Here is a 121,896-nt window from a genome sequence, read left to right as displayed (position 1 = left end):
TATTTTGAAGTTCCCTACCAAACGTAAGAACAACCTGCTGAAATATGTTTGTATCTTTGGGGACTTCATTTTCTTGCTTATTTTTGCAGCATGTAAATTTGTTATCAAAATGATATGTATTGCACAAAATGCTATTTCAGTTGTGTTTCATTAATTGAGGAATAGCAATTATAAGATCTAGTTCTTTCCTAAGAATCTGGTATGCCACATCTCCCAAATGGGATCGGATTACAAAGACAGTTCAGCTCCCATTTAGCCTTTTCAGTGAAGTGGCTAGATTTGTGACAGCACTCAGTCTGGTGTTCATTTTCAGGAATGGGAGCTGATGAGCACTTCTGAAAATGTAACCTTTTGTACTTAAAATATTTGTGTGTCTTCCCCCAATCCCATTTCCCATGAAGTTATGTGATTTTTTTTTTGTTATTTCAGAGTTTGTTTTCTTGCTTAATAAAACAAAACTAAATAATTTTGTGAGAGTTCCACTGCATTTCTGTGCAGTGGGATTTTCATACTTTTGTGATTATTTTTGCATATTCTTGCGGTTATCATGATATGTAAAACCCAAGTGTTCCTAAATATGTGCACAAGTGAAATCACAAATATCATGATGAGTTCTACCGTAGTGATAACTCCAAGTACAAATACTAAATTTAAAATGTAAGTTGTTATTTGTATAGCAAATTAATATGAATGTCTGATGAGTCACTGTAAATCCACAAACACATGCTGAATTGGGATTTTTGCATATATGAATCCATTTGCCTTAACTCATTGGTCTTTGGATAAATGTGACGGTATTACATGACATATCTTTTCAAGAACTAGGGATGACTTTCTTCCGATGGAAATTAGTACCATGGCCAACTCACCTTAAATGTTCCTCTCTTCCAGGTTATTCTTTTAACTAGGATTTTATCTTTTGAAAGATCCTTCCATTTTCAGGTGTTGTGGAAGTTTGTAGGTTCTAATCTCTAATGGAAATATGTGAATACATCATATAGCCAGACTGGTATGCTGGTGATGCTAAGACACCTCCAAATCATTGTTGCCAGTGTCACATGGAAACCTTTTTTCATTTCTAGGAACTTCCTATGAAATTATCTCTGTTATTGTCTTTCCCCAAAACTGTATCTTTACCCTGGCAGCTGTAATTCCAGTGTTTGTGGTGCACACCATGCCTTTGGCATTGACCCTCTGCATATCCCCCAGCTTCTCCCTACGTGTTGACTGCCATTTGTGAGCTACTTATTCCAGTTGCTTCCTAAAGACCTGCTTTCTCTACTGTGCCAAAAAGGCACTCATCTCTGCATTAAATGTCCCCATTAAGAAGAGCCAGCTTCAGTCATGATTTCTTTTGTTCCACTTTCCTTCCTCTTGTCAGCTGTGTCTGATGAAATTTGACTTTCACCACATTACCTTTGTCCTCCTTCTGTTTGTCAAGTCAACTTCTGTAGTCTGGATGTGTTCCTGGACAAGCAGCAACTGTTTTGCTTGCCACTGTAGCATGTCTGGCATGTACTGGAGTGTTATTTCAGTGTATTAAGAAGTTTATTGTGATGTAAGTAGTGATTAATAGTTGCAACAATTCATGAACTGTTACTGGTCTATGTCAAGTGTCTTAGTGGCTTCTATTTCACTTGCAAATCACTGCCTAGAAAATAAGCATGGTTAACCTGCAAATCAAAGTGAAGATAAGCAACGAGCTATGATTTCTACTTTTCACTAAATTATCTTTAAGTGTTACCTTATCTTCCTATGCTACCTCCACTCCCTCCATCTTTTCACATACTCCAGGTCTGACTCTGAGCTTAGTTGGTCAGGGATTCATTATGCTGATGTCTGTTGCTACACCACTTTGAACAGCAGGCCATATCTTACCTCCTACCAGAGTTCCCAAATGCAATGTTAATGCTTTGCTGTTTAGGAGATGATAACAGTGAAAATAGTGTAAGATGGAGAGGCATGGAGGCATTACTCTGATCTTTGTTTTCCAGAAGTGGTCTCCTGTGCAATGGATAGAAAAGGGTGGGTAGAGGATATGGGTGGGATGGGAGTCTTCAGTTCCCCCTAACCTCGGCTGAGCTCTGCCTGTTTTGCTGCCATTCAAAGGGTTTCATTACTCAGGACAGGCTGTCCAGCCCCTTTCACAAACACTCAGATCAGTTTCAGCACATGAAAAAAGAAAAGGTCTAGTTGCATGGAGCTGGGGGAGAGGCAGCATTGCATAGTTTCAGCAGAAAGCTAACCTTTCCTTCTACTGTTCTGCTCTTCCCCCTCCTCCCATTGAGACCTGCAGAGAGAGATTAGCAATCAAACTGTAAATCCCCCAAGTACAGAAAGTAGTAAACCTCCTCATCCCCTCCCCAACAGGACATGTATGCTGACAACAGCCTCATTCAATCTGACACCTGTTTCACTTTAGAACAGACCCCTATAAATAGAGTCAATGTAACCCTAGGTGGCATTGCAAAATATTATGGAAAATGTGGCTTACAACCCTATGAAGAAGGGGGAGTAGGCAGAGTGGGGTTGGGCAAAAAGACACCATCTACCATAAAAACCTGGCAGCTTCATGCAAGGGCTGTTGCTTTTAATTTAAGTGCTCATTTCTTATTCTATTTTCAGATCCTCTCTGGGATTTTAGGAATGTTGAGACGTGCTCGTTATAAAGCCCTAAGTACAAAATGGTCACGGATGGCTGGAATGAGGCATGTTCTAATGGAAACAAATCACTTGTCAGTAAGCAGCCTTCAAACTTTTGAACAAAAGCTCAAAAAGGTCAGGGTAAAGACATGTTTGTTGACTTAAAATGGCTGGATGCAGGTCACCAGAAAGGCATAAGCTTCAATATTGTTAAAGTAACTTCAGTTCTATGTAAAGTTGGGGGTTTAAAATGAGGTTAAGTACTTTGATGGCAACCACAAATAGACTCAGCAACTTACATTAAACAGAAATCTTACACATGTATAAACTGAAGTGTGCATATTATCATAATGTAAAGCACGTACACCACTGTAAAACAGCCAGAGAATGGAGCTCAGCTATGGGAACTACATTTAGGGGTATAGACATGAATGTTTGTGAGGAAGACTGCTATATGTACTGAAATTTAGAAGAGTGACCGTTATTTCTGCAATGTGAAAGTAGGTGTTTGTGATTAATGGGTATTTTAGTTGTTTAAAATAATGTACCTTATAGTTATTTGAGGATAAATCCAAATCCTGAGTCTGTTTATTCAACTTTCTGTAGGTTTTAACTCTAAATTAAATTTTACAGTGCTGTTGTTAAATATTTTTTATTTGCTTTCAAGACCCATAATGAGGTTCATGACCCTTGGATCAACTATAATGAGAGATCAGCCCTTCTTTTTCCTGTGTAATATATTGTGTTGCTCTGTGAAATTAATAATATTGCTCTATATGAAGTTGCATTGGGTGGATGAATTATTATCTTTATGGTACTTTATGTTGAATCTCCTAATTCTACTGTAGCTTGGTTTCATAAGAAAACAAGGCTTATGCAATCTTTCTTTGTCATCAATCTGTCTGTCTGCTAGTCCCCTTCACGAGCAGCTTCTGAGCTTGTTCAGTCTGCATCTGGATTTGCACAGGGATTACAGATGATTACATTTTGACTAGATTTGTGAAAACTGCTTTCTGTCTAGAGGAAGAGAGGCAGAGGCAGTATCTCTCCAGAGTGGAAGGCAGGTAAAGCATAAGTGTTAGCTAACAGTCAGCACGGGGATCCTTAGCACAGCATGTATTGTTTTGTGCATACAAAACATGCATGCATCAGGGATACAGCAGGGACTGAAGAGACAGGTTTGGGCAGAGGTGACTGGGGAAAGAAAGCAGATGGGACAAAGACTTGACCTCTGTAAGTCACCAGGTTTCATTTTAATGTTCACAAAATAATTTCTTTTTCATAAGGAAACCAGCAGCAAAAGAAAAAGGAATAACTGTGTGGTAAAATGATGTGTGAGCTTCAAAGCCTAGGGTAGGCTTTTGGTGTTTCTGAGGCTTATTCCACTAAGTAAACATTATTCTGCTTTCAAAGGCAAGAAACTGAGACACTTTCTTCACAGAAATTTGACTTGCTCAGAGGCATTGTGACTCATCAGCAACCAGGTACAGCATACAGACATGGTTAGGTATCTTAGAACCATAGAATCATAGAATCATTTGGGTTGGAAAAGACCCTTAAGAACATTGAGTACAACTGTCAGCCTTGTGCTACCAAATCCACCTCTAAACCATGCCCCTAAGCATCACATCTGCAAGTCCTTCAAATGCCTTCTGGGATGGTGACTCCACCATTTCCCTGATCAGACTGTCCCAATGCTTGACAACCCTTTTGGTGAAGAAATTTTGCCTAATATCCGATCTAAATCTCTGTTGGAGTAAACTGGAAGCCATTTCTGATTGCCTTTTTCTGTGTTATTTGGGAGAAGAGACCAACACCTGCCTCACTACAACCTGCTTTCAGGTAGTTGTAGAGAGTGATAAGGTCTTCCCTCAGCCTCCTCCTTTCCAGGCTAAGCAACCCCAGTTGCCTCTGCTGCTCCTCATAAAAATTGTGCTCCAAACCCTTCACCAGCTTCATTGCTCTTCTCTGAACACAGTCCAGCACCTCAGTCTTTCTTGTAGCAAGGGGCCCAAAAATGAACACAGTATTTGAGGTATGGCCTCACCAGTGCCAAGTACAGGGGAACACTCACTTCCTTCTGAATGTGGCCGGCAGCTCACTCAGCTTCTTTCTGTGTAAACCTCCACCCCCGTGTGTCCTAGCCATCCAAATTATTCCCCTTCCCCAAGGCCCTAGAGCTCAGCAGTGCTCCCCACTCTGCATTTGGGTTGCTGTTTGGGTCACTGTTTTGATCCTTTAACTCTGCGTCTTCTAGTACTACAACAGGAGAGCACTGCGTGTTCAAGCCCAGAAATGTCTTGACATCCATAATGGTTGTTGCATGTTTTGCCATGACAAGGAAAACAGCTTCCAAATGCCACTGGTTGTTTTATTTTTTCTGCTGGAAATGAGAAGATGTTTCTGAAGGAGGATTGCAATGCAGCCAAGTAACCTGCAGAGAGCTCCAGGTGGTGCAGGTAAAGGTGTTCCTGGTACCTGAGTTAGCTTGTTTTAAGTTAACTTGTGTTTGTTTGTAGTATCCTGCCCCATTCGCTTGCCTTGCACTTGGCAGCTGATAGCCATTGCTGTTTCATACTGCTTTTCTTTCCTGACTTGTCCATCACCTGAAGGACACTTGAGGCCTATGGGGAGGAGTAATCCGGGGAGTCACTCCATGTGTTCTATTTAGGTGCTGCACTGCCTGGGAGGAAGCTCACCAGTGGTTTGGGCTTCTCAGTGCTGGTGCAGATGGGTTTACAAACACCTTGTATTTGCATTAGGAATGGCATTGCTCTTACGGTAGAGAGCACTGCTTCAGTCCTGCTGTACCATTGAAGCGCTGTGTAGAGGCTAGATGCACCATTGTAGACTAATCTGTGTGCTGAGGTAGTGGAGGGAGGAGATGAGGAGTTGGAATTGCTTCCAATACCGTGGTTAGCTAGTATTTTGGGGTACAGTGGCACTGGGAAAATGCTAAAGGTTTGCAGAGTGATTGGGTGGGCATACTCCTGCAAATTGCTGCTGCATCTTCCATTAAGACAAGCTGGTTTCTTTTTGCCCAAATGAGCATCAAATGTGGAAAGAACACTTTTAGAAAACTTAAGGCTTGATAGTACTTATAGTACTTTTATTTCTGAGACAGAATTATACCTCGTGCTCATATGGTGTGAATGTAATGTGCTTGTATGCACAAATACAGAGTTTTTTATTTTTATCACATTGCTGCCAAAAATAACATTGAAACATATAAGTTAAGCACGCCATTGTAACACAATGGCACTTCATTACTGTTCAGGGCAGCTCAGATTTCCGTCTGAGCTTATCACCAGCAGGCAATAATGGAGGAATACAGAGGACAAGGAAAAAAGAACAGTGCAGCCTCATGGCATTTCATCCTAAATGTCATGCATGGTCAGTACACCCTGGTGAGTTCCCCAGTGTATGGATTTAGCATCTTCAGTAACTGTCTCTTACAATGTTGAATTTATCATAAGTATGTTATTATCAAATTGGCTGCTTATGGATTTTTTTTTCCAAATTACAGCAGCTGGTCTTATGAATAATTTCTCTCTAATCAGCTGAGCCTCTTTCCTCTGTAACTCTTCTTCTAATCTTATTTTCATAACTTGCTACTTCTCTGACTTTCAATTAACACTTCATCTGTGTTCTTTACTTAGACACAGTAGGTGTAGCCTTTTTAAATTCCTCCCTAATGTGATTTTAGTGCTGTCACTTCAGGGGCATGGTAATGACTAACCTCTGCTCATGTAGCTCTGCTGCTATGTTGCATAATGACTTTTCAGAAGTTCTAGATTAATGCAGGTCAGTTGATAATTTGGTGTCACACGGCAATGTGATGCCTGGAAAAAAAAAATCCATGTGTAATCTGAAAGATCTTATGGGAGTGTTGCATAATTTGGGTGACATAATAGCTCATTAGCTAGAAGTCTGTATACAGAGTGAGGATGGGTAAACAAAACCCTCGTTAGTATCACTTTTTTAAAAAGTAGATTTATTTCTTAAGTAGTCTTCTCACAATGCAACATTGTCATAGCTCCCTGTAATGGTGCTCTGGAGTCCTGTCACTTACTGAAGCTCATCCTATATGTTGGCACAGCATACCCTCTGCTCTGAGTTTCCTTTCTAAATATGCCAAATGTAGTGCTGTCACAGAAAATCTTCCTGTACCATTTGCTCCATTCTGGCCCATTCTAGCCTGTATGCCATCCAGCAGCTGTCAACAGAATAAACAAAATAAGTAGAAAGAGTAAATCCCATAGTTTTCTCAGCAAGTGATTTTTTAGAAGGTTGATGGAGGGAAACACAACAGCTAATTTCTGTCTAGAGTCTAAGTTATTTTCCTGATGACAAGATTATTTTTTATTCTTTACCTTATTTTATAATGAGATTTCAAGATGAGATCATGATAGCAAGACCACAGGAGTTATCAGGGAGTGTCCTGGAACACTGAGTAGCTGGCATGGTAGAGAGGGTTGTTGTGAAATTGTTTTTAAAAATAATTCTGGAATCTTGCCCCTCTTTCTACTTATATGCAGGTTCATATGCAACATATTGGATGTCTGCATCCTGAATTATGCTGCTAGTGGGTCCTCCCAGCTAGTAATTGTTGACTACTGCAATCAAGTTTCCATGTTAAAGCTTTAAAAATAATTTAATGATAGCTATGTTTAGTGACATCATTTTAGCACCCATATGACTTCACTCTCCCTTGCAGTTTGAGCGAGCGTGTACAAGAGCTGTGCTGTACCCATTTATGTCCCTCCACTTCAGGCACAGTCAAATTTTTAGAAAGAAGGAATTGTACTGTCACAGGCAACTCTGTTTTCCTCAGCTGTATAGGCTCTACTTTCACTACAGAGATGCTTGAGCTTTGTTTACTCTTCATAAGAAAAAGATACAAGTTTCCTAAAGGAAAGACTGTGGTGATTCTTTTTAATAACATTATTCCTTTCAGGGTGAAAAACATGAATTTGGAGACAGGAGCTTTTTCCTTAAAATGGTGTGTTGCTTTTATTTTCACTTAAGTAATGCAGGACAATATTTATAGGTTTATTCTATTAATGAAGAAAAGTGTTATAGAAATGATAATTGAAAGATATTAATCTTCCCATTAGATAGCTTTTGCACAGAGAACCTCTATTATTTAGAGATTATTATTTCTGGAAAACTTCCTATCACCTATCTTCCTTACCTAGCTGCTCTGCTACTTTCATGCAGCTGTGACTGGGTATCAGTTTGCATGTTAGCAATTCTGTTTATAGTAAGATAAAATGCACCATAGTTACTGCCCAAGGTTTGCTCTTAGCTACATTGCTGGTCATTCAGGGTAAGTTGTCCAGTATCACTGACAGAAGCAGAGCTGTGAATGGAATTTGTTTGCCTTTTTCTATCAAGCAGGGATTTATTTTTGTTCATTTAAGAATATGTTCTTTTCATTTCCATATGTAGTTCAACAGTGTTTTTCATGGTCTACATAAGCATATTTCTTCCATCAAGTAAGCAAAGGTCTTGCTGCAAATAATGGTGTCATCTCCTGAAATGGATGGAAGGACACTCTGTAGGAAATGAATATTGAGTGTGTTGTCTCATGTGTCTCCAACTGGCATGTAAAAAAAAGGCCCCCTGCTATGTATTGTGTTTGTATTTCACAAGACAGGTAGTTTAGAGGATTCTTTCAAAAGTTTTTACACTGTCTTTACCATGGGAGAGTTGGGAGAACTACTTTTCCCCGTTCCAGCTCCAGTTCAGATATAAAGCTGTCATATCTTCACCTTCAAATCTGTGTAGCAAAGATGTCTCAATGTAGTCTACTCAGGGCCGTGCATGGATTTAGCCATCCCTGGTGTCTCTCCTTTTGAAGTCCAGGTTGCAGAGTGATCCTATAGGGAAACCTAGCTGTGCTGTCAGTTTCACCTGGAAAGGATGATTTTTTTTTAAATCTGATTATGTGGCAGGCGTACTTCAAAACCTGTCCTGAGGCCTCCAGTGGGGAGTGACAAAGCTGAGGTATTAACAAAGGAAGAGGTGATAAAGTAACCTGTGTAATCAATCGTCTGATCCTCAGAACTGTGCTCTGTGTCTTCTGAGGGAGGTGCAGCCACCAGGCTGCTAGGAAGGGTGTGTGATCTGCCACAGCTGGCTTCTGGCTACTATTCCCATCTGGTTGTAAAATTCATTCTAATTAATAATAAATTCAGTTAAAAACTAGCTAAATAAAACAGTCTGACATGGCTTGTCAGGCACAATATAGTGCTGGGAAGCCAAAAGATAGTTTTGCTCTCAGTTATCTCAGCCTTGTTTTGTACCAGTAGGCAAATTGCCCCCAGCCTCACTCAAAACAAATCCATTGTCAGTCCTGCTTATCAGACAGACAGATTGCTTTGGGAAGAAGCTGCATTTCAGGATGTGTCTTTATGGTATCCAGTCAGGCCTTGGTAAGGACGGGAACCTCAGTCAAGACGGGAACCTCTAACAGTGTTTGAACATCTGTGCTAAATGTCGTTGTTGCCACACAAAATGAACTAGTGTAAGAAACTAGGTAAGAAACACTCAGAGCAGTAACTCTTTAAAATGTGGCAGAGTGTATAAAAATGAGTAAATGAACGGACAGAGCTTTTGTAGGTACACTAACCAAGCAAGCATTGTTTCATAGTTTTAGCTAGTCACCTGCTAACTTCCTCCATCGTATCTGAAGGCAGGTCACTTCATGAAATGGGATGCAAGGGGTTGAACATGTATCCAAAAGCAACATGAATCTATTGCAGATTGCTGTTTCAGGAAGCATGGTCACATACACAGTCTTGAAAGAAGGTGGGAGTGGAGCCAACATAGAATTAACCACACTGAGTAACTTGTACGTTTTCAATGAAGTCTTTCATGTATTCTCAGCTTTTCATAGGTGAACAAGGGCAAAACCAGCCACATCACTTGGACTTGCTATAATGAACTCCTGCTTCTCTGCAGTCTGAATCTGAGCCACTATCCTACATATACCACATCATAAGTAACCACTAACCCTAACCATGAGACCAGCACATTCATGTCTCTACAATATGTTCATTACACTAACATTAATAAATGAATATAATGTTACAATGGCTGTGCCATTAAACAACACCTGTTCAATACAATGGAAACAAGGCACTCCATGATTAAATATATTATCTTCTTGACAAAGAACTGCACAACTGTTTGGCTAGAGTTGTGAAGCAAATGGTGTATTAACATATGAAAAGGATTTTGTGTACGTTTGATGAATGACAGAATAATTGCTATATATGGCAAGGAAAAGGGATGTAAAATGTTTTGTATACTCATTAGTGTTATTGCAAGTAAGTGGGAAAGGCCTTGATATAGCTGTGAATGTATCACTATTGACCACAGCAGCTAGGCAAAGCATATACAGGCTGCTGGCAGCATTTTAAGAGTAATTTTAATACTAGAAATCTTAGCTGAAAAAGATCTCGGACTATGTGTTTGAGTTATCACCTGGGAGCACATGCAAAATAAACGTTTTATCCACTTGAGTTTCAAGGGTCTCAAACGTGAGTCTTCCCTCATTGCACTTGGATGACTGGGCCAGATTTTAATAAATTTCTGACAGTGATAATTTTTTCCATTTTATTCAGTGAACGTTTTTCTTTTTTCTTGGTTTCATTCACATTATTCTCACTGTACCTTTCTAAACCACTCACAATTATGGGTCTTGGCCCAAAGCTTTGTAGAAGCAGTGTGGGAAAAATTGAAGTGGGTGGAGCACACCAAGATGAGCTCTATACCTTTAGCAACAAGTTGAAGGATAGAAAAGAAGAAGGGATAAGAGGTTTATAGGCAAGATATTAGGTAAAGGCAAAGGAAAATGATAGTTTTATACTCATTCACCTCTGCTAAGCACCTTTGCATGCACATGCACAAACGCCAAAGGAGAATATTATTTTTTTTTTTTGTAAATTCCCCTGAAATTCCTGCCTTCAGTGTTTATTTGGAGCTGAAAATTAGATCCAAAAGTAGAGATGCTATCCTTCCTGCAAGCCAAGGCTTATTGCTCTGCTAGGAGAAGAAAGATGGCAGCTTTGATGTGATGCAGTTACTGAAAGGCTGAGAAATAGCACGTGAAGAGAAGGATCCTAGGATGGCTGGGGAAGCACAGTAGGTTCTTGATTTAGAAATATCTATGCTTAGAGGTGTTGATCTGATTTGCAGAAATGCTAAACCCTCACAGCAGGAACTGGTGGCATTGAGAACTATATTCAGCAAACACAAAGGGCTATGAAGTACTGAGAATTGTAGTTGGCATCTCAAACTGGCTCCCAAATCAGCTTACAGAGTGGACAAATTTGACTTTTTCTTGCTGAAACACGTCTTCTTGTACATCTGAAAATGGTGATAATGACATCTCACTTTTACTAAACGTATTCAGTTTTATTTTAAATGGAAAATAAATAAAAAACAACCAGAAAACAATGTGAACATACTATGATTTAAGAGGCAGGTAAAAGTCTGAGGAAAATGAAATTCTCTTTTGTTTGTAAGGCTTGAAAGACATGCAGCAGGTGATACCTAAGCTTCCATGCTGATTGAGTAGGATAAACATAAATATCAAGTAACTGTCCATTCACTGGAATAAGGCAAGGTTCCAGTAGGAGAATACCTGACTGCATTTTATATCTTGTACCTGCCTATAGGTATGAGATGTGTAACTGAACGTGGCCTCAAGAACTGAGCTTGGGGAGCATGGGGACAGCTTAGTTAAGAGGCAGCAGAAAACCTTAATCCTGGTGCTTAATTTGCTCATGTTCAGAGACTTGATTTTGTGAGTCTTATTATTCCTTTCACTGTTTTCTTCTCCAGTGTAGTTCATGAGTATGGAAAACAACAACAGCATTTTCTGAAAGACAGCTGGCACAGCTGATTCCTCAGAACACATGACCACAAACCAAACTTCATACTGTCAGCCTACGTTAATCTTCGCAGTAACTTGCTTAGATTAGTGACCCATCGAAATGTGGTGGTGTATAATGACCCATTCTTCTATAAACATTTTTTCCCTCTTGAAGCTGATTTTTATATCTGTAAAGTGTATTACATGCATAAGTAACCAGCTCCTCTCAGTTTATAAGCATACCCGAGTAACAGTGTTTGCCTGGTGAAGATTTTTAGGCTAGCAATCAGGGATCTCTGTAATGAGATCTTGCACAACATTTGTTCACTCTTAGATCAGAACATTCCTTGCCAAACCCTCAACCTTTAAGTGGAAATAGGACACATTGCCCTTCCAAGAAAACATGGATAAGATAGTACAACTCTCCTGACATAAACAGGGAGGCCTAAAAGAGGCAGGTCCTCTCATCTAAAAAGATGAGTAATCACAATTTTCCTCTTTCTACCGACTCTTGCCAGTAGGTTTGTGCATTTGTGTTTTGGAACTTAATGCATAGCAACCGTGTGTGGGCAAGCAAGAAGATATACAAGTACTATGCTTTCACACCTGGTGAACAGGACTAGAACTCATAAAAATATTATTCAAATTATTCCTCATTTTATGTAGTGGCAAAATATGATTTATCAAATTAATGATAACTATGCTGTTGACAAACACAGTATTTTATCAAAGCTAGAAACCATAGATATGCCAAACAAATGTCCCAAATATAGGGAGAGAAGGAGAAAGGTTATATCCCTTCCTCCTTTTAATCATTAACTGGAATGAAAGGAGGAATGAGTGCACAGAATTCTTTTTCTTACAAGGTTTTTTTTTGTGTGTGTTTCATTGCTTTCCCTGTTTAACTTTTCAAGGATATTGACATTTGTTAAAGCTGGTAGCAGCACAAAAGAGAAGGGTAGATACTCTTCCTTCTTTAGGTTATCCCCAAATTCTAGTCATCACACAATTTGTTACATCAAGTGACCATAAGAAAAAAGAGAGGAAAAGAAATTTCTGAAACTAAAAACGTTGCAAAGAAGCAGCATAAAAAAATAATTCTTCCAATTGTTAAATGATATACTGGTGAACTGAAATTTTTAGAAGTAACTCAGATCAGTTCTTGAGCAGTTTATGGTCATGGATTAATAAATGTTGCATTGTGTTGAGATCAGTATCAGACTCGATATATATGTATGTAACTCTCATTTGTGTTCATCACTGTCAAGAATAAGTAAATAAGAAAATATTCAGTAATAGGTTTAACTAAATCAAAACCAGAAAAGATGATTAGGATAATACAGTTTCTCATGCAAATGTTGTTCTCTTCTGTTCTGAGTTAAATGATCTTTGTAGACCTAGTGAAAATGCGTGGCCTTACTCCATTGAAAAAGGTTCAGGTATTTTATTTTACAATAGACAGTGTTGTGTTTATTGCCTTAAATTGATGCAGAGATGCAGTGTCACAAAGTAAGCAAACTCTTGTTATGTTCTGGCATCTTTGCACAGTTTTGCCTTGAGTACACAGTTATTAATATATGATGAGGTCACTCTGTTAGTAAACAAATGAAGAGAAAGCATGTTCATGCTAAGATGAGCCAATGCGGGCAGCTAGAGGGCAGTAAAGATACTTTTCTTCCATTTCTTGTTAGGCCTGTCAAAACCGAAATCCCAAGATTTACGTGGTGTAATATCAGATATGCTCCATGCACAGGAAAGAAGTCTGGTCATAACACAGTAACACAGCAGATGTTATGACAGACAGCCGTCAGCTGAAGTTGTCAGAAATTTATGTGGCATCAAAGCTTTCCCATCATGCCAGATGTCCTACTCCTTGAGCCAAATAGGCACCTACAAGCTGGCTCCCTGGCTGGCCTTTTCTCTGAGGCCCTGCACAGAAGAGAAAGCTGATTAGCTTGAGATCCAAGTATACTGCAATACTAAGCACCATTGATAAAATGAACTTATTTACATTCTGCTTTTAAATATACTCCCTTGAAAAGAAAAAGGTTTAATTGTGTTGTGTACTCCAGACATATTGCATACTCTCACCCCACCCTAGCTTAGGTTTTTAATTTAAAACAAGGTACATAGCTGGAAAAAGCTAGATTTAGACTTTGAACTACAGTGCATAATGCTGCTTTCTCGAGTGATAAAGACTGGGCACTGCAAATTTGGAACAGAAATGCACAGGGAGTTTCTACCCCTTACAAAATTTGCCCAGCAACTACTAAACTGAAATGAGGGAACATAGGGTATGACTGCTATATAGTGGCATGTGTATGTCCATCATTTACAGAAAGCTGTGTGTCTTATGTGATGTTGCATGTACTGTATTTTTCAGTCTTCTTCATCACTTTTTGACTTGAAAAGGCAAAGGACTGTTGACTTCATCTTTTCTGTTGGGCAGATGTTCTTTTTTTCCCCTTCCTGTGTTTCTCAAGATTATTTAAATTAGATCTTGGCAATTTTTAACAGACATGAGAGATATCATTGAAAACCCCTGGCAACAAAGTCCTCTGTTAGTTTCATTTATGCAGATGATAACACAACAGTGTTGTACACAGGCTGCAGATAGCAGACCTTGGTCATGTTATGAACAGGTCAAAGGCAGGTTTTATGCATACAAAACAAATCTGTGGGGGTTTTTTGTTTGTTTCCTTTTGAGCTGTCTTGTAAAGCTGCTGAGGATGGCACCATTTGTATTACCCCGATACCACAAGCATGTCTTGGTAGGGCATATATTGTACTCTGTTTAGTGACTATAATGGCAATTGCTAATGGTCTAAGATAGTTTAGTGTATCAGCAAGCACTCTTAAATTGGATTAATTAGGTAATTTCCAAAAAAAGTGGTGATAAATAAATTAATAGTTACATAAAAATGTGTATAGCCCTGCGTGTACTTATGCATAGATATGTACTGTTCTAGTCATACAGTTCCTACTGATGCAGTGATTCTTCCAGTGGACACGGTAGTGAGATAATTGCATATTCATTTTCAGTTCCAGTAAGCAACAGCTTCTCTCTCTAAGTATGGTAAATAAACACCTTTGCAAGATTTTTATCCACATTTTTTAAAAATCATCTCTTAGGTTTTACAGGTTAGGAATTAAAAATTTTGACTATTTTAATGTCAGTTTAAAAAGGGCAAGGAAAGCCACAAATAATGTGCACAGCAAATCCATGCCATGGCAGAAATAATCAGAAGAGTAAAGAGTAATGATTAAACATTTAATTATACTTTGTTGTGTTCTCATTGTAGCTGCAGGAAAAGATGCTGTAACAGATCTTTAAATAGAAAACCTGAGGCTAAATTCTGCTTCATCCATCAAAAGCAGCTGCTAGGAGATGACCTAATTTTAGTGGCTTATCAATTCCTTAGTGCTTGTTGGTTGATGTAACTTTGATCCTCTGATGCTAGATGACTTTTGTGCTGAATATAGCGAGAATTTAATGTGAATCTTTTGGATGGCTGCCCAGCCAAGCTGCATAATCCAAACAAAGACAGCGAGCAGTACATGATTCAAGCTACTCACGTGTACAATAATACAAATCTATGTATCCTGATTCCTTTGGGCAATCAGCTCCATGTCACCAAGCACATATTTCAAATACAATGTCCTTGTAGGGTTTTTTTGGTGGGGTTTCTTTTTTCCAAATAGTGCTTTGCTTTTCGTTGGAAAAACAACATAAGATTTAGTGAGACTCAGCTGCTGCCAAGAAATAATGATAGAGTCAATAATTGCAGGACATTTTTAATGAATGTTTTCCAAGCAAATCATTGCCATTTCAAAGGGCTGTTATTTCTACTTATGTAGAGATTAGCCTACATGTTATCAAGGAGAGGAAATGGTTATATGTTTTTTTTATCAGTAGTTTTTGTAGCGTTTCTAAGGGTTTGGGTTTTTTTAAATACTAGAAAATGTCTTTGTCTGTATTTCTATCTTTCTATCTTTCTCTTTATCTGGATTGTGTCTTGTTTTCTTTTTCCTTTCTCTCTTTCTCTTTTTGGCTCTTCACTAAAACCATCTGTGACACACATGCAAGTTGCTGGCTGTGTGAGCAATACTTCACACATATTTACTTGGCCTACTTGGCATTATTTGCTAGTCATTAAAGATTATGCAGGAGTTTTTATGTCCCTTTTTATTTCTTTAGCAAGCTAAGGTAGGAATAAGAGAGTGGTTAGGCTGCTGTATGTCCTTTTTTTTTTTCCCTGGAAGAGACTGTGTCTAGAGTTTAGACTGGGGAGGATTTAGACTGGGAGGATTAGACTGGAAGGATTTCTGGGTTTTCTTCCTGACACTGACAATCATGCATTGTGTGAGCTTGGGCCAGTCACTTAGGGCCTGTTTTTCACACTCCAGTTGAAATAAATGGGAACTGCATGTGCTCAGCACCTCTGCAAACCAGGTCATTTATCTCTCCTCCTTTCATTTATACACTGATAAATGTAACATTCTTTGCCTTTGCATATGCAAACTGGGTAGAAGGATACGAATATGGGCAGTTGAACATGCTAATCCCTCATTTTGATCCACAACTGTCTTTCATATGACCAGGGATTTCTACATTTGTAAGCCTTGGGTTCTTTTTGGAAAAAATGGGCCATAAATAACAACATCTATAAGGACTTGTCAGGGAGACACAGCTGAAATCAGTATGTTTTTGTGGCTTCTCTTCTATAGTTTCACTTCTGTAAAAATACTATTAGCTATAATAATCATTTTAGCCTACTTTAGTACTGGATTAAACCATGTTGTCAATGTGCAGATGCCTTGGACTTTACATGCTAATTGTAAGTTATTACAAGAACTAGTGTTAATTGTTTGACACACTTAGTTTTTTTCAGGTGGGCTTCATTATCCTTTCTTGGTACTTGTATTTCTTCAGTAACAGTGAGGGTGTCCAAAGTGTCTAGCCTTCAACTCAAGACTGCCCTAGTAAAATGCCTAAACTGATGCAGTAGGAATTTCACTATGCCCTGTGGACATAAAGAAGGAGACAGATCTGGTACAAACGCAGGAGAAAGAAAACATTTGTAATGAGCAGTCAGACTGATGTCTATGTTCAGTCTGTCTACCTCTGCTCAAAAAAAAAAAAAAATCAGTACCAAGAACAAATATATTCAGTAGAAATGAGGGTGATCATTTAAATGCTACTGTTCTTGACATAATAATAATAATGTCAGTGGCTTCTGGCTCCTGTGTCCTGCTCTGTTAGTCAGAAGCACTGAGGGCCTTTCTTGCAGTCACAAGATACTGTACACTAGCTTCACTGCTGATTTGCTGCTTTAAAGTGATCAAATTTGCATGAACATCCCAATTCAGTAGCTTTGTTGTGGAAAGCTTTAAATGCTTATGTTTTGCAAGTCTCACGAAAAGACGAGAGCGTAACAAGGACATCTTATTTGAGACTTTAAACCTGAATCTTACTTGCTGGAACAATGCCCCCTGTCTATGCCCCTTTCTTTGCTATTTTCCCTAGGGCTCCACAACATCCTCTTTCTTGTGGGACAGACAAGTTCATCACACAACAGAAATGTAGAGGGATACCCATACATCCTGGAGGAAGCCTTTACTCCCAAAACCTCGTGCTTTCACATGTTTCCAGCTTGTGCAACAGTCACGGGGAAATCCTTGCCTTTTGCTGCATGAGACATACACCTCTAGTCATGGCATGGGAAGATGCACACCGTGCGTACAGTTCTTGACTGCATTTCAGGCTACAGGAATTGCCCAATTTAGAAGATTGGCCACTCTTGTGGCAGAGCGAAGAGCTGAACTCAGAGCTCTTGTGCTACTGCCGCAGCCTTCCTGGTGTGCCAGTCGGCTTCTTAAACTGAACCTTAATAATTACGCTGTTGTGTGTAACCATGAGCTTAACAGGATTCTTCAGTGAAATTATACCAGTTTAAAATTTATGACCCAATTTTGTTCCCACTGAACTGGACAGATTATTATCTTCAATGGAAATAATTTTAGATGCTCTATAAGTATCAGAGAACAAAAAAGCAGCTGCTGTCTTTAGAAAAGAGCAATGTATTTTGAGAATGGGGCTGGCAGCCAGGCATTCCAGACTCCTCATGCTGGCCCTGGGCAGATGCCGTATTCCTGCTGCCTCGTAGTCCCTGTGCAGTGCAGACAGAATTGTTTTGCTTTCCTTTGTTGTGGGTGTGTGTGAAGATTAAATAAATCACCTGAACATTATAAGCATTGAAGTTATTATTTCATGCAATCATCAGGAGTCTTTTGCTTCTATTCAGTCCCATGGTTTCTGATGTTTCAGTTAAAAATTTGTACTGGTGGGATGGTTTTTCCTGCATTTATGGCTCTGCACTTCATTGAGGATTTTGTGATCATTGTTACCAATGAAGAAAGGTCTTACCTTATGTGACATTCTAAAGATTAATTTCATAATTAATGGTAGTGAGTCAATATTGTAAAATGCAAGGATTTGCTATTATTAAGATTGTATTAAGTAGTTAGGGCTAATGGAAGCAAAAGTGCCCTGCTTGCAGGATAAGCTACTAAAGCAGCATCACCAACTGGCCCAGTTGCCTGGTTTAGAGGGGAAGCCAGCTGAGGCAAGGATGGGCTGGAAACCCAGATGCATCTCATTGACCTGAATGTGGCAGCTGTACTCTTCTACCTGTACTTAACCCACACTCTGAATATCTCTGGATGCGGGTTAACCTAGTTGCTGAATGTACCTGTGTGTTTTTCAGCCCACTTGCTATGTTTGTGAATGCAATGTAAATGAGGCTACAGTGCTGTAAAGTATGATATTACCTGTGTGAAAATAGGCTTTTAAATCCAGCAAGGCATATTATAGTTATAAGAGCAGATGTGATCAAACATGTGAAATGACCCTAAAATGTTTTTAGAAGCCTACTTTTTTTTCCAGCATCTTTGAACTTTTACTTTTCAGCAGCGTGAAGATCAGTTTAGACATGGATTACTTGTTACACACTAGCACTGACTGTTTCTGAGTGATCACAAATAAGCAGTTAGCAATTTGAAAGTATTCAAATTCTGAAATTTAATGGAACTAATATCCTAACTAATGTTTTCTACAGGTCAAGTGAAAACATGTGGATGCAAAATAAGATGTAAGAAAATACATTCCAAATTCTACCCTGCTTTCTGATTTTTATGCTTATTTGCACCTTATCCATGAAGTGCCATATGTAAAAGCTCATCTTCATGAACACTTATGCTTTGCGCCAAATTACATGCCTCTGTAGTTACTCTGCATTGACAGTACCAAAACTGAAAAATAAGTGTTCCCTGTTCAAAATACTGCTATTTATTCCTGCAATCAGACATTTGTGCATGGATGAACAACATAAAACACCAGTTTTTCCTTTCAGTGAGTGAGCAGAGACTTTGGGCACTTTTTTTTTTGTCGTCTGAGGAAAAGACCTTATGTATATGTGATTAAAGTACCAAACATTGATCACAAGTGCACAGTCCCTTTGCTAGTAGTCCATGAAGTTCCACCTGTTGAACTAGACTTTTGTAAAATACTGTGATCGAAAAAACATGCCCGTTAGTCAAGAAAGAGACTCCAAAAAAATAGCTTATCTTGACATGTGTCAACATGTTAAGACCCGTGGTGCTGGAAATACATTATCAGTGGTGATCTTACTTCACCGAAACTTTAGAAGTAAAGTACTTTGTGTCTTTTGTTCTAAGTAGTGTAACAGCCACCATGAACATGGTATTCAGGCAAAAGCCAGGAAGCCCATTGTCCTTCCTAGGGCAGTAGGGTGACATCTGTGAGCAACTGTGCCCAGAAAGTGCCATCAGAGCTCTGAAGCACCTAGGCAAGGCTGCAAGACCTCTGGGCAGGCACATCAAAGTTTTGCCTAAGTTACATTATTGGCTCTGTAGGATTTGTCCGTGTTCACTTGTGATAAGTGTGGGTGAGCAGGGAATGAACTCAGGTCTTCTACATCCTTGGCAAGGACCTCAAGTCTTGCACAGTCTTTCTTACTTTTTTTTCTGATGGATTAATTCACAAAAGAAACTGGCAATGAACAAACAGTGACTCTGCTACAGCCAGTATGACTCAGACAACCATGAATTTCTTTACTGTTTTGGTGATATGTTGTTAAAAAAAAAAAATTAACAGTGCTGCAATTATGAGGGTTGTAACAGAGTTAGTTATCAGGCCTAGGTTTTTCAAAAGCAACTTTAAAAAATGGGGGGGGGGGTTGTTACAGCTTTAGAAAACCCAGGAAATAAGACTTCTGTTATTTAAGAATGCCCAGCATCTTTTTTGGAAGGACTGTGCTACATTGCCATTAATGGAAACAAAAGTTAAGAGCCTAATCCTTTTGCAGCAGGGGAGATTAGAGCATATTGTGAATATGATTTCAGTATATATACTAAGTTCTCCAAGGGTATCTCATCAACAGCAACTTCAGAAGTTACTTTTATGCCACTTCCACTCAGCTGACAAGAGCACTTGACATTTTGAGAAGGTTTAGAATAGAAAACATTAGCAGTTCGTGTTGATCATGTAACTCATTGGCAAAAACACTACTGTTTAAATATCATGTTCAGTCATCTCTGGATTGCAATCTAATGAGCGTAAAAGATGAGTACTTCTCAAAAGTGACTTGTTTTGTAACTTTTATGGTTACAGAATTGCAAAATGAAAAACACGAACATTTACTTCCCCCCAAATGTAATTTTGAAGGACAGTATCCTTTTGTGCCTTGGAATGATACTCCAAACAGTTGTAAATAAAGTTATAGAATGATAGGATACCAAGTTGGAAGGGACCTCAAGGATGATCTGGTCAAAACTTTCTTGGCAAAAGCACAGTCTAGACCACAACACATCAGTTTCTCTAGGAGGAGACTTTGGGAAACTATTGAAAGCCTTGGAGTAATATTGATAGGTAATGACCATTGCTTGCCCCCCATCAACCATGCAGGATACTTTGTCGCAGAAGGTAATCAGGTTTGTCAAGCACGATTTGCCCTTGATGAGCCCACGGTGGCTTTTCCCAGTCTATGCTTCATTTGACTTGTGATAGCCCCCAGGAGAATTTATTTTGTAACTTTTCTGGGGACTGAAGTAAGACTGATGGTCCTATAATTTCCTAGATCCTCCTTTAAGATCTTGTAGATAGGGGTGACATTAGCCTTGTTACAATCCCCTGATCTCCATGACTTCTCAATGGAGAAGCAACCTCATAATGACATCATGCAGCTTTCTTGACACCCTTGTGCGGATATTGTCAGGGCTCTTTGATTTGAAGGAGTAAAGCTCCTGTAGTAGTTCACGTACCCACACTTCCTTCATTTATGGTGGGTCTGTGTTTGCATCAACCTGAAGTTTTGTTCCCAAGACCTGGGGCCCAACAGACCCACTGTAAACGAAGGAAGTAAATGTAATGCCTTCTTTCCTCCAACTGACACAATCACTGCTTAACTTTTCCTTTAATTGAATCAACCAGCTTTTAGAATTCACTTTGGCATGGATAAACGAGTGGGATTGCTGATGTCTTTAACTTGCTTGTTTATTTAACTTCCCAGTACATAATCAGATGAATAAAAATGACCTTCCCCTAAATATATCTCAGTGGCTACACTATATTATACTAATGACTGCAACATGCAGAAAGCCAAAACAAGCTTTTTGCCAGTATCAACAGAAATGATGAAAACAGTTTGCAGCTATGTACGAATTATTGCTGCCAGCTTGCAATTCTCAAGTTAACTCTTGATGTAGTTATAAATTGTGACAATGAATACTGTTTCTGTCTTGAGTCACACTGTAGGACAATTTCTGCTGTCATAAAACCATTTCAATTAGGTGGTTCTATTTGTGTCCCACTAAAATCAGAATTTTCCTTCCAAAATAAAATAAAGATGGTGTGAGATTGGAAGACATACATGATGCGCTATTTCAACAAGTTTAGGTACAAAGGTGGAAGTAACTCGGTGACTCGATCTGGCAGTTAACATATGCCAAGATGTGTGGTTCAGAGATTTGTGCGTGAACAAGGAAGTAAAAGAAATCTCATTTCAAGCTCTATTGGAAACTGAGGGGAAACAAACAATATCTGAGAGATGGAAAGCAAAGAACAGATAGGATAAAAATTCATGAGGGATCAAAGTGGTAGTGGAAGGAATGGAATTGTTTTTTTTAATCCTCCCTAAATGTCTTCAGAGAGTTTGTTCCAGACCATCCTAGTTTTAGCTTTTTAAAAACAAATCCTCCCTCTTATTTTAAATACGGGTATGCTAGAATTAGAAGCACTTATCCAAACCACCCAGGCTTTAACTTTCAGGGTTCAGAACAAATGGGGCTTGGAACTGAAATAGCTTTGGTTTGGCTTTTGCAAAACCCAAACCACTTTTTTTTTTTTTTTAAATTTTATTTTTTTACCCCATAGCTAGGCTAAAGCCTCAATCAGAGAACTAGCAGTGAATGTGTAAAACCAGCACACGCTAAAAAGAATAATTGCAATTCAGCTACCTTACTCTATGCAACGCTGGCTTACAGGATGCTGGAAAGAGAGTAGAAATGTTTCTACTTAGGAGTAACTATGGAAAGAAGCAGGATCATTTTACAAGCATGGAGCTGTGACAGTGAGGCTATCTCCACAGAGTTCCACTGATGTTACATCCCAAGTCTATTAGTGCTAGATAGCTTGTGTTTTGGCTGAAGATAGCTGAAAGGCTGAAACCTTTTCAAGTATAGTATGTGTACTCCATTTCACTTCATTGCTTTGCTTCAGTACTGTAGTAATCTCCTTCACTGTGAGTGTTTATAGAAGGCTTGTCCTCTAGGTTAGAAAACAAGAATTGCTTTCTTTGTTGGGCTTCTTCCAAGCTCCATCATGTATTATAAATGTATTTTCTTGAAATCTTTTTTCACAACCTTTTGCTTGGAAACTTCACTATTTAAAGACCTGGGTAACATCACAGTTTGCCAAAGGCCATCATCCAAGGGGAAGAATATCTAGAATTAAATACTTATCTTCTTTTTCCTCTTGTGCAATAATGCCTCATTACTGTTGTTATTTGCAAAAGGGAGGATTTTTCTATTATCAGCATATCTCCTGTACTGCACTTTCAACATTTAATAGCCATTAAAAGAAATAAATTTTAAACATGTTTTGCTATAGATCAGTTTGGATTCCTCCTCCTCAGCCTCTAGAGTCTTGGGGATGTTTTTAATAGTAACTTGCCAGGACTTTTTGGAGCAGAGCAAGCTTAGCAATTCTAAAAAACACCTGAAAGACAACACTGTCATTGCTTCCAGCCAGCATGGATTTTTAACAGGAAGGTCCTGCCTGACAAACTTGATTTCCTTCTATGACAAGTTGCCCACCTCGCTGACCAAGGAAAAACAATTGGTGTAATCTTTCTGGAATTCAACAAGGCCTTTGATACTGTATCTTGCAGTATCCTTTTAAACAAAATGTCCACCATTCAGCTGAATAAACACATAAGGCACTGAGTGAACAATTGGCCGATGGGTCAGGCCAAAGGGCCATAGTGAATGTGCTGGTAACCACTCACTAGCAGGATTCTGCAGGGATCCATCTTAGGACCAGGTTTACTAACCAAGTTTGCTGATGACACGGAACTAGGAGAAGCTGTTGACACTCCTGGGGGCAAAGAGACTTTGCAGAGGGATCTAGACAAATTGCAGAGCTGGGCAATTGCCAACCACATGAAGTTTAACAAGGGCAAGTGTTGGGTTTTGCACCAGCGACAGAGCAACCCAGGATATACATACAGAGGCCGGGCAGTGAGAGGCTGGAGAGCAGCCCTGTGGAAAGGGATCTGGGGGTTCTGGTTGACGGCAAGTTGAATATGAGCCAACAGTGTGTGTGCCCTAGCAGCCAAGAGGGCCAACCGTGTCCTGGGGTGCATCAAGCACAGCACTGCTAGTCACTCGAAGGAGGTGATTGTCCCGCTCTGCTCCGCACTGGTGCGGCCTCACCTTGAGTATTTTGTGCAGTTTTGAGTGCTGCAGAATAAAAGAATATCAAGCTACTGCAGAGTGTCCAGAGGAGGGCCACAAATCTGGCGAAGGGTCTAGAGGGGAAGTCGTACAAGGAGCAGCTAAATTCATTTGGTCTGTTCAGCCTGGAGAAGAGGAGACTCAAGGGGGACCTCTCAGCAGATTACTGCTTCATCGCAAGGGAATGAGGACGAACAGGTGCTCATCTCTTCTCTCTGCAGACCAATGATGGGACCCAAGGGAATGGCAGGAAGATGTGTCAGGGGAGGTTTAGGTTGGATATTAGAAAAAGGTTCTTCACTCAGAGTGTTGGAGCACAGGAACAGGCTCCCTAGGGAAGCAGTCATGGCACCAAGCCTAACAGTATTCGAGAGGCATTTGGACAATGCTCTCAGACCCATGGTGTAAATTTTGGGGTTGTCCTATGCAGGGATAGGAGTTGGATTCAGTGATCTTTGTGGGTCCCTTCCAACTCAGATCATTCTGTGATTCTGTGATTCTGTGATTCTGTAATAATAAGGAAAGCATTTTCAAAAGAGAATATGTCCACTGAAAATATGTCCACTAAGAAATTATGTGGAAAAAATAAAAAATATCTCAGAAAAATCCAGGCAATGTCAGTGCATTTGTCATGAGATGTATCTCCATTTTGTGGGCATTCTACTTATCTTTTTATGTTCTTTTGATTATCTTTTCTGTAATGTTTTGTAAAAGAATATTCACATACTATTTTGTCTTTTCCAGGTAGAATATGGAAGGGTCGTTGCATGTATCTCTGGAGTGTCATGGTCAGAGTTTTTACTGGGGATAATAGAAGTCACATGTACTTCAAATACTTCCCTGCACAAGGTCAGCTGAATGCTCTGGGACATGGTTTGAAATAAAAGTGTAGTGTAAAATTGTAAAACCTAACAATGACTTTCTCACCATAGAAAGATTCTGTACAGAATGATGATGTGTACAGAACAGTGATTCAATATTTGTGTAATTTCCTGTAATAGCCAAATTTTAGGACACTGCATAGAAGACAAAGATCATCTGACTCACCCTCATCTTGCTCCATCTTCTTGTATTACAATGTCTCTGTCCAGTATCAGTATTGCGTTGATGCTCCTGCTGACATAGCTGCCTCATTCTAATTCCCTTGTATGGGAATTGAAGTGTGTTATGAAAACAGGTGAAATCCCACCTGTTCTTTTACACTCTTTTTCTTATGCAGGAAAGGGTGGGGTTTCATTTGGTTAGGGTTTTTTTTTTTTGCTACAGTTTGAGTTAACATCACAGATAGACTCATGGGTGGGTATATATCCAGTACATATACTGCTCTAAGAAGAGGTGGGAATAGCTGTAGTTCCACTGTTGTTGCCAGAAAATTGCATGCTGCTTTTCCCTGGCCTGATTTAAATAGAGGAATCTTCCAGAAACTTACCCACTGTTTTCATGTAAGCAATATATGATCTGAGAGGTGGGAGTTTTCTCATGGCACACCCATCCACTGGTGTCTTTAGGGGAGAACTAGAGCCATTTGATTTAATCTGGAGGGGAAGGTTGTTCAAGCTCACTGGGGTGGAAGTTACTGCTACCAGTAACAAACATGAGCCCTGTTCTTTGTGGATACAGCTACACAGCTTGTGGATACAGCTCCAGCTACATCTGGAGCCTGGTGGATGCATTGGTTTGTTATAGACAAGAACTGTGATACTTTTTTTTATATTCCAAACAGAAGCAAAGGAAAGGACCTCAGACACGTCCGGAATTTCTCCCTATCCTCTTTTTCTGCTGTAAGTCCTTCTGCCGTCTTTCTGGCTCACAGTGAAATTTCAAGCAAAGCATCTAAATCTACTGTGGTCTCAGGGGACAGAATAACTTGTGGGAGCTCAGTGTCACCCTAAATGAAAAGAGTGGAGGTGTTGGGTTTGAGAACAGGTGTTTGGCACTTGTACTGTTGCTAATGGGGTTTGGAGATGGAAAAAAACTTCAGGCCTGGCCATTCCCAGGGAGTGGAACAGATCAGCCTGGTGGGGTGCCAGACAGCATCCTCTGCCATCTCCTGTTGCCTGCAGAGAGGCTGGGAGTACTGTCTTAGCACAGCAGCCATGGCTTGGTTTATTCTTATTAAGGAGGATGCCTCATCTAGGAGACCAGAGGTTTTGGATGTCTTTGTAGTATTTCAAGGGCTAAGACCATGCATAGCAGAGGACAGGGGGAGGGAGAGGGGAAAATGCAAGATGCTACTGAATGTTGGCTTGAGAGTGGAAGACTATGTAGTAATGTTAAATGTAGTTTGTACTCAGGGTGTAATGTTCTTTGTTGTGCGTGATAATTTAGAGAATTACAAACTGCTCTTATGAATAAATTAATCAGAGCATTGCTGTGGGCATGCAGAGAGCACAATATATGCATGTGATGTTGTTATGTAGTAAACAGTACAATGCTGTCTTCATGCTATCAGCATCACATGCTTTGCATGGAGGACATAAACATGTGCCAGCAGTAAAATCAATTAGGAAAGACAATTGTTTCCTCGTATTGACTTCCTTCAAAGCCAACACACTGAAAAATGGGCTTTTTCCTTCTCCAGACTTTCCTTTTGAGATGCCATAAACTCCCCTCAGTGTAGCCTTAGCACAGGAACACCTTGACTTTATGCTTTCTTTTCACTAATTATTATATATTTTGGACTTTGTTGATGTACTTCTGCTGCTATCTTAATGTATATCCCAATTTGATCTTGAATTTAGGGACTAGAAAATCCTGATAAACATCTGGGCTGTTGTGAATGCAAAGGACAAAGCTTTTGTAGTATAATGTACCTGACATACGCCCATAAGAACTGTTTGATGTGTTGTAAAAGGCATCTGTCTAAAAAAATTGGTTTTCCTCTTCAGGTTTGTTGAGCAGACTGTGGAAGTAACTGACACAAAGTAATCCTTCTTTTCCTCTCCTACTGCCCTCTTTTTTGTTTGATCTTGCAACGATGTGATAATGGTGAGTCTGTAACTTGAAAGTAATTTCTGTAATGACTTATAGCATGAACAGAGGGAGTTTTATTTTGTGTTGCTAAGCGAAGATCAAAGTATGATCTAGAGATTAGACCTGTTTGGGGAGAGAGAACTGAGTAGGCTATTCTGCCTCTGTCACTGAATTGCTGTGTCAAACTGGGCAAGTCACTTAACTTCTTTGTGCCTTGGGCTTTTGCTGTGCACTATAACATTCAGCTCTTCCAGTACTAGCAAATGTTTAGCATGGCTTAAGCATAAATGATTGCCTGCACACTAATTAGCCTCAGCCAGTGCAAAGTTCATTACCCTTGTTTTCAACCTTTAAGCCAATTCGGGGGATGTGATGGCTGATTTTGATTTAGGTTTGGTCACAGATTGCAGGAGGGGAAGGAGGAAAGCGCTGAGGTTTGCAGAAGAGGTGCAGGCAATGGTGCAGACTGTAGGCTAATGTGAATTCCTAAGCTCAGTGCTGTACTGTATGAAGGATGCCAGCATCAGAGAAGCATTATTACAGCATTTTATCTTGGTGTGGATTAGTTTAAACAACCAGCTGAGCTACTAACAGCAATGTACATGGTGCAGGCCAACCTCACAAATAAGTCCTGTGTCTCACAGAAGCTGCACTTGACTTTTGGTCACCAGGTTTTTACTGTGCTGCTACTCAAACTAGTTCAAATAACACTAGCTGGAGGTATGCTCACTGTCTCTCACAGCTGTAGTTTGGAGGTAGTGCATGCTCATAAGCTCAAACTGGCAAATAAAAGGCAGGTCTGTCAGTCTGCCGGTGTGCTGCATCTGCACAAATGCACAATCCACTGAAAAGCAATCAATTGGCCAAGCCCTCCAAATACCAGGGCAAAGTTGTGCCAACAGTTGTTTCCCTGACAACCATAGGAGCACTTTTATGCGTGGAAGAAATCGTTCACAATCAGTCTAGAAGGAAAAAAAAAAAAAACAACTTGTGGAAATCTTGGTACTCTAGACAAGGCTGCAGTTTCACCATTTGTAAAGACAGAAAGATGGCAGGAGCGTCCCATTCTTTTGCAATACTGGAAATTTAATCCATAAGTGCATACAAAGGTATCATGATTAAATGAGGAATACAGGAGCAGTACAATGCTGTGTGTGAAAGCAGGCTTACATTAGTTCTGCATTTTGTACACAGGTAGCCTAAGAGAAAAGACTGCCTGCTGCAAAATGTCTGCAGTCTGTGTCCCAGGAGAATCAGCAGGAGCTGAAAAAAATCTTACAAATGTTACATGCCTCTGTAAGGGAAACAAGGAAGCTGCCTTGTCCAAAGTTACCGAAAAGGAAACTCAGGAATAAAGAGCTTAACAGGCCCTGTGTGTGGTGCAATGTGTTGGTTTTTTCATTTTGATGCCCTGAGAAAAAAACAAATGCCCCACATTTCCATGTATGACGCAGCAATGCAAACCCTGCAGCTGAATCCCTACAGCAGTTGCAACAGTGTCCTCTTGCCCTCTGCCCTCTATCCTTCTAAGGGGAAATGTTGGGTGGCATTCAACATTTAAAAGTTAATGATAGGATAGCTGCTAACAACTAACACTTTTGGCTTTGAGTTCCAGGAGCAGAGGAACAGAAGGGCAGCCTGCTCATACCAAATGTCTGAGAGTACCTTACTCACTGGAAGTGCTGGCAGACTCTAAAGTGCTCTGTTAATTATTGTTGACATTGCATAGAGAGCGTCATGCTGTTCTTTCTCTGCTGCTTCAACTTAATTTGTTTGAGAAAGTACTTTTTCTGTGCTGCAAATTGCGTAAATTCATATACTTTACTGCACTGACAGATGTGTCTTTGTTCTAGAAGAAGCCATTATTTTTTTTTCAGTGCTGAATGTGAATGGAGCATTTCACATTGGTGGCTTCCAAAAATATTTATAAAGCAAAGCTGAGCAGCTCAAAATATTTTACCCTCCTACACTGACATTCACAAGCCTTTGTAACAGCATTATCAAAAGCATTTGCAGTGGAACATGCATGAATCGGTCACAAAGACTGTTAGTAAACAAATGACTGAAGGCACACGTTTAAGTCAGCTCTACCCCACACAATGTGCAGCAGAACATAGTTAAGACAACTACAGCTAAGTGGGCAGTTCTATGTTGTGGGTCAAAGACTATCCTATAATTGTCCTTAGTTCTCATAACTCCCGCTTATCTGAGGAAACAGAGGGCGGAGAAGTAGAAAAGGACTAAAACTCCCCATTCTCCCTCTTGCTGCTGCTAAGAGATGGTTTGACTCTTCGCTGACCTCCACAGGCAAGGCTTGCTTTGAGGCATGCCATGACTGTGGTAATCTGGCTGTCAGCATTGGAATTGTTCGCCTTGCACATTTCACCAGTGACAGTTACCTATGTGTCCTTCAGCTCACACTGCCTCCCCCCGCCCTTCATTGATTCTTCCTGAATACGCTGCTATGAAGTAGGCTGCATCCATGTGAGCTGAGAGAAGCACTCCCTCTGAACACATAAATGCATCAACCTTACTCTCAGGTTTCATTATAAATTAAAATGACCTCTCTGCCAATTGATTGTAATGACTTCTGTAATCTTCACCCCTGTATTGAAAACCGGGTGTCCCATTTATTCCTTCCTACAGAGTCATCTGAATGAACTACATCTGCAATCCATGCCCTCCAGCTGCAAGCAGAAGAGCGTGGCTGACTGACCTGGTTAGTATAGTGACAGTAATTGACAGCTGACAATATGAATTATAAAACATATGTATTCCATGTCCATTCTCAGCTTTGTAGACGTTGTATAATGAGTAGCACAAAGTCCAGGGAAAACTACTTATAAACCTGCTAAATAATGTAACTCTCCATTGCCTTTGGTCTACCTATCCCTGTCCCAGGGAATCACGGACAATAAGGCTAAGCACCATGCTTGATGGGCAAATAGTTAGAAAAAGACACTTTAAACAGTGGGAAGTCTCCCTTGCTGAATAGTATAGCAAGGAGCTCAGCAGCATGAAGAATCAAGAGTCTCTCCTCCACTATGCTCCCTTCCTAAATATGAGTTTGTGATGATGGAAAAAATGTGGGCAGCTTTACTCAACAATGAAGAGGAACACCACCTAATCTCCCTTTTTCATTATTTGGGAGGTAAAATATCACTCTAATATGCTCAATGACTGCATCCTGGGTAGGATGCCATTTCCTTTTAATAGGTGTATAAGTTTCTTTGTTCATAATCCTTGCATTGTTTGGACACAATCCTTTTCTGTACATGTGCATCTTTTCACTGCTAGTTGGTTTTTTGTTTAAATTGCTGGTAAGTGTGTGACCCTTTCATTGTCCATATGCAGTGTTAATTCTGTAGTATTTAAATACATTAAAATGAAAAGTACGTCTGCTGAAGGGGCAATGTATTTGCTACTCTTTTGCCTGTCGCGTGCAGCAGGTGAAGAAGCTGTAATGGGTGACCTGGAATGTAATTGAAGAAAGACATGTGGACTAAAGTAACATCAGACACATGCAGTCTTTTGTACTGTAAGAAGTGTTAATTCCCTTTATTGAATTTGTAACAAAAAAGTCCCAAACAAATTCGATTTTCCCATTTGGTTAGCAAAAATTAAAGAGAATACTGATTGTTTTGATTAAAATATTGTTGAAAAAGCCACTAGTATTTTTATGGACTGGGACTGAACAGAAATGAGATACAGAGCTTGCCTGTAATGTAACCATGCCAAGGGAAGTAGGAATTGGTATGACAGATCATCTCAAACTATCTGAAGAATTGGGTTAAAGGATGAGGGTTGACAGAGATGTTCTTCTGGCATGAGGTAGCCCTCCAGATGAAGGATGAGATGAAGGATGACGCAGAAGTCATTTGTTTTTGATGGCCAAGCCATGACTGTGAAGTACATTTCCTTTCTTCTTGGATTTCGCCAGCTCCTACTGCAAGTGAAGAGCACCCTTCTTTGACCTTGACATTTCTGGCATAAATTTTTAGGGCCGTGTAAGATTCCCAAACAAATGCTTCTCTCCTTGAGGAAAAGATAAGCATGATAGATGACAGTGATGTTACTTAGTGCATGACCGATACACGTGTTCATACTGCTCTCAATGAAGTTTTAAGTGGCCAGATTTCCCAAGGAAGAGTTGAACTTGCCTGCAGAACCCTTGCTAGAGCATTTGAACTTCATAAAAAACGCAGTTTCAAAATTCACCTCCTTGCCCTGAAAGCACAAACGAAGTTTTGCAACCAGCTTGCGAGATGCTCATCTTCCCATTGCAACACGTTGTCTCTCTCTTTAAGAAAGCTTTTTTTAACAAAAATAATCTGCTTGAAAGCTTATGCTTGGTAGGTGTGCAACGCTGCACCTCTCAGGTGAGCCACCCTCTCTTTGAGAACATTGCTGCTGTCCCTCCCCCGCCGGGGACGGCGGCGGGTAACGCACCGAGACGGGGGGATGAACTGGCCGGACTGGTTACAGGCCCAGCCGGAGGCTCCCTGGCGCTGGGTCCTGCCGAGGCAGGCTACGAAACACGCTGCCGCGGGGTGGCTTAGTTTGGAAAGCGCCTCGCGCTGCCCTTTTTTTTCATCCTTTCCCACTCCCATTTTTGTCCTAATTCCTTCTCCTTTTTTTTTTTTTTCCCGACCGAAAGAATACCCTGGCAGCGCGGCGCTGGCGGGCGGCCCCGGCAAACCGGCTCCAGCTGCGCCGGGGCGGGGGGGGCCGCGCCTCTCCCGTGACGAGCCGCCCCCACGTGCCCGGCGGCGCACGTGGCCCCCGCCGCGGCCGCCCGGCCCCGCGCTCACCGCGTTCACCGCGGACACGAGCGGCCCCGCAGCGCCGAGCGGGGCGCGGGACCCGCGATAAAGGCCGCGGTGCGGGCAGAATTTCAAATCACGCTTCGCTTTTTTTTTTTTTTTTTTTTAATTTTAAGCGCCTTTCCCTCCCGCTCGCCCCGTTCCGTCCGCGCCCCCCGCCCCGCTCGGCGAGCCCGTGACCTACTTTTCTCCGCGTTTCGCCCCGCGCCGCCCGGACCCTCCCAGGCCCCGGGGAGCGGAGCCTTTTAACCCTTTGGCGGAGCGGCGGCGGCGGCGGCGTCTCCGGCAGCCTCGGCACCCGCGCCTCCGCCCCGCCGCGGCCCCGCAGCGCCCCCTGCTGGCCGCAGCACGCAGGCTGCACAGGGAGGCCGCGGTCAAGCGGGATGGGGCCTTGGCAGCCTGGGCTGGGGGGAGAGGCCCGTGGCAGGGGAGTGGGAACTAGGTAATGTTTAAGGTCCCTCCCAACCCAAACTGTTCTATGATTCTACAGTTCTTGTGACAAACGGTGCCCAGCACAGCACAGGCTGGATGCTGGTTTGCTGCAAAGAGCACACGCGGGTGTGTTGTAGCAGAGCACGTGCTTAGTGTGGTGAAATGGCACTCGGTGTGATTTTCAGCTGATGAATTGTAGTTCACTTCTGGACTGCGCTTTGCCTTCCTGCGTTTCTACTGTATCCGTGGAGTCTTTTTTTTTTCTCTTTTTAGAAGGATGTTAGAGGAAAACCCGTTTAGTTGCATAAAAATTTGGAAAGGAAGAAGGTAATTCTCTCTCTTCTTTAAATATAATAATTTTCATAAATAGTCTAGAAGTAGAACATTATGAAATAAAAAATGTGGCTTTGGTGCACACCCTTTAGAGTACAATAATCTTCATTTGATTTGAAAAGTGTGTGCTGGGTTTTAACAAAGATTACTGGAAAGCTGTACACAACTTGTCAGCAAAGCATTTTCTCAAGTATGTAAACACTGCTGAGTATATGGCAAAGTGCATGCAAGTACGTACCGATAATTAAATGGGCACTTTGTCCAAAGAAGTTAAAGCTTCCCTGGTGCAGCTAGTAAAGCTTGGAACAATAGCAAAGCTGCTGGGAAAGGAGTTTCCTGGCAGCACAGATTACGTAGGGTCAGGGCTAGTGAGCATCCATGGCGTACTCAACCTCTGCGGGTACTGTGACCCCAGAGGAACAACTGTGGGTCACTTTTTTGGCTGTTATGTTGTTGAAGGATGGAGGAGACAGGCCCTGTTTCTGTTCTAGAGGAAGGCAGGTGCTTCTGCATTTTGACAAGATGGGCGGTCTTGTGTGCTCAGCTGTGCTCCATTGCTTTAAGACATTTCCCACTGAGAATGTCTTGGCTGCTAGTGGTTACTGACCTATTTCTCACCTGTGTTTCACAGAATTTTTATTTCGAGTGGACAGTTGCAGAGACGTCTGGGTTTGATCTTCCCCCTCTTGCAAAGGAGGCACCTTCTGTAGAGCTTTGGGATATCTAATGGTGTTGGATTATCCTTAGCTAATGTAATAGTGCCCTGCTGTTAAGGGTAATATTCGAATCCCCTACTGACTGTCAGATCTTTCAGCAGCGTTCACAGAAATCACTGCCAGGTGTCAGTTTTAAGGCCATGGTCCTTGGCATAACTTCAGGGTACTGTCCATAAAATAGTGGGGTAATTCCTGGAAAAGAAGGATTTTATAGAGGGGTTACAGGTATCTTTTCATCTAATTGGGTTAGGGTGCTGCTGCTTCCCACTTGTCTTTCTCAAAACACAGTGTAAATGTTGGGTTGCAGATGGCAGTCACCCAGAAGTACAAATTAGAAGGACTACTGGGTACGGTGAAGTGCAACTCTCTCCCTCCTTTGAAGCTGTCTCTTTCTCAGTAGCTATCTTGGTCACCAGATGGTTCAGACTGGGTTTATTTCTTTGTTTATTTTTAAACAGCTGTATCGAAGTAGCACTGAACAGTAATGTGCAGGGACAAATAATTTGCACATTACAAAGGGAGTAAATTTTAGGTATCCATCCAAGCAGAAAAGTGAAGATTTTGCAGAATAATTGACAGGCAAAAGCATCTCAGCTCAAATTTAATGATCCATTTGCTATCTTTTACTGATCTTTAGTTTTCTTTTTCACAAACCTAACTGTTTTTTACTTCATTAACTAGTAAGTCAAAACTGAGTACTGACTGCAGGAGTTGGTCTTAGTGACAGAGGTCAAGGGATAATCTTATTAAGGGGAATTTTTCAGATGTTTAGGTTAACTAGAGAATCTGTGGCATGGAAAGTAAAAGTGATGTTGAATGAGTGCCACCAAGTGTCCTCCTGCTGTATAGGAAAGCCCAGGTCTTCAGTGATAGAAACACAACATTGCATCACAAAGTTTTGCAGCTTTGAAAGGGACATCACAGAGACAGTAAAATCCATTCATTAAGAGTAAGAGGAATTATAATTAATATCCCATTGAAGTGCAACAGTGGTCCCTAGAGATCTGATAAAGGTGAAATGTCTGTGGTGGGGCAGAAATACAGACATAGCGCTCATTATCTCCGCAATTTGTCTATGTTGTATTTTGTATTTCCTCTGAGAGACTGGTGCTGCTCGATGTTGACACTGCACTATCTGTGGCTGTGCTGCGTTATGTTGGATGATGGTATGATACACTTGATCTTCCTTTAGCGGGGCTGGTATGTCTCACAGGACTTCCTAAAAGGTGGCCTAAATTACAGATTTAGCAATTAACATTTCCATTTTGATCCCCTTGTACTACTATTGATACCAATGCCAACCTTAACTATAGATGCAGTAGGGACAAGGCTGAGACTGGGTGAGTATAAACAGCAGAGATTTAACAAAAAAAATAAGCTAAGGATTGCCAAGTATCTTCCAAGATGGTTTCATCCTAGCTTTCCTGCAGATTAAACCGCTCTGGTGGATCTTGATTTTCAGTTCCTACATGAGTATGATTAAAGAAGGAGGATTTATGTTAACGTATTTTTTGCCTTACAACTTGCTGAAATTCAGATGATTCAAACATTGGATGCACAAATGTACCAAAACTGCAATCATCTTTCTCTGTGCTGGATGCTTGAGTGAAAAAGAGATGCCCAAAAGCCTTTTTATGTTGCATGCAATAATAACCACCCCTTGTCATGCTGGTGTTCATTGCCTGAATTTCCACACTGCAGCCAGAGACTGCATCTAAAGCAGCTAGACAAAGAGTATGGAGGAGGTTTTCCTGTGGCAGGTGGCAAAACAGTTACCTCCTTGGCAATGTGAAGTACCTTTTGTACTCATGAAACAGCAGAAGAGGAGTAGTCACCTAGCTGAAGAGACTGTTTATAGTAGGGTTCTGGGAATGTACCTATTTGCAGCTAACGTAAGTACTTTAGATCTCCAAATGTGCGGAAGTTTGCATGCAGAATTTTAACCATTTTTTTTGTTTTTAAACTGGAATATGTTTATAAATAGATATACTGATCTGTGCTGTGGCCCACGGCACCCATTAAACTCAAAGGAGTGCCAGGAACACTATACAGTGCAGAGGCTTGGGCAGCAAGTGAGCAGTAGACTTGCTTTATTTAATCAGCAGTCCATTGTATGTCTCAGCTTTCCACAGGAGTTAGGGGGTGAACAGTCTCCTGATGTCACCATTTTTCCACTGTAGTGTTCTTCATCCTGCTCTGGTTTACAGTTCTGCTAAAAATTAACTTAAAAAAGTCAGGTTCACCACTGTCTGAGTGTGCTGTGAAAAAATCTCGCTTTGAAACAGTGTTTAACTCTTTGCATGATGAAGAGTGGAACTGAAAAGTACAGAAACAGGAATGAATGTAGTGGACTTGAATTATTTGGAAGGCCTTTCAGTTTTTGTAGGGGTGATGTGTATTTTGTGGGACCTATGGTATCGAAAGGGAGCAATGCTTATGTAATTTCTTCTCAAAACATGTAAAATACCTGCTATTGATTTGGTATTTACCGGTGTGCAGGGCTTTATAATAACTACTGTGTAGTGTGATAAATAAGCTGTAGTGTGGTAAATAAGCTGCCCTCTGCACGTGGGTACATAAGGTAAGGTGTTAGAAGTATATGAGCAAGGTGTGAAGAACCTTTGAAGACTCAGATAAATGTCTAAGCTTCATTTTAGACAAAATTAACCTTCTAAAGAGAACAATAAGGAAGTAGCTGTCCTTTTCCTCCTGTCCTTGCCAAGCACAATCAATACAGTTATCAGCATTCTTGCCAGTAATTCACCTATTATCTCAGTTTGGAAGTATTTCATTGTTTCAAGGACAGTTTTTAATATACTGGAGAATATTCTTATCAATTTGTGGTAGCTGAGCATGCTCACACTATTCATACAACAGGAAAAGAAAATAGCTTCTTCTCTGAAATGGCCAATCTTACTTTCTACAGCATTAGAAGCCCTCTTTGGGGAGCTGAATAGGAGGAAATGGCAAACTGAAAAGGGTTGCTAAGAAACAATTTCACATGCTTCCAGATTTTATGAAAAAAGGACACACCCACAAAACTGAACTAACCATTCTGAAAAGGAAATGATTGGATAGCTGTTCTTGTATTAGCCAACAATGCTAGTTTACTAAATAAGGAAATAATAAGGAAATAAGAGCTTTAGGACCCAATATAATTAAAAAACATGAATGAGGAGGCTCTTCTGAGGAAAAGCTTTGCACAGAGTCTGAACTTCTGGTAAAGCTTCCACTTTAATAGCCTCAATGGGCAATCAAACAAGTTGCACAGTTGACTGGACATGTTGCATTGGCAAGCATCAGGTAGAAAAACCTATATTAATGGTCTGCTTTGATGTAAGGAGAGTTTGTGCTGTCATGACAACTGATATGTGATATGTGCAGACGTGCCCTGTCAGGCAGTCTCGCTCCCAAAGAGTTATCCATAGCAAAAGATGTTCTCAGCTTCCACTTTTCAGCTAGGTATAAGAGAACAACCTCACAGCTGTAGCTTGTCCCAGATACATTCTTCCTTAACGCACACAGCTCAGGTGTTTGGTTTGCTGCATTACTTAGCAGCATTTCTTCATATTTCCACTCAGCTTAGCTGACTGTTGAGGTTTGGCTTTACTGATTGGTTTGGTTTTTCTTTGTTTCTTAGACTTTTGATGATGTGGGTTTTCTCATCCAATGTATCAAAGACTGCTTTAACATATTTTAAATTCCGCCAGCCGAAGGTCAAAAATAATACAAGTTGGTTCATTGGTAGCTGATGCCCAAGTCCTTTTTTTTCAATATGAAATCTTGCACTCATCACAACTTGCTATGAGAAATATAACATGTGAACAAGTAAATGAACAAAAATGCAGATAACAGGGCACAGTTTAGCAGAGTAGAAAGCCATGGAATACCTGTCAAAACTAAGTGGCCAATATGTTTTTGGTCCTGAAACAAATTATGGTTACTTTAGTTTGTATTTAATTAAGTAATACAGAATTATATTGGTATTGTTAGTCTGTTCTCCCGTGTCTTCTTAATGAAATTATATTTTTAAACATCTTTGTCAACCTTGGTTTTTCTTACCAAGCCAAGAAGTATATGTTTCTTATTATACAGAATTATGTTAAAATGTAAAAAGAATTTTACAACAATAAGAACATTTCCATTTTTGACTAACAGCAACAACAAAAAAAATACGTACAGTGTTTACATATTTGAGAACAGCATTGCTTACACTATGCTAATTGATTCTTAATGCACTTTCTTTTGCAGTATCTGGAATAGGCTCTGAAATACTAGTTCACATGTAGGAAGATAGTTATTTTGCCTTCATTTTATTCTAAGGTTGACTGGACCTCCTTTTGACTGTGGGATGAAAAAAGTTAGCATACTTCAAAGAGCAATTTCCTTCTATTAAAATCTCCCGCAGTCAGAGAAACATGACAGTCATTGTGCTATATGCTGTTTGACTCATGGTTGTTCACTGCTTAATCAAGCCTGGACATGGTTAACTATAAAAGCAACATGATGAATGAAAGCTAAGATGTACTTAAAAATGTTGTTCCTTCATTATGATCAAAATGGAGGAAAATATTCCACCGGAGTCTCAAATCCAGGATAAAATGATCAAGTTGAACATGGCAAAGCTTAATTTAAGGTTATATTCTGACTGCCATGTAGACATCACAGAGAAAGGTAAACCAGAAAAAACAGATGGCCAGGTGGATGATTTTACACAAAAGTAGCTACTCAAGCACCTTAGAAAATCAAAAGACAAGTGACGGTATCTGACCACATTCCTGTGCCAAACGGATTCTTATCCTACAGTCTGCCTCAGACCAGGGTTTTGTAGTCAATGTCCAGAAAGAAGGAAATTCTGTCTCCTTGAGCGTCATGTTTGCAACTGCTGTGATTCCGTCCTGTGTTTACTCTTCTTCTGCTTTGTTATCTTTGTGTTTAATTTTTAAGAAATGGCACCTGGAGATATGACCGTATTCTTCTTTCTTTAGATGGGTTTTGCTTTTTTTTTTCAGCTACTAACTTCATGTTTCATACTTGTCCACAAGATGAGTTCCTGCATTTACATGTAGAAATGGGATCAATTTAGTTACCTTAACGCCACATTAAATAATCAATAATGAGTTGCTTTTTTGCTGTACTAGCAAAGGTGAATTTTAGTGATGAACGTAGGGAAGACAATATTTTAAAAAGTTACTGTCAGACAGCTACCGGTAAGTAGCTCCCTGGTGCTAACACTTTGTGATCTATGTACCCAGGAGATGGCAGTTTTAAAGGTACCCAAGGCAGAAACTAAATGGTTTCTTTAAAATATTTCTTCTGGTTTATGAATGCTTGTAGCCTAGCACTGAGACGTATACCATCCATCATGTACAACCTGAATGTGGTTGTTGTTAGGTTATGTGATTTAATTGTAGAATCATAGAATAATAGAATGGTTTGGGATGGAAGGGACCTTGAATATCATCATATAATTCCATCCCCCTGCCATGGGCAGGGACACCTCCCACTAGATCAGACTGCTCAAGGCCCCGTCCAACCTGGCCATGAACACTTTCAGGGAGGGAACATCCGCAGCTTCCCTGGGCAACCTGTGCTAATGCCTCAACACATTAGTTGTGAAGAATTTCTCCCTATAATCCAACCTAAATCTTCCCCTTTCCAATTTAAAGTAATTCCCCCTTGTCCTGTCACTACATGTCCTTGTGAAAAGTCCCTCCCCAGCTTTCTTGTATACTCCATGCAGATACTGGAAAGTTGGTACAAGGTCTCCTCAGAGTCTCCTTCTCCAGGTTGAACAACCAGCCTGTCCTCATATCAGTGGTGCTCCAGCCCTCCGATCATCTTCATGGCCCTCCTCTGGACCCATTCCAACAGTCCCATATCATTCTTATGTTGGGGATTCCAGAACTGGATGCAGTACTCCAGGTGGGTGTCCCAGAAGAGTGGTGTAGAGAGGCAGAAGCACCTCCCTTGACCAGCTGGCTACACTTCTTCAGATGCAGTCCAGGGTACAGTTGGCCTTCTGGGCTGCAAGCATACACTGCTAGCTCATGTTGAGCTTCTCATCAGTCAGCACCCCGAAGTCCTTCTCTACAGGCCTGCTCTCAGTCACGTTGTCCCCCCTCCTGTATTGAAACTGTGGTTATGTGTGGCTCCTCAATCTGATAGAGGAGCCCAGCTTGCCACTGGAAGAGTGGAGAGCCCCAACAACCTTGTGAGAGAACCTAGTCCCTGCCCCATCTCCTCTGGGCTGTTCCAGGAGCCTGCTACTGAAGGGATTGTACATTTAATCTATGTATTTCCCATGAATGGACTATCATCCTTACTAGCCAGTGACGGAAGGGGCTGTTGACAGTGTTTGCATTTGCATTAGAGCCGAATGTGCCGATGTGTGTGGTTGGCCGTGTGAGCATATACCTATGCTCAGCCTTGCTACTGGCTGGACTGGGGAGAACAAAGTGGTGGTAAACTGACCTCTATCAAGCCACCACATCTGTCAACTCCTAACTTTTGTAAATCCTTTACGCATTGTTAGGTTGCTGGTCACAGGGAAAGTGACACAATATAGCAATTCCAAGGTCTTTCAGATGTTTTCAGTATAGCATATCTGAAAGCTTTATAGGAAAATCATGTCTTTTTTGTAGAATTTTCATTTTAGTTTGCGTGCACACAGTTACTGGAAGTATAGTCCTATCTTGATTAACGATAACTTTTAAAGTAAGCATGATTTTAAATGAATGACAACTTTTTTTCTTTGCTGTGTGTTCACAGAAGACATTCCAGTGTTTGTATAGGCTAACATACATTTTCTGTATCCCAAGAAGATACATTTTCATGGAAGAAAATGCTTTGTTAATGTTGACAGGCACATTATTTTGTTTGGTGGATACTGTTGCCCCCTGGAGGCCATTTCTCAATTATCACAATATTAAATTGGAACTTAAATTGAAACTTAGAAATGTTTGCTATTATAAACAAAATATTCCCTTTAGCAATTAAAAATATTGTGATTTTAATTAAAAGGGTTTATGAGCTTATCAGAAAAATAACTGTTTTCTTACTATGCTTATTATTTTTCTACATTTGCAGTTTAGATTAGCAAATTACTAGACAGTAAAATTTAATTGCTTTTTAAGGGAGATGAATATTTGATTTGAATACAGTAGTTAGGAAAAATAAGGATTTTGTGAATATATATGTGGGTAAGCAGCATAGATAATCAAACTAGGGAGTGTTAATGTCTGCGTGTGCACATTTCTATGCAGTGCTACTATTGCTCTTGTAAGTGCAGGAAAAGCAGTTCAAGGCTGTGAGCAGAGGCAGCATTCTGCTGTATTTCCTGGTTGGAAACATAGTTAATGTCAAAGTCAGCTCACAGAGCTAAGATTTTTTCTTAGCCGTTGATAGTAACGCTTAAGCTAATAGTCAAGCAGGCAGCTACTCAGACCTCACATCCAGCTTTTCCACTCTGTGGCCTCTTGGTGAGGGAGCTCTGCTGGGCTTTAGGCAGGGAGCACACAGTAAGGGTCACACCCCCAGGGTGTCTCACAGGCATCCTGAAGTGGAAGCTACATTTCTGTGTTTGTGTAAAAAAAAAAAAAATTCCTTAATTTCTGTGTCTGCTGGAGACTTTGAACTCTTTACATGAGTTTCATAGATGACTGTCTGCAGCTGACATCCTACCTAGATAGCAAAAACTGTTAGTCCTTGGCCATTGGAGTCAAGTCTGAACCACTCAGCCAATTGCATTGGTAATAATTACTTGGGCTGCCTATCCAGAAAGAGATTTCTCTATGTGAATAAGAGTCTCTTTCTAAACTTTTAGTTCTTATAGGTGTTGCTAACTGCCGACACTAGTGGTATGAATTAAGTATTAATTTATACAAGTCTAACTGTTTACCTTTTGCAATTAGTCTCTTGTCTATACTTGTAATTAAACTGTTTTTTCTTCATAAATGCTGGACCTCATAGGCTGTTTATCTGCTGGTACTCTGATTTCTGCTGTTTCCTAAGTCCCATGGAGTGCTGGAGTTAGCTCTTGCTATTCTTCCCTGAGTTTCCTGCCCAAGAGAGCATCAGCATTTCAGGAGATAGCAATGCCAGCAAAGAAACAACTCGATGCTAGTGCAGCAAAGAACAGAGCTATCTATCTATGAAGGGAATAAGACAAGAGCAATGCTTGATACTGCATTTCACATGCATTTCGTGACTCCAGTGAGGCCACTGTTGCCGGTGGCTCAGTGAGGCATACACCACGGTCACCCAGTTCACGCTTCTCCTAAAAAACTTTTCTTTGCCTGAAGGCTATAAGCTTTACTCCTCCTCCAGCTCTTCAATTTGTTTGTCTCCTCACCGTGGGTTCAATGCTACCTCTCTGATTGCAATTCACATTATGTTTTGTAAACTTCATGCAAAATGTAGTCCAGTCTGTTGCACTGAGCTTCATTGATACTTCAGATAAGCTGAGTGACAGTCTTAGAACTGCTAAAAGGCATAGAAAGGGTGCCTGTTAAGGAAGGTAACAGCTGGACTTGCACTAGTTGTTTTCCATCAGTAGTATCGGTACCACATATAGTATGTGCAAATATTATAATATAGCAGGGTAATATCAGTTCAAGTAATCATTGCTCTTCCTGGTCTCAGGCATGAATAAAGATTTCATACAAGCTGAGATGTCAGGAATTTGTAGTTGAAGGCCTCTTGATATGCTCCCTAAGTAAGTAAAAGGATTAATTTTTCCTCCAGTGGAAATATCAAATCCGTGACATAGCTCAACAGTACTGATATATCGAAAAATATTTAAATTTTGAAGATGAACTGATAGTCTGAGTCTCATCATACGTGATTATGTATGTGTATATATATATATAAATACTTCCACTTTGTTTGAATATATCTTCTGCATACATTAATTGTAAAGTTTAAACTGTTCTGTGTAAAACAACAGGAATAGTATATTACTCTTCCTTCCAAAATTCTAGCTTTAGAAATAAAGACGTGCACAGACAGAAAATTATTGAGGTTGTCCATAACAGCAAATGAAGAGTCCTTACTCTCCTGCCTCTCTGCAGGTTCCCTCTTTTTCTTCCCAGCAGCTCCCAATCTGCATCTCCGTATCAATCCTCCAACCAGGCTCCACCTTATCTCCTTATGTTAGTTTCAACAGGCTTCCCTGTCATATTTCACTGTCCTCAGCTTCTGAGTGACCATACTTGTTCAGTAAATGAGGTTCTCCCAGCTGCCTCCTGGCTGCAGAGGTGCCAGCACTACCTGGGCAGCTGGGCCCATGGTCTCTGAGCAGCATCTTTGCAGGCAAAGACAGAGAAGGACACCAGTGCAACAGAAGGATGTAGCATGGGAGGAAGAAGGGCACTACAGAGACTCTGTAGACAAGTCAGCTCAGAAGCAGGTAAGATGTGCAGCTCATCCTTCAGGGAAGTTTTGACACAGCACTGCCAAAATTATCAGAGTAGGTCTATTTGGTGGACCTTAGATTGGGCTGAAAAGGAGCTTTTGGGGAGATGAGAGTCGGGGGAGAGGAAAGCTGTATGAGTTTGAAAACAAGTGAAATATCCACCTGCTATCCTTTTGGAATGGAAAAATGTTTGTTCATTATTTGCAGACAGGAGGCTTAAAACAGTTAAGAGAAAATAAATATTTTTGCTTTCTAAGTCTCACATTTTCCCTCACTATTCTTGAGAATTTGGTTATGACGACACTTGAGAAATAAAATCTGAAGATGAAACAAGGCCTCCTGTGCACAGAAAAGGATTTGGGCTTAGGACTGAATTTAGAGGAGAGTAACTGAATTCAAGGTGAATCAAGACATCACTGTCTGTTGGGTGAGCCTACTCAGCTTACTCTCCTATAAATGTGAATGGAGAGTCTTAAACACACAGAGAGCACTTTTCCACAGAAGTCTTTGAGAAAGCTGAACGGCTGTTACAGGGAGGCTGGAGCATCAAGATAAAATGAGATGTCTCCCCACAAGGCACAGTCAGTCTTGGAAGTAAATAGTCCAGGTGTGCTACTTATGCTCTGTGTTACTTCTGTAGGTTATAAAAGGGGGAAAAAAGGTAGGTCTTAAAGATATATTGCTTTAGAGAGGAGAGGAAGTTGAAATATTCACTTCTGTTTGAAATATGCTCTTTTTCTTGTCAAAACCTCCAGTTTTAGGAATGGGACTTTAATAGTGACCACAGGGAAGGTTTAGTCTAACCATTGTGGAACTGACAGCTAATCCCACCTTCTGCTTCTGCTCTGACCACAAAATGCAACAGGCCCAAAGGCAATGATGAGGTGAGAGCTGCCCTGTGCCCATGCTGGGTGATATTTACAGTTACAGGAATATGAATAAAGTATGCTCCAGAAAGGCGTTAATTGTTGTCAGTTACAAATACCACGGCAGGAAGGAGAACTAAAACTGGCATGCAGTTTCTCATGTTGGTGATGAAGGGCAAGTACAGCCACAAACGGAAGATTTGAGAGCAAAAAAGGTATTTGTAAATAACAGTGAGGAGGAATTCTAAATTGGAGCAACTGCACACTGACCACACACATCATACAACTGTGGCCTCAGGGCCATCCTGGAGCTTGTCTTGTCTTTGCCACTGAGAATGGGTGGATAGATGGAGGCAGTCACCGCTACCTCTCAGATTGCGGAGCAGCTGGCCAAGGCACTGAAAAAATTGGCAGGGCTTTTCTCCAAAGTAAAAGGGAAGGGGAAGAAAGTAAAAATGAATTAAAAATTAAGTGTACAAAAAGGTGTTAAGAATTGTGTTGTGCCATAACCTGATCCTTAAAACTCCTGAGAATCACTAGCTCAGTTCAAGCGTATTGCTCTTGCTTGGCTTAACTTACTCAGCCCAGTAACCCCCAAGCCTCTGTGCAGCTGTTCTGGTCTAGGACAGTGTAACTGACTCAGGGAGAAAAACACACAGGACCTTTGGAAGGTCCCTTCCCATGAATTGTTTCCAATGAATTATTTGCAGTTTACATTAGCAGCCATACCCTACACAATATCATTAAACTTTATGAGGATTGGAATGAACAGCTGCATCTTGCACAATATTTTTTCATCTTTACTTGTAAAATGCTGGTTCATTCCAGGCTGTTCACTAACCAAGTAACATCATTTTTTCATTCAGCTGCAGGGCAAACTGTCATTACTTGCTTGAAAAATTGTACTTCTGTTTGTACTGAAGTATTAGCAGTATTTCCTGAAAGCTAGTTTACTTTGGCCTTACAGGTAAGGTGAGGCGGGGGGGAACTTGGTCTCACAATAATTTAGAGAATTAGTTTATTTCAGAGTTATGATTACAGCTACAGCACTAATGGCTCATGGCATAGATATTTTTTGGGTGATACCTGTAATGGAGAAAGCTCCCTGCCTTCATTCTTATGTTAACACGGGGACTTGTGCAACTATTGGATCAAAGGCTTCAGGAGCTGCCCTTGCTTAGAGACTTTTAGAGATGCTTTAAGCTTGGGCAAATTTAGTCTTGTGGGATCATGGTGTTCAGGTTATTGGGTTATGGTGTCTTGCTTACATGCAAGTTGACACACGCAAATAGAGTTTGAACCTAGGGTCTGATATGACTTACAAGGGTTTCTATATAGGGTCTAGAGTAGGCAGGGTCGTCTGCAGGGAGTCCTATATTCCTTAGTGACACTTGGCTGAATGCAAAGACTAGTGAGGACAAATGTAACATCAGATTTTCCTGTAATGCAAAGTGTGAGTATGTTAACCTGAATCCACACATCTGTGTGCCAATAACTGAATGAATTTGGCATGGCAGTTGAACCTGGAGCAGCTGCATAGCAGCCACACTCGGGCATCTGCCAGGCTTTTAACCTGTCCCATCTTTCAAACCAAAATACAGGTCTTGGCAGTTCCTTCACATCTTGTAATAGTTTTGCAGTAGGGAGGATATGCCTGTGCTCCCCCTTCTGGGCCACCCCTTCTCCTTGATGGGACCTAGAGCGAGGATTTCCAAACCAGAGACTGCATCAGAAAAAGCAGGTGATTCACTTGGGAGTGAACCTGATCAACAGGCAGAGATGGCGGCACAAGCTGCCTGCAACCAGTGCTATGGCATTGTTAGCTGCCTTTTCCTTAATAGCACATTTGCTGTTTGTTTCCAAATTATACAAAGGTGCAGCATACAAGAGTGTTTTGTAAATTGACAAATGGCAGGAAATAAAGTTGATGCTTCTGTGATTTCTCTTCCTGATAAGCAAGGATTCCCCTTCCCCCTGCTGCTCAGCAAAAGTAAACAATATTCCCTGGGCCAAAATTTAGCTTTCCAATAGCTCTTCTTAACATTTAGCTCATGACAGTTAATGCCATTAGTCTGAGATCTCCAACTGTCATAAAATACTAACTGTAATAAGGTTGTTGATGTCTCTCCCTGGGTGTACCAGCTCAGGATTCTACTGAAGTCCTGTTGGGCAGAAGTTACTGGGAAAGCATAAGAAAGATGTTTTGTTATACTCTGAAGAAGGTTAATTAGAAAACATCTCACATTATTGGTGAACCTAATTGATTTCATTACATTAGAAGAGAGTCCTGATTACACCTGGAAAATATCTGATAACCCCAATCACAAGTTATGAGTAATTTGATACAGGATCACTGAAGTTTATGGTTACATGGCAACAGCACAGTTTGCTGACTTTTGAGTATGTAATGGCTAAGAGCTGGGTAGAGAGCAGCATAGAATATCCATCGGATAGAAAATGCTTTGTTCTGGTTTCCTGGGAGGATGTTCTGATGATTTCAGGGAGTAGAAGAGGATATTGCCATGAATGGAGACTTAGTGGTTGTTCCCTGTTTCCACTAAGCAAATTATGTCTGGAGATTACCTTCCCAAGGATACCATTTGTCAAAGCTTATTTGCTTGCCCTATGTTTAAACTCTACTGCACAATATTAATGAGTTACATTCTTTTATTCTCTGTGTGGGTTTAAAAATAAATAGGTTTTTTTCAGAGATGTTCTGCACATAGACTTACATGAACTCAAAGTTCATGTGGCTTTCAGCCGCTTCTCTACACCTGCCCTTTTTGAAGATATGTTTCAAAAATAATTTTCCTGCCGGCTGCTGAGCTGGTGATAGAGGGGATTTCATTAGTAAGGCAGATAGATACCAGCTAACATCTTGGTTGAATTGGTTTTTGGAGCTGGGGGTTACAGAAAGTCTTTAGGGATGCACGTACAGATACGAAAAAACACCAAGGAAATGAGTGATATAAAGGAAGTCTTTAACTTTGTTATTGTTCAGAGTTGTGGTAGTTGTCCCAAAGGTTAGGTTGGCTTTGTAACTACTGGCTCAATGTAGCAGAGAAGCCCTCTTGAGCTAACTACATGCCTTTTTTTTTGTCATATCTTCTTCCTTATAACACATTTATTAAACCTTGTTTGTTAATGTAATAAAGACATTATTACATCTGGCTTACTACAGCCTGTTTCTAAGGATGACTGGGATGCTGACAGAGCTTTCCAGTGTTTTCCCAGTGCTGGGAAGTTGCACTGAGGATTTCAGGTTGTTCCTCCCCTAAGCTGCTAAGCCCACTCTTGGTTCTGGTGCCACAGGGTGGGGGAGAAGAGCTTCCTGAGCACCCTCTGCCCTACGCTGCCAGGGCATGCAGCACTGCTGTGGGCAGAAGACCTGCGACTATGAGGTTGCATACGAGCTTCTATGTGCCTCAAACATTCATACAGGGGCACGGTAATAAAAAGAAGAAAAAATGAAGGTGAGATCTTGCCACATTGGAGAGTATTTCCCAGATTTCTAAGGGACCTTTGTTAAAACAAGTGTATTTTTTGTGTGTGTGTGTAAAGTAGTTCCTTTTGTCTATGTTGGCAACTGCAACTTTTTTGCCAAATGGATCTTGCATCTAGAGCTTTTGCTGTTGTAAGCATGTCAAACAGGGCATGAAAAAGAAATATCTACACTGACAGTACCTTTCAGCACTGATGAGGAATACCTATCACCACATGCAGTGATGGGACTCAAGGCCGTGTTCCGCTCCAGGTATGCAGAGATCCTATCAAACCCATTTCTAAGGCAAAGCTTAACTGCACACTGAATATTCACTGGCAGTACCTATCCCACATAAATTTAATTCCATCTTGAGGATCATAGAACCATAGAATCACTTGGTTGGAAAAGACATTTGAGATCATCAAGCCCAATTGTACCTGTCCACTACCATATCCCTGAGCACCTCATCTACCTGTCTTTTAAATACCTCCGGGGATGGTGACTCAATCACGTCCCTGGGCAGCCTGTTCCAGTGCCTGATAACCCTTTCAGGGAAGAAATTTTTCCTGATGTCTAATCTGAATCTCCCCTGGTGCAACTTGAGGCCATTGCCTCTGATCCTATTGCTTGTCACTCAGGAGAAGAGACCAAGACCCACTTCTCTACAACTTCCTTTCAGGTAGCTGTAGACAGTGATAAGGTTTCCCCTTAGCCTTCTTTTCTCCAGGCTAAACAACCCCAGTTCCCTTAGCCACATCTCATAAGTCTTGTTCTCCAGCCTCTTCATGAGCTTTGTTGCCCTTCTTGGGACACACTCCAGTACCTCAATGTCCTTCTTGTAGTGAGGGAGCCCCAAACTGAACACAATATTCGAGGTACAGTCTCACCAGTGCCGAGTACAGGGGGACAATCACTTCCCTGGTCCTGGTGGCCACACTGTTTCTGATACAGGACAAGACGCCATTGGCCTTCTTGAACAGAACGGGATCCAGCACCGAGCCATGGGGAACATCGTGTTCTTTTCAGAGCACAATGTAAAACTAACACCATTGTACATATTTTTTTCATTCCATTTCTAAAAATGTGTACCCTTTGTACCTGCTAGCAAGTATAAGTGTTTAAAATCATGCTGACCAGAAGGCCTGCTTTCACAACTATAATATGTTCATTAAAATGTCCAAAGGAGCCGAAATCTGTTCACATATGGAAGGCTGAGTTTCCCTTTAATTTATAGCCAGTGGAGAGTATTTCTGTAAACACTGAAGGAAACCAGACATGAGAAAGTCTGGGGACAAAGTTCTTGATTTATGGAACTCACTACTCTTTGGCAGAAATCAGCGAAGCTGTGACAGCTCATTCCCTGCAGTGGAACTGCCCTTTGGATTCTGCAAACACGTGTTTGAATGGGTAACGTGGGACAGGCTGAATGTGGCCATCTGTGCTGGCTAATGTCCTTCCATGGGAAGAGGACATCCCTCTCAAAAACACTACCTTTTCAAAACAGTGTACTGTGTAGGAACTAGTTTCTTTCTGACAATGCAACACAGTGATGCTGCAGCTAGCATTCAGAAAAACTATTTTTTACCAATTATTAAAAGCTTTCAAATTACACCAGTGTTAAACTTTGGTTGCCTGAGAATGTAAGAATGTAAAATCTGCTCCTTCCTTCAGGTGTCAGAACTGAAAACCGAGCAAGTTTCCAGGACTTGCTGATTCAGACATCTAACAGGAACACTATTAAACATGTCAGGGAAGATTTCAGTATTCCTGCCCATCTACTCATCTTTGTAGGGATTCATTGTTACTGGTGGTTTTTCTGCAGCAGATAATTTTGCCAGCAATGTGCATGGAGAAATGAATTTGGCCCTAAAAAAAAGAAAAACTGGAGGAAAAATATGCATAGTTATAAACCAGAGCAACTTACAATGAACTTGTAAAGAAAAACCATTTACCACTCCTTCTTCAAAACACAGTGTTATTTCTCTGAATTGATTCCTACTCATTTTCTTGTCCTTGGTAGATATGTCATGAAGAAACAGACGCCAAGTAAGCAAAGAAAGATGTAGGCAAGGCAGTAAAAGCAGAGATGGTGAAGCACTGGAACAGATTGCCTGGAGAGCTTGTGGAATCCCTCTTACTAATGTTTGATGTTTGTCTTATCTCATCTAAGATAAGACAAGCATTTGTAGGGAATGACAGAGATAGGGATTTTGCCCTAAGAAAAAGAGTGGATGGCCTCTTGAAAACTCTTCCAGATTCCTGCTGTCCTCCCCTCTCCATTCCCTGAGATTTATGTTTCCTTGAGGTTTCTGAGTGCCCTTTCCCATTTTCTTAACTGCATATTATGGAGGACTCATATAAATGTTGGGTATTTGAGTGTAATAAGCTGTTTTACATTTTCTTTGATTTCCCAACTACATTTTCATTGTTACTTATCTGTAATAGCATATGACCTTGTTAAACCACACTTCACTAAACCGTAGTTCATAACAAAGAATGCAGTTTTGGATTTGGAGTTTGGAAAAAACCCAAACTAGTCTCATACTACGGCCCTGCCAAAGAAAGATGTAGTACATTTTCAGGTCCTTAGAGGCCAGTCAGGGGCCAGTGAGCCATCTCCTGAGCCACAAAATATAAGGGTTGGATCATAGAGATGGTATTAACCGTAGGATCATCTAGGTGGTTTTCATCCCTCAGCCTGGCTGCTTTGCAGACTATGTCAACCCTCACTTGGCAGAAGGGTAAACAAAGAGAAGGAAGAGTGCTCCTTACCACGGTAGGTAAATGACATCTTTCACTCTGCCCTTCAATTGCGTTGCTTGAAGCCAAGCTTCTGTTGACTAATGAAGACAAAGGAACAGTTGTATTCCCCTGTAATGTTACAAAGGTAAGACCCACTCTCTTAAAAATTTGTTCTACATGGGGACATTTGATTGCCTTTTTCTGAAGAATTTTACAAAACCTCCAGAGTATAAATTGACGGTTACTCTTTCTTTAATGCATATATGCGTACTTATATGGGAACAAGCCCACAAATAAGTAAGCCTACAAGCCAGGGCTGTGTGCTGTGGCTCTTAAGCAGATAGTCCCCTGACTTTGGTTTGAATGTTTGCCACAGATAAAGCAAGAAGGCTTCAGGAGGACTTGTAGATTTTACACCACACTAACTTCTCATAGCATCAGACAGCTTTAAATTCTGAAAATAAAACATTTTATCTCACTGAAACAACAAGTAATAAGAGTTTTTCCTGTGAGCAGAAGAGAGATGAGGCTGCGAAAGATTTCCTTCTCTCAGCAAAGGTTGAGCTAGTCAGTTTAAAAAATCTTCTACCAGTTGACCACCCACCCTTTGTGCCTGGAGCACCCATTGGTGCTGATGGATGCTGGTTTAACAGTATGTGTACATGGGTTTAAGGCAGTAGATGACCCTAAGTATTGTTTTTCATATCATAACATTGACCTTAAGAATCAATTGTGGAAATAATACAAGAGTTAAAGTGAAGAATCAAAAAAAAGGAGACACACTAGGACCATCAAGGTCTATATTTATATCTTGTCCCTATGAAGGAACCAGTGCCTGAAATTGGCGGTTGAACGGTTGTATTTGCAGAGAGAGAGCATGATTGAGTGCATGTGGTGGTGTTTCTGCTAATATAGACCAGGACACTCCTATAATTAGAGGTAGCAGGTGGTAAACTCTTGCCACAACCATGTGTTCACTCTGGCTCCTCACTCAAAAATAGGATTTGGGGAAACAGGGAGGTGTGTATGTGTGGATGTTGCAGATTCTTGGTTCTTGCACAAGGTGCACCTAACATGGTATGATTGTTATCAGTTTGAAGCAATCTGGGGTCGGTTTTTCGTTTGATTGTTGGTTTTTTTTATTTTTTTCCACTTAACCAGGCCTGAAAAGTGGTCCCAGGCTGTGGCTTCAGCAACCGGCAGTGTGAGGCCAGCTGAGTTGTGTTGACTCCCACAAAGTGTCTTGCTTCCGGCAGATGTCCTAAATACCAAGACATTCGATCCCACCACAAAAATAGTTGCGTAAAATATTATGCGTTAGCTCTGGCCTGACAGCAATGGGACTGTTCTGCTTCGCTGAGTGGGTAGAAACATCACACTGGGGCTGTGGCTCGTGTCCAGTAAGCCTTCTCTCTCCATGGGGCAGTGAGGTGACTCTCTGCGAGAATGAGAAAGGAAAGACATATTGAGAAGTTTTCCTTTCCCTTTTACAGTTGTGCTTTTAAAAACTGACACATGTTTTCCTAACTGACTGCTGCCAGGACTGATGAGAGAGGGAATGCAGCAGAGTGTAAGGCTTCTAACACATTTTTGGAGTATTGCTGTGTCTTCAGTCAAACCCTCAGCTGGCGTCAACTGGCAGAGACCTGTGATCACAGCATCAGAAAGGTGATTTACACCTGCTGGGGATATGGCCATGGAGAAGTGTGAAGGAAGCAGAGTATTTTGCATTGCACAATACAAGATGGTGAGGAGCCTGCAGACAGGAGAGTGTCTAGACTTCTATTGGTCTTCTTAGTACCACTTTCTTTTTTTAATATCATGCACTTCCCACCCATGGACTCTCCAAGCCTTCCTGGGAGCAGAGCAGTGCTGTTGCAGAATTTGAAACTTCTAACCACTACTGACAACTGCATACATGTATTTTTCAGAAATTCATTCCTTTAAAATCGTGCCACGAATTATCTCAATTCTACAAAATAGTCCTGCGTAGATTGGTCAGTGAAATCACACAAGAATGCTGCTTTTGGAGACAGAAAGTTCTTATCCAAAAGAGGCCTTCTGTTTGGTCCAGTGGGTTTCAGACCTGGCTGAAAACTGGTTCTGCCCTCCTTGTCCTTCCTTCTGGTTTTATGGGATATGTACCGTCAATCTGAGCTGTGAAAGTGGTCCAGGAACCATATCCAGAGAAGCAATAACCTGGTAGTGCCATCAGTGAAGTGACAGAGTGCAGCCTGGCAACCTCAATATTTCTCCCTGAAACTGTGTGACAAAACCTGCACTGCAGGCAGAGTGAACTACATTAATACTTCTTGGGTATTTTGAACATGTTGCAGCTACGCATGCTGCCCTAAGTCTCTGCCTCCATTGGCTTGCACTGCCTGAGTAATGTAGGGTGTGCAAGACAGGTGTCAGCTCTTCTGACACAGGCTGGAAAATGTTGCTGCTACAGAAGACCAATGTATGTTATTTTACAAGCTGTAAAACAGTGGAAAATGAGCACTTGCACTCTCCTGTTTTTCATAAGCTGTCCTCTCTAAGTTTCCTCTGTCCAGGACTCTGGTAATCCTCTTCAGTGTAGTTGCAGGTGTGAACTGCTCTGGCTCCCATCTGCGGCAACAGCATATGGCTTTTACAACCTTCCCAGACTAAAAGAAGCAGTATTTTGGGGTGCACTGGCGGTTTGTTTGTTTATTTGTTTTAGAAGAATGTCTGGCCATGGCAATTTTTTTCCATTTTCTAGTAGAAGCACTGGAGTCCAAAACTGGAAGCATAAGAACTTGGAGTAAGTATAATATATTAATGTATCCCTAAGTCTGGAAAACAAGAAAACTAAATTGACTACCAGTATGAAAATACCCATCTAGAATGAGAAAAAAAGTTCATCCACTCACATATCATGTCTCTGGCTTGTGTTTAGACCAGAACAAGCACATGGCCCTAAAGCATCCTCTGATTTTAAACTTCCTGGCTACCAGTCAGGCTCAGAGACTTTCCATGCTAGAGGTTGGTGCCCCTCTGTCTTCTGTGGTCTTTTTAAGGACCTTTACTACCTGGCTATCCCTAGTTGCTTTTGGAACCTGTTTATATTTCTGTTATATGAAGCATCTCGTGGTGAGTTTCACCATTGCACACTGAGGACAGAGTAAGTTGCTGTCATTCCTTAGCCTGCTGCAAGGGCATGGAAGCACAGAAGGGACAGGAAAACAGCATCCTCGCTGGACTGTGTCAGCAACTAGCACTCATGTGAAAATCAGAGATGCCAGGTAGAGTGGGGTTTCTCTATGCCATGGAGTAGCAACATCTACTACTAAATAAACATTTGGAGGATAGAGACTTGGTAGAGCGACTGAATGCCTTCTTTGCTAAGTCTGGCCCTCAGGAATCCTGGGCCCTGGAGGAAAGAGGAAGCCTGAAGGAAGGAAAACTGTCCCTTGGTCAAGTAGGATCTGATTAGAGATCATTTAGGCATACTGGACACCCACAAATCCATGGCCCCTCAAGTGCTGAGGGAGCTGGCAGATGTTATTGCTAAGCTGTTCTCCAACATTACTGAAAGATGATGGAAAACAGGAGACTCATCTGAGGACTGGAGAAAAGCCAGAGCAGTTTTTCAAAAAAAGCGTGAAGCAGAACACAGGAAACTACAGGCCCATCAGCCTCCCCTCCATCTCTGAAAAAATGAAGGAACAACTTATTCTGGATATCATCTCTAAGGATCTGAAAGAAAAGAACGTTATCAGTGTGGTCAACATGGATTCACCAAGAGGAAATCATGCTTGACCAGTCTGATAGCCTTCTATGATGGCATAACTGGCTGAATAGATGAGAGGAGAGCAGTGGATGTTGCCTACCTTGACTTCACCAAGACTTTTGACACTGTCTCCCATAATGTCATTACAAGTAAGCTTAGGAAGTGTGGCTTAGATGAGTGGACAGTGAGGTGGATTGAGAACTGGCTGGGTGGCAGAGTTCAGGGGGCTGTGATCAGTGATGCAGTCTAGTTGGAAGTGTGTAGCCAGCAGTGCTCCCTGGGGGTCAGTACTAGGCCCAGTCTTGTTCAAATTATTCATCGATGACCTGGAAGAAGAGACAGAGCATGCTCTCAGCATGTCTTATCAATGCTTATAAGTATTTGAAGAGCCTATGTCAAGAGAATGGGGCTAGACTCCTTTAAATATGCCAACCAACAGGACAAGGGGCAGTGGACACAAACGAACACAGGAAGTTCCAACTGAACATGAGGGTGACAGAGCACTGGAACAGGCTGCCCAGAGAGGTAGTGGATTCTTTTTCTCTGGACGTATTTGAACGCGCCTGGATAAGTTCCTGTGCAACCTGCTGTAGGTGAACCTGCTTTAGCAAGGGGAGGTTAACTGGATGATCTCCAGCAGTCCCTTCCCACTCTGACCATTCTGTGATTCTGTTCTTGCTAGCATTCATCCAGATTAGAGGGGTACAGAGGGATGGTGCCTGGTACTGGTCTAGATATGCAAGTCCTTGACTGTTCTGATATCAGCACTATTTATCAATATTATTGCAGCAGTATCTAAAGTTCATAAGTTGGATCTGAACTGCATTTCCAAGATGCTGCACACATGCAGCACAATGACAGCTTGGCTCCCAAGAACTGGACACTGAAATATTTAGTAAGCAAGAACAAGCGGACTCAAGTAAGTGCACAAGGCTGTAGACAGCCACTAACTCTCTTTTGGCATTTCTAGATTTGCAAGATACCTGAGTTGGTGCTAGACAGTGCAGGTTTTCAGAACACTTGTCAGACCATAACCAGAAAAATAAGAAGGCCCTGGTGGTTTCTCAGCTCCTTCAAATGCTCTTTAGGGAGCACCCCCTGCCCCAGGGAAGGAGTGCAAGGCTTTGTATGACATATCAACTGAATTAATCTCTGCTGTTGATTCGCTTGGAAAGTGTTAGTTCAGTCAAAACTTAAACTCAGTTGGGTCAACACCAGCCACTCAGAAAGGGAACAGAAGTGTGTACCTGCTTGTTAACTAACACACTGCTTCCCTGCAGAGATGTTTAAAAGAGAGGGTACCCAGCTCCTTCTCTTTACTCTTTAACTTCACCAAGATGTTTGAAGTCTGAGCTGTTGCCTGATAGTGAAGAAACAGCCTTTTCCTCTGCAAACTGAAATGTGCTTTGAAACATGTCGCCAATTTCCTTAGCAGCGATAAAAACAACCCCTATTGTAACATTTTCATTGATAGATTAGAATAGAAACAAGTCTGTAAAAGGCTGGTGTCCTAGACCATCCTTACATCTGCTTTTAGACTTTACAACCTGCTGTTAACCCAGCTTTATTTACTAAGCAGGATGCAGAAAAACTAAGCAATCAAGCAGGAAGCTCTAAAACATAATGTAAATTCTCTTGTGTTGTTTAAGTCTGGTTGTGCTCAGTGCTTTTAGCTGGGATATGCGCTGTAAGTGATTGCTTTTATGGAAAGAGAAGTAGAAGAGAAGGTTAAAGTATATTGCAAGGACAGCGTAGTACTAAGACTGTAGTTTGTGAAGTTGGCTGCTGTATTGCTTAGTATCTCAGCAAATAAGGTCAAGTATCTGTTTTAAAATACTAGTTAAGCTTTGGCCTTTATGGACATTGAAGAATATTGCTATTTAATAAAATAAGGCACAAAAATAACACAGGTAGTTAGTTATTATTTTTTTTCCCTTCTTTTGCTTGAAACTAACTTTCAAAAACTTGAAATAATATTCTGTAGTTGAAACAGACCTGTGCAGCTGTTTGGAAAAGAACAGAAGACTTGAGCTGTCACGGGAAAAAGATGGGGCAACATCACCTATGGTATAAATGATAACATCCCAAGAAGCTCATTGAATTTATTCATAAAGGTGTTCAGTGGTAAGTGATAAGGAAGTCTGTTTGTCCTATTTGTACTTCATGCATGCCACCAGCGTCTGAGTTTTCTGTTGGCCTGAACGGCAGCACAAAACTGATGGCTTGCAAGTACATTTCTATAAGGACAGAAGCAATTCAGGAGCTTGAGTTACAATAGGTATCTAGAGGTATGTTTCTCACAAGCATCTAAAATGTGATCTGATTTTTTTTTAAAGGCGTATTGTACTTAGATTTTGTATGCAAGTATATTAGCCCTAAAAAATACTTTAAGTTAATTTCTTGTAATTCCACACCCCTGAATTCTTTGTCATGGTGTGAGAAAGATAAGCAGCAACAACTGTGTTTGTACATTAATCACACACAAAAGATCTGTACCTTTTCAGATAGTCTTCTAGATCAAAGTTGAAGAACTGCCAAGAGTCTCCTGCAGGCAGAAGGATGTTGTTTTAACAGTGTGCCAATGGCTCAACTTGTTGAAACAAGCCAAAACAAGATAATTTATTCCTAGATAAATTTGAGATTTTATCTCAAGTCAAGTTTGAGATAAAAGCAAATTTGCATGTGGAGGGAAATAATATAGTGTAGCTAATATGAAACAGGAAAACAGACGAGAGGCAGAAATAGTTTCTAATATAGCTTTAGTGGAATCAGTAGATGTTATAGTGGCAATGAATATGACTTATATTATCTCACAGAAATTATATATGTATATGAATATGACCTTTTCAATATATATGAAAATATCTTTTTAATATGTTAGTAATCACTTCTAATAATGCAATTATTAAATGTCATATCTCCTAATGAGTTAGCTAGAGTGTTGTAAAAGTGTTTAACTAAGGGGGTTTTTTTTAAGTCTTGGGAGAGATTCAGCAAAGGGGCAAACAAACCTGATTAGTTCTGCAGCATTTTCATGTGATACCATGGGCCATAGTCTTCTCTCACTTGTGATGAGAAATCTCAATGTAATAGGAAAGCAGGAGTTCTGGCCAATGGGAATATATATTTTCCTAGATGAACCAATTTAAGAGAGGATGGTTATTCTGCCAATATTTCTAAAACATACAATAGCTTTAAAAGACAGATACAGTGTCTCCAGAATTAAGTTCTATGTTCTGATCAGAATAAGATGAGGCCTAGTATTTAATTTCCTTCTGTGACTGAGGCCTTTTCCTCCCTTTTTAAAATTTATTTTTGTGATTCTTGAAATAAACTCTACAAAATGTGTGGAAAAAAAAATGCTTACAAATTTTGATAAAAATAAGGGTAAACCATGTAAAACCTCTCAATCTAAAGCAATACATTTCTTTCTAGAGGTCAAGATCATGAGGTACATCTAGACCATGAGAAGATTTTACACTGATTTTATTATCTGAAGAGAAAAATAATGGAATGAGGCATATGAAGGCCAATAACCAAGACAAAGGGCTATGCCGGATCCCTCATGTGGGAATGGTATTTGAGAGCAAAGCATCTTTTACTCTCTGGCTAAGATCAGTTTCAGTCCACACTGTGAGCAAAAGGCACACAAGGAGAGGAGAAAGCTGTTGCTGAAACTTGCTACGAGAACTGTCTTAACCTTGATTTTATGTACCTTTTTCAGTACACGTCCTACACACAGCTTGAGGGAGACATTGAAGTTAAATTATAGGATAATATTTATACAATAAAGGGAGCTGTACAAAGCTCTGAAGGGCGGCAGTGGTGACATAGGTAGTACTTACAACAAGCCTATACCAAGCCCTGAGCATGGTCTTGCTTAGTGCCTTCATGAGGTGTCAGGCCTGCAGTATGACTACTAGGCACACTAATAGCAGCACTGAGAAAAAATGAAAATCATTTAAAGACTCAGAATTTAAAAGGAAGCTAGTGAAAACTGGCTGTTTTTACATTTCTGCCTCATCCCCCTCAAAACACATGAAGATGACAGAGTGTGTGAGGTTTCTTAATATAAAATAATGGAGATAATAATGGTTGCGAAGTGTAGAACAAATGCAGTCTGATGCTGCTTTGCCATCACTATAATCACACTCCCTTCCTGCATGGCTGCTTCATGCAAACCAACCTATGGGCTCAGTTTACCTCCTCTTCAGTTTTGCTGTGGTCAAAGTGGCCGCAGGAGCTGCAGAATGGCACACGTGGGGCAGCCAAGAGAGGCACAGTCAGCAGCCACAGCAATTTGTGGTTCTCTGTGTGGGACAGTCACTGATGCTGAGCTTCAGTGCCTGTCCTCTGCCATCCGCTCCATCACTGATGGGGGAGTAAAGCCAACTACGCAGAGAGCCTGGCTCAGACACGACCAGGCATCTCTCATTTTGAATACCACACAATGCCAGCCACTGCAGGCAAATTACCATGAGAAAGACCATCCCATTTCACAGGCAGAGAAAGATTTTTTTTTTTTCATTTTTGTAATTATCTGTTTTTACTAGTGGGATACACTTAGTAATGTCAGTAGTTCAGCACAGATTTAAAGACAGATAATTTCTTGTTTTATTTTTGTGGGCTCACTCTGGTGTTCGTGGTTCAGCAGAGACCCCAAGACAATGCAGAAACTTATTCACATGTTGGTTTTCAAGTAAAGGACAAGACCCTTGAGTTTCCTTGGGCTAGATGGAGGCACATAGTATCAAAGAATCATAGAACTGTTGGTTGGAAAAGACTTTTGAGATCACCGAGTCCAAATTTACCTGCCCACTATTAAGCCGTATCCCTGAGGACATGATTTACCTGTCTTTTAAATATCAGGCCATACTGCTTCTGACATAGGCCAAGATGCTACTGGCCTTCTTGGTCACCTGGGTACATGACTGACTCATTTTCAGTCCACCACTCCCAGGTCCTTCTCTGACAGGCAGCTTTCCAGCCACTCTTCCCCAAGCCTATAGTCCTGCATGGGGTTGCTGTGTCCCAAGGGCGGGACTCAGCACCTGGCCTTGTTGAACATCATACCACTAATGTCAGTCCATCGATCCAGCCTGTTCAGATCCCTCTGTAGAGCCTCCCTACTCTCAAGCAGATTGACACATTGTCCCAGCTCAGTGTTGCCCGCAAACTTGTTAAGGGTACATCCAACCCCCTCATCCAGATCATTGATAAAGGTATTGAACAGAACTGGAGCCAACACTGAACCCTAGGGAACACCACTGTGACCAGCCTCCAAGTGGATTTAACTCCATTCACCACCACTCTTTGGTCCTGGCCCCAACTCTCTCAGCCTGTTCTTATATCAGAGGTGCTCCGTTCCTCTGATCATCCTCATAGCCCTCCTCCAGACCCATTCCAACAGTTCCATATTCTTCTTACACTGAGGATTCCAGAACCGGACACAATACTCCAGGTGGCGTCTCACAAGAGGGGAACAAAGAGGCAGAATCACCTCCCTCAACCTGCAGACCACACTTCTTTCGATGCAGCCCAGGATACAGTTGACCTTTTGGACTGCGAGAGTGCATTGCTGGCTCATGTTGAGCTTCTCATCAATTAGCACCCTCAAGAACTTCTCCATAGGGCTGCTCGCAATCACTTAATATCCCATTGTCTATTGAAATCAGGGATTGCCCTGACCCAGGTGTCATACCTTGCACTTGGCCTTGTTGAACCTCATAAGGTTCACACAGGCCCACTTCTCCAGCTTGTCCAGGTCCCTCTCAATTACATCCTGTCCTACTGGTGTGAAAGAGAAACTGTGTCAGAGGCTTTACTGAAGTCCAGCTACACTATATCCACAACCTTTCCAGCATCCGTGGAGTGGGTCACCTTGTTATAGAAGGAGATCAGGTTAGTTTGGCAGGACCTGCCTTTCCTAAACCTATGTTGACTGAGCCTGATCACCTGGTTGTCCTGTGTGTGCTGTGTGATAGCACTCAAGATAACCTGTTCCACGACCTTTGTTAGCACCGAGGTCAGACTGTTCCCCATAGTTCCCCAGATCTTCCCTCCAACCCTTCTTGTAAATGTGTAACATTTGCCAACCTCCAGTCAAGTGGAACTTCCTCAGTCAACCAGGACTGTGGGTAGATGATGAAAAGGGGTTTGACAAGCACCTCTGCCAGCTTAATATCATTGGGTGGATCCCATCTGACCCCATAGATCTGTGAATGTCTAATTGGCCAAGCAGGTCTCTAACCTCTTGGATCTCTGGAGACTTGTTCTGCTCTCTTTCTCCCTGTCTTCTGGCTCAGGAGCCCGACTACACAGAGAACATCCTTTGTCACTGTTGTTCCCCCCCTGCATCCAGTAAAGGATGGAGATTCTCCTTGGTCCTCCTTTTGTTGTTAACATATTTGTAGAAACACTTTTTATTGTCTTTCACAGAATCAGTCGATTTAATTTCATGTTGGGCTAAGCCCATCTGATTTTCTCTTTGCACTATCTCACTTCATCCTTGTAGTCCTGAGATGCCTGCCCTTTCTTCCAAAGATCATACACTCTCCTCTTTGTTCCAAGACCCACCCAAAGCACTGTCCTCAGTAAGGCTGGTTTTCTTCCCTGACAGCTCAATTTTTGGCACATGGAGGTGTCCTACTTTTGTGACACCAGGATTTCCTTCTTGAAGAGCATCCAGCCTTCTTGGCTCCTTTTCCCTTTCATAGAATCATAGAATCATAGAATAACCAGGTTGGAAGAGACCCACCGGATCATCGAGTCCAACCATTCCTATCAAACACTAAACCATGCCCCTTAGCACCTCATCCACCCGTGCCTTAAACACCTCCAGGGAAGGTGACTTAACCACCTCCCTGGGCAGCCTGTTCCAGTGCCCAATGACCCTTTCTGTGAAAAATTTTTTCCTAATGTCCAGCCTAAACCTCCCCTGGCAGAGCTTGAGGCCATTCCCTCTTGTCCTGTCCCCTCTCGCTTGGGAGAAGAGGCCAGCACCCTCCTCTCTACAACCTCCTTTCAGGTGGTTATAGAGAGCAATGAGGTCTCCCCTCAGCCTCCTCTTCTCCAGGCTAAACAACCCCAGCTCTCTCAGCCGCTCCTCGTAAGATTTGTTCTCCAGCCCCTTCACCAGCTTGGTTGCTCTTCTCTGGACTCACTCCAGAGCCTCAACATCCTTCTTGTGGTGAGGGGCCCAGGACTGAACACAGTATTCGAGCAGCGGTCTCACCAGTGCTGAGTACAGCGGCAGAATAACCTCCCTGGACCTCCTGGACACGCCATTTCTGATCCAAGCCAAGATGCCATTGGCCTTCCTGGCCACCTGGGCACACTGCTGGCTCATGTTCGGTCGGCTGTCAACCAACACCCCCAGGTCCCTCTCCTCCACGCAGCTTTCTAGACAGACTTCTAGTCTGTAGCACTGCACAGGGTTATTGTGCCCCAAGTGCAGGACCTGGCATTTAACCTTGTTAAACCTCATGCCATTGGCCTCAGCCCAGTGGTCCAGCCTGTTCAGATCCCTTTGCAGAGCCTCCCTACCCTCCAGCAGATTGACACTTCCACCCAGCTTAGTGTTGTCCGCAAACTTGCTAAGGGTGCACTCAATGCCTTCATCCAGGTCATTGATGAAGACATTGAACACGGCTGGACCCAGCACTGAGCCCTGGGGAACCCCACTTGTCACTGGCCTCCAGCCGGATTTCACACCATTTCCCACCACTCTCTGGGCCCGGCCATCCAACCAGTTTTCCAGCCAGGAGTGTGTGCGCCTGCCCAGGCCAGAGGCTGACAGTTTCTCAAGCAGAATGCTGTGAGAAACTCTGTCAAAGGCAGCTTTCAGGCTGCTTCGCAAGGAATTTTGTCAACCAGCCTTCTAAATAGCCCAAAGTTTGCCCTCCGGAAGTCCAAGGTGGCCATTCTGCTGACTTACATCCTTACTTCTCCAAAAATCAAGATTTCCATCATTTCATGATTGCTGTGTCCCAGGACTCCTCCAGTTGTCACAGCTCCCACAAGGCCTTCTCTGCTCACAAACAACAGGTCCAGCTGAGCACCTTCCCTAGTCGGTTCACACACCAGTTGTGACCGGAAGTTGTTTTCCACACATTCTGGGAACCTCTTGGACTCTTTCTTTTCTGCTGTATTATGCTTCCAGTAGACATATGGTAAGTTGAAGTCTCCCACAAGGACAAAGGCTAGTGATTGTTTGACTTCTCCCAGTTGTCTTGTGGAATATCTCATCAGTTTCTTCTTCCTGGCTGGGTGGTCTATGGCAGGCTTGCACCATGATAGCTGCTTTATTGGGCATTCCGCTGATTTTTAGCCATCATTTAGCTCAAGGCAATCAAAAGATTTTCTAAGTGCTTAGATGGAAGTTGACTTCAGAGCATTACTATTAAACGTGTCCCAATTTACTTCTTTGAACTATGCTTTGCTCTACACAGCCATAAAAACTTTTCTGATTCTGTATGGATGTGTATGTGCCTGACATAAATAAGAGACACGCTGAAGAACTGAAGATATTGAAAAGAGATCCCATAAAATATTTTTACACGAAACAGCTCCATGTCTGGTCTCTTCAGTTTCATGTTAATTTCTGATGAATAGGTCCTAATTTCTCAGTGTAAGGTTCTTGTTTCAGTTATTCTGTAAAATTTCTCTTTTAAGCCTAGGCACCTATACATTGTTGTCTTTTCTCCTTTTCCCCCATGCAACTACATTAGACAAATTATGTTCATTCAGCAAGACAGATAAAGTCACTGCCTTTCAAACTTGTGCTAACTATTAAGTTCTCCTGCCTGAATCTCATTTTAAATAAAACTTTGTTCTTTGTCTACTTTAAGGACTGGAAAGGGACAATTTGGCTGCAAAAGGACATACTCTGGGATCAAACAGAAGAGCTTGGAGAATAGGTAGAACTCCATATCTGAGTTTTGATTGACCTTCATCCACTATTGTTTGAGGTCTTCTGGGTCTAGTGGTAATCCAAGCAGCTAATTTTGACAGATTCAGTGTGTTTCACAAAATAGTTGGAATCTCACTGCTCTAATGTCTTCATACAAACAGTTTCTCTGATCATGACACTGAAAGGCAAATCCTATGCTATACATATCTTTATGTGAAAAAAGGGCATTTATGTGATTATGGTAATAGTTCATAAAATCTAGCAGACAAAGAATAATTTAGAATTCATTTATTCATAACAACAAAAGTTAATATTCTTCTCGCCTACAAAGGAGTTTAAGACATTAATCTTTTCTCCTGGATTTCTGCAGTTCTACAGAGCTAGTTTGGATTGCTTCACTGTTAGAGATGCCCTAACTTCTTTTCTTTTTGTCCTTTTTAGTATCTTCAAAATTCTGTTTTTCCCTAAATAAATAATGCTGGTTCCATCAAGATGGTATCAAAGTTGTCTTCCAGCTTTCCTGCAGATTTATGCAAGTATTTGAACAGAACACTGAATTCCTGTCTCTGTTTTGCAGCTAAACGTTTTACTGATACAGAATAAATCACTTCTCTACAACTGAAAATTTAAGATTTAAGCAACATAACATATCCTTTTATATTCTGTAAATTTCTTGTTGATGGTGTTTTTGGTTTGGGAACAGAAGAATAGTGTGTGTGTATGTCTGTTTATGAAAGTTATTTATATTTTTTCAGTGGGTTATTGCTTTTTCCTTTTTTTTTTTTTTCCTTCTTCTTATTTTGCTGATGATCCTCCTCTGTTTCTTTGGTGTCTGTCTTACCAAAGATCCTTCAGACCTCTGTAAATGTAATTTTAAACAGAGCTCACGAAAGGCCGGCAACAGCTTCAAGTACTTCAGTAGTTACTTGGGATCAAATTGTGTACTCCCTTGGCCTGACTTTGTTGGAAGCCTTGCAGTTGAAAGCAGAAAAAATTTGGCATGTAGCCATGAGACAATTGAGAAGCAAAGACCATAGACACAATAAATTCAGATTTATCTCTCTAGTAACTTCAGTGAAGCAATATGTCTAGACCATACTGAAACAATTTTGCTGTATGATCTGCCACTTACATGTTGCCATTCTAGAGAGCAGCTCTTTAAGGCTCTGTCCTCCAGGTTAAATGAATTTAGGGATGGTGAACTGGCAGCTCACAGAAGATATTTTTTCTTAGCAGTGTCTGTCAGGGGGATCTGCTGCTTTTGTTTTTATGCCAAATGCTTTTTCATGTTTTGGTCAAGGAGTTGAAAATACAGGAAAAAAATGCTATTAATAAAATTTGCAGATGACAATAGGGTTGGAGATATACTAAAGAATATGCTAAACAGATATGCTAAACAGCAATCTGACCATTTACCATTTTCTTAATAAGGCATTTTGAGTTAGAAGAATCCCTTCTCATATGTGCTTCTCTGTGTATGTATGACATTTTTTATTTTTTCCCCTTCAAGGATGGAAATAACATAATTCTCTTTTTTGTTAAACGCTGGTGACATCTGGTGAGCTTCTTGTAAACTCACTCTGCCTGAGAGGTACATAGCTGGCAAGGGGGCTTTGTCCTTTAGGTCAGATGGGAGCTGGATGAGACCATCTCTTGGGGCCATCCAGATCCACAAGTCTGTGCCCCACCTTCCCTGGCAATCTCTGCAGTTTTGGAAACTTCCTTGGTTTGAGCTGGTTTTGTTTATGGCTTTGTTGAGTTTATGGCTGGGGAGCATTGCCCCAGAGCTTTAAGGAAAGTGACCTTTTCGTTTATTCATTGTCACATGTAGACTTAGAGGAGCGGAAACAAGCTGTTGACATCACAGAACATATCTGAAGTGGTTTTGAGCTACAGGCTGAAAAATCCCAGATGAACTCCTGACCTTGAAGTTTATGGGCACTTAACTACTCACTGTAAGAGAGTATTGCCTTCTTTCAGAGTCCTTCAGCTACACTTAATCAGGTAAACCTAGGTATATGATTTTCAGTTACAGAAAAAAAAGAAGTTATACACTGTAACAAAGGGGGAAAAAAGTTCGTTCCAAAAACACACTCTGCCACGGAAAAGAGAGAGAATAAAAGACATATACAAACTGTATGAAAAACACCCCAAACCAAGCATATCTAACCACACTTCATCATTCCTGTGATGACATCTTGTGCCTCATTTCCCTGCTGCTTTCCTTGTGCAGGCAGGGAGAATGGAATCCTTGTCAGAGCTGCCCCAAAAGAGGCTGCACGCAACAAGTAAAGTGGAAATAGTTTATTGGGGTGATCGGCACTTGTCCAAAAGTCAGAAAGCACTGCTAGCAATCATTTGTCTGAGGTGTAAACTGGCATCTTTGTTTTCTGGCCCTGATTCAGGAGCAGAGTCACCTTCCCTGGAGGTGTTTAAAGGATGGGTGGATGAGGTGCTGAGGGGCATGGTTTAGTGATTGATGGGAATGGTTGTACTCGATGGTCCAGTGGGTCTTTTCCAGCCTAGTGATTCTGTGAAGGTCCCACATCCCTTCCCTGCCTCCCCCTGGGCAAGATTTTTGGACCACACCATCTCTCTGGTGGCACAGGGGTGCATTGAGTGCACCCTTAGCAAGTTTGCAGATGACACTAAGCTGGGTGGAAGTGTCGATCTGCTGGAGGGTAGGGAGGCTCTGCAAAGGGATCTGAACAGGCTGGACCACTGGGCTGAGGCCAATGGCATGAGGTTTAACAGGATTAAATGCCGGGTCCTGCACTTGGGGCACAACAACCCTGTGCAGTGCTACAGACTAGGAGAAGTCTGGCTAGAAAGATGCCTGGAGGAGAGGGACCTGGGGGTGTTGGTTGACAGCCGACTGAACCTGAGCCAGCAGTGTGCCCAGGTGGCCAGGAAGGCCAAAGGCATCTTGGCTTGTATCAGAAACGGCGTGACCAGCAGGTCCAGGGAGGTTGTTCTCCCTCTGTACTCGGCACTGGTGAGACCGCTCCTTGAATACTGTGTTCAGTTCTGGGCCCCTCCCCACAAGAAGGATGTTGAGGCTCTGGAATGAGTCCAGAGAAGAGCAACCAAGCTGGTGAAGGGGCTGGAGAACAGGCCTTATGAAGAACGGCTGAGAGAGCTGGGGTTGTTTAGCCTGGAGAAGAGGAGGCTGAGGGGAGACCTCATTGCTTTCTACAACTGCCTGAAAGGAGGTTGTGGAGAGGAGGGTGCTGGCCTCTTCTCCCAAGCGAGAGGGGACAAGACAAGGGGTAATGGCCTCAAGCTCCGCCAGGGGAGGTTTAGGCTGGACATTAGGAAAAAATTTTTCATGGAAAGGGTCATTGGGCACTGGAACAGGGTGCCCAGGGAGGTGGTTAAGTCACCTTCCCTGAAGGTGTTTAGCGGATGAGTGGATGAGGTGCTGAGGGGCATGGTTTAGTGATTGATGGGAATGGTTGTACTTGATAGTCCAGTGGGTCTTTTCCAGCCTAGTGATTCTGTGAAGGTCCCACATCCCTTCCCTGCCTCCCCCTGAGCAAGATTTTTGGACCACACCATCTCTCTGGTGGCACAGGGGTGTCCCCCAACTCCTCTTCTCCTCTCCCCATCACCTGCCCTGTGGTGAGCTGCCATAACTCTGTGACAGGCGTGGGTGCTGAAGTAACAATAAGCTAGTGAGGAGTGTCTCCAAGTGCCCATTGCCTCCAGCACAGCGGGGAAGGTGCCACTGCCATCGCTGTCAACATCTCCATCATCTCCTACAGGTCAGCTGGGTCCATTCCTGGCAAGGAAGGGGTGAAGGGTCTTGGGAAGCCCCAGCAAGGCCAGCTAGAGACCCCACTGCCTCCTTCACGCTGAAAGCACACAGCCTCCCCAGTACAAGCCTGCCTGACTTTTGCTCTGGAGAGGTGCCGACCCACACAAGATTTGTGTTGACAACCTGCAAACAACCTTGACACCCAAAGCCCCTGGGTGAAGCACGAGTCTGTGGGAGAGGCTGGATATTCCAAAAAGGATGAAGGATGTCTCACAAGCAGCAGGAACTGACCACTCAAGCTCTGGTAGACTGATCTGCAATCCCTGGTACCTGGTTGCAGTCGTCTAAGTTAACCAGGAGATGAAAATTTACTGCTGTCCAGAGGAGGACATCCTAATTCAGGAAGCAGTTTAGGGGATGAAGTGAGATGGGGCCACCTCCTTGGAGACTACTTGCAAGCAGATGTGTGAGAGTTAGACACCTCTGTAGGGTCTGGATGAAAAAGCCGCCTGGTTTATCATCAAATAGCAGGCAAAGTGTAAATCAGCTTACAAACACAGGCATTTGTTATTGAGACTGTCTAGGTGAAACTTGAATTTCAAAAAGGCTCAGAAGCTTTGAATACCTCATTCCTTCCCATCCAGCAGTCACTAATTCACTTAAGAGCCCCACCTCCACACCTCGTTGGCCTTGCCTAGGGTCTCAACCTCTCCCTGCCTCAATCCTGCCTGGATCCCAAGTGTCATGGGTGTCCTATGGGGGGAGAGATACCTGTGGCTGGTGCCCCTTGCTCTGCTGTAGGTGAGATGTGTGAGTCACGAGTGTATGTCCAGAAGCTGCAGATGGCCCTCAGCTCCTTCCCTGCCAATGTTTTTTCTCCACAGCAGCATTATGGAAGCAGTAGAAGCAGCTTTCCGTAAGTTTGCAGTATATGGTGACACGGCTGCCAGTGGCAACGACATGATGGGGAAAAACTTCTCCAAGATGTGCAGAGAGTGTGGGGTGATGGATGGGAAAACCATGACCAGCACCGATATTTACATTGTGTTCAACAAAGTCAAGTGAGTGTTGCTGGGGGGGGGCTCGGTAGGCAGCACAGCTGGGCAGGAGGAAGGAATGGCAGAAGACGGGCAGGCTTTCAAGCGAGGGGCAGCCTGGGCATTGCCCATCCTGCCGCTTCTCAACAGTAAGGTAACTTTCCTTTTGGTCTCCCCTCGCTGTAGGACCAACAGTGCCCGGACCATCACCTTTGCTGAGTTCCAGCAGGCCATGAAGGAGCTTTGTGGCAAGCGCTTCAAGGGCAAATCACCGGAGGAAGCGCTGCAGGCTGTGTATGGCCTCATTGAGGGGAAGGAGCCTGGCAGCGCAGGCACCACAGTGAGTATGAGTTGCCTCAGTCACTCTGCACCTTGAGCTGCGGTGGGACCATTTGTCCCTATCGCAGGGATGTGTGCTGTCATCACACACAGGGAAGAACTTGTCTGTGAGCTACCTCCTAATGCTGGCTCCCTCTTGCTGCCCTCCTCTCTTACAGAAAGCTACCAAGGTTGGTGGGGTTGAGAGGCTGACGGACACTAGCAAATACACTGGCAGCCACAAAGAGCGCTTTGATGAAAGCGGCAAAGGGAAGGGTCTTGCTGGTTGCCAGGATCTGACGGACAACAGTGGCTATGTTGGAGGCTACAAGGGAGCTGGCACATATGACAAAAAGCACTAGGACTGAAGCTGCTCTATGAAACAAGGACTTGCCGCCTGTACTGTGGAAGAGGAGGCAAATAAACATCTCATGCAAACAAGCCTTCTGTGTCTGCATGTCCCAAGTCCAGCAGGGTGGGAATCCTCAGGGTGAACACCAGGGGACTCTGCAGGCTCCCCATCTGATCATGGTTTAGTTGCTGTGCAGTGGGGTTAAATCCAAGCAAAATTCAGTATACATACACTGTCTGCACAGCATTAGCTATTTGTTAGAAAGCACTTAAATATTAAAAGGTTCATGCGAAACCAGCTTGTTTCATAAAAGTGTCTTTAATTTCAACTTTAAAACCTAATCCACTTATTTCAGAATACATTATATTTTCATTGCAAACTTTCATTACATAATAGTGAAGTTAAAAAAAATCAAATAACATGAAAGTAACATCCATTAAGAATGAAGGAGAAGAAATATTCCTCCAGTTTTGTTGTACCAGATAACACTTTAAGAAAGAGACAGGCAAATATATATCTCAGGAACACTGAGTACTGTCAGTAGCTGGCTAGTAGAGATTTGTGCAATTTCTTTATAACTAATATCCCCATGAATGTACTAAATGCACATAAAGAGCGAACAATTTCTCTGCAACAGGATTAAAGTGATAAAACACCTACATATAACTACGTCTAACTTCTAGACAAGTTGTTCCTGTAGAAAAATGTTTATTAAAAACAAAAGTTAATAATTTTCAATAAAAGTAATGTTTGGTCACATTTGAAACATGGTCTATTGCACTCAGTATCCTTCAGTAGCATGCACTTTCTGAAGGGTCTTGAACTGGACACCCAATATTAAACTACCTAAAATCACCAGGTATTTTTTTAAAAATAGACCACAAACTTAGTAAAAAGAAAAAAAATACAGTAACTCCTACATTTGTCTATAGTCATGTCTTTTATGAAAATTATTTCACACTTTCTCACTGTTACTGACCACAGTTTCTTGGCTAGAGAAAAAAATATCACTGCGTCTCTAAGAACAGCCTGTTCACAAAACAATTAAACATGTATGTTCTAACCAGCCATATGCAATAAATAAATCCAACTCTAAATCTTACTCTTCGTATTCTCCTAAAATCTCTGTATCTAGTAGGTGCAATGCCAGAAGATTCCTGAGACATAGGTATATGCCAGTAAAGTAGCTGCTTGTGAGGAATAAGTGATAAAATTTTTTTATCCATAATATTTAAAATGAGATTATACAAGGCAGAAGGGTAAAAATAGAATAAGAATTTGATGATATTATTTGCTATTACTATTGCTATACTTACACATTAAAGGAGATGCATGGTGCATTACAAAAGAGTTATAAGACAAACAGCTTTTCCTGAGATGCTCACAGGGATTAAAACTGGGACAAATGACAACACTCATGGACAAAAGTAAACTCTATGTCCATAAGCCTGTTTTAAAATATTTGAGCTAGTTTTGAAATTTGGCTTTAGAGATGGTAAGGTGTGCTAAAGTCTTGCAAATACTTTTCAATAAAGATTGGAAAAAAGGTAGAAATGATTGCTGCTCAAAACACAACACTGGGAGCTTTGGTACACCCAAACAGATACATAGTAAAGGTATCTCTGGAGGAGACCTGAAACCACACAGAGAAAGGAAGGTGCTGCTCCATTACCTTTCACTGTACAGCTGTCTTTTAAGGAACACAGTGACAGATTCCCAGATTCATTGTTTTAGGTGATGATACATTTTGTTCCAAAATGGGAGCAAGGCCTTGAGTTCCCAGGCTTCAGCAAGAAAAAAACAACTCCCTGAGCGACAGCTGGGCTTTCACGTGATGTAAGGAGCAAGAGAAATTGGTGATGTTTAAAGATGATGATGATGTTAGAAATTCACACTGCCAGTCCTCCTCTGCTTACATTACTACTGAGAAGAATAGAATTTGGTTTTTAAGGGGCTTGGGGACAAAATCAAACAGACTGTCACTCAAAGCAACTCACAAAATTTGACAGTGTATTTCCTTCACAGTGAGAAATGTTTATGCTATCCTTGAGGAGAGGAAAGGCTGGAACAACTCTAAATGCATTTGAGGACTAAGAATATTAATAACAGCAATATGAATCCCAATCTGCACTCAAAACCAAGAGAGGAAAACGGCTGAAAGACATTATATAGATTTTACATGACCACAAAAAGTAATGCCAATTAAGCTTAAAATAAAATTAAATTAAATGTAGCAACAATATAAGCATCTGCTCTGACGTCCTTGATACTCGCTTTGGGGCCCCTCCACTTTCAACACTCTATTTTGGAGCTGGTTTTTGCACAAATGGCAAGAAAAAGCAACCGTACCGACACAGGGCTTAGCTCTGAGCTTTGTAGAATGAAAGCGGCAATACAAAAATCAAAGTTGCTTAGTTTTGAAAACTGAACTGCTTCTCAAGAGAGTGACGGCTGTAGACAAGGAAGCTGCTGTTCTTCATGCTGTTAATGTGAAATGTCGTAATAGTAATTACGTAACCTCATCTCAACTGCGACAAATCCTGGTCGGTCATCAACACTGTGGAAAGACAACAAATATCATTGTGTAGGAAGCAGAAAGCTGCAAAGGTGTGTGAACCTTGTAAAGCTTAGGACTTTATCTCACCAACAGCTCATTTAAAGCTGCTCACAATTTTTTAAGGTTACCACAAGGATGCTGCAAAATGAATACCAAGTCGCAAATGTCGCTACAGAACATCCAGTTAGTGGATTTACTACTACTACTATTACTTTGTGGTTGGTGAAAGTACTACAAGAAAGAAATCATAAATCAGCTCCATTTAATTTTCTACTTTACTTACTTTAGTAATAATATAGAGAAAAGAAAATGTACAGAGCACTATCTGCCTTATAATGGGTACTACAGTAATACAGAGTGGCTTAGGGCCACTGAGAGAAGCTTATGCATAGATTATATGCCTGTTACTATCTTTTTTTCCTCTGTATCTCCACATGTTTGTTAATTTGGGAGAACATAAAATGTCAAGTCCATTATGTACTGAGGCAGGCTGCCTGATGAGCCTTTTTATGTATTTCCGCCTCCCCCCCCCCACCCCGGCAAGTATTAAAGATATTTCAGTATAAACAAATAAAAAGCAGCATACTTTATGATATGCTTATTAATCATACCAAAAAATGATCCCTTTCTCTCTAGTACTGTTAATAGCATTTTTTAAGTCAAACCAAAAGGCAGAAGATATTTTATGGCTCCTCATCCTTTCTAGAGTACTAGGTGTAATAAAAATAACAAAGAAGCATGGTACACAGAAGTGAAGTACCACAGCTTCTTAAATGGAATCTAGAGACCTTTGCCAGAGACACAAATTCTCCAGAGGGTGAACTGGAAGAATAAGTGACATTACAGTAAACTTTGGGTGCTTATGGAAACCTTCTTACAGCTAAAAGTTAACTTCAACAAAACAATTTAAAATGATAAATCATAAGACATTTTTATTAACAATTTTGCAATATAGTAATTAAAAAGTAGTATCAGGTAGGCTTTCTTTTTTTCTTCTCTTTATTTCATAACTCTAGCTTCTGAATTGTTATCCATTATGAAAAAGGTTTCTGATGTCTAAGTTATGATCTGAAAAGAAATTTTGCCTCTAATAGGAAGTCAAAGTGAGATCCAACTTGAATATTTTCAGAAATGAGAGAAGACAAAAATAGGTCAAAACTATTAATTATTGAGAAATGGAATGAATAATTTGGCAACAGGACTTTGAAATTTAAGTAGAGAGAGTCTTGGAAGTTAAAATAAAATATAGTCCATGATGAAACAAAAATATCTCCTTTTTCTCAAACTTCCTCTTCAAAATAAATCAGACTGACCTTTGTGTGGAAATACTTGGTTTTTATAATAGCCTGTTTTTTAGTAAATAATCATTTCAGCAAAATCAGCTGTGCAAGATCAGCTTCTTGTAGTGCACTCAATGATGCAAATAATTTTCACTTCAGAATCCAACTGACTCCCTAGTTTGGAGGTTGGTTGCAAGCTAAACACCAGCTGAAAAGATACATTTTGGAATACCTCATCCCCACCCCACTTCTGGCTGTTAAGCAGATTAAGATACTCTGTGAAAAGAAAGAGATTCACAACACACTCACGAGATTCACATCACACTCACTTGTATGTCCAACACAATTTCATTAGCTCATAGATTTCTGTTGGACAGACTTCAGGACGTTCCATTCGTTCTCCTCTTTCAATCATCTGTGCAACTTCACCACCTTTCATTCCCTGGAACAGAATAACCAGAGGTCATCAGAGTTGTGTGATTATAGCACACATTAGAGTATAAACCAAACAGGCCTGGAGTTGATTTTTGGGCTAGTCTTTGACTCATTAGTTGCAACAGGTAGGATGCTAAGGCCTGCTTTGGCCTCCAATAACCCTTTCGAGGTAGGAAAAGGCATGGGTTCAAATTTGCTCTGAAATTTTACAGAAAAAATTTGCCAGATAGAAGTACTCACCTTATATGGTTTTTGCCCGTAAGAGAAAGCTTCCCACATTAAAACCCCAAAACTCCAGACATCACTTTTGCTAGAAAATTTGTAGAAATTCATGCATTCTGGAGCATACCACTTGACTGGCCATTTTCCATGACTTTGTGCCTAAAATAAGTGACAGATAGGAAAAAAAGGAGGCTAGAGACAGTGGTAAGCAGACAACATCAGAATCCATATAAGCCCAGTTAACTTATGATCTGCACACCAAGTACCAAGTATAACATTTCTGATGCAGCTGGCATTACAAAGAATGAGTAGCAGCTTCTTCAGAAGTGCTTTGGCTAGGCTAGTGGCAGTGATTAAAGATGTTACGGCCTTTTCTGGCAACAGTTACTGTTCCCATAGGAAGGTCATCAGAATGGAGTATGCACTTGCTCCTCCTCTGCAGCATTTCATGGTCTGTCGTATTAGTTTTAAACAGCTTATTAAAGGGAATAGGAAGAAGGAAGAAATAATTTGAACTGTAAGAGCAACGTATCGGAAAAAGAGATACAGACAAGACTGAAGCCTTTTTCTCTCATGTATATTTTTACCTTATCAAATGTGGCAGTTATTTCAGTCCCCGTTGCTGTAGAGAGATCCAGTGATTTTAAAACCAAGCTAAATACATTCTGCTTATATCAAATGATTATTTACCAATGGTATTCTTTCAAAACAACTTTCCAGATTCAGTTCTATGACTCGATAATATAGTGTGTTAGCCTAAATTTTCTTTGGATGTAGTGAAAAATTAAGTGCCTCGAAGTTCATTTCTGCAACAAAGATATTTTCCCCATTTTATATGAGGAGGTAACTATTTCCACCATAAATTCCAACCTTCCAATGAAAAGTTTAACAAAAGTAAATTAAAGAAGCAAGCAATTAAAAGAAGAGACTAGCTTTTTCCACCCTAAACATCACTTAATGTTGATGATGCATTTTGAAAAGCAGTAACTTACAATCGTGCTATAAAACAATGGATGATACATACTATTTCTAATTTGCAACTTCTAACAAACACTGCACTTCAACTGAAAGTAACCTTATCAAGTTATGCTACTATACAGCTTTGATGTCTTGAACAAAGCTTACCTTATAATAATTTTCATCAGCACTGAGAGCTTTAGAAAGTCCGAAGTCACTAATTTTGGCATAATGTTGGGTGACTAACAGCACATTCCTTGCAGCCAGATCCCTATGAACAAAATTATTCTCCTCCAGGTATTTCATCCCCATGGAAACCTGATGTACTAGCTCTGTTATATTCTTCTCCGTGACATGTCTGAAAATCATAACTCAATTTTTAAGAGATCAGCAGCTCATTTTCATGACTTTTCAAGGAATTCAAATATAAATCTCTACTAAGAACCTCCCCACATCATACTAGGAAAGTGATTCACTTATGTTTTGGAAGCATAATGCCCTGAGCAAGATGATGTGTGATCATATCAACGAAAGAATGACTCAAGGACATGTGAAAATCCTTTAATGCATTCAAAATGCACTATTTTACCAGAAATATTTGACAGTTAGGAGACACATACAAGATAATAATTTCCCAGTGAAAATTAACTGCAATCATTAATTATTACATTAACAACATGTCAATTTAAAATTGCCCTTAAATAAAAATTAAAAAGACTTGAATCTTTTTTTCCCCTCTGGATAAATCCTATGAAATAAAACCAAAGCTTACATACCTATTTTTTTGCAAAAATTTGTTCAATGGCCCAAGTTCAGCCATTTCCATTACTAACATCCAGGCCTCAGCTTCACATATGCCTATCATCCGGACAATATATGGGTTATCCAGTTGCTGCATTACATTTGCTTCTCTCAGCAGTTCATCCTTTATGGCTGGATCATTACTTTCATTCTTAAGAATTTTTACAGCCACTGGCTTGGCACCCCTATGAAAAAGGGAATCCAGTCCTGAAATTAGTTGCTGCAAAATCTGTGTGTGAATGTACACATTCTTCATCTGATGTTTCTGTGCACGAAGTACAAACTGTGATAAAAGACAGCACTGATATTCGGAGAGGAAAAAAACTGACTGCAACAGGAACATCTCGCTAGGAAATGCTCAGAAGACAGCTAAGCAAGAGACAGAGAATAGAAGGAACCTGAGAAAATTGAGAATAGTCATAAAAAGTCTTAACAAGGCTGAAAACAAATGCACTGGACAAAATTTTCTTGCCTATTCTTCCCAGAATTTCCATAACATTTTTCTGGTTGAACAGCTTTACAGGGCTTTTTAGACAATGAGTTATTTTGGGGGTGACAATAAAACATGCAGCATTGCAAGGCCCCAAGGCAGTGCTCTGAAATCCTGAGAAACTTAGCTTACTCCAGCAACCTTCAGCTCATACAACTAAGTGAAAGTGTGACTGATTAGATCTGCATAGCTCAAATGTGAAACAAGATTAGTAAATACACAACCTGGGACCAGAGCCCTTCAAATTCCCTCTGACTGGAAAAAGAAAAAGCCTTCCAGGCTCTGAAAACCTTGGTTAAAGAAATGCCTTCTGCTTCCAAGTGGTGAAAGAGTATTTATAATCAACCTATGCACTTGAACAACATACCAATAGCATTTTACCATGAAAATACATGAACAGGCAGGTGCTCCCACTTCAGCCAGTATAAACAGGGTCTGTTCCTACTGCAATTACAGGATAAAAGAGGTCACAACATGTTCTGTCTTCTGGAAAATCAACATTCCAGCTTCATGAAACAGGTACTTATTACTCTTACTTTAGGTGAAAATCTCTTTGCTACAGGAAAGCTGTCCACCCTACACTATTTCTCAAAGAGATGCTGTGCAGATGGGAAATATTGAGTAGGATGACTGCCCATTTCAACTATGGAGGAAGCCAGCAGACTTCCCATTCTACTATGCCGAAGGACACTTCCCCACTTTACAGACAGAAGTAATGGCTGAGATGTGACTATTCTGCAGACAGGGAGGTATCTGCACACAGAGAAAAAGAAAATGAATGTATAGAAAATGAGCATATGGGTATATATACAGAGAGAAACCAATGAATGATAGCTGAAATTATTTAGGCACAGACCGTCACCTGAAAAGACAAGCAAAGATTACTGCCACTGTGGAAGAAAAAAGGCTAGAGCTGTTATATTAAAATCCACAAAAAGAGAAGGAAACACTTACTTTTTCATCTTGTAGAACCCTTTCTTTACAGTACCAAAGTTTCCAGATCCAAGTTCTCCTTCCTCCAAAGTCAACAATTTCCTGTCAAGAGTGACATTTTTTGGTTTCATTTCATCTGGATCAGCATATGGACTTTCATAGACCTCAGTATCCATGGGTAAGGCCTCTCTCTGATCACCTGCAGTTCAGTCAATCAAAACAAATTAGACATTATGTGAGACCTTTTTGCTGCCACAGCTACTATATTCACCATTTCTGTGGTCAGGATTGTCACTGTGTTTGACTTCAGGGCATTAGAAAAAAACACAAGCTGTCCAGCTACAGGCAGATTAGAACATTCCAAAAGAGAGTGACATCCGCCTGGTGACACGTTCTAACTACTGAGTATCTCTGCAACATGAAACTAGGAAGTCCCTTGACAGAAGGAGGGTTAAAGACTGGCCCTTCTCTTTAGTATCTTCCATTAGATACCTCAGACAATTCTTCATTCAGAATGCTGCCTCATATAGTTTATTCTTAGGGACTAATATTTAATTGCATTTTACAGAAAGCCTGAGCACTAGCTTGGCACTGTGTAAGCAACAAGGCACAATTCTTTTTATTAAGTGCAAGGACGTGGCTTTTACAGGCAAGGAAGTAATAATCTTTCACTTCAACAAAGAAAAAGGGATTTATAACTTTTATTACAGACGGTGACAACTGGCAGTTTTAGGTCTCAGACTTGAGCTCAATAGTGGCTATAACAACACACCACATTCTGTGAAATATTTACAAGAATGAAGAAATATGCATAGAAGGGAGATCTCTGGCATGAAGAAAGAAATTGTATTATACTCTGCCTACCTTTTTCTGCCCCTGCAAGACCTCTGTTCCTTTGCAGCACGTAAGGATTAAAAGTTGCTTCATCAGTGGGGTGGCCAATAGTTGGCTGAAACTGCAGCACACAAATAGAGTTTTTATGTTTAATGACAAGGCAAGTGAAAAGCATTTCCTCCCCCGAGGATTATGGCATAATGTTTGCAACAGACACACAGGTGAGAATCAGAAAGCGAGAGAAGGATCCAACAAAGTCTGTTTCATTCTTGAGGTTATTGCTTGAGTAAATATGCAGGCCAAATGAAACATACACTGACGAAGCATAAAAAGGTATTGTAAATATTTCAGAGCATTTGATCTGGGAGAATTAACTGGAATGGTACATGCACAAATCTTATTCTGCTATGATATTTTCAAACTTGCCTTTTAGCACAAGTAGTTTATAACTACTTGTTATAAAGGATTTCTCTTTAATCTGTCCTTCTGCCCTCTCCAACTTATCCCTCTCCATCTCTAAGCCACTGAGAAATTCCTAGCACAACTGAAAACAGATAGTACTTCCCTCTTTCTCTTGTGGATGTTATAGAACTCCACTTGGAATGAAATGGGGCAAAATGTAATTATTTTAGTAAGCTTGTGTAAAATCATGGACAAACACCACGGACCAGATACTAGGCCAGTCTGTCTGCTCTGAGGGAGGTAAAATGACCAAATTCTTACTGTACCTGAACCTCTGGTTCAAATACAATCCCCTCTGCCTTTATTCTTTGTCAGAGGAATAGTATAGAGCACACAAACAACCCCAACAGAAACATAATGTGTAATGGGGCTCCTTGGCTGAAAGGTGAGTCTGGCACAATAAAGTACAGATGAAAGAAATTTATAATCTAATCTCTTCTGTCTGTGAAGTATTGAGAAAAGAGAATTACAGAACTTAATTCTGTAGTTTGGTCCCTTGTCTTTCTCAAAGAAATTTTATTCTACCCGTGAGTGACCTTATAATCCTAAGAAAGCATTCTAAAATCAAAAATTCAAATATCAACATGAGTTTTCTCAGCTCAACTAGGAAACATTGGTGTGTTGTACTTGCAAAACATTGGATAGGGCTGTTTTGTAGATATTTGTGCATGTAATTCTTCTTTTTGATAACTGAAGCTTTCAGAGGCGTTTCTGCCTGAAACTGTTGTGGTTTTCAAGTAGAGAGAAACAGAGCTTAAGAAATATCCACAAGTGAGTACATTGTAAGTTTTATCCCTTGGAAACTATGTTTTGTACAGAAAATGCCTGACCCTGGTGGTAGGTAAAATGAAGCAATCTGCCTAGCTGAATGAAGCAGAAAAAGTTTCACTACATATATTTTACAGCAAACTTGGAATAGGAGGCCATCACTTGTCAAGATTCTGGCCCAGTAAAACAAGCCTGATGGCATCAGGGATGGCATGGGTAATGTTTCTAATTTGAATCACTCAGTCTCGTGGAACAGTATTGGAAGGCCATTTGGTATCAGGGCAAGCCACAAGAGCCCTGAGACAATTCTGAGATGGGTCAGGGACCAAACTGACCTGACAATTTCAAAGAAGAAAATTAATGCTATAAACCAAGATGCTCAGCTATAGTTTTGTTTTTCTAGCCTAGTACATTTTGCCAGGTCTGCATTTCCAAGACTCGTTTTCACATACAGGCCACTTACTAACCTAATAAACCCCACCAAGATTGGAACTGAATCCTAAACCTCTCAAATAATGGGCTTGCAGTTTCACTGTGGACACTTAATACAGTCTTTCCCTACACTATGTCAAGATATATGGAGAAATACTTATGTTCAGTCAAAAATATTAATCATCTTTTGCAAAGCAAAACCAAGTCAGATGGAATTATATGTACTGAGATCACAGTGATTTTAATTTGTGTATTTCATATACCCCCTATTGCTTAAGAACACATCAAGACTTCTTAGGGTTTTTATCTTATTGCTAGTTACTATAACCCATTTGGTATTACTACTAAGAAGTGATTATATTTCCACTGGATAGCTTCCCAGATGTATTGTTGCTTCCCAGGGAGATAATTTTACATTCCAAAAGGTTAATCCACTAATTCAACCAATTAATTCAGTGTATACCAAGCAATATGGACTGACATTAAAACCTGTTGCTAGACAGACACAAGTACAATGGAAGCAGGTGCAAATTGCCACATTGTATCAATTTTATGGAAGCCTCTAGTAAAGACTTCTTGGCCAAGGGGTCCAAAAGCAGAGTAGAAAAAAACAAAAAAAAAACAAAGATAAAAATATGGTGAGTACCTAAGAAATGACCTGAGATGCCAAGTGTTCAGTGGCAGTTTCCAGGACACTAGAAGCAAAGTTCTCAGACACTTAGGAATGATGGAATTACGGTTTCACTTTTTGCATACTTTACCCTTCAAATAATCATTCTGACAGAAATGAAAAATGTACAGAAAATGACATCTAGAAAAGACTGCAACAGCTTGGGACTCCTCTACTTTTTGAAAGCTTTGATATCAATTGTCGATCAATTGTCCTCTGTTTACTATTGGGAGTACCTCAACTGTGTACCAAAAAGTATGACATCTGAACCCAAGCCTGGAAAAGCCCCACAGCACACTCCTCACTTAAAACACCGAAACTTTTTCTGTAGTCACAATTCGGTGAAGTCACACAGGTGTAGCTGTAGCTCCGAGCTAACCAATGAAGTGTGTTAGCTCTATTTTCTTTCTTTCCCCAGTCAAGTGCTGGATATGGTTGCTGTTATATAACAAGGAATAGAAATTCAGCCCACAAAAGTGTACAATTTAAGTAAAAAGACTGTTCCATTTTGCCTCATCATAACCCAAGCTTATGAGAAACGAGATACAAGGACTTTGAGAAAGGCCTTTGGAAATGATAATCTCATGATTTCAAATGGACTTGAACTTACTGTTCGAAGAATTAATGCTTTCCTGATGGCAATAAAACCCTGCAGGCTGAATCATAATGATGGAAATTATCAATTCCACTGCAATACCTTGTACAGGTCTGATAAGTAAGCTTCATTTGATTGCTGCTGAACAACAAGGCAGAAATACTTAAGAAGTACTCAGCCAGTAATGGATAACACCACAAATTAAAAAAAAAAATAGAAAATTGGAGGGCATAATATCTTATGTAATTAGGATTAGTTGCATAACAGAGAGGTAGTTAAATATCCCTGATCCTAGGTCTCAGTGTACTGTTGTACTTTGGACTGGCCAGAAAGCATTCATGTACATCAAATCCAGACATCTCAAGAACCCACTCACCAGTGCAGAACAGCTGGTAAAAATACAGTTCTGGCCATGACCTAGCTGTCTCCTCAAATAGGACATACAGAGGTGTTCCTGCTTTTTTGCAACTCAAAACAAAAATGAAAGCATCAGAAAGGACTGGATGCTTTTGTTTGGAAACAGCTTTAAAAAAACTGAGCATATCATTCCTGTGTTTGTGAATAAAACCCTGCAGATATGATTTGGAAATGACAGTGACACCAAATCTAACAATGCAGGTTCTCTTTCTCAGAAAGCTGCTCATTTTTAAGATGAGTGATTATGTCATACATGTAATTAGTTTTAGCATAGTTAACTAATATATATGTATGTGTGGAATGATACTTCTCATTGTTGCAGATTTATTAAAAAGCTTAACATTGCCTTTTTCATTAATATTTCAAGTTGAACTACGAATTAATGTTTCACAGACTCCTTTTCAGCTCATATTAGGAACTTGGGAATATTGTGCAGCACTCAGAAAACCTCAAACATTTTTCTTTAGTTCTGCCAGTTACGTATTCATGGCATGCAGCACCCTGCATGACTTTGAATAGAATTTTCTAGCAGAAAGGTTGGAATTTTTCTCTTGGAGTCAAGTCAAGCTTATTAGAAATGGTGCAGGAAGTACGCATCACTGCATGTACAGTGGTCTGGGTAATAATGCAATAAAATTTCCTTTTTATTTAACTATCATTTATATATAAAGTCATTTCTGCCCTACATTTAAAAACTTGCAAGTTTAATTCTGCAGATCTTTTTCTGACAAAGGGAGCTTAGTTTCAGGACAACCATGTTAGGAGGTAGGAGATTGCTTCTTGTATTCTTTCAAGAGCAGAGAATGGGCAAAATGACCATGGATTTGCTCATCCAGTAAAAATGAATACAAGAAATGAGTCCACTAGAGGATCCTGTTAAAACAGCACATACTATGTAACATCTTGTGGTATGCACACATGTAAACTAAGGATGGGCTGTCATTTTATGCTCTTCTACTAGAAAGCTGTTGTGGGCCTGTCCTGCTTTTACATACACAATTTTTTTTCTCTTTCTCTAGGGTTTAAATTTGATTGGTTAAATTTCTCAGGTACCTGTAATTAAGCTATTCTAAATGTGCTGTTTTCCTTCTTACTAGGGACTGGCTATGGCACTATTATGCTCATACAGCCACGTCCACAATGACAGGAAAAGGGAGTTTGCCCAGGGAGGTGGTTGAGTCACCTTCCCTGGAGGTGTTTAAGGGACAGGTGGACAAGGCGCTGAGGGGCATGGTTTAGTGATTGATAAGAATGGTTGGACTCGATGATCCGGTGAGTCTTTTCCAACATGGTGATTCAATGATTCTATGATTCTTCTAGTAAAGAAATGCTGTTTTCTATGAATTGGTAACACCTTAGTAGTATAACCCCTATGCAGGTTTGATAGCATCTAGCTCATGCAATAAGAACAAGATCCACTTAGCCTTTGCTTTAAAGTTTGAATTAAACAGCTCTATTCTAAGTCTGATTTTTTATTGTAAAGATTACCATTTTATTGTAAAGAATATTCTTAGTAAGGCAACCTGTACATAAAATGTAATTTCTTTTCAAGTTAATAATTCTGATTTGCAAAAATGCAAACATATATGTAGAGGTAGAAAGTTGTTTTATTCTGCTAAACCAAACCGAATAGCAAAATACTGCACGGCAGACCTTAAACTCCATGATCTTTGTCGAAGATATCATCATCGCCACTAGGTGGCACAAACTCATTTAAATTGTTGTCTAAATTGCCAGTTTTACAGTAGTGAGTAAAACAGCTTGAAAAATTTTGATCCATGTCCTAAAATTAGATCTGAAAAACGATCTGTGAAATTAAAAAAACCCATGACTTCCAAGGCTGAATAAACGTAATAGCATAAATTTTTAATTTTACTGTCTGAAATTTTTTGACATAAGACAGGTGGCTGTCTAATTAATGAAGTCTAAAGTAAATTCTGCATGTTGGGGTTAATAGAGCATAAATGTTGGAAATGTTCAGAGCAGGGATTTTGTTTAGATATACTCCAAATTTTGGAAAACTTGGCAGTAAGATGAAATTTGTGGGTTGAGTATTCAGGGGCAACAACATACAAATGGTGTCAAATTGATGAAATTATTTTCCTAAAATCCCAGTCTTCTGTTGCCAGCATGCTTCTGTCTGTACTTTTTGCATGTTTCCCAGAAGGCAGGAAAGATGTATTCGGCTGCAGAAAAACACATACAGAAGCATAGGTTTTACCAGGCTAACAGAGAGCAGAGTGACCAAAAACACATCTACAGAATTCAGACCCCATGCTCTCTTTTCTGAATAAAACCAAAATACTTCTCTTGTCTAATGTGTTACAGCATGGCATTTTTTTTCTGATGGGATTAGACCATGTCCTGACACTATATATGTATTCGTACAAGATGACAGCATTTAAAAATGACTTGTGGGACCTGTAAGGGTATGCAGATGACAACAGCTATTAGTATTTGTGCATAAAAGTGAACTGAAAATTAATAATTATTATTTACCAGAATTATCAAAAATAGTATATGTCAAACACAGTTTTTCATTCTGAACATACATCTAGGGCTTTTTATGCCTGTTCATATTTGTTGAAATACATGGAATTGGAAATAAATAAATAAACAAAAAAGAGAGACTTATGGGTGGAACAGGTACACACACGTTATTCTCTGCATGCAAACATAGCTCATAACTACATGCTTCACAACTACATCAACTACTGGACGGCATAATTTCCTAGCCATGCAGAAAATGCATGCAGCATTTTCATTAGTACAAGGCTGGTTTCCCTTGACTCCTAGCTATCTTATCACCTTCCCCATTGTGCCTGGTCCTGTGACATCTTGCACCTGGCTAAATGTAATCAATGTCAATGCATAACAAGATTTGTGCACATTGGTTCTGTAAGAATATACTTTGTGGTTGTTATTAACAAATTGTTCCCTAAATGTGCTCAGTAATAGCTCTGTGTAGGCAAGCCAATTTTCTCATTAGGAAGGATAGTTCAGAGTAGAAATATAATTTCGTTCTCTTCTAAGTGACTGTTTTTTGGAAAACATTTTATCATTTACATTTTATTTGCAGATATATTGAGATCTGCACTAATATTTTGGGATGCTAGAAATTACTTGAAAACAGTCCCTCGATTTTAAAACTTCTTTAAAACCATTGCTTTAGATATAAAATGAAGGCCACAGTTATGCAGATTGTTAGGAAAGAAGCAGAAAGCTTACAAGATCTTCACAATCTAATTGTTAGTAGCCCAGACACACATTTAGTAACAGCAAGCCAAACAGAGGGGCATGGGGGGGAAGAGTGAAATTAGTCACGTGTAAGTCCTTTTAACTCAGTCAAAAACCTAAAGGACTATATGAGGCACCTTTTTGCTGCCAGCCTTTGGAAAGGTGTACGATTTGAGTCTTGAGATAATTCCACCTCCTGCCCAACTCTAGAAACCACAATGTCAAAGAGGAATAGTAAATGTGTCAGGAAAATAGCTAAAAGTATTTTACAATATAGACGTAGTATACAAGAAAAAAACATTCCCCACCTTTCTCCTGTGTGTGCTTCCAAGTACCCATATGATGCATCAAACAAATATAGTACAGAAAATCTTAGTCCTAAATTTTCTTCCAATTGTATTACGCTCAAACCATCATTAATCTGACAATATATGAGGTCCAACAAAAAAAAAAAAAGACTGTGCTTCTAACCCTTTTTATTTAACAAATCAAGAAAATAACTACAATCCTCTGCATAATAGTTTCCTTCTGAGTTGACACACAGCTGCATATGATGCTGACAATGTTTAAAGCAACTCTGCAGATGATTTTCTGAAAGGCTGTTGAGGATCTCCATCGTTTTTGCCTTCATATCTTCTACTTACAAAAAATGGGCTCCTTTAAGCACCAACTTCATCTTTGGGAAGAGGGAACCAGGTATAGCAAACAGAGCGGGGACTCATGCACAGCAATATTGTTATTAGCTAAAATCTGCTTCACAGACACAGAGCTGTAGGCTGCCACACTGTCGTGCAAAATACACTTGTTTCTCCACAATTCTGATTGTTTCCGTCTCATGTGTTTTTGCAATTTTGTGAAGACTTCAACGTCATATTGTTGATTTACTGTTTAGCTGCTGGGAATGCGCTCTGCATCACAATAGCCCGGATATCAAAGAAAACAATCACTATGGCCTTGAACTTTTAATGACTCATGTGTGGATGTTTTTTGTCTTTCAGGAGATGTTGCTGACTTCCACTACGTTGATTGTCTCTTGGTTTCTGGATTATATGTAAATATCAAAGTTTTGTCACAAGTAATTACTGAATTCAACAAATACAGTTCATTCTCAATGCACTGCAAAAGGCATAAACATAATTCCTTGCAAAGTTCTTTTCATTCATCTCACAGTATTTTTTGAATCACTTTTGCACATTTTTTTAATGTTCAATTCTTCCATTAGAATGCATCAAATGAACTTTCTCAGCTACTACTCCAACATTCCACCTTCTGTCTTTTCAAATCACATCTTGCACTTTCTCAATGTTGTCATCAGTAACTGCTGTCCATGGGCAGCCTGGGTGATAATCATCTTTCACGTTACCTCTGCCTTCCAAAAATCATTTCTGCCATTCCAAAACACGTGCATGACACAAGCACTCCTCACTGTAAGCCTCAGTCAATAACTGAAAAGTTTCCATTGCAGATCTCTTCAGTTTTACAAGAAAATTGATGTTAACTCACTGCTCACTCCTGCAAACCAACATTTTCCAACTGAGGGTAAGAAAACATCTATATTTGAACACATGTCCACTTGTACTAAGTGAAGCGATCAAGTTGAGCCACGTCTCACTGTGATAGATAAGAACATGTTCTACAACCACTTCTTTGCCTCTCCCTTCCTACTCTTAGTTCCTGAGCTACAGGGTTAATCTCAGATTTTTTTCTGTTGGACCTCATACCTTAAGGCAGTTTTAAAATCAAGCACATTGCCCTTTTCCCAGATTTTTTGCAAGTATGCTTCTCCTGTCTCCGTTACAGAACTTTAGCCACCTCACATCATACTTAGCAATGGGAATCACTTGATAGCTTCAGTGTTTTGAAGTGTGACTAATATTATCAAGCAAGATTCGAAGCACACCTTGGTCTTACATCAAACAAGTAGTTATTGATGTAAAAAGCACAGAAACCAATATTAATTCCAAACAAAAATGAACAGGCTCTAGATTTTACACACGCACTTACATCCTCTACAACAATACTTTGAAGAAATGCAAATATTTATGATAATACATTAATTATGATAATACATTGATGCAAAATTTTATGATAATACATTAGTTTAATTAAACATGACTAATAAGCATTTCTAGAGCTCACTGAGAAATCATACCTGCCTAACTAAAACTGCGATGCAGTACTTATTGACTAATTCTTAGCTATAGTTTTGCAACAGATAAATTCTCTAAGAGGTTAAGTGCTCTTTTGCACATGTTGAGCGTGGTTTATTATATTTTTCTGACAAGCATAGCTCCCAGCACTTGATCAAGCAACCGCCTATACTGCCTTTATGGTAATAACTGCTTAACTCAAAGGCATGCTAAGAGGAATAGATAACCAGGGACATAAACAGTACTAGACTAAAGTTAGGCTGTACTCATAAGGTTTAGGTCTACTTTTACTGTCCAATAAACTGTGGCTAAACAAATAAAATACTAAAAAAAAGTGGAGAACCGGGGAGGTGGCCAGAAATTTGCTGCTTCACTGTAATATTAACAATTGATTTTAGGCTCATATCAAAAGCACCTCTGCAAGTTTAAACACATACTGGCATGAGGGAATGGCCTCAAGCTCCACCAGGGGAGGTTTAGGCTTGACATCAGGAAGACATTTTTCACAGAAAGGGTCATTGTGCACTGGAACAGGCTGCCCAGGGAGGTGGTTGGGTCACCTTCCCTGGAGGTGTTTAAAAGACGGGTGGATGAGGTGCTGAGGGGCACGGTTTAGTGACTGACAGGAATGGTTGGACACAATGATCGAGTGGGTCCTTTCCAATCTAGTGATTCTGTGATTCTATGATGTTCAGGGAGAAAAAAAATAATTTGCAAAGTGAAAGGGCATCAAAATAATCTTAAATCTAGTTACGGCGTCTCTGGAGAAAGGCAAGAAAAGTCACAGTCCATATACGTGCTGAGAGATGTTGGGTGTAAGCCTCCATATTCTGCACAGAAAAATCTCCAATACAGACTTTTGCCAGAGGAAGTACATCAGTCTGACTAAAAAGCAGATGTCCAGATTACAGAAAAGGGGACAAGAAACAGTGACACTTTGTTACTCTAGGTGTTTTCTTGGAGTATTAGTATGCTGAAAATTTTACTCCAAGCCTTTACACACCAACAGTCTGCAATTAAATTAGTTGGACTTTGCATATCATCAATCATCTCACAGAGGTCATACATTCCCTTAATTTCAAAGCAAATTCAGATTTGAGCATGCTCCCCTCTAAGACTCTGGAGTCTCATTGATGTATTTCTAGCACTAATATATAAAAAAAATATTGAAAAATTGGTCTAGATAGGACCACCAGTATTATACTGTCCCTCAGAACATCCATTCCCCTTCTTTCTTCAGCTAGTAATCACGTTCTGTCCCTCTACTCTCTCTCCACAGCTTCTTTATTCCAATCAGTCTTCTCTTACAAGTTATGATTATTTGTGTTGCCCTGCTCTGGATTATCTCTTGTTGGACAACATTCTTCAGTGCAGTACAAAAAGCTGGTGAAAGTCTTCCAGCTGAGACCTAACTAGTGGAAAGTGGACCAAGCTGGAAACACTCTTGATGTTTCCTTTTCTCCTACCAGTATCATAGTCACTAGTCCTTGTTCTGATGCATTAGAGGCATCACATCCTCTGAAAAACTGTTGTTGCTGCTCATCTTGTGCCTACAGCTGACAATTAGAAATGCAGTATTTTGGAATAGTTGCTACAGAACTACATTCTGTTTTTTTCCAGGACATTTCTCCAATTCATCACCATTACTTTGAGTCCCAATTCAAACATTCACATTTTTGGTTTTGCAATTTGAATTCATTGTATTTCAGGCTCTGCATATAAAACCAGCTATGTAAGTGGTTTCTAGTGAATTTCTGCTTTGCACAAAGATATTAATGTATGAGAACCTGTCAATTTCTTCCGAAGTCTTTCAGCTTCACAAACAGTAACTATTTTATTTCTATTTTATGCTTATACTACAGGAAAGTAACTTAGCCGGCTTGTTTTATAAAACCTCAAAAGAAAACACAGAATTCAGATTTCAGTTTTAAGAAATGACAAATTTCAAACATGTTGCAGCTTTAAAGACTATCTTGGACAGTATTTGCAAAATATGCACTCAACACATCTCACATATCTTTGGTGATTTTCTGTCTATCCATCATGATGAGTCTTACATATAAACACTAGTGATCAATCCTAAAATCATTAATGGTTGTATGCAAAATGTGCAATTTACCAAGCTTAATTAGGTCAGCTACTTGCTAGAGAAGTACTTGTTCAAGGGTGGCACTAATCTCCCCTAACTATGGTTACCTAAAAGCAAGGCATATGGTCGTGACTAATCACCTAGGCCCCTTCTGAGGTGAAACACATAGGCACATATAGGTGGAAAGTCATTTTACCACTTTTAGGCTGAAGTGACATGTGGACAGGTATGTGTCTCTCTTCAAAATCCATCAAATGTGGGCCTTTGTGATTTGCTGAATGACTGGCTCTTCATTTGAGTTCACTAGTGTTAGGCAAGATTAATCATACCCTGTTTGCATGACCAAATCTTGCACCTATAAAGCACTGTGGACAACTGGGGAAGAACTACTGCAATGCACTGATGCAAACAGAAGAGCTTGGCCCATTTACCTTCATTCCACAGTCCTAACCACATGACAATATAATCAGATACACACTTTTTTTAATGCCTAAAGTAAGATTTCTTGAACGTTTCATGTGCACTTAAACTGCAAAATTTTCCACAGATAATCTAAAGCCTACATTGTACTCCCTCACTCAATGTGCTTGTTCCATCACTGTAACTGTGTGCACCCTAGGAGTCACAGTGTCATAGCATGGCTTGGGTTGGAAGGGACCTTAAAGACCACCTAGTTCCAACCCTGCTGTCATGGACTGGGACAACATCCACTAGACCAGGCTACTCAAAGGCCCATCCAATCTGGCTGTTAGCACTTCCAGGGATGGAGCATCCACAACTTCTCTGGACAACCTGTTTCAGTGCCTCACCACCCTCAGGGTGAAGAATTTATTCCTTCTATCTGATCTAAATCTACGCTCTTTCAGTTCAAGGCCTTTATACCTTGTCTTGTAACTACATGCCCCTACAAAACATCTCTCTCTAGCTTTAAGTTCTCCTCCAGGTACCGGAAGGCTGCTATAAGGTCACCTTGGAGATCTCTCTTCTCTAGGCTGAACAACCCCAACTCTCTCAGCCTGTTCTCATAGGAGAGGTGCTCCAACCTTCTGACCATCTTTGTGGCCCTCCTCTGGACTCACTCCAACAGGTCCATGTCCTTCTTGTGTGAGTGACCCCAGTGCTGGACAAAATACTCCAAATGGGGTCTCATGAAAGCAGAGTAGAGAGGCAGAATCACCTCCCATGACCTGCTTGTCATTGTTCTTTTGAGGCAGCTCAGGATACATGGCCTTCTGGGCTGCAAGTGCATACTGCCAGGTAATATTGAGTTTCTCTTTATTCAGCGCTCCCAGGTCCTTCTCAGGGCTGCTCTCAGTATGTTGTCCACACAGCCTGTATTTGTGCTTGGGATTGCCCCACTGCATGTGCAGAACCTTGCTCTTGGCCTTGTTGAACATCATGAGATCCACATGATCCCACCTCTCAAGACTGTCAAGGTCTTTCTGGATGGCTACTAGCTGATATATATACATGGTCTTAAACTTCACAGTCATCTTTGTAAATACCATAGATATAAATCTCAGGATGACATTTAAAAAAAAAATGGCACCAATTTTGCTTGTATAATTTCCAATGGTTTAAAAGGGTACTTGATATTCAGAAAGTGGTGGCATGGTTGCTCACAGATCCTCAGGGATTCAAAAGTACTGAAATAAATGTAATTGCCTATTTGAATAAAAATATTTTTTCTATAATGTGGGACCGCATCAAGATAATGACCTAGATGATTAGGCTCTCCAGGGAGTGGTGAAACAGTTAAATTAAATTCCGTATTTCACATGAGATCAATTACAGCTGAATGAGATAGTATTACGTATCACATATCAGGCGGCTTCTCTAATCAATAGACTCTACAAACTTAGGCAATTATCATCACAGATGGGCTTGCTCACTCTTCATGGAGCTGATGAAAGAACTGCTGCTACTTTCTCTGCGCGAGGAATCAAACCCTTGTGCAAAGTCTGATGTTAACTGCATACACAAAATATGAAAATGAATGAAAACTCCACTTCTGCCCCAACCAACAGATTCACAAAATGGACAATGTAAACAAAGCAGTATCTCTCCTGCCAGCGTTGATGCAATCACTATAGAACATGACCATCAATGAGGCATTTTGCATACAAAACCCACTGATTTTCACATAATTATATATATAAAGGAACTTCACAAAATTAAACAATTGAGAGTTCATGCAAAACACTGATGAAAGCAATAACCACGCTAGAATAGGTTAAGCTTATTCTTTTCAACTTACTGCTTATATCCCTAGAAAAACATTTTTTTCAAGAATCAGTGCTGCAATAATAACCAAGCATTAGGATTCCTATAGCAGCATATGACTATAAGCCTTCTCATATTGCCACTTATTTTTACCTTAGAAGGGGTCCCAGGAAGAGGAGGACGAGTGTTAAAAACCACATTATCTGTAAAAGAATCAAATATAGAAGGATACTGAGCAAAGTAAGAAATGTACTGTAAGAACACAAAATTTTACATAAGGGACTAACTTTCTAGATTTTACACTATTTTACATTCTTTCTCTTGGATGATCTTCTTTGCTTTTGTCTATAATGCACAGCAGGCTCTGGTAAGTACTGTGCCTAAATGACTCAAAGATGTGCAAAAAGCACAGGTATATCCTTTCACCATGGCACTGTCATCCAGTTAGAATAACAGAAGAAGGCCTTAGAGAGAGAACACCACTTCTGGAATAGCTTTTTTTCCCCAGCAGTCAGGGCAAGAGGAAGGACAAGTTCTCATCGCTATTTAACATGACATTAAAGAAGAAACAGGCCAAAAGGATACTGGACATCAAGACACTCCCTCAACACCTTCCCCTGTGTTTCTGTAAGTTATCAAAGAATGACTCTCTGACACCCATCCTCAGCATCAGGTGCAGCAAATTCCTTGTTCTGCCCTGCTCTCCCCAACATGGGAAGTGTCTCCTCATCTGTCAGCAAATAAACTGTTGCATGCACCTCTCACTGCACCCAACCTGAATGCCCACAGTAGTGCCACTGATGTGCTGGCATTGGCTTGGAGTAAAGACCATTGGAGGAGGGCTGGCATGATCACCTTGTTAGTGTGTGTGGGCCAAATAACATGAACTGCCACTTCGAGCAGTAAAGCACATTTTGAATCTGACATTAATTTAGAGCAAGCAGTAATAGGAGTTGATAGCCCTCCTTAAGGGAGGATCTGTCTCCATCCTCCATGATCTCTCAGATCTTACCTCACCTGAAGAGTTGGAAATCTGGTATTTAAAATCTAACATAATCTGCAGCCACCTACATGGCAAGTGGAAAAAATGCACAGATCTTTATCATCATTAGCAAGGCTATTTATATATATATAAAAATAATAGGAATAACTCACCATTTTCTGAGCCAAGTTGTGGACAAGGAATGGTGAGAACCCTTAACAATCCATCTGGTTTGTATGAATAATGCTCAACCAACTACCAGAATGAGAGAGGTGGAAAAAAAGGAAGAGAAAAAGATATTAAAAAGCAAGGCAAGCAAAATTAAGTATTTTGTCTCTTTAAAATTGTGCATATGTACAACAATTGGTATGTATTACAGCAATGAACCGGGCATTCAGCAGATCTTCACTGCACATATTCTTACCTCATCTTTACTTCTCTTTCACAGAGATGTATGTTTCTGGGGTAACCTCGTGGACAAACCTGGAACCTGATGCAGGAGCTGGATGTGTAAGACTCCGCATTTCACACTTGGTTCTGCTACTAACCACTTTGTAAGTCTGAGAAAATCCCTTCTGTTTATACCTCTGAGTTACTGACCTTTTTTTAAAAAAAAAAACCTTTTTTTTTTTTCCCAAGATAAGTATAACTGCAGTGCAGGAATTGTCCTCATATGCAATGCTTTTTTTGGACCTTGAATTTGTAATGGGATGTAAGCAGTTAATAAATGTACAGCACTAGTAGTTGTGACCACTTGTGTTTCTGGATTGTCCTCTCCATGCTATTTTATTACACGTTCGTTACTGCTATTTTGGCTTTGGCACATTTGGGTAGAAAGGAAGTGGGCCTGTAAGTAAAAAAGTTGCAGAATTATTCAAAAAACTTGTAAGATAGTACAGCTGCTTTTAAATTTCCGGTTACTCCAGGAGAGAAATATGCAGAACATTTACCAGAAAGGCTAAGAATTAATATATGCAAGTAAAGACTTATATTCTAGATTTGTGACTCACCTTACTTGTTTTAACAGAATTTTAAACAAGAAGACATAAGAGTTTTCTGCAGGGGTTTCAACTCCCTTAGCATATTCAATCCATGGAGTCATAGCTCCAATATTCAGTTTTATTACCAACTATGAATTCCTTAATTGCTTAATCTTTACCATTTAGACAAATATTGGAGGTAACTCTCAGCATACTTTGCTTTTTCAGCCTTTAAGGTAGAGCATTTCAAAGCTAAAGAATGCAGTATGTGTACAACATCCTAAACCATCCCGTTTACGCTTCTTAGAATTCTGTTTATTGATGTCGTAAAGGACAGTAGCAAAGACTATACCTAGCGTAGCTATTACTGAATACAATCACTTGCAAATGCGAATGGTCTTCCGTTCTAGAGAGTGTTCAGCTAACTGCATAATAACTACAGCAATTCTGAACTTCACCAAGCTGAAATATAATATTTAAAAATTACTAAACCCTCCACAGCTACATAGCTTTCTACATTAACATATATTTTCTTCATGTATAGACACCACATAAAGTTGGAAATGTGACAAAAAACCTGTCAAAACATGTTGCTGTTTAGATAGAAACTGTTGTTGCACAGAGAAGTAAAACAAGCTGCCTTAGTCAGTTATATGGAAATATGACAGATATCCAAGAAATTAAAATTTAAGAGACCTGCCAGAGGGTGTCAAATCTTTTTCCATCTGGTATGGAGAGCTTTCCTGTCTTATCTCTGTCGATACGGTAATGCAGTACTTTTCCATCATTCAGCAGACACAGGGCATAGGAACCATTGCTGTCCCTTTCTCGGATACTGTAGGAATAAGACAGATTTTCAGGGTTATTGCTTACTAGAAATGAGAATCTGGGTTGAAATTCCTTTTTAAAATCACCCTTTCCTTTAAGCTTTTGAATTAAAACCAAAGCAAAATCAGCACTGCAACTTCTGAAGACGCCAAAAGGCAACGGATGACAACAGAAAATCCACAATGTGGAGCTCTTTGCTAGGCAGCTACAGGACACTTCGCAGTGCATAAATGCTCTCTGAGCAAGGAAGCATTTGAAGGCTTGTGCACTGCAGGCATTCAAAGCCCATGGAAGCCTGAGGCCAGGATCCAGCAGTTATGCTTCAATATCCTCTACAGATGACCTAAAATTAAAAACAACAGATAAGTGCCTTCATTAAAGAAAGATTTCTCCCTTGTATCTTTTATTTTGTAATAAAGAAACAACAGTAAAGGTGGAAGATAAAATACTGAGACAATATAATGTGAAATACAAACAAAGGGTTAATCTTTGTGCACTGAAACAGCTTGTTGCTTGGCTGGGAATACAAAGTAAATCCCGCATTTCTGTAAACATCAATTCTTATAATTTCTTTAAAGACAGTAATGCTTTGTTGAAAATTTCACATGAAATGTCACACAATATGGAGTTATACATCTAGTCTAAACTTCATCAGTGAGAGATCACAGTATGTAATATGAAAACCGTCTAAAATTCATATGTTGCTGGGATGACGACCAGATCTGCAAACAACATCTGAGATGCCTGCAAAGCATTGCAGAGTTGTTTTACATACACTCAAGGCCAGCTCCCATGCGTCTTCTGGTGAGTGACCCACAGCAGATAGGAGTTTGCTACTAGCTCCACTGTAGTTGGAATAGCATTTTCTGAGTTTAGAAGGCAGGTTTCTCCTTTTAGTTTACGCTGCCCATGTTCATTTGCTGCAAACAGTGAGTCAGCAATGGCGTTAGATTAAAATTTTCTGGAATAATGGGTTTTCCTTATTTAAAAACCCAGACTGAGTAGCATCAAAACACTTCCTGTCGCAGTGTGCACAGAAATCTTCTCACTCTACTTGAATTTTCAAAAGACCCAAAAAGAAATATGGCAGGATATACTCATGAAGGTGTTAGGAAGTTCCACTGGTGTAACACTACTACCTGTTATCATGTCTCAGAAGATTGCCAGGGCAAGCATTAAATTCTGCTTCTCAGCTAACTCACTCAAGGCTGAACTAAAACTGTTTTTGTCTGGACTACTCACGCAACTATTTTTTCAAGGAGAGTGATTCTTGTTGCCTAAAATGTGAACAGGACACCGGCTAACAGAAAAGGGAAATGAGACCATTTTTTTTCTGAAACCAAAGTAACTTGCCTTGTGCCTCTAGAGCAATTTGAAACATTGTGGTTTTTCATCACATGAAGGTATTTTCTCAGCATGCTGGTTTCCTGTGCTAACTGACCAGTGGAGAATAGCAAGTTCTGCTAACATAAAGAATAAGTTTTACTTTGTCTTCCTCTGACTTGCTCTTAGCAAATAAGGCTTGGAAAAAATATTTTCAGAATAGACGCCATCATTTCTAATACACAAAAGAATGGCATTTCATTGCATTCAGACTTCTGTTTAGAATACTGCACAAGTAAGATTATAGAAATGCAACAGATTTTTTCCCAGAAACAAATGCTTTTCATGTGCCAGATGAGGAAATGTTAGCTCCAATACAATTAGTTTTACTGAAACCTATTTTCATTTGCAAGTGTTGCTAATATCATAAGAGGCATCGTAAACATTCACAGTAATCAATGAGACAAGAGAAGTCTGATTTCTAAGGACCACGGCACAGATCCCAACAGCCCTTATCAGTATCCAGGACAGGATTTAGTAGAGTTCAGTTTTATAAGGTTGGCATTGTATTTCTGAGTTCTTCCTTCTCCAACCCAACAGCTACCTAATTGTGAAGATATCTGCAGTTCACAGTCCTAATAATTTCTGTCAGACAGCTCTATCACTGCACATGCACAAAATATCCATTCTAACGCTCATGACTGACTAGAATCCAAAGGGAGCCTCATTCTCTTGGGGTTATGGTCCAGGTGTTTTTTTAAGCTGTAGCCAGTCAACTCCAATACAATGTGGATCCCTACAAAACACAACATAGGAGGTACTGCTATCTTCCAGAATATGTCTGAAGAGTATCAACATCCCTGAACCAACAGGCAAATGATGGCCTAAGTCTTAGTTTTGGCAGCTAGATCCCTTACTGGTCCAACAAGGACTCTCATTCTGGTGAATGTAACCCAAGTAGAAACCAATAACTACTTGGAGTATCATTATAAACTGTGTAAATGGCTGTTCTCTGCTTAAGTCTCCTTAAGCAAAAAGAACAATATCCAAATTTTTTATCTCCTTCCAAGCAAAAAGCCAAATGACCCCTTTCTAAAGGAAAAAAATCCCTGAGGGTAAAAAAAATAAATCACTATTACAACATGCCTCATTGAGTCTGTAGAACAACAGAAGTCACAGCATTCTACAGTGGAAAATAGTGAAGGAAACAAACTAGCAGAATGCTTGCTATAGAAATGGTACGAAATTATTCTCACTCCTGAATCCAAGAGCATGTTAAAGTTTGTCCTCAGACTTGCTTTGCCAGTGATAATAGTGATAATAGCTTCCTTGATGTCAGAGATACTGACGTCCCCCACTGCTCATCGAGCTCCAGCCATTCCCTACTGGTCTGCCCTTACGGCCATCTCTCTTGGAACGTTATTAACAACATGGCTACTCATTATCACTTCAAATATTTGCAGCACACTGCACATGTTCCAAGTATGAGGCAATAAGAAATTAACCTGCTGTCATCTGTAAAAGGATCATACAAAGCAAAAACTGGATTAACCGCAGTCTCCATTTACATGATTTCTTCTTCCTTGTTCAGTAATACATTCCCATCTGTTCAGAAATGTCAGCACACTACAGAATTTAGGAGCTAACTCAGCCACACACTTGCTGTCTCCCATGGAACCTAAAGCTTTGTCTCCTGATAAGGCTACTGTGGTGTGCTGCATAGTGACAAAATGCCTTTGCGAGAAGGACTGCATCACTGTAGTCTATTTTGTTGGCATTGCCCTGCCAGAAAAATACACTATGCTCCATGAAAACCCTAACAAGTAGCTTTGTTGTTTAACCACACCTGCAACAGGGGATCTTCTCAGTGCTGCCGTCTCAGTCAGGAATCACAAGTTTTCTTCACACCTCTGACCTTCTCTGCTGCTGAAGCCCACAACCTTGTGAGTCATTCTAGTAGTCTAAACTAGTTTTGTCCCCTTTAGAATATCTTGTTGCCATTCTTACCAAAATCATTTTTTACTTTCCTTCTACACGATTGTTTGCATTTTACGAGAACTACATATGGCTATGAACCCATATAGAAGGTTTATAGACTAAACTGCTAATTATGCTATGTCTTCACTCAGACTTTCCTTAACATTGGATTTTTAAGATTAACGGTATTTCTGAACACTGTTTGTCTCCCTTCAGCTTCAGTATTTCTGATTCTTATGCAAGATCACACAATCATGTAACTGAAGTGGTCACTAACGATTACAAAGAAAGATGTGTCAAGAGCTACCACACATTTACCAGAGTTGTTTCCTATGTGAAACTGCAGAGAAAACTAAAGATTTTCACACTGCTGGTCTATAAATGTTAGCAAATTTTTAATTTATTTTTCAACTGGTCCACACATGCATGCATATACACATAAAACGTAATCTCTAGATCAATGCCTCTCATTCTTGTGGAAGATTTCAATCTTCCTGATATCTGCTGGAAGTACAATAGAGCAGAAAGGAAGCAGTCTAGGAGGTTCCTGGAGTGTGTGGAAGACAACTTCCTTGCACAGCTGGGGAATGAACCAACAAGGGAGGGTGCCCTCCTGGACCTGCTGTTTGTGAACAGAGGAGGCCTTGTGGGGGATGTGGCAGTAGGTGGACGCCTAGGACAAAGTGATCGTGAGATGATAGGGTTTTCTGTTCTAGGTGAAGTGAAGAAGGTGGTTAGTAGGACAGTAGCATTAAATTTACAGAGGGCAGACTTTGAACTTTTCAGAAGGCTGGTTGGCAAAGTCTCATGGGAAAGTACTTAAGGGCAAGGGAGCCCATGAGGGCTGGGAGCTCTTCAAAAAGGAAATCCTAGCAGCTCAGGAGAAAGCCATCCCCATGTTCCAGAAAAAAAGCCGGCAGGGGAGAAAGCCAGCTTGGTTGAACAGAGACATCTTGAGTGATATCAAGAAGAAGATAAATGTTTATGGGCTCTGGAAGAGGGGACAGGCCTCTTGGGTGGACTACAGGAGGGAAGTGAGATTGTGTAGAGAAAAAATCAGAAGGGCTAAGCCTCAACTAGAAATCAGATTGGCAAAGTCTGTGAAAGATAACAAAAAATCCTTCTATAAATATATAAATAACAAAAGGAGGACTAGGGAGACCATACAGTCCCTATTGGACGCAGAAGGAACAACAGTGACAGGGGATGAGGAAAAGGCTGAGGTACTTAATGCCTTCCTTGCCTCAGTCTTTAATTGTAAAGAAAGTCGTTCCGTCTGTGTACAAACCCAGGAGCTAGAGGAGCAAAATGAGGCTCCCATGATCCAAGAGGAGGTGGTCAGAGCCTTGCTAGCCGAACTAGACACCCACAAGTCTATGGGGCAGAATGGGATTCATCCAAGGGTATTGAAGGAGCTGGCGGATGTGCTGGCCAAACCCCTTTCCATCATCTTCCAACAATCCTGGAAGACTGGGAAAGTTCCACTGGACTGGAGGCTGGCTGATGTTGTGCCCATCTACAAGAAGGGTCACAGGGAGGATCCAGGGAACTACAGGCCTGTCAGTCTGACCTCAGTGCCAGGGAAAGTCATGGAGCAGGTGATCTTGAGTGCTATCATGAAGCACATGCAAGAGAACCAGGTGATCAGGCCCAGTCAACACGGGTTCACAAAAGGCAGGTCTTGCCAAACTAACCTGATCGCCTTCTATGACAAAGTGACTCGGCTGCTGGATGAGGGAAAGGCTGTGGATGTATCTTCGTGGACTTGAGTAAAGCCTTTGATACAGTTTCTCACAGCATTCTGCTTGAGAAACTGTCAGCCTCTGGCCTGGACAGGCGCACACTCTCCTGGGTGGAAAACTGGTTGGATGGCCGGGCCCAGAGAGTGGTGGTAAAGGGTGTGAAATCCAGCAGTGACAAGTGGGGTTCCCCAGGGCTCAGTGCTGGGTCCAGCCCTGTTCAATGTCTTTATCAATGACCTGGATGAAGGCATCGAGTGCACCCTTAGCAGGTTTGCAGACGACACTAAGCTGGGTGGAAGTGTCGATCTGCTGGAGGGTAGGGAGGCTCTGCAAAGGGATCTGAACAGGCTGGACCACTGGGCTGAGGCCAATGGCATGAGGTTTAACAAGGTTAAATGCCAGGTCCTGCACTTGGGGCACAACAACCCTGTGCAGTGCTACAGACTAGAAGAAGTCCGTCTAGAAAGCTGCCTGGAGGAGAGGGACCTGGGGGTGTTGGTTGACAGCCGACCGAACATGAGCCAGCAGTGTGCCCAGGTGGCCAAGAAGGCCAAAGGCATCTTGGCTTGGATCAGAAACGGCGTGACCAGCAGGTCCAGGGAGGTTATTCTGCCGCTGTACTCGGCACTGGTGAGACCGCTCCTTGAATACTGTGTTCAGTCCTGGGCCCCTCACCACAAGAAGGATGTTGAGGCTCTGGAGGGGGTCCAGAGAAGAGCAACAAAGCTGGTGAGAGGGCTGGAGAACAAATCTTACAAGGAGCGGCTGAGAGAGCTGGGGTTGTTTAGCCTTGAGAAGAGGAGGCTGAGGGGAGACCTCATGGCTCTCTACAACTACCTGAAAGGAGGTTGTAGAGAGGAGGGTGCTGGCCTCTTCTCCCAAGTCACAGGGGACAGGACAAGAGGGAATGGCCTCAAGCTCTGTCAGGGGAGGTTTAGGCTGGACATTAGGAAAAAATTTTTCACAGAAAGGGTCATTGGGCACTGGAACAGGCTGCCCAGGGAGGTAGTTGAGTCACCTTCCCTGGTGGTGTTTAAGGCACGGGTGGACGAGATGCTGAGGGTCATGGTTTAGTGTTTGATAGGAATGGTTGGACTCGATGATCCGGTGGGTCTCTTCCAACCTGGTTATTCTATGATTCTATGATTCTATGATAAAAAATTACTAGAAATAATATTATTATTTGTTATGGATGGATGCCCCATCCCTGGAGGTGTTCAAGGCCAGGCTGGATGGGGCCTTGGGCAGCCTGATCTACTGGGACATGTCCCTGCCTATTGCAGGGGAGCTGGAACTAGATGATCTTTAGAGTCCCTTCCAACCCAAACTATTCTATGATTCTATGATTATCACAATGTTAATAACAGTATTAATAATATTAATAGTATTATCTATGATCACTTAGATATTATTGATCATCTTATTCTACAATCATGCCCTCTACCAGGTGAAGTCTAATGAAAAATCAGAAGTCTGATAAGAACCAGCATCTAACACAGCATATACAGTAGTGTAAATGAAATTATCAGGGGAGTGAGACTTGATAATCAAGTTCTCTATTTTCAATTGCTCTTCAGGTAATTTTTGAGATATATTTTGCTTTATTCCACTACTATACCTTTTTTTTTTCCCAAATTTTGTGGCTAGAGTGGCAACCTCTCATGCCTGTTCTTCCCAGAAGAGGTGTGCACTACTTCCTATTTTGCATGATTTCATGATGTTATTTCTATACTTAGCTTTGTCAACAAACTCTATAGCACCCACATACATGCTTATTTCACTGACTTTTCAGTCATGATAAAAAATTTTAAAAATTATTTGAAAAATCCCTAGCAAACCATCTATATTTATCTCAGAACTTTTCCATCAGTTTGGTTGAGTTACTGTGTTAGATTTCTGATGCTACTTGTGATGTTTTCAACTGCAGGCAGGAAGTTTTTAAACTACTTCTATATTTATTATATATTAAAAACCCTCTAGATTGGGTAATCTTGTACTGCTAAAGCACTAAAGAAATCTAGGCATTAGATGTGCTCTCACAGAGACCACTGTAGCAGATTCTGTTTCAAGGTAAGCAGGTCAGACAGTTGTTTTAGAGACCCTTGTGGAAGAATATGCAGAAATATTCTAGCCTTCTAACATTTACTATTTTTTTCCATAATAAACAACAATATTTTTTCATATGCCAGCATCTGCTCGTGGACTTGATGAATAGCTCACAGTACCTAATCTCACTGAAAACCTAGCTGCCCTCTAATGTTCCCAGGCTCCAATTCCTACCTCAACAAATGAACTTCTCCTAGTCATTGTACGTTCTAAATTTTACCTTTCAGTCAGCTACCAGGCTGGAGCGTCTTGACTAGCGTGAGAAAAATAGTCCCCAAGCAGCTACACTCACAAACACAAATTCACAGTCCTCAGTCCACAGATACACAGAGGATTCTAACATATGCTGCTTCTGGGTAAGGAAAAATATGTGATAACCTGCACCTGAAATGTAAAACAAGGCACCTCTCTAGCAGTCAACAATTTTGCTGCTACTGTTTCAGTTAGCTAACATATAAGTGGTTTATTTCTCCACACCTGCCAAGCAAGCCCATGTTAGGCAAACCACTGCACAAACCAGAAAACTTCTCTGAATTAAGATGGTTCTTTTGCTACTTGTAACGAGCCTCTAGGTCTACTGATCTCAGAGCTACAAGAGCTCTAAATTATAACCAATTTCTGATACAAATGCACAACACATTATTTCTCCTGCTGCTCTGGCTGCTGAATTATGGGACAGATGAAGACCTCACCTTGTTTCTTCCTTGGGCGCACAAGAGTAAATGGCAGCTAGGGTATTGCTGAGTGCTAAGCCTGCCAGATAGACAGTCCATGAAAGAACAATTACATCAGCAGTCCATGCAAGAAAAAATGCATCGAAAGCACCTTACAGAGGCAAAAGTAAATACTGTTGTCCTTAATAAGTGGGACACAAGCTCAACATACTACGTGCTATATTTTCATATTATTAAAGGCCACAGCAGAGCACGTGTCCATACTGCAGCCCTCCATGCTGGTGGGCATTTCCTTTGAAAGTACCTCCTCTGGAGAGTCCATGCTGCAGCAGGAAATGGAGTGAAGGATGTAGCAGGGCAGCAGAGAGAAACCGTTACAGACTCACCACAGTCCCTGTCCCACACCCATTGTTCCCTGAGCTGCTTGGTGGGAAAAGGAGTTGGATGTGAAGGAGTGTAGTTGAATCTGCAAAAAGTAGGTGCGTGGGATCTGAGAGGAAGGTGGGTTTTTTATGTTTTCGTCTTTATTTCTTACTGTCCAACTCAATTTGAACTAAACTGTTTTTCCCTAAGTGAAGTCTGTTTTGCCTGTAAGAGTTAGTGGTACATAATCTCCCTGTCTTCATTTTCTCCCCTGCGCTTTTCCATCTGTTTTCTTGCTCTGTTCTGTTGAGGAGGGGGAATCAGACAGTGGCTGGGTGGCCCAAGGTTAACCTACCACAGTCACTTAGTACTGCTTAACAGTTACAAAACAATGTTCAGTGAATTTTTCTTGGTATTGAATTTCTCTGATGTTCCCTTTAGAATTAAACCTAGTACTTCATTACAAAATAATGACTCACGTTTTTTGCTATAGTTTCCCATCTTTAGCTAAGTGGAAACCTAATCTTGGAGACACTTCCTTAGTACAGGAATGGTTATGTCATGAATACCATGCTGGACTTGGCTCTCTCACTGTGAATAACCCACCTTTTAGGACATGCTCTTATTTGAGATTTGTTCAAGGCAACTGTGTAGTTACAGTGGTGGCAAACAGCAATACCCCAGAAAAAAAGCACTCACAGAAATTTTCCATTGTTTCTTGACCCAATGAGGATACGGTGTTCTGATTCTTCCCGAGATATCCTCCCATGGAACCACGGCATCTTCTCATGGGCTGTAGTGGCAATCAACTTCTCCAGCTGAGGCTTTTGACTAATGATAGCTTGTTCAAGAGCATAGCCCTAGAGAGTGGCAAAAATAGTGCACAACAGTCAAACTGTCTTCTGCAATAAAAACATAACATGCAAACTCCCAAGGCCAGCTAAGAGTGGAGGATTAAAACAAGTTACCATGTCACCAAGCATGTCTGCACATCAGCCAATAAAAATTCAAAATGAAAAGCAATCAAACAAACCATTTCTGTATCTTGTTCATTACATCTATTAATTTTTGATGCATATAGAAATCTGATGACACAGGTTAGTGCAAAGGTAGATGAGACTATCCTAGCACAAGACATCAAAAAATCTGTAAGTTCTGCAAAACTTCAGGAAACTACACTTATGGCCAAGTTACTGCATGTATCGTGGGAGAACCAACATCCCAGCCCTGTTCAAAACCCCAAAAGCTATGATTCCATTACGAAATAATACTACATAGCAGCAGCAACAGATGGAAACCAACACTGCAGTCTGTTTTTCTCCTAACTCAGTGACCACTTCATGGCAAAATCAGCTTCGATTTACCTGCAAATTCCAAGTTTGTTTGACGTACTCTCTGATGAGGTTCTCTTTTAAATCTTCAAAGGGTCCTGTTTTGGGTTCAACGCCTGGTGGTCGGTTAAAAGGTTTTCTCAGTAGACAAACAAGGCCATCTGCTTCCTCTGAGTGATAGTGAATGAGCTCAGCAGGGCTGGCATGAGACTTGCCTCCTGCAATAGCATATGAGCCACTCAGCTCTCTCTCAATTGTATAATGATGGACCTTTCTTAAATGGGCCAAAGATAAAGCAAAGCCCCCCAGGTAATTCCGGCTTTGACGGAGCAAGTATAGTCCATCAATCATTCCTCCTTGCATAAGATACTCCTCAGCTTCTTCACGTGTAATATTGCCAAAGAAGTATGGCAAATGGTTAGCAGGGTTTGCTGTGTTGGAAGCCATGTTTGTTTTTTTTTCCAAGTAGCAAACTTAATATTCTATACCTGAAAAAAAAAGACAGAGACATGAATATCAGCTGAAAGGAGGAGGATAAATCAGTAATATGAAAGTTCACAAGTGGCATACCAGTAATATATTTTTAAAAAGAATTGGGGATGAAGATCACATTTTCATTTTTATTTTTATTTTGTTGGAAGTTGTCCTTCTAAATCCCAAAAGAAAGCTTTCCCCTGTTATATAGTAGCATTAAAGGTTCCTGTTAACTGCAGAAATTTCCTTTAACTGTCTCCCTCTCTGCTCCCTTGCCTAGCTATATAGAGGTCCTGACATTCTCACTTGCCTGAACACCTCAATCCATCCTTTTACAACGGCCTTGAGGTGTTTCTGAATAAAAGAATATAACTACATAAGAAAGACTGAGTGAGAATGTTTTTTCATTTTAGTTTTGTGCCATTATAATTTTGCTTATAAAAGTGGCTTATGATAGTAGGTGGGCTGAGTACTGACAGAAATCCTCTATTAAAATAGTTAACATTCCTCTCCACAGAGATTTACCACGTTTTTTTAATAGGGGTGGGGAAAAGTGACAGTGTCTTTTTGAGCAATTTTCATTCCAACCAGCTTTTATTGAAATAATACAAAGGCATACTGTCAACAAAAATACAGAAGAGAATAAAATTTAGCATCTCTAAAGAATAATGGCGAAGATAAGGTAAATGGCTTCAATTCTTTTATTCTTAATTTAATTTTAAAAAGTCTTGCATATATTTAATAGACATCATACATAAGAGATCATATTATTTTAAATATATTAATATATATTTTAAAAAATATATGCACAAGGACTCAAACTCTAGTTACTGGAATACTTTTGTTCTTGTTTCCTGTCTTCCTTGACTTATGTCAGCCTCTAACCTACATTGTCGGTAGAGAACTTTATTTTCATTAAAACACTGCCTAGACAGCTAAGTATTGTGCTGGAACAATGTTTTTCTCTTTCAAGTTACTGAAGAGGAGACATCAGAACACAAATGCTGAATTTGGTTTACTATTCATATTAGTAACATTTAAATGACTATCTAATGGGTACTGGGAAGAACAACCTAGCTAGCTGCTGATAACATTTAAATAGATAGGAAGCTAATATTTTGACATCAATGAGACCTGTATTCTTGCAAGAGTATGTGCAAGCTCTTTTTTTGTAAGATTAAGTGGTCCACAACTGCAATAACTTAGGTAACTGAAAGTTCACTAGTCAAGTGATTAATTGTTTGCTGCAACATCATTAGTTTTTCATACACTTTCTCCTCCAAATGCTTCCTCAGTTCAAACACTTTTTAATTAGGACGAGCCAAAGACTGATACATCTATAGTTTAGGTGCATAAGATGGAAGGAAATCCATTTAGGAATAGTTCAACATCTTCTTTCAGTCTAGAAAGAAAAGAAAAATCCTACCAAGTACTGGCGTCTGCGCATCTGTAAAATGACTTCGTCATTTGAAAAATTATTCAGAGAACACATGGAATGCTGAACAAAGCTAGCAATATGTGCTTATCTTTATATTATTTGTCTGTTATTAAACTTTTCCTTAGGAACTATCTCACAAATTCATTGCCAAAATTTTCACTTCCTTGTCTTTTAAGTTCAGTTGTGATAAGTTGATATTGAAATACTCTCAAGTATAGGAAATAGGTGATAGCCACTGTTATTTGTAGTGTACTACACAGAATTAAGGCTAAGAGGGCAACTCTGCAAGTACATAAATGGAAAAACCTGTTGTTCCTTTGTATTTACATCACTGCACATCTTGTATTCTTTTTTCCAATGGATATACATTAAGTGAAATGTACATATACATACTGAATATGAAATCCATGAGCATTCATTTACGAAATACTGTTATCTGTGTTTTATTTAGTCTACTGCAGCCCTCTTTTCCTATCTTCCATTACCTTTACTAAATGTGGATAAAAGGATCAGAAGTTCAGTTCCTGTTTCTATTGCTGTGCAGAATACATAGCAGTAAAGACAATGTGGCCTTCACAGTTAAACAAAGGGCACAATTTTGGGAAGCCGTGCAGCAGCCTGTGGAATCAGCATTAAATAATTCTGGATGTATATGAATGGGGTTAATAGATCTCTTGGCTTGCAGCTGTCCAAAATGTGGAGATGCCTTCATGGAAGACCATGTTCGAAGGGAGGGTCCATTGAGCAAAGCCGCAACTGAGGAATAGGTGTTCTTCGGCACACACTGCTTCAGGCTGACATCTTCCCTGGCAGCTCTGCAGCAAGCAGAGCTGTGGTGTACCTAGTGGTGAGTTCAGATATGGCCCATCAGTGGACCACAGATGATTTGCTGTCTTTCGTGCTTGGGTCCAGTAATGGCAGAGAAACTCCTATGCTGCTTTGTAAATATGTAAAAAAACCCAACATGTGGGGGAAGGGAGAACACACAAGTCAAATGAATAAGGCTCACACAGTACAGAAAACTAGCAGGACATAGTCAGGACAAACCACATGCTGTGCAGATCTTCTGGTCTTCTCTCACCTTCCCAAAGAAGGAAGACATCAAACTGCAGAGCTACTGCAGCTCTACAAAAGACAGATGTATGCTGCATTTTATTTGTTACTCTTACGGTTTGCAGCCAAAGATCACTGGTTTAAGATCACATACCATGCTCAAGTTAATCTTTCTGGATTTTTGTTAACAAAATTTCCCTCTTCTTTCCCATTTAAATGTCTCAGTTCTGAGAAATCATGCACTTAACCCAAATTAATTATGTAACTAATATATCTTTTGTTTATTAACTGCAAAAGAAAGCTGTAACTGAGGAGACAGAAGAAAGCAGTCCTTAGTAAGCCACCACCAAACTGATTTTGCATAAAATACTATGCAAAATGACAATTTTGACCACACCAGACAAAGACAAAGATAGGTTTCCACAAACAGAATGCAGAAAAATATTAAAAAACATTGAAAAAAACCCAGATCTATTCATTAAGAAGTCACAGCACACACACAAAACAGAACTGATATGTGTGCATGGCAATAGGACCAAAAGCCCGAATAAAATTTCCCTACTACTTCTAAAAGATGTTCCAAACCACCCTCTGAAGGGGGAGCAGTGTATAGGAATACCAAGTTAAATCGAATCACTCATCTCAAATACAGAAAGCAAAGAAGATGGTATATCAGGACATTCATTGGAGCTTAAGGGTTGACCTGGAAATCTGATTAAATCCTCAAAAACTCAGACAGTGTTGAGCCTCATAATGCTCTTCTAGCAGTGCTACTGTTATCAAGTTATTAGACTTGAAAATAGTTCAAGTATAATTACAAAAGGTGTAGCCACATCTTTGGGGTCACCTGTGGCTAGGCGGCAGTAAGGTTGAAGCTGAAATCTGCCCAGTCAGAACTAAGATACAGTGTGTTCCTGGAGACTCCTAGCCTGCACGCTCATGATTCAGACTGGTCCTTGTTCCTTCTTGTTGGAGCTTAAATTTCAGTGATCCTTGGCTGTCTGACCTTCTAACATATCATGATGTTGACCTGGAGTCTCCTACCATCCACTGACTGCAGTTCTTCAATTTTCTTTAAAGCTCATTATGATACATTTTATATTAGAAGGGAATAACCTGTTATCCTGAACAGTTAGATTCAACTCTGTAGGTGAAAGGGTAACGGTTTTGACAAATTCAGTTTTTTATGTTCCTTTCTAGCAGATGAGTTATGGATATTATTCCTACATTCAGTAGTTACCTTTATTAATGCAATTAGAGTTCGTGGACTTGAGTCAACACTTAACTAAAACAAGTCCCTCAGAAATGCCACCTTTGTACACTGCTGATATAAAATACAAAAATTTAACTGCTGCTAAAGAGCTTTCTTTTAAGGGCTGCTCGCTTCCTATTGAGCAATGTATAGAACCATAGAATCATAGAATCATTAGGTTGGAAAAGACCTTTGAGATCATCAAGTCCAACCATATCTGTCAACTACTAATCATGCCCCCAAGCACCCCATCTACCCACCTTTTAAACGCCTCCAAAGGATGGTGACAACCACCTCCCCGGGCAGCCAGTTCCAGTGCTTCACAACCTTTTCTGTGAAGAATTTTTTCCTAATGTCCAACCTAAACTTCCCCTGACACAGATAAAGGCCATTTCCTCTTGTCGTATCATCTGTCACTTGGGAGACCAACACCCACCTCTCTACAACCTCCTTTCAGGTAGTTGTAGAGAGCAATAAGGTCTCCCCTCAGCCTCCTCTTCTCCAGGCTAAAAAACCCCAGTTCCCTCAGCTGCTCCTTGCAAAACTTGTTCTCCAGTCCCTTCACCAGCTTCATGGCTCTTCTCTGGATGCACTCCAGGAGCTCAATGTCTTTCTCATAGTGAGGGGCCCAAAACTGAACACAGTACTCAAGATGCAGCCTCACCAGTGCAAAGTACAAGGGCAGAAACCCTTCCCTGGTCCCGCTGGCCACGCCATTTCTGATACAAGCCAAGATGCTATTTGCTTTCTTGGCCACCTGGGCACACTGCTGGCTCATGTTCAGTCGGCTGTCAACTCCCTGGTTCTTCTCTGCAAGGCAGCTTTCCAGCCATTCTTTCCCTAGTCTGCAGCACTGCATGGGGTTTTTGTGTCCCAAGTGCAGGACTCTGTTAAACCTCATCCCAGCGGTCCAGCCTGTTCAGATCCCTCTGTAGAGGCTCCCTACCCTCAAGCAGAGCAATACTTCCTCCCAGCTTTGTGTTGTCTGCAAACTTACTAAGGGTGCATCCCATCCCCTCATCCAAATCACTGATAAAGATATTTAACAGGACAGGAACCAGCACTGAGCCCTGGGGAACACCACTTGTGACCGGCCTCCAGCTGGATTTAACTCCATTTACCTCGACTCTTTGGGGTCAGCCATTCAACCAGTTTTTTTACCCAGCAGAGGGTGTACCTGTCCAGGCTAATGGTCACTAGTTTCTCAAGTACAATACTGTGAGAAAGGGTGTCAAAGGCTTTACCGAAGTCCAGGTACACTATATACACAGACTTTCCTTCATCCATCAAGTGTGTCACCTTGTCGTAGAAGGAGATCAGGTTAGTTTGGCAGGACCTGCATTTCATAAACCCATGCTGAGTGGGCTTGATCACACGATTGTCATGTGTGTGCTGTGCGATAGCACTCAAAATGACCTGCTCCGTGGCCTTCCCTGGCACGGAGGTCAGACTGACAGGTCTGTAGTTTCCTGGATCCCTTCTCCAGCCCTTCTTCTAAATGGGTGTAACATTTGCCAGCCTCCAGTCCAGTAGAACTTCCCCAGTCAGCCAGGACTGCTAGTAGATGATGGGAAGGGTTTTGGTAAGCACCTCCACCAGCTCCCTTAATACCCTTGGGTGGATTTCATCCGGCTCTGTAGAGTTGTGATTATCTAATTTGCCTGGCAGGTCTCTAATCACTTCCTCTTGTATCAAGGGAGCTTTGTTCTGCTTTTCCTCCCTGTCTACTGACTCATGAGGTTGAGAACCCAGGGTACATCTTACCTTACTATTAGTGACTGAGGTAAAGATGGCAGCCTTATCCTCATCCTTTGTCACTAATGTCCCCCCTGTGGTCCAGTAAAGGATGGAGATCCTCGTTGGCCGTCCTTTTGTTATTTTTATTATCTTTCAGAGAATGGGCCAATCTAAGTTCTAATTGGTCTTCAGCCCTTTTGATTTTACCTCTACATGACCTCACTTCAACCCAGTAGTCCTCCTGAGATGCCTGCTCCTTCTTCCAAAGTTCATTTATTTTCTTCTTTTCTTGATATCCACCCAGAGCTCTCCACTCAGACAGGCCATTTTTCTTCCCCACCAGCTCATTTTCTGGCATGCAGGGACTGCTTGCTCTTGTGCCACCAGGAATTCCTTTTTAGAGAGCATCCAGCCCTCATGGGCTCCTTTGTCCTTAAGGACTGTCTCCCATGGAACTTTATCGACCAGCCTTCTGAACAGACCAAAATCTGCCCTCCAAAGTCCAAGGTGGTTTGTTCTATTGACCCTCCACCTCACCTCCCCTAGAACTGAGAATTGTATCATCTGATGTTCACTATGTCCCAGGCACCCTCCAACCATCACATGTCCTGTAAGTTCTTCTCTGTTCACGAACAGCAGGTCCAGTGGGGCACTTCCCCTAGTCAGCCCACTCAGCAGTTGTGTCAGGCAGTTGTCTTCCACACACTTCAGAAATGTCCTAGACTGTTTCCTCTGTGCTATATTATACTTCCAGTGGACAGCTGGTAAGTTAAAGTCTCCCACAAGGATAACGGTAGCAATTGTGAGACTTCTCTCAGTCGCTTGTAGACTAACTCGCCAGCCATCTCGTCCTGGCTGGGTGGTCTGTGGCAGACTGTCACCACGATATGTGCCTTATTAGGTGCATCTCTGATTTTCATCCATATACATTCAACCCTATCATCACCACCAATGAGTTCGAGGCTGTTGAAACTCTCTCTAACATACAGCGCTACCCCGTCACCTCTCGTTCCTCGCCTATCCTGCCTGAAGAGTCTGTAGCCACCCATAGCAGCACCCCAGTTATGTGAGTCTTCCCACCACATTTCAGTGATGGCAATTATATCATAGTCTTCCTGCCCTACAATAACTTCTAGTTCCTCTTGTTTATCGCTCGTGCTGCATGCATTGGTGTAGATGCACTTCAGTTGGGCTTCTGATCCTGCTATGCTCCTAAGTGGAACAGTCTTAATTCCTAAACAACTACTCACTGAATCTTCTAACCTTTCTGTGGTTCCATCTGAAGTGGTATTCCTCACTTCCTGTGAGGTGGCAGACCAAGGGTCCTTGCCAGCTTTACCATCCCTCAGAAAATGCAGTGCCATTTCCAGGCCCTGAAATCCCTTTAAATTGCTCTCAAATTTCTCATTGGGATTTTGTTACTACCAAACTGGAAAATCAACATAGGATAATAATCCGTGGGCTGGACCAGAGTTGGTGGTTTTCTCTCTACATCTCTAACCAAGACCCCAGGAAGGTAGCAAACTTCCCTGTGTAATGGATCTGGTCTGCAGATTGGTCCTTCTGTTCCCTTTAGAAGGGAGACCCCTATGACTATAACCGACCTCTAAACAGAGGCTGTTTTAATGGAAGGCTTAGTGTGTCTTAATGTAGTGAACATTTCTAGGTTGTGGGACCCATCATGCTCATTGAGGTTTGGTTCCACTTGCAGAGCTTCATATCTGTTGTGCAAGGGAGCCTGGGAAGCTGAGGTTGATAAGTTTTGGTTTTTGTTTTTGTTTTTAGTTTTTTTAAGTTGTATTTAAACATGGCAAAGGAATAGAAATAAAAGGCCTTTAAAGATACTGGCTGATGAGAAGCCACTGAGATTCATCCTGTATAGTTATTTAAAAACAGATCGGGTTCCACCTTCCTCTTCATACTCTTCCACATAAAAACAAACTCCACCATCCTGTAAATCTATCAGCAAATAAGCAAAGCACAGTGAGTAACTCAGTACCATGTAAAGACGGGGGCAGAGAATTCAGGCAAGTGGCTCAAACATTCTTCACTCTGTCAGACCCAATTTTTAGAAGCAGATTTTGTCTAGAAGATTGCAAAAAGGAAAAACTATCTTTCGTGCCAGTCCTCTTTTTCTTTTCAAATCCAACTAATGAACAGCACACAAAGCTCTCCCTGAAAGAGCAAGCTGCTCTGTGAAAAAAGCCTAGAGTCCCATGAATTCATACACTACAGCATCTAAGCAATAAGCCAGGCTCCTTCTATTAGAGTCACACTTGCTCCATGTTCCAAAATTCTCACAAGCACCAACTCAAGTACCCTCATCTTTCTTCTCATCCATTAACTACTAGTGTAAGACCTCCCAAAAAGCAACAACAAATACATTTAACTACTTTTCTTCAGCTTCTAGAAGCTATTGACATATTCTATGTGCTTCTCAGTTGCAGCAAAAGGTGAGAGAAAAAGTAACACTTTGTATGTTTAGTCATACTGCCTATCCCCTAGAGTTATTCACATCTCATTGTAATGAGAACAATGCAAGTGACATCTCTGGATTCTTCTCTTCACCTGGATGCTTTAGGCATCTACCTGATGGCTCTTGCAATATAGATGAAATGGCAATGGCAGTGATTAGGAACTCTCTTTTAATTCTTCAAATCATAAAAAGGAGAGGTTCAATGCTCAAATAATTAAGACGAAGAATTTGAAGGATTTCAAGGATTTCTGAGTTTGAGATGGCTCTTCTCTTTGGTTGGAGTTTCAAAGTCTTGCCTTCCTATAAGGAGTTTAATACTTTTCTAGGATCACTAATGCAGTAGAAAAAAATGTATTTGGATTCACACTTTTCCTCTTGCCTCAATTCCTTTGGCAGACAAATAATATTGAGTTTGTCAAGTCTGCACAGTTACAAATATGAGGCTGTAAGATGGAAATTAAATCCCCAAAGGGCTGAATATAAGGTTTCACCCTTAAGAGGGCTGAAGGAGGTGCAGCTGGTTACCCAAGAGATGCACTTGAGTGTAACAGTAAAAGTGGGTCTAAAGTGCAACTCTCTACTTATCCATTAAATTTGACTTTTAAGGAAGCTACAAATGCAAGCAAATACCATGTCTGTCTTAAGTGAAAGAAGAAAATATTATGCAAATATGTAGGAAAACTAGGTACCTACTTCCCCTCAGGTAGCTTCCTCATCAGTGTTGCAGACAGTGGGTACTCCAAACATAACAGAAGAATTTAGTACCTCACATACCTCATGCATGCAGGGAAGTGGAATATTCTTATTTTCTTAGAAGAGCAAAACTCACAAAAACTCACCTGAAAGCATCAGAACAAATTTGTGCTTGCCATATTACTCTTAGATTGCTTCTCTTTTATCTGTTACATTCATACAAGGGTAAAGGTAGAACAATTGTTTTACTGAAAAGTTTGCATAGCAGTGAGCATAGTGTTACTGATCCGCACTCTAACAAAAAGAATTATAAATAGGAGTACAAATCTTTCTATGAAGACCAAACAAGAATGTGGATGGAGACTTAGGGACAGCTGATTGATTAATTTAATCATCCAACTATTCAATGAGTAAACGAACTGAAGTGTGACAAAAGATAAAAACCACATGTAGCAGCGTTCTAAATAATCTCTTTATCTGAAACAAATTATTTTTTCCCTTCCCTTGTTTTTCAAAGTAGTACTCTGTGAGCAAGTGTACAAAAGTAAAGAAGTAAAATTTAGAGCAAGTATCTTTTGCATGCAAAAGACATAAGAAAGGCTCATCAAAGAGTACAGAATGATGAAAATACACTGACTGGAATAATTTGTTCTAGCAAAGGATGATATTTTAAGCATACAACTTGTAACTTCAACAGTTCTGTCATCATAGACATAAAAAAAAAACAACCTAGTAGAACAATGTGAAGATGCATTTTTTCCTAGAATTCTTGTTTAATTAGGATTTTTGGAATCAAGATGTGTGTCACTGTGAGCAGTACTACAACTTTTCATTCTGAGATTCTTTTCTATGTTTCCACTTTATGTAACACACCTAAAAGCTCAAAGGAATTAAGCATGCATAGAATTGGATGCTTTCATGGTTTAGTATAATCTTAATGGTATACTCCAAACTGACGTAAATCCTGACATAATTTCCCTGAAGATATTATAAATGCATTGTTATTGCCTCACATTTTAAGCAGATTTTTACATTTTTATAGTATTTCAACAAATGAAATGGATTTAAACAACTGTTCTGTTCTCATTTCTTCACCTTTAAAATCACCTTTCAGTTTGTCTAGGCAGCTGAATGGTGTTCTTAATTTGATTACTTAGACAACCTTTAAATGACTTCTACCTTCCTGCATAAACATGAAGATTTAATTTCTATCCAAGCCTTAGGAGAGGCATTTTTATGACAAAATTATGCAGAAATAAAGGAAGAACACAGTAAATGTTTAAAAGTAAGTCGTTAGGGAAGGAAATAAAGCAGAATACAATTTTCTAAAGTCATGCAAACAAACCAGAATTTGACTGGGACACTTTCGGTTTGATCAATGAAATTTCTGACCTCCTGAAAAAAATCTGAAATCTTCCTTAATTAAACTGGTAACAGTGATGATTTTTACAACTTTTATTGACAATGACATCTCCAAACAATGTCCCATTCATCATACCAAGGCAGACGTGTCTAGTACTGCCTCAGCAGCCAAAGTGACGTACATGGGATCACCAACACTTTCCTTCCAGTAGGCTGACCTTCATGGGGGAAGTGCCCTGCCTCTGTACTGCTCCCTAAGGTGGTGTATCTCAGCCTTCACCTACTGCATCTCTACCTTACACCCTTCAGCAATCTTTCCCTCACTCATGCTTGGGCCTCCTTTTTCATGTATTTTGTCCAGCTTCTCCATGAGAAGTTTTCCTCACGCAATCAACAGCCTGCCTCTGTTCTCTGCATCTTTTTTACTGATGATCTAAGCATTGTACTGCACTGTTTTTTGTGGTTTTTTTTCCTGCACTTCCGACCATAAAACATGCCATCTTTTTTCTCCAAAGGCTTTTCTGTTGTTCTGCACACACTCCTGGGGCAATGCTGACACATACACAAAGCATATCTGTCAGTGTTTAAGCAAATTTCACTTTTCTTATTGCTTCAACACTGGACTCTCCCCTTAGCACTTTTATCAGACAAACCTGTCTTGGGTGCCAACTTACATTTAGTAATTTATAGCAGTTTGGTTTGAGAAGCATTGCCTTTTTTTCAGATATTTCTGATTTCTTTCAATGCTTGTAGGATCACTACAGCGCTTTAAACATTGAGATATATTCTTTAATGGAACTGTAGCTTAATTTAAGTCTGTCTGGGAACAAATAGGGAATGGTAGCTTTGGGCGCTGAAGACCTCTGCTGGGGAGTATTTGCCCCTTGAGAAAAATATCAACACCTCCTTCCAAATCCTTGCCATGCTATACTAGTCATTCCTTCGCCTTCTTTTCCAGGGAACTGTCACATATGCAACCACTGCCTCTAGCGAAGGATGTCTCTTGTCAAAGAAAGCATTTCTACCTTAAGACAGATGGTATCATTTACATGGAAGCCTACTCCCTTCTGGGCAAAGTACTTTACTGTGATCTGTACCCTTTAAAGCACCATACAAAATATGGAACCATTGGGGATGAGCTAATATCTGAAGGAAAGTACTTAAGTTACTCTAAGCAGACCATTTCTAATCTCCTGTTTTGTCACCGTGACAAGGTACGAATAAACTTTTTTGGCCACAGACCAGTTGTGGGCTCTGCAGTGACTACAAAGAGTACAGGGATAACTGTTTCTTCCCAATGCTGATTAAAAGAAAACGTGGGTTAGGGTGTAATTACAAAAGTATTTCTTGAGGAGCCCCAAGCAACCTCTGCATACTTCGGAAACTACTGAGCTGAATTACCTAACATATAATGTTCCTCTCTGGTTTTAAGTTTAGTGCTTTTCCAGAAATACAGGGAAAACTAAAATTCCTCTAGGTACCAAGAAGCTACTTTAGCTTCACAGAGTGAGCTGCAAAATGAACTTATAAACCCAGTGAAAATACATGAAGACCACAGCAAAACTACTATCAGCCTACCTGCAAGGAGAATCACTAAAAATACATAGAACTGCCTACCCTATGGCCTGGATAGTTTTACGTTTAAAGATGTAGTGACATTAAGTATGTTGCAGTAGCCCAGTTACAGGTAGAATGCATTCTTCTTCTTACAGAAGACTGTTTAAAGAGATGGCCATGAAAGAACTGTTATGGAGAAGATAACACAATAAAACAGAGACACATCAAACTATCGCTAAACTTTTAAGAAAAATTAATTCTTTTTTTGCAAGGTTCACTACTGACAACTGTTTTTCACAACTCAGAAAGAAGTTGCCAGCAGAAGCAGATCTACCAGAATATTGTACCAACAATAATATGAGCTCAAATGTTCCTCTTTTCCGGGGAATACAAAACCTGGAATACCTGTTCAATTTCTAAATGCATTAAAAAAAAAGAGAGAAAACTGCAGCCCTGAGTATAGAGTTGTTGATATTATGGATTATTACCATGAGAACTGAGAAAGACTGGCTTCATTAAAAGGATCATGCCCCAAGGAGGGATACATTCACAATTCATAACTTTAGGTTTTATTTCTTGTGTTAATTTCAACAAAATATCTGGTAAACATGACATCTCTCAGAACTAAAGCAACATCAGTTCTAGAAGGAAGATGGAAGATAAGTAATGCCTCCACCCTGAAAAGAAAAGATATCCCAGCAGAAATTGAACATTATTACAGCAATCTTTAAGTTTGAAAGTCATCACAGAACTAAGCCAAACTGGCACATTTCATTCAAAATTTGGGATAAACAGACTGGTTTTACCCAAGTGCAGACTTCAAACATATACTTGTCTTTTTTTGGTTCCAATAAGTATCTTCATTTAAATTTTTTTAATCTAGTTGTTTAGTTGCTGCAGACTGACATTTCCAAAGCTACTATGAGGGTATGGACTCTCCTTTGTGCAGCTTTGCCTGTCTCTACTTAGTTCCCGTTCTAGAGGCTACAAATGCAGGTAACTTTCTCAGCCATGACTATAAGCAATCACATAGTATTAAGTGAAAAACAAACCAAGAACATCTGGATCCCATTAAACTTCACTCGTTTCTCTAAAACGTATGGCTCTGTCTCTAGGATCATTAAAACCCATTGTTGAATGGAAGCCTCAATAGACTGGCCTCACTGTGAGTTATCAAAACTAGTCACGCTCCTCTCAGATCAAGGTTACCTGTCATCTGAAACACTCTGCAGTACCCTGCTTTATATAAAAAGTAGAGAAATTGTTTCAGGACAAAAATAACTTGCTTTTTAAACTCCTGGAACAGCCAAGTTTTTAAAAAGCTGATGAAGACTTCTCAGTGCCACTTTCCTAGAGTCTGTAAGAACACTATAAAGTACTGTTACTTTGTTCTTTGAAAAGCTCCTGGAAGGAGGATATGGCAAGGTTAATGTTATGTTACAGAGGCACTGTAAATGACAATGTCTCATCTCTTGCTGGCAAGTACATTCAGAAAGAATTCACGCACACAGAGGTATGGAAGCAAGGACAAGCATTTTTATTTTATTTTTTTGAAAGGAAGATGTGATACCAGCTCACAGTCAGACTGCCAACATTAAGAAAATGTTTCTTGAAATCTATGCAAGTTTTCTAATTAGAAGCCAGATCACAGGAAGGTTTCTTTCAAAAAACAGTATCAACTCTTTCTCAGTAGCTTTTGTGAGGGCGTGTACATCAGAAAGGCAGACTGCAGAAAACTCCTCATACCAAGCAGCACATCAGTGAATCAGCTGTCCAGAAAAGACCAAGTCTGCCTCCTCTCCTCATACCACCCTGTATCCTCAGAACAAGCAGGACAGTTAAAACTTACTTCTCATTAACATAAAGAGCAGATTAAACAGTCTCTTGGCAATCAGAAATCCCTTTTAGCCAGCAAAAGATCACTTAAGACTAACTGTAACTTCACCTCTCACACAAAATGTGAGAATATTCCAGAAATGCAATACAGATTGAGGCATGAGCCTTCTCTCCCCCTCCCATAGAGGAAGCCTATTTTCACCACCTGGATCAGTGAAATACTCCCGACAAGGCCCATCTATCAGTATGAGCATAGAGAGGATGCACCTGGGCTCAGCATGTTCTCGAACAACAAGCAGTATTTCCCTAGCTCTTGTGTGACAAACTACCAGGCTGGGAAAAAAAAAAAAAAGCTCATAGTCCCGCTATTTTCCTCAGTTCCTCCTGTTCTCTGCACAGCATCACTAGTTACATTGCTAAGTGGTCCAGTGGCAAATGTTGCTACAGATAGCTGCTACACCAAGTCATCAAAAGCTGCCTTTATTTGACGAAACTTGTCTCTTGGGAGTCAGAGACAACTTGATTTTACACTAGCAACACTACTTCCTCAACACATCACTGCTTCCCAGTGAATACTGCTCTGTGTCCTTTACAGAAAGCAGACTCCAGTCGGTTTGAATTCACTCTTACTGTGACCGATTTTTTTTCCTGCACTTCTGTGTGTGGGAGTACATGTGGACTAGATCTTTGTTACATCCACTGGATGAAGACGGTCACACAGCCGTTCAACTCACCTGAGGCAGCATGAGATTTCTCACAAATGCACATGACAAGTGAGGAAAGAATAGTCACACAAAACCTTCCTCAGTCTCGGGTGTCCTGCTGTGTGCAATGACAGGAACTGTTCAAACCAGCATTCTTCCTCTTGATACTCATTTTAAGTCCTCATTCTCAGAAACTTGCAAGATGATCCACTGATTCAAAAGATATCTAATCCCATTATCCCATTTACAAAAATATGTATTCAGTGAAATTCAGCAGTAAAGTCTAACACTTTATGTCAAAAACAACTACATTAATGCTGCTTCCTTCACTGACTCTCCCCATACTTCAGATATTGGAGTCTATCTTGCCAAAATCTTAGTTTCGGGGTTTTTTTTTTTGCATACAGTAAAGATGTTTTCTTGCTTCAAGTTATCAAATATAGGCTGGGATCCTCTCCTACAGCAAATTTTGGAATAATTTCTTTTGAGGCAGGAACACACAGTCTCTTTCACACTGCTTATACTTGCAGCGGTGATGTTTCCCCACAACCATGACAAGCAATGCAGAAATCAGTGGCAAAAGGTTTTCTTCTGCTTAATTGTATGCCTCCATAAGTTACCCCGTATCATGAAACCAAAAGCTAGACAACATCAAATACATAACTTTGCTGCTGAAACCTGAAATCAGAGGAGAAAAATGCAAATACTAACCAAATACTTTGTGATCAAATTATCTTTACCACAACGCAAACAAATATTTTTAGTTGTGTATTGTACTACCCTTTACTGTACACAAGAACAGGGCACGATCCAGTAAAGCCAAAGGCTTCTTTTTCTCACGAAAGTGATCAAAGGGCTTAAATTAAACTGTAGAAATTAATAATGTTTCTCAGTAAAAGTGGTACAAATATTGGGAATTTTTCTCTGTGAAAGCATTTTTAGAAATGGCAGCTGAGACACAAAGCAAGCTACCATCACCTCCTCCCACTAACTTCTCTTCTTTTGTCAAATACAAGCAAACCTGCTGTTAAATTAGATTATGAAACTGTTTCCCTGTAACAAAATGCTGTTTTTTTCCTAAATTAGGAATTAAGAAGCTGACCCTACAAATCCTTGCAAGGCAAGAAGTTTTTGTTCTCATGACAGAATCTTACTACTCATGCTCACAAATGCCTGCAAGACTACCTTCAGCTTTTGAAAAGCACAGGTAGAAGTACTTTCATCCCAGTGGGCTAACTCACTTAAGCATGTTTACTGTTAAATAAAAAAGAAGTTGCTCTTTGAAATGCTCTTTCTGTAACTGTTACTCACACTTGAAGACAAGCATGGTATTCCTTGTAATTGTGATATAAAACCAGACAAGTTCCTCTTTTCAGACGTGTTATTCTGCAACTAAACACATGTAACTGAAAGCGGATTCTGGCTAACTAATGTGTACACAACCGATCCTGAGGCACTGATCCAAAAGTCTGTGAAGCTGGAAAAAGGATGACACTACCAGTCTTCAGTGGATTCAGATGTAAACACAATTTCTTAGGGCCACGATATTCAAACCATCAATGACAGCACACATTGTTTTCAGCTACATACTATGTATCTGTGTATTGGAAAAGCATCAGAATGGAAAACAGAAGTGTAATTTGCCAAAAAAAAAAAAGGAAATGCTCCTACACAAGTATTTTTGTTGTCATTCGTATATTCAAACGTGCTTAAGTTAATCTTATAACTTTACCATCAGTTTTCTAAACTGTCACTTTAATGCCTCAAAATAACCCGCTAGCTGCTTCTAAAAATAAATTTCAGTTTTTGTCTTCCTCCGAGTTCAGATCGATTTCTGCTTTTGTATCAGCACATCAGCACCATGCAAATAGGAGAACTGCACTGCTCACCTCTGCTTTGACTGTCAGTACTTTTTAACAGAAACAAACCCAGAATACTTCAACTGCATTTCTTTTAGAATTTTCCTGTTATTTCAAGTGAATCTGAAAACCAAAGCAGTTCTTTACTTTTATCTATTTCGGCCATTTTTGAGCATTCTAACTGATTCCAAACTCTTAGGTTCAAACTCTCTTGTCTTCACCACATGATAATCTTTTTCCCCCACAGGATAACTGTCACAATGCAAAGAACATGCAGACTTCCTTATTTGTCTGTTTATCACTCAATGCTTAACAGAAGGACCAAAAAAAAAAAAAAGAAGTCACTGTTCCTCTAAGAGGACTGCCTCAATGTACTCTACACTGGCACAGTTTATGGCCTTCAAGACTGCGAAAACACACAGCTTTGCGTGCCGATACTAGCTCTGTACCCAATGGCTGTGACCATGGATTAGGCTGCAGATTCAACCCAAGTGTGGAGGAGATCTAACCTTCTGTAGGTAATAAAAGCATGAAAGAAGCCTACGATTAAAGAGCGTTGAAACAAACGAACAAACAAACCCAAACCAAAACCAAAACCAGAGCAGCTAATTCCCTTAAAAGGAATAATTTTGTTTTAAAATGGAAGTATTTTACAACAACTAGTGGGAGGTGTCCCTGCCCATGGCAAGGGGGAGTGGAACTAGATGATCTTTAAAGTCCCTTCCAACCCAAACTATTCTATGACTCTATATCATTCAATTTGGCCAGACTGAAGGAGGCAGTTGCCACTCTTCTACTCGAGTCAGTGCCACCTAACAAACATATTGCTCAATTTTGTCCAAAACGGTATCACTTCGGACTCATCTGGCCAGCACAAAGCTTATGCAATACAGCACCAGGGAAGAAAACTAAGCAACGCTGGCAGAAAACATGAAACGAAGAACAACGACCCAGGCTGTTGTATTCAACTACTTTCAGCTCTTCTAATAATAGATTACGGTTGTTTTCTTGGAAACAAAATAGGGAAGCTTAATAAGATAGTCAAGACATTTTGTCAGGCATCAAACCTCTGGCGCACTGTGCGCTGCTCAGATAGAAGCCTTGCTTTTGGGTACACTTTGTTTAAAACCTACCACCACCATAACGTATCAAGATATAAATCTACCTTTTTTTTATTTAAACTCTAGATTTAAGTTCCTCAAACGCCAGCCTAGAGGTCTTTATCTCCTGAAACACTGCCACACGGGGCGGTCTCGCCTCGGCTTCGCAGCCGGCCGCTCCCTCGGGGCGCTCCCGCTTCCCACCCGGCCGCCCCCCGACACCCGCGGGAGGCGGGAGGAGCCGCTACTCACCGCACCCGGCGGCTCCGCGCGTCGGGACGAAGCGAGCAGGGAGGCTCCGCCGCGCCGCGCCGGGAGAGGGGCCGGACCCGCGCCCCGCGATCAGCCGCCGCTTCCTCGTTTTCTCTCGCAGCCGCGGCCACTTCCTCCGCGGGCACTGGGCGAGCGCTCCCTCCGCCCCGCCGGGCGCAGCCGGCGTGGAGGCGGCCGAGGAGAGTCGGGGAGAGGCGAGGGGAAGGCATGGCAGGGCAGGAGGGGGCATAGCAGAGCATGGCAGAGCACGGAGTGCTGCAGCCCCCCGGCCTTCCTGGCGTCGCTTCTCCCATGGCGGAGTCAGTTCTCCCATGGCGAGGGAACATCTGTCTGCTCTGGACCCCTGCCGAGGCATCAGTCTGCTTGGCACCCTGTGCTGTAGGTCCCCTCCGTGCCGTGTGATGTGTCCGACCTTGGGACCCCGTGGTGTGAGTCTCCTTGAGACCCCGTGATTTGGGTCCCTGGGTCAGCGGCGTCGCCTCATAGATGTCTGGGTTTGTAATACAGCCATGCGGCTGCTCAGCACTGTGCTTGAGACAGAGGATCGAACTCTGCCAGGTCTGAGCTTTTTCTTAAGGAGACGAGGAGTGTGCGCACTTCTAGTGAACACAGGCTTTCTGTGTCTTTCAGTACATATGTGTACTTTGGTGAGAAAAAGACCTTTATGGGGTTTCCTTTTGGACAAACACAGCGGCCTGCAAGTAGCACAGTCTCCCTTTTCTGCTCTGTTTCTCTCAAAATCCTCTCATAAACTTCTGTAGCAACTCCAAATCTCGAGGCAACTGCAGCGTACCCAGACACTGAAGGAAAATCCCCCTTCAAGGCCAACTCAACACCCTGTGCTACAGGGAATTAAAAGTCCTCTACAGATGATCCTGTGCAGCCAAAATGTGGCAACTCATTTGCCAGGGGCTGCCCAGGAATGACGTGCTCCTGCTGTGGGTCATACAGGGCTGATGAGAGGCACAGGGGGTCTTGGCTGAGGCCCTTGTGGGTAGGTCTCCTTCAGCTGTGACTGTGCTGCGTGACAGGACATCACGTCTCACGATGTGCAGTAAACAGCTTTGGAAAATGCTGGACTATCATTTGCTTTTTTTTAAGGAGAAGTCTTAAGTTAGTGAAAAAAACATTGACACTGTATGGCTTTAAATTTTATGTGAGCAATTGTACTGGATCTGGCTGGGATGGAATTGACTTTCTTCACAGCTGGCAATATGGTGCTGTGTATTGGATTTTGGTTAAAACGATATTGATAAAACACTAATAATTTGGCTGCTCCTGGACACTCTGCATAACACTGAGACTTTGTTCATTTCCTACTCTGCCCCTGTTGCCAGTGTGAAAGCTAGAAGTGGACAAGGAATTGAGAACAGACAGAGCTGACATAGCTGCCTCCAAGTCACCAAAGCGATAATCCATGCCATACTCATCAATCAAAACTAGGGGTAGCTGAAGAAAAGTGAATGGGTGGGGGTGTCTTCCAAGGTGGCCACTGCTCAGAGACTTGCTGGGCATCACTGTGCCCACCACTGGGAGGTGATGAGTGACCACCTATGTATCTCCTGGTTTTGGTCTGCTTGTTTGTTTGTTTTTCCTTTCCTTCACCTATTTGTCTTTATCTTGACATATGACTTCTCTTGCTTTTGATCTTCCTATTCTGTCATCCTTCCCTCTGGGCAGGGAGAATTGAGCAACTGTCTGCATGAGTGCTTGGCTGCTCGCCTGGGTCAGCCCATAACAGTAGTAGAGGGGAAATCCAGTAAGGGAAGTGAATATGTTTGCATGTCGTCCACATTTCCTTTTTCTTTCAGTTCATGTGAAATTTATAACAAATAATGGTGTTATGGAGTTCTGCTATACTGAGTTTTGATAAGGGACTAACAAGGGTGGAATATATTATTTAATGTGTTACATGTAATATTAAGTATTATCATATCTTAGCTTACATGTTATTACTCTGAAACTTTTCTGTGATGTCTGACTGACTCTAATGGAGGTCGGTAATTTTAAGGTAAAATAATTTCTCTTTGTGACTGTCAAAATTTGATCAGAGTCTATCTGGGGTCTCTAGAAAGATTCAGTACTTTTGTGGAATGTCTTACCTGATATAAATAAATGCAATAGAAACCAATAGTTTATGCATAACCTCCTACAAATTGTGCTGTATAATAACTACAGTAATAAACTTTGGAACTCTCTGTACTTTCAGGGAGCATCTGAGGGAGTTCCAAAGCTTTCATTATGGCAATGTGTTTTGAACGACCTGTGCTTCCAGGAGGTCCGCCAGTTTAATAAAGGCCTGGGCATATCTGTTGTGGTAAGAGGCTTTGCAACTGCGTATCCATGTGCCATGCAAATCAAGGCAAGTAGAAGAAGAGAGAGATGGAGCTTGGGTGTTTCTTTCTGATAAAACTTTAACCCTGAGGGTGGATTTCACTTTTACTGTGGACAAAGTCCAGTTTTCTCCTAGTATAAAAAGGCTGAATAATTTCTCACACACAATGACATTATTACTGTCATCAACTACTCTGATGTTTCCACATGTGATAAGCCATTTTTTTTCTCCATAGTGAACACAATTTGGATGACCCCTTGAACTCACAGGACCTAATATGTGGAAACAAAGAGGCATTGGTGTTGGTAATGATGAGGTTTACACCACTGGTTTGTTTCAAATCTATTTTTTTATGCTACCATGAATCACAGTAGATTTTATTTGTTTAAAATAATATTCCCAAGTCTAATTCCTTT

The 121,896-nt window shown here is 40.8% G+C and overlaps 2 protein-coding genes and 2 long non-coding RNA genes across 8 annotated transcripts; 2 read left to right on the top strand and 2 right to left on the bottom strand.

The window, feature by feature from the left end:
* Positions 1 to 6,528: 6,528 nt before the first annotated feature.
* Positions 6,529 to 34,296, bottom strand: LOC138733054 (uncharacterized). Its single transcript, XR_011339364.1, has 3 exons — positions 32,360 to 34,296; positions 10,324 to 10,424; positions 6,529 to 6,859 (listed from the first exon to the last, which is right to left on the bottom strand). It is a non-coding gene; the product is annotated as an uncharacterized lncRNA (long non-coding RNA).
* On the top strand, positions 11,172 to 24,711 carry LOC138733052 (uncharacterized). The gene is made up of 3 exons (XR_011339361.1): positions 11,172 to 11,273; positions 14,505 to 14,603; positions 24,309 to 24,711. It is a non-coding gene; the product is annotated as an uncharacterized lncRNA (long non-coding RNA).
* On the top strand, positions 32,022 to 67,782 carry LOC138733049 (tubulin polymerization-promoting protein family member 2-like). 5 transcript variants are annotated; one of them, XM_069879936.1, is made up of 5 exons: positions 32,022 to 32,115; positions 63,841 to 64,013; positions 66,651 to 66,827; positions 66,990 to 67,143; positions 67,301 to 67,782. In XM_069879936.1, the coding sequence occupies exons 3-5, from the start codon at positions 66,658 to 66,660 to the stop codon at positions 67,481 to 67,483; spliced, it is 507 nt and encodes a 168-aa protein (XP_069736037.1). In that variant the 5' UTR covers positions 32,022 to 32,115; positions 63,841 to 64,013; positions 66,651 to 66,657; the 3' UTR covers positions 67,484 to 67,782. The 5 variants fall into 5 exon arrangements, with proteins under 5 accessions (XP_069736037.1, XP_069736038.1, XP_069736036.1 ...); XM_069879937.1 differs by lacking the exons at positions 32,022 to 32,115; positions 63,841 to 64,013 and adding an exon at positions 55,070 to 55,222; XM_069879935.1 differs by lacking the exon at positions 32,022 to 32,115 and having other exon boundaries at positions 63,501 to 64,013.
* Positions 67,783 to 67,820: 38 nt separating this feature from the next.
* SYK (spleen associated tyrosine kinase) lies at positions 67,821 to 119,144 on the bottom strand. The gene is made up of 14 exons (XM_069879922.1): positions 119,125 to 119,144; positions 101,365 to 101,819; positions 100,700 to 100,860; positions 91,684 to 91,822; positions 90,181 to 90,262; positions 89,179 to 89,228; positions 82,701 to 82,769; positions 76,013 to 76,103; positions 75,170 to 75,347; positions 73,701 to 73,910; positions 73,093 to 73,282; positions 71,986 to 72,126; positions 71,640 to 71,752; positions 67,821 to 70,030 (listed from the first exon to the last, which is right to left on the bottom strand). Exons 2-14 carry the CDS (start codon positions 101,776 to 101,778, stop codon positions 69,958 to 69,960), a joined length of 1,911 nt encoding a protein of 636 aa, XP_069736023.1. The 5' UTR covers positions 101,779 to 101,819; positions 119,125 to 119,144; the 3' UTR covers positions 67,821 to 69,957.
* Positions 119,145 to 121,896: the final 2,752 nt, after the last annotated feature.

The sequence above is a fragment of the Phaenicophaeus curvirostris genome, chromosome Z, assembly GCF_032191515.1.
Source record: "Phaenicophaeus curvirostris isolate KB17595 chromosome Z, BPBGC_Pcur_1.0, whole genome shotgun sequence".
NCBI lineage: Eukaryota > Metazoa > Chordata > Aves > Cuculiformes > Cuculidae > Phaenicophaeus > Phaenicophaeus curvirostris.
The sequence above is the reverse complement of the archived record's forward strand: the minus strand, read 5'-3'. Positions and strand labels throughout refer to the sequence as shown.

What these genes read in the sequence shown, in the direction of transcription:
- SYK (XM_069879922.1), bottom strand. Translation starts at nt 101,778, where the DNA reads ATGGCTTCCAACACAGCAAACCCTGCTAACCATTTGCCATACTTCTTT. An exon ending in TTCCTGGGACCCCTTCTAAG is followed by an intron (nt 82,770 to 89,178) that starts GTAAAAATAAGT and finishes TGTGGTTTCTAG; the next exon opens with AGTTGGGCAGGAGGTGGAAT. An exon ending in GGGTTCTACAAGATGAAAAA is followed by an intron (nt 73,911 to 75,169) that starts GTAAGTGTTTCC and finishes CCTTTTTCATAG; the next exon opens with GGGTGCCAAGCCAGTGGCTG.
- LOC138733049 (XM_069879934.1), top strand. Translation starts at nt 66,592, where the DNA reads ATGTCCAGAAGCTGCAGATGGCCCTCAGCTCCTTCCCTGCCAATGTTT. An exon ending in ATTGTGTTCAACAAAGTCAA is followed by an intron (nt 66,828 to 66,989) that starts GTGAGTGTTGCT and finishes CCCTCGCTGTAG; the next exon opens with GACCAACAGTGCCCGGACCA. An exon ending in CTGGCAGCGCAGGCACCACA is followed by an intron (nt 67,144 to 67,300) that starts GTGAGTATGAGT and finishes CCTCTCTTACAG; the next exon opens with AAAGCTACCAAGGTTGGTGG.